A 144,179-nucleotide genomic window follows, 5' to 3' on the forward strand; every position below is an offset into this window, starting at 1 on the left:
GAGCATCAGTCTCGATTATATACCTCTGTATCACACGCCTTGGTTTCAAAGGCAACATAGTGGTGACAACTACGTGAATTGATCCCTGAAAACACCTGTGATGACACCAGGTGTCTGAGAAAGCATGTCCAGCCCTACCGTTACCACCTTCGGTGCTGAAGGATACCCAATGTTGGCTATCGCCAGAAACAATCCTTGTTTGGTGTGAAGGGGATAAGTTGTGGAAATTAACACATAATAAAGGAGTTGGGTCTTTGTAGCATGGAATAACCGCAGCACTCGCAACTAAGGAGCTAACAGGGATTAATTTACCTTTGGGTTTAACGGTTTCAATAGCTCCGTGTCTGTTTGTGTAAGCAAAGAGGTGATCTGTGTCACGTCAATCTCCTTGTATGATAAAATAATATCGAGTCACGTCGATCTCCTTGCATGATAATATCATATCGAGTCACGTCAATCTCCTTGCATAATAATATCATATCGAGTCACGTCGATCTCCTTGTATGATAATATCCTATCGAGTCACGTCGATCTCCTTGTATGATAAAATCATATCGAGTCACGTCAATCTCCTTGTATGATAATATCCTACCGAGTCATGTCAATCTCCTTGTATGATAATATCATATCGAGTCACGTCGAGTCGATCTCTCCTTGTATGATAATATCAAATCGAGTCACGTCAATCTCCTTGCATGATAATATCATATCGAGTCACGTCAATATCCTTGCATGATAATATCCTATCGAGTCAAAAAGTACCCAGTATTGACTTTCCTCTGCAATCAGTTTTTGTTTGGTTGGTTGATTCAATGGTTGGTTGGTTGGTGTTTAACGTCACACCCAGCAATATTCCAGCAAAATGGCAGCGGTCTGTAAATAATCGACTCTGTACCAGACAATCCAGTGATCAACATCATAAACATTGATCTACACAATTGGGATACGATGATATTTGTCAGCCATGTCAGCGAGCCTGACCACCGATCCCGATAGTCGCCTTTCACGACAAGCGTGAGTTTCGGAAGACCAATTCTAACCCAGTTCTTGTAGTTGTGGCAATTATGTGAATGGATCACTTCAGATATATGATGTCACGAGGTGTTCGCGATAAGGGTAAGCATGACCTGATCCATTGGTAGCACCCGCCATTAAAACACAATGCCTAAAACGCGTTTTGCCTTTCATGCGACATCGGCTTGTGAACAAAACAGACACGTGACCAACAGACCCGATAATCCAGTCAGCTAAAAGCAACGACTCGGTGTCATAAATCAAAGCTAACTCTTAATTCATTCGGAAATTGAGCAAGAACTTTAAACACAAGCGTGATTGAGGATGTGTAATTGAGCAATTTGTATTCATTTGATAGATAATATTTGTATAAAACACAATTGACTTCGATCTGAACCTGCACCTAAACAAATCAGTCATATAGGATTTATCATTTGATACCATATTGGAAGAAGATCGATTTACAGCTTTTACAGAATGCCGTCACTTGGCAGAAATACTGGTGTTCGGCGCCGGGTAGCAAATTCCAACCATTTAGTGCGAATGACGGGTGTTACCGGTAGGATAGCAAATGTTTACCCTTTAAGAACACCTGGTGTTGTCGTTGATTTCAAGTAATTTTACAGACATCGCTTGGCAGAAGTACTGTATTCGTCGCCGGGTTGCAAATATGTACCTTTTAGTGCGAATGGATGTAAGGAAGGGCATGCTTTCTCTTTTGGCGAACACCCGGTGTTATCAGTGATCCGTTCAGGTAATGTTTACAGCTAATTTGCCCGTTACACCGGAATCGTTTTTGGAGAATAGTCAAGACTGGGTATTTATTTGCACTGATGTTTCCTATATAAATTGCAATGTTCAATATTGAAATGTTAATGTGTATATAGGTTTCCGTGGTGAGCCCCTGGATCATGGGCCAATCCAGGGAGCAATTAGCTGTGGTGTGAAGGTTAACATTGGTCTTCCAAATGTGTCGTGCCCAACAAATTTTCCTACCAAGACCAATTTTTCTTTGGCCAACACATACCGTCTTTTCGCTAATAAGTATTCATGAATACATGACACGTTTGTATGAATTGCAACTTATTTAAATCTTTTATACAACGTTTTAGAGCTAATTCTTGCTCCTTCATCGGATGAATGCCGAGTCAGTGCAAAAGGTGAATATATATATCTATAGATACAACATGTTTACAATATAGCGCACGGTGGGAGAATGTACACAGATGCATGCGGTTACGTATTTGTAACCAGTTTCCAAAAAGTTCCTGCCGAAAAATAGAGACTAGGCACTTAATATTAAGCTGCAGTCACTAAAACCATTGACAACGGACTTTTCTAAGCTTCTATGTTTTAACCAAATTGTTATGTAATCTAAAACCGGCACTAATTGTATTGAACTTAGCTTCGTAAGCTGCTTATTGGAGGCCGGCGCCCTGTAAAGATCTGGCGCTCATTGGAGGAAATGCGGTAGATTAATGTCTCGTCGATATACGCCGCTACAAGAAATATCATTGTTTTAGTGGTGTTTTATGATTTAAATCCCCAAGAAACATTCATCGTAGAACAATCAGTGCACAATGCTCACACTGACAAGTAATCCGTAGAACAAGCACTCAGTGGTTGTTGCCGTATTAAATACACCAGATCGATGTGAACTGGTAGAGATTAGCTGCAGATAGGAATGAGTGAGTGTGTGAGTTTAGTTTTACGCTGCTTTTAACAATATTCCAGCAATATCACGTCAGAGGACACCAGAAATGGACTTCACACATTGTGCCTATGTGGGGAATCGAACCCGGCACTCAGTACTATTTCTGGCAACAAGAGAAACCAGTGTTTAATATTATGAGCAACTCCTGCAGTAGGGGCACGATGACATACAATGAACCAGGTCTCCAAACCTTAACGACCAGTTCGAACCAGGATTCCTACAGGATGCCGATGTTCAGTAAGTAGGCAAAAAGGACAAGTGATTCTCCTGGAAACTGTTGTAATAGGCACCATAAATATTCTATTGATGTATTCGTAGATATGGGCACTATAGAGGCATTCATGTACATGGGCAGTATATAAAGTATTTGAAGACACTGGCACTTGAAACAGAGGTATTCGTAAATAGGGACACATTTGAGGTATCATCTGATGTTACACTAATAATTGTCAGGTTATTATCATATAATCGTGGCATAACCATGATACAACCCTGATTGGACAAATATGTACAAAACATAACTTGAGTTGTTTTAGAATTCAATTATGAGTTGGACCAATCACAGCAATAGTTTCAGCATCTGCCTGAGGGTTTCATTCAGAATACGTATGATATCAACTTTCTATGAGTGAAACTGATGACAGTTGAAGACACACACAATTGCATCATCTTTCTTTGATTTGTCTTACAGCTGAGGAATATCGATCCACTGGTGCCAGTTCCGGATGCACTTTGGCGATTACTCACAGCAGTCTGGTACAGTGGAACCAGTGACAGAAACTGCACATAAGATCCTGGACTGAACGAGACAATAAGTGTAGGATTCCTATCTGGCGTCAGTGCCAGTCATCGTTTACAGACAGACACTATACATATTGTAGTATACAATTATAGACTCTTGTAGAGGTCGATATCGGTTTTTCTCAAGTCAATAAAAACCGATATCGACCTCTACAAGAGTCTATAATTGTTTTATTATATAATGAAAGAGAAACGGGTTTTAACATAAACTTTTAATGCACACACTGTGCCATCTATCCGAGTGATCTGATTGGCTGAAAAGCGGGGGAAGCCCCTTCGTACGGGATTCCTTGTCTATTTTTAGTAACCCAAGTCAATATCGTAATTGATCAGAAAACTCAAGTCAATATCGTGTTTTGTAGTCAATCATGTGACGGTCTTTTGACCAATCGTCGTACAGGAAAAATACTACCTATATAGTAATTTCTTTTATTGGATTCGGTTCCTCCGTTAACGATGTAGGATACTTGAAACATTCATCGGATAAATACATGTACTTCATTATCCTACAACTTTCCAAATTTACTTTTTATTGCTTTTTTAGAACCTCCATTATATGACATGTCCTGTTTGCACACCATCTGTCAGTAAACATAAAAGCATATTTTGTTTTAAATATTATGTGTAAAACATGTTTTATAGGCACAATATTTATTCTATAGAAACAACTTGAAGGTGATACCATCAGTCATGTTAACCTTGGTATCATTTTCTATGCGAATGTGATTTTGTGTGGTTATCTCTTGGGGATGGTTAATATCCAACTGTTTCAATATTCAATTGATTTAACACCCCACTGACGACAGTCAGGAATACATATGTTATCTCTTCTCCTTATGTAATTTGAATATTTAATCTCTTATGAGAAATGCTGATTAACAATTTTATTTATTCATTGTTTGAGAAAATCTATTATTTATTTATTTATTTATTTATTTATTTATTTATTTATTTATTTATTTATTTATTTATTTATTTATTTATTTATTTATTTATTTATTTATTTATTTATTTATTTATTTATTTATTTATTTATTTATTCATTCATTCATTGAGGGCACGGATGGTATGTTGTCTAAGGTGCTGATCTTCGGAGTGAAGAGTTGAGTCCATTTGGCGTGCCGCAAAACAATGATTGTGGGTTCGAATCCGGTTTGCCATATTTTCAACCACTTACCTCCTGGGTTCATGAAGGTTGGTAAATGTCGAACAACTACAACACTGGGCGATTTCACTGATGTAACTGAAATACTGTTCATTGCGGGGTCAAAACCCAACTCACTAACTCAACTACGCATTCCTTCTGTTGATACGCCCAGCTCATACCTCCAGCTCATGAATCAACAGACAGCCCGTCTTGAAGTAGATGTAATGCCTTTATGTACACAGAAAACAGAACCAAGATCCTCAAGTAGTTTCTTCAGCAGGACAATATAATTCACCACAGTAATTCATCAATTCATCAATAACATTTGTGTTTTATTTATGTCATAGAGTTTATCACCGTCAAATGCATGCCAAACAAAACGAAATTTCTTCTCTGCATTTCCAACGATGGATTTTACAAGTGCTTTTAGTTGTGTTCTTCAATAATGTTATCAATTATACATTATTTATCTGCACAAGAAATACTATTAATATACCAAATTACACAAATATGATATGATAATGTCTGTAGAAAACATGGAACTTGATGCACACGGGCAATGTTTGTTAAGAACCAACTTTGAATTCCAAAACTACTAGTTGACCCCTTTGTAACAAAAGCAATATGGACCAATGGCCTTCATGCTGAAAAAGATGATGATGATGATGATGATCAGGACTACGATGTTGGTGGTAGTGATGATGACGATGATATCGATGGCCACGCAACTATACAAGTGGTGGTGATGATGATGATGAGAATGATGATGTCAATGATGAAGATGATGTATCTCGCCTGAAAACACTTCACAAAAATTTGACATTAATATAACATCATCTGGCACAATAATACATTACAGCTTCTTCAGCTTGACCTGATCAAGTGAATACTAATGAATTGCGTGACCGTGTCACAACTAGCTGGGTCTATTATTGTGAAGGGGTGCACCTTTGTCAGATGATTGGTGTAAACGAGTGGACTGATTGTTGTGCCCATGGTGAAAATTTGGAAAGCGACTACTGGGACAGAAATATTGCAGTTGAACATGAAATAGAAAAGTAATAATTGAACTGGGTGTAGAGAGTGATAGCGAGAGTGATAGCGAGAGTGAATCGGATTGTAAAAGTAACTGACGTCTGTAAGTTGTAAAGTAAGCCAACCCAACTAGAAAGCATTGTGCCATTTGACCTCCCGGGTCATGCATATGTAGAGTAGCTCAGTTCAGGCTGAACAAGCTGTAGGTTTAATATCCATGTAACGTTTTATTTTTCTCTTTCCAAGGTAAAATATAGATATTTATCAAGTTGTCCGTAATACTCCTTATCATGTTAATCTGTCATAGTAGTCAGTTGCAACCAATATCATGTCGTGATTAATGACACTGACGTGAGACATGAAAGAATGTTACTATCACGTTTTAATGGAGCTGACATGCATTCCTCATTTAATGGGAATGCCAACAGTAACATTACACTGTGGCTTTTATCTCATTCTGTTTTAGGAATGTGAATATTTTATCCGACACAATTATGACATCAATTACAGTCACGTGTCAGACAATCCATCAACTGACTGTTTGTGTTGGCAAGAGGTGTTCGTTTGATGCCAGTCTGGATAACATTGTTCACGGAATGCTGGTCGTTAATTAAACACTGAGGAACTAAAACAAATCCGGCAGGGTTGGGTCTTTCATCAATGGCTGTGATTCTCAGACTATGTCAATTTTAATGTGTTATTGACTGCTGGTGTACTTTGCACGAATTAATCTACTAAAGCGCATGGAGTTAAAAACTGACACAACACGAATCACGCTGCTTAACAGGTACAATTAAAATCTATCAACACAGACTCTATCCGGAGACTGTTTGATATCAGTGGGTTGCACATGTTTGAAAAACACCGCCATTAAACTTTTAAAGGCTCTATTGAGGGGCTTTCATACATGCATTCAGTTGGTTGTGTGTGTCACGCGACGTTACTTGAAGGTACTTCATCAGGGACAACTTGCGTACCTCATCACCGGGTTACTTCGTTTACAAACATAGTAGTTCACGTTACGCAGTCAGCATGCACTCGACTGTTATATCGATTTTCTTTTTAAACTTCCTTTTGAGTATATCACCCACGATGTCTGTCTAGAAAACCCGTGAAGATCCGGGTTAGAGTTCAGTAACCCACGCTTGTCGTAAGAGGTGACTGACGGGATCGGATGGTCAGGGTCGCTGACTTGGTTGACACATGTCATCAAATACCAATTACGTATATCGATGGTCATGTTGTTGATCACTGGATTGTCTGTTCAAGGCATAATTATTTTCAGACAGCCGCATATATCATGTGTTCGAAACGTTACACTATTTTGCCAGGAGGTTAACCCTGACATTATCACCTCAACCTGTCGGGTACCCATTCACTGCTGGGTGACCAGAGGCATATATGTAACTATGATATTTGCCCATTTTGTTGGTTCATTAGTCATATATCATATTCCATCCCCCTACGGAAGAGGAACAACGTTGGCAGTCTGGTAAACGTTCGCTCGTTACTCTAAAACAAGGTTTGATACCTCACATGGGATTAATGGATGCTCTCCGACGTGATGTGTCTGAAAATGTGCGGAAAGTGTCACATTATTATACTCTTTCAATCACTGCTCCTTGAACTCCAGGCACGACAGCGGGTGTCTTCATGATCATATTCATGGATGTCTGCTCACAAGTATTCACGCATGAAAGCAGACCCGGTGTTTAAAACATTGTTTACTTGCGCCAGAAATGAATATCACACATATGTACACAGTTCATGAAAAATGCGCTACTGGACACTCAGCTCATAAACTAATTTTACTCAAAGAACAATATTCACACAAACTTCTTCCCGTCCTACGGTCCGAGACTGAGTGCATTTATAACATTAAATATCTAAATGGACACGACATTGCTACAAAATATCATGTCGAAACAATTGACACTCTTCATTTTCATACACACGCAAAATACTGGACAGGTTCAATTGATTTGACATTTGGAATTTTAATTTAAAAAATCCCAAACCCCCAAAACTAAAAAAACCATGAAACTAAAATCCCATCTTGACCTCGCATAATGGCGAATGACTGAGGCTGGAACCAACATGGAGAGGTGGCGCTGTCCGAATCACGTGTTGTCACAGTATATCTGTTATTGAAAACGAGGCTCTTGGACGGTCTGGTTGCAAGGTGTCTGGTATTCGGCCTTTCAACACAAACAATCTCCTCCCCTCTCTCCATGTCACTCTCATTTACTTGATGAGAGTTGTCTCCCTTTGAAGAGTTATTTCCCTTACTTGACACATTGTTCTTCCTTTGTTCCGACAAATAACTTTGTGAGTAAATGTTGCCGACCTTGGTGTAACTGGTATGGAAGCAGTCTTCCCGACTCCGCTTCCAAGAGATTTTGCCCTCGGAAAATTTGGGATTTCGTTCCCAAATCGATCTATGCTCGTTGCTGAAGCATCAGTGGAAGTCTTTTTCTTCTGACTGGTTTCTAGGATAGGTTGTAATGGCGGCTTTGAGGCGGAGGGTTCCTCTTTGGGGTTCAAAACAGGCTGGGTGTTGGTTGAAGAAGGGGTGTTGATTTTAATCTCTTCCTCTGTGGGTGTTTCAGACGGAGTCGTCTTTTTCGTTCGGTTTCTCTTGTTCCGGACAAGTCTGAAAAATGTCTTTATCACTTTATCATAAGGTAGATGGCGTTAGGGGGATGTGTGATGTGTTTTATATTAACTAGAATGTAGATTGCTACGTGACGTGACTTGTTGATTAACGCAGCAATCGGCAACTGACCAACTATATGATGGCTGTAAATACTCGTGTCAGGACCAGACAATCCTGTGCCTGACGTCATGAACATGGGGCTATCAATGATATTTTTAGGCAACTCATACGACCTACAAGGGTTGATAAAGACCAATTTTATCCCATATATATATATACCAAAGCTGCGTGACGAAATGTGAAATAAGTGATTTCTTAATAAGTGAATACGAAATTATGTCATTATAATCATTATGGTGGAATCTGTTTGACCCTGAGTTCGGTAGTCCAAGAACTGAGGTCGGTTCAGTCAACAGCATTGCTAGATTCATGTCTGGCAACAGTTGTGTTTCTTCAAATCAAAATCATATATATTCGCTCGTTAGAGATATTATTAGTCAACTCTGTAATAAACGTCATCTACCAGACAGCTGTGCATTAATGCCTATACATCTTCATATCAAAATCACATATTTTCGCTCGTTAGATACATTTTGAAACAACTGTTTCTGTGACAAATGTCACCTGCATGAAATCGTGTTTTAATGTCTATAAATGGAGGAATTAGTCGAGCAATTAGTTGAGCAATGTTCTCCTACTTGTCTGCCATCTAAATGTGTTCATTACTGTTTTTATGATGAGGAGTAACTCGACGACAGTAATTAGACGACCCCTACAGGGCGATGTCACGAGAATTTAATAGACCTGTCTGTGTGTCTAGCCTCGGTCCTCATTACAAGTCTCGCGGTGATGACGAGACGTAGACGATATTTCGTGGATCAGGAAGTAATGTTGATACAGTAAGATTGTTGGTTGAACAAATCACTGATATGCCTTTCATTCACCATCTTTAGCTTTTCTCACAGTTGTTTAATATAAGTTTCAATTTAATTTTCATCATAACATGATTAACCAATATTCGAAATACTTGACCGCTTACTACCTGGCTGACACATGACATCGTATTCCAATTGCGATGCTCATGCTGTTGATGACTGGATTGTCTGATCCAGACGCTATTATTTACAGAACACTGTCAAATAGCTGGGATATTGCTGAGTGTGGTGTTAAACAACAAACAACAAACAAAAACATCAGAAAGGACGAAAACAGGTGAGCATAATGAAACCTTTCATGGCTATATTTTGAAAACAGCAGAGTATACCAACTAAAATGTGCACACTAAATACGAAAAGTAGCACTACACCCAAATGTGTGCACATACAACCCGTATTACCGGAAAATCTGTGTTGAGATGCGTTAAAAAAGGTGCCAATAGGTTATTTTAACAGTATTCGGTAATGGCATTAGCTTTATGATGTTCTATCATTTGGTTAAGTATTTTTTGTATTATCCTTGATCTTGATTATCTTGATTATCCTTAAAGTTGATGCATTGAATATGTATTTCTTCTTGAGAAACATTTATTAAAGAAAAAAAAAGAAATACCCTGAAATCATATACGCGTACCATCCCAGTTTGTTTCTTAAAACAAAATTGCCTCAAACCGTAGTGATATGTCTTTGAAGTGTTTCACATAGGAATTTGAAAATGAATATTCACGACTCATTTACAGCAAACGTATATCACATACGAACGAATGCGATTGCATAAAAAGGTTGCCCTTAGAGGTTTATCTTCTTATCATCTCAAATTAGTTTCAATATTGATTCTCTGTCACTCATTTACGGTAATAATATATACATGTACACATTCTAAAAACCCACCCCCACCACCAACACCACAGACACATTTGTATACTGGTGGACATATGCACCGTCTTTTTGTAAAATGCCTCAAGACCACCCGTGTGATAGTAAGATTGCCGCTGATGTATTTTTCCTGGGTGTAGCTGAGACACGTTAGTCGTTTTAACCCTTGAACTCAGCATCAATCAACACACCAGCGCTACCAGGGTATGTTCAGAAAACGCTGGTTCAAAGAACCTTTCCAGATGAAAGTCTGAGTGATGCTTCTGAAAAACTATTGACCTCGAGACATCACAACTGGTAGTTGTGGACTCTGAAATTGGGCAATCAAAATCTAATCGATAGCTTTTTATGTTTCAGGGTGTAAGAACCTGAGCAATGCTACGTTACGACATTGCTGACAGGCCTTTACATGAAGTGGAAACTTGGTACAGCAGCCTCTGGCTTGTCATTACTCCCAAACCACTGAAATACCTCACATCTTCCATGACGCCCAGAGCGCCTTTCAAGAACGTATTAGACTATCACTATTAATTACACTGACATATAATAGAGAAGTTGGACCTGTGTAGCAATGGAAATAACCGCATCACTGTAACTCACGAGCTAACAGGGTTTAACGGTTTCAACAGCCCTGTCTTCGTCAAAGAGGAGATCTGTATAACTTGAGCCTCCTTGCATGTCAAAATGAAACATGCCACGAGAAAGAGCATCAGTCTCGATTATATACCGCTGTATCACATAATAAAGGAGTTGGGTCTTTGTAGCAAGGAAATAACCGCAGCACTCGCAACTCACGAGCTAACAGGGATTAATTTACCTTTGGGTTTAACGGTTTCAATAGCCCCGTGTCTGTTTTTGTAATCAAAGAGGTGATCTGTGTCACGTCAATCTCCTTGCATGATAATATCATATCGAGTCACGTCAATCTCCTTGTATGATAATATCATATCGAGTCACGTCAATCTCCTTGTATGATAATATCATATCGAGTCACGTCGATCTCCTTGCATGATAATATTATATCGAGTCAAAAAGGACCCAGTCTTGACTTTTGTTTGGTTGATTTGGTTGCTTGGTTCAATGGTTGGTTGGTTGGTGTTTAACGCCACACCCAGCAATATTCCAGCAAAATGGCAGCGGTCTGTAAATAATCGAGTCTGTACCAGACAATCCAGTGATCAACATCATAAACATTGATCTACACAATTGGGATACGATGATATTTGTCAGCCATGTCAGCGAGCCTGACCACCCGATCCCGATAGTCGCCTTTCACGACAAGCGTGAGTTTCGGAAGACCAATTCTAACCCGGTTCTTGTAGTTGTGGCAATTATGTGAATGGATCACTTCAGATATATGATGTCACGAGGTGTTCGCGATAAGGGTAGGCATGACCTGATCCATTGGTAGCACCCGCCATTAAAACACAATTGCCTAAAACGCGTTTTGCCTTTCATGCGACATCGGCTTGTGAACAAAACAGACACGTGACCAACAGACCCGATAATCCAGTCAGCTAAAAGCAACGACTCGGTGTCATAAATCAAAGCTAACTCTTAATTCATTCGGAAATTGAGCAAGAACTTTAAACACATGCGTGATTGAGGATGTGTAATAGAGCAATTTGTATTCATTTGATCGATAAAATTTGTATAAAACAACTGACTTCGATCTGAACCTGCGCCTAAACAAATCAGTCATATATGATTTGTCATTTGATACCGTATTGGAAGAAGATCGATTTACAGCTTTTACAGAATGCGGTCACTTGGCAGAAATACTGGTGTTGGGCGCCGGGTAGCAAATTCCAACCATTTAGTGCGAATGACGGGTGTTACAGGTAGGATAGCAAATGTTTACCCTTTAAGAACACCTGGTGTTATAGTTGATTTCAAGTAATTTTATAGACATTGCTTGGCAGAAGTGCTGGTATTGCGCGCCGGGTTGCAAATACCAACCATTTAGTGTGAATGGATGTGTTACTGAAGGGAAGGGCATGCTTTCTCTTTTGGCGAATACCCGGTGTTATCGCTGATTTTCAGTGATCCGTTCAGGTCATGTTTAAAACTGATTTGCCCGTTACACCGGAAGTTTCGGAATAGTCAAGACTTGGTATTCATTTGCACTGATGTTTCCTATATAAATTACAATGTTCAATATTGAAATGTTAATGTGTATATAGGTTTCCGGTGGTGAGCCCCTGGATCATGGGCCAATCCAGGGAGCAATGAGCCGTGGTGTGAAGGTTAACATTGGTCTTCCAAATGTGTCGTGCCCAACAAATTTTCCTACCAAGACCAATTTTTCTTTGGCCAACACATACCGTCTTTTCGCTAATAAGTATTCATGAATACATGAGACGTTTGTATGAATAGCAACTTATTCAAATCTTTGATACAAAGTTTCAGAGCAAATTCTTGCTCCTTCATCGGGTGAATGCCGAGTCAGTGCACAAGGTGAATATATATATCTATAGATACAACATGTTTACAACATAGCGCACGATGGGAGAATGTACACAGATGCATTCGGTTACGTATTTGTAACCAGTTTCCAAAAAGGACTGACAATGAAGTTCCTGCCGAAAAATAGAGACTAGGCACTTAATATTAAGCTGCAGTCACTAAAAACATTGACAACTGACTTTTCTAAGCTTCTATGTTTTAACGAAAATGTTATATTATCTAAAACCGGCACTAATTGTATTAAACTTACCTTCGTAATCTGCTTATTGGAGGCCGGCGCCCTGTAAAGATCTGTCGCTCATTGGAGGAAATGCGGTAGATTAATTTCTCGTCGATATACGCCGCCACAAGAAAGATCATTATGTTGGTGGTGTTTTATGATTTAAATCCTCAAGAAACATTTAGCCTAGAACAATCAGTGCACAGTGCACACACTGACAAGGAGACAGAATGAATCCGTAGAACAAGCACTCAGTGGTTGCTGCCGTATTGAATACACCAGATCGATGTGAACTGGTAGAGATTAGCTGCAGATAGAAATGAGTGAATGTGTGAGTTTAGTTTTACGCTGCTTTTAACAATATTCAAGCAATATCACATCAGAGGACACCAGAAATGGACTTCACACATTGTGCCTATGTGGGGAATCGAACCCGGCTCTTGAGCGTGACGAGCGGACGCTTTAACCATTTGGCTACCCACCGCCCCAGATAGGAATGAAAACAATGAAAACAGATTAAATATGTTTTTGTTTAATGCCGCACGCAGTACTATTTCTGGCAACAACAGGAACCAGTGATTGATATTATGAGCGACAACTCCTGCAGTAGGGGCACGATGACATACAATGAACCAAGTGTCCGAACCTTCAGGACCAGCTCGAACCAGGAGTCCTACAGGATGCCGAATACATGTTCAGTAAGTAGAAAAAAGGACACGTGATTCTCCTGGAAACTGTTGTAATAGGCACCATAAATATTCTACTGATGTATTCGTAGATATGGGCACTATAGAGGCATTCATGTACATGGGCAGTATATAAAGTATTTGAAGACACTGGCACTTTAAACAGAGGTTTTCATAAATTGGGACACTATAGAGGTATCCGTGTACATGGGTAGTATAGACAGTATTTAGAGACACTGGCACTTTAAACAGAGGTATTCGTAAATAGGGACACATTTGAGGTATCATCTGATGTTACACTAATAATTGTCAGGTTATTATCATATAATCGTGGCATAACCATGATACAACCCTGATTTGACAAATATGTACAAAACATAACTTGAGTTGTTTTAGAATTCAATTATGAGTTGGACCAATCACAGCAATAGTTTCAGCATCTGCCTGAGGGTTTCATTCAGAATACGTATGATATCAACTTTCTATGAGTGAAACTGATGACAGTTGAAGACACACACAAGTGCATCATCTTTCTTTGATTTGTCTTACAGCTGAGGAATATCGATCCATTGGTGCCAGTTCCGGATGCACTTTGGCGATTACTCACAGCAGTCTGGTACAGTGGAACCAGTGATAGAAACTCCACATAATACCCAGGACTGAACGAGACAATTAGTGTAGGATTCCTATATGGCGTCAGTGCCAGTCATCGTTGACAGACAGACACTTTCTTTTGTTGGATTGGGTTTCTCTGTTAACGATGTAGGATACTTGAAACAGTTATCGGATAATACTTCATTATCCTACAACGTTCCAAATTTACTTTTTATTGCTTTTTAGAACCTCCATTATATGACATGTCCTGTTTGCACTCCATCTGTCAGTAAACATAAAAGCATATTTTGTTTTAAATATTATGTGTAAAACATGTTTTATAGGCACAATATTTATTCTATAGAAACAACTTGAAGGTGATACAATCAATCATGTTAAACTTGGTATCATTTTCTATGCGAATGTGATTTTGTGTGGTTATCTCTTGGGGATGGTTAATATCCAACTGTTTCAATATTCAATTGATTTAACACCCCACTGACGACAGTCAGGAATACATATGTTATCTCTTCTCCTTATGTAATTTGAATATTTAATCTCTTATGAGAAATGCTGATTAACAATTTTATTTATTCATTGTTTGAGAAAATCTATTATTTATTTATTTATTTATTTATTTATTTATTTATTTATTTATTTATTTATTTATTTATTCATTCATTCATTCATTCATTCATTCATTCATTCATTCATTGAGGGCACGGATGGTATGTTGTGTAAGGTGCTGATCTTCGGAGTGAAGAGTTGGGTCCATTTGGCGTGCCGCAAAACAATGATTGTGGGTTCGAATCCGGTTTGCCATATTTTCAACATCTTACCTCATGGGGTTATGAAGGTTGGTAAATGTCGAACAACTGCATCACTGGGCGATTTCACCGATGTAACTGAAATACTGTTCATTGCGGGGTCAAAACCCAACTCACTAACTCAACTACGCATTCCTTCTGTTGATACGCCCAGCTCATGAATCAACAGACAGCCCGTCTTGAAGTAGATGTAATGCCTTTATGTACACAGAAAACAGAACCATGATCCTCAAGTAGTTTCTTCAGCAGGACAATATAATTCACCACAGTAATTCATCAATTCATCAATAACATTTGTGTTTTATTTATGTCATAGAGTTTATCACCGTCAAATGCATGTCAAACAAAACGAAAGTTCTTCTCTCTGCATTTTCAACGATGGATTTTACAAGTGCTTTTAGTTGTGTTCTTCAATAATGTTATCAATTATACATTATTTATCTGCACAAGAAATACTATGTATATACCAAATTACACAAATATGATATGATAATGTGTGTAGAAAACATGGAACTTGATGCACACGGGCAATGTTTGTTAAGAACCAACTTTGAATTCCAAAACTACTAGTTGACCCCTTTGTAACAAAAGCAATATGGACCAATGGCCTTCATGCTGAAAAAAGATGATGATGATGGTGATGATGATGATGATGATGATGATGATGATGATCATGACTACGATGTTGGTGGTGGTGATGATGATGATGAGAATGATGATGTCAATGATGAAGATGATGTATCTCGCCTGAAAACACTGCACAAAAATTTGACATTAATATAACATCATCTGGCACAATAATGCATTACAGCTTGTTCAGCTTGACCTGATCAAGTGAATACTAATGAATTGCGTGACCGTGTCACAACTAGTTGGGTCTGTTATTGTGAAGGGGTGCACCTTTCTCAGATGATTGGTGTAAACGAGTGGACTGATTGTTGTGCCCATGTTGAAAATTTGGAAAGCGACTACTGGGACAGAAATATTGCAGTTGAACATGAAATAGAAAAGTGATAATTGAACTGGGTGTAGAGAATGATAGCGAGAGTGAATCGGATTGTGAAAGTAACTGACGTCTGTACGTTGTAAAGTTAGCAAACCAAACTAGATAGCATATGACTGTATAAACAATTCAATTAAAACATGACATGATTGTTTCTTCAGAAGTGTTGTTTTCCGGGACAAGTTCTGTAACGAATCTGTGTATGCTTCGCACGAACGCAACATTAATAACATTCTCTGCACCCCTATTTAATGAAGATAACCCGATCTGCCGTTTGTGCCATTTGACCTCCCGGGTCATGCATATGTAGAGTAGCTCAGGTCAAGCTGAACAAGCTGTAGGTTTAATATCCATGTAACGTTTTAGTGTTCTCTTATACAAGGTAAAATATAGATATTTATCAAGTTGTCCGTAATACTCCTTATCATGTTAATCTGTCATAGTAGTCAGTTGCAACCAATATCATATCGTGATTAATGACACTGACGTGAGACATGAAAGCATGTTACTATCACGTTTTAATGGAGCTGACATGCATTCCTCATTCAATGGGAATGCCAACAGTAACGTTACACTGTGGCTTTTATCTCATTCTGTTTTAGGAATGTGAATATTTTATCCGACACAATTATGACATCAATTACAGTCACGTGTCAGACAATCCATCAACTGACTGTTTGTGTTGGCAAGAGGTGTTCGTTTGATGCCAGTCTGGATAACATTGTTCACGGAATGCTGGTCGTTAATTAAACACTGAGGAACTAAAACAAATCCGGCAGGGTTGGGTCTTCCATCAATGGCTGGGACTCTCAGGCTATGTCAATTTTTAATGTGTTATTGACTGCTGGTGTACTTTGCACGAATTAATCTACTAAAGCGCAAGGAGTTAAAAACTGACACCACACGAATCACGCTGCTTAACAGGTACAATTAGAATCTATCAACACAGTGTCTATCCGGAGACTGTTTGATATCAGTGGGTTGCACATGTTTGAAAAACACCGCCATTAAACTTTTAAAGGCTCTATTGAGGGTTTCTCAAACATGCATTCAGTTGGTTGTGTGTGTCACGTGACATTACCTCAAGGTACTCCATCAGGGACAACTTGCATACCACATCACCTGGTAACTTCGTTATAATCACAGTAGTCCACGCCGCGCAGTCAGCATGCGATGTTTGTTTGGATCTCTACACTATCTCGATTGCCTTTCTAAACTCAATTGGAAGTATAAAACTCATGGTACCTTCAGGCGCTAGAAGGTTAACAATAGGAAGCTTATTGTCTCATCCTATCGGGTACCCCTTTACTGCTGGGTGAACAGGGGCACATTTCGAACTATGTCTCTCTGAGATACAACACGCACTGCATGGGCTGTTTAGGTTCGTTACATTTCTCATATTCCAGTTCCCTGAGGAACAGGAACGATGTTGGCAGTCTAGTAAGCGTTTGCCCGTTACTCGAAAACAAGATTCGATACCGCACATGGGTTTAATGGATGCTCCCTGTCATGATTTGTCTGAATATTTGCTGGAAAACGGCACATTTCTATACTCGTTCAATCCCTACACAAAAATGAAACGATGCTATCAAGCGATCTTGTCAATAATTAACGATAAAACGTTCACCGTTTATTTGAATTGGAGACCTTCTTTCATATCTTGTCATCTGACGTCTTGCTCTTTGAACTGCAGGCACGACACCGGGTGTCTTCGTGATCACATTAATGGGTTTCTGCTCACAAGTATACACGCATGAAAGTCGACCCGGTGTTTAAAACATTGTGTACTTACACATATCACAAATATGTACACAGTTCATAAACATGCGCTACTGTACTCTTAGCTCGTAAACTAATTTTACTCACATAACAATATTCACACAATCTCCTTCCCGTCCTACGGTTCACGGGAGTCCATTTATATCAATAAATATATTAATGGACACGACATTGCTATAAAATATCTTGTCGAAACAACTGACGAAATACACATGTCGAAATACTGGTTCAATTGGTTTGACATTTGGAATTTCACTTAAAAAGAACCAAAACTACAAAACCCATCAAACTAAAATCCCATGTTGACCTCGCATAATGGCGAATGACTGGGGCTGGAACCAACAGACGGAAGAGGCTTACATGGAGAGGTGGCGCTGTCCGAGTCACGTGTTGTCACAGTATATCTGTTATTGAAAACGAGGCTCTTGGACGGCCTGGTTGCAAGGTGTCTGGTATTCGACCTTTCAACACCAACAATCTCCTCCCCTCTCTCCATGTCATTCTCATTGGCTTGATGAGAGTTGTCTCCCTTTGAAGAGTTATTTCCCTTACTTGGCACATTGTTCCTCCTTTGTTCCGACAAATAACTTCGTGAGTCTGTAAATGTTGCCGACCTTGGTGTAACTGGTATGGAAGCAGTCTTCCCGACTCCGCTTCCAAGAGATTTTGCCCTCGGAAAATTTGGGATTTCGTTCCCAAATCGATCTATGCTCGTTGCTGAAGCATCAGTGGAAGTCTTTTTCTTCTGACTGGTTTCTAGGATAGGTTGTAATGGCGGCTTTGAGGCGGAGGGCTCCTCTTTGGGGTTCAAAACAGGCTGGGTGTTGGTTGAAGAAGGGGTGTTGATTTTAATCTCTTCTTCTGTGGGGGTTTCAGACGGAGTCGTCTTTTTTGTTCGGTTTCTCTTGTTCCGGACAAGTCTGAAAAAAGCTAACAGAGATCCAAGGCCAAAACTCCGACTGGGCGGTGGATCCTCTTCCTCCATGCTGGATCCCTGGATTCCCATCATTTTAGCATGGAAGGGTTGGATCCGGACCATCATATTGATACGCTGTTGTTTTTCCCGGCATTCCCGTTTCCGTTTCCGGAACCGGTAGAAGTCGAGTGGAATGCAAAGTGCGAATAAGGTCACGGTGACCCCGACGATGAGAAGGACGAGCAGTTGTTTGGGCAGGACGCCTGTGAACAAGCAGAAAGAAGCTGTTGTTTATCTCATGTATCACTACTGTGATGAGGCGAGAGCAATGGGGATATTTATTTGAAATCAATGAACTAGCATGGTGTTTCCGGTGGTTAATGAAAACCGTTTAGGAGCCTGGCAAACACAGGATGTACGAGATGTTGGGATGTGGAGGCAATGTGGAAATTGTTTCTCACGATGTATGCACAAGTAGTTACATCTATAGTTACGTTCTTGGCAGCTGGATAATAAATGTGCCCTGCATCATGTGTGACATCCATGATTTCTGGATATTTACTGTTTCACGATTACAACCACGACTACTAACTGCTGATGTAATGATTAATACCATAGTAATTTCCAATGTAACCTCAACGACTACTAGTAACCCAGAAACTAAGACTTCTGCTACCACAGCAACTACTACGACTACTTCTGCTACAGTAACTGATACAACAACCGTAACAACTGCTGCTACTACCACCACCAATATTACTTCTATTACTACTCCTACTACAACTATTACTATTACTACTTCTACTAATATCCCTACAATAACAATATGACAACGTGTACATAGGTATATATAGCGACATGTAAATGTGTGAGTCTGCACCAGACAATCCAGTGATTGATCGTTTAAGCAATGATATGTGATCTGGTCATGATGTCACCCTCTCAAACATTTTCATGCGCAGATCGATGTTCATTGTTCCTGGTATTAATCACTGGGTTGTCTCTTCCAGACGTGATTATTTACCGACTGATATCACAACACAACAAACATACAAACAAATAAACATTGATGATTTGATACTCTCCTATTCTGACGTAGGATGTTCTATTTGTTCAAGTAATAGCACCTTATGTACTTACTGTCTACGAGACAAGATGGCTCCGATCCTGTCCATGTTCCATTCCTGCACATGCGCACTAAGTTCCCGGAAGCGAGGTAGAACTGATGTCGACAGCGGTACACAATCAAAGTGGAATTTCGGGAGAATTCTATTGCATTATGGGTACTCGTCTCCGACAAACAGTCTGGAAAGAAGAAGTTCAAATGGATATAAAAACAACACAACAATTACAACCGAGAAAAAGAGACAAAATCGTATTTCCTCGGACGGGTGGAAGGTAGATGGCATTGGGGTGTGTGTGATGTTGACTATTTTATATTTACTAGAATGCAGACTGCTATTTGACTTGATGCGTTGTTTAACGCCGTATTTCTGACCAGCTTTATGACGGCTGTAAATAACCGTGTCGTGGTCAGACAAACCTGTGCCTGACGTCATGAGTGTGAGTGAGTTTAGTTTTACGCCGCACTCAGCAATATTCCAGCTATATGGCGGCGATCTGTAAATAATCGAATCTGGACCAGACAATCCAGTGATCAACAGCATAAGCATCGATCTGCGCAATTGGGAACCGACGACATGTGTCAACCAAGTCAGAGAGCCTGACCAGTGCCACCCGATCCCGTTAGTCGCCTCTTACGACAAGCATGGGTTACTGAAGATCAATTCTAACCAGGATCTTCACGGGTCCCTGACGTCAAGAACATCGGTATATCAGTTGCATCAACGATTCCGTTAGTCCCCTCTTACGACCTGCAAGGGTTGATGATGACCAATTTTATCCCACAACTATGTCAATACCTGCGTGACGGCAAGTGAAATAAGTCAATTGGATAGTGAATGAAAATTCAATAAAATTCGAGTAGATGGCCACTTTATGTGCGCCATTGCTTGTTAAAATTATTATTTTAAGAAAGTTCCTAGCGCCTTCAGCACAAATCTCCCTTTGCTTACAATTAAGTAAATATCACCCCGCACAGTTATTCATTGTTCATTTCAACCGTTGACACATGACGTTAATTGCCAGCTGATATGTCCCCCTAGTCCGACCAACGTTCACACATTGTCATACCATCCTTCGTGTATGACGACATGCTCTCAATTTATGTCGCTTCCAATTGTGTCGCAATGTGTTAACCATGACAGAGATCTGTCTCTTTCTGGGAATTATGGAGCTTCGGGATAGGACATGAAAAATTGGTCAGGAATCAATGTGACATTTACGGCGGTAGTTACTTGTCGGAAGACAGTTTTGTGAATTGTTAAACTTAAAGGCTCTATATCACACACACTTCTATACATAAAATACACAATGCCATTTTAGAAAGTGTTGAAATGTAACATATGTTATAATTGTGATACCTTACGTATTTAGTGTCTGGATCAGACAATCTAGTGATCAACAACATGAGCATCGATCTGCCCAACTTGGATACCATGACTTGTGTTAACCAAGCCTTTTGTAGCGTCCCTTTCTGGTGTAATAGAGGGTGTCTTTCAATTCTGCCTTTCAGCCATTCTCTGACGTGCTACTACTTCTTTACAAGTAATTCAGTATTCCTACAGTGGATAATTATTTTGTGAAGAAAATTCAATTTAAGAATTGAGTTTGAAAATGTAAAACAAAACAGACATGAATGAAACTAGACCCTGCATTACAGTCCGTTTGAGACAAAATGATACCGATGAATTGCAATCTAACACAAAAACAAATGGACATAAAAGAATCAAACCAACGCGAAGTGCAATAAAAACAACAGACCAACTCTAGAAAACAATTGCATAATCTTTGTCACAAAAATATAAAAGTTGTTTAAGAAACTGTCATCATTTATTTGTGCGTTTCCCAAGTTTGTTACAAGGGCGCATTGGCAACTGAAGCAACAGCGCGAAAAGCGAGACATGTGATTACTGCTGATTGACAAAGTGAGAGAAAATGCAAGTCAATACTTTACAAAGTCTATGATTTCTTCAAGGATGAAAATGACAGGGGGGAGAACCAAGTATGGAATTACAAATAACATACAGCGCATTGTCTGTGCAGCTGGGGTACGTGTCATCTCGCCAGCTCCAAAAATTGTTGAGAACCCGTTAACGCACGTGCATCTCGCTTTTCGTGCTGTTCCTTTAGTTGCCAATGCGCCCTTGTAACAAACTTGGAAAACGCACAAATAAATGATGACAGTTTCTTAAACAACTCTTTTATTTTTGTGACACAAATTCTGTTTGTTTTTTTCTAGAGTTGGTCTGTTGTGTTTATTGCACTCAGCGTTGGTTTGATTCTTGTGTTAGATTGCAAGTCATCGGTATCATTTTGTCTCAACGGACTGTAAGGTATATCAATGATTTCATGTCTCCAACAATGTTACTGTATCAACATTACTTCCTGACCCACGAAGTATCGTCTACGTCTCGCCATCACGGCGAGACTTGTAACGAGGACCGAGGCTGGACACACAGACAGGTCTATTGAATTCTCGTGACATAGCCCTGTAAACGTAGTTTAATTACTGTCGTCGAGTTTCTCCGCATCACAAAAACAGTAATGAACACTTTTAGATGGCAGACAAGTAGGAGAACATTGCTCCACGCAGCATCAACAACATGAGAGACAAGCCATCAAAGGACAGTCGTGGGCTTAACGTGCCCGGATGTAGCACTGTAGGTTTCCTCGGTGCATCCATGATATCAGTCTCAGAGTAGTGAGGCAGCTGATGAAACAATTAATTAAAACTAGACTAATTCCTCCATTTATAGACATTAAAACACGATGTCATACAGTTGACATTTGTCATAGAAACAGTTGTTTCAAAGTGTATCTAACGAGCGACAATGTATACTTTTGATGGATAGAAAGCGCAGTAATTAGTCTGAAGGCAGCCACAATGGGTGGAAATTGTAGATTCAGAACCTGAGGAACATCTGCACTTGCTTCATCTGGGGCTTTTGCATTACATCCACAATGCCATTTAGAACGTGGTCAAATATAACACATGTTATAATTCGGATAACAATTTCTCAGTAAAGTGCAGATTCTAGTGATTTTGTTAGGTTCAGTCCCATATGTGATTCGAACCCACACTCTCAATCCGGCAGTGCAAATAATTTACAAATAAAATATATCCCAATAAACATTAAAGGTATGATTCCTATCTCGTTTGTTCAGTAAGTTATGGTAAAGTGCTAGAATTGTTTCTCGTGACTGACGGAGCGCTACTGTTGCCAGACATGAATTCATGTCTCATCCGGACTGCTGTCTGAACCGACCTCAATTCTTGGACTACCGAACTCAGGGTCAAACAGATTCCACCATAATGATCATAATGACATAATTGAGATATCCTATGCCGTATGATCGATGGAGAGGAAGTGATGCGTGCGAAGTTTTAATGACCCAAACTGCTTTGACCTTTAAAAGTGGCGAAGTTTTACGAGCTCCCAACAGCGCCCATACAGTGTTGCTTCTCAGGCTCCGTATTGCACACGTGACCTGCAATAGTTCTCGCAATGATTTAAATAAATCAACAGATTTCAATTGGTATTGGCGTCAACCTGAAACCACAGTGTTAATCAATACGGTAAGGGAGAAGCTGATGACGGAGTATATATAGCAGAACGTCTCACCTGGATGTAAGGTCAGGTGTAAACAAGGATTAATTTATTATACATTCCGACTCGGAATCAGCGTCTGGTTCGATTTCATTTGACAGATTAGAATAGAAAATTGGCACTAAATACGTAAGGTATCCCCACACCCACATATGTGCACATATAACCGATAATACCAAAAACTCTGTGTTCAGATACGTTCAACAAAGATGTCAATGTTCAATTTAATTATATTCGTCAATTTGATAGTTTCAACAATATTCACAGATTTGATTTAAATATTCTAAAAGATATTTGATTATCCTTTAAGTTGCTGCATTGGGTATGCATTTCTCCTTGAGAGAAGTCTATAAATAAGTCAAAACATCCCCAGAAATCCCATGCGTTTCATCCCAATTAGTCGTTCAAACAAAATTGCCTCAAAGCAAAGTGATATATCTTTGGAGTATTTCACCTAGGAATTTGAAAATGAATATTCATGACTCATTTACAGCAAATGTATATGATATGAGACAACAATCTGTTTTGCAATGAAGAACAACCCCAGTGAAGCACAAATAAAATTCTACAATACCACATGGGTTCGTCAAGATTGAGTAATGCAAGGCGGATTACATAATTATGCATCCATTATTCATCAAGAACGATGACAGTGAATTCCACGGTGAGTCCCATAGGGCCCCTGGTCACGGCTCTCGGGGGAGGGGCTGTTAGTTGTTGTCTGACTGAATGACGCTATATACCCCCAAGGATGCCATTTGTATGCCAAAGTTTTGGTTATATCAATGAATACGATCAAACCGAAACATGAGTCACATTAACCTATTCAGACAATGACCTACTTTTCAGCCGATCCGAATTTTCTCGTGTGAAAGTGAAAATGGACATCCCAAAGAACTATGGTTACACTGAATTCCAATTTCTTGTTTCATAAGAAAATGGTATTTACAAATGTTTTAATCTTAAACTTTAATAACATCGTATTTCTATATTTTATGGCGAGGTGTAGTCAGCATAACCTTAACTAAGACGTCACAGACTGCCCCAGTTTGATGTGGTTGTTAAATAATGCACAATGCATTTTGCTCACTGGTTACACCTGTTATGTATTTTTTGCGCTTTTTCAGTGTAGTTCCGTACCGCACAATCTGATTGATATAATATCAAGTCCGTACCAGACCGCCAAACCTTTCTAGCGGCAGTGCCTCGTTTTTAGATTTCCACGTTTCTGTTTGTCAGTGCTCGCTATACGACAGAGCACGCTGCACGACATATTTGCAAGGATTATAAGAAGCGTAGTGTAGCAATATACAAGTGCTTAGATGCATCAAATAATACTGAATAATATTTATGCATCCAGCTAAATGAACTGGTCTCAAAATTCTGGACCGGTTATTGTACTAAGTTGCGCAATAGGACGGAACCCCGTCAACAGGAAACGAGACTGTTGTGTAATCAATATTTTGACTTGGCATTAAAAAAGGTTCTCGTTAGAGGATTATCTTTTTATCATCTCGAATTATTCCTTTTCTGTCACTCATTTACTGGAAGAATATTTACCGTGTACACATTCTAACACGCACACGCACACAAATGGAAATATGAAATTCTAGAAGTGCAATATCACGTTGTCACCTCTATTAAAGACAAGCAAAAATGTCAAAATTATCCAAAGCTTTGGCATTTGTCACACCGTCGCTATGTACCAATACTATACAGTCGTGAACCTCTGCTAGACAAGTGTGTATTCAATAATCAAACAGCCATACAGACACACGCGCACGCACACACACTCATTTGTATGTTTGTTAACATTTGAAACATCTTTAAAATATGTTTGTTAACATCCTTAAAGGTCACGGTAAGATGCCTTATACCGCCCGCAGAGTAGAACGCTGATGTATTTTTCTCAGATGTGGCTGAGACATGCCAGCCTTTTTAACCCTTAAACACATAGCATCAATCAACACACCAACGCTACCAGGGTATGTTCAGAAAAAGCTGCTTCAAAGAACCTTTCCAGATGAAAGTCTGAGTGATGCTTCTGAAAAACTATTGACCTCGAGACATCACAGATACAATGTCCTGGTAGTTGTACACTCTGAAATTGGGCAATCAAAATCTAATCGAAAGCTTTTGAGTTTCAGGCTGCAAGAACCTGAGCAATGCTACGTTACGACATTGCTGACAGGTCTTTACATGAAGTGGAAACTTGGTACAGCAGCCTCTGGCTTGTCATTACTCCCAAACCTCTGAAATACCTCACATCTTCCATGACGCCCAGAGCGCCTTTCAAGAACGTATTAGACTATCACTATTAATTACACTGACACACAATAGAGGAGTTGGACCTGTGTAGCATGGAAATAACCGCATCACTGTAACTCACGTGCTAACAGGGTTTAATTAACCTTTGGATTTAACGGTTTCAACAGCCCCGTGTCTGTTCGTGTAATCAAAGAGGTGATCTGCGTCACTACAGTCTCCTTGCACGGTGATATATAGAGTCACTTCAAAGAGTATCCAGTCTTGACTATCCCCCACAAACTAATGTCCTTTGTTTGTTTGGGTTAGTTGGTTGTGTTTAATGCCACTCCCAGCAATGTTTTAGTAATGTAATCCAGTGTTCAGCATCATGAGCGTCGAATTACGCGATCGGGATACGATGACATGTGTCAACCAAGTCGGCGAGCCTGACCACCCGATCCCGTTAGGTGCCTCTTACAACAAGCATGGGTTACTGAAGACCAATTCTAACCCGGATCTTCACGGGTCTTTGTTTGACGAAAAGGGAAAAATAGTTGTCGAAAAGATATGAACGGATCACTTAAACTATATGATTTCACGAGTCGTTCGCGACAAGGGTAAGAATGTCCTGATCCATCGGTAGCCTCTGCCATTAAAAGAAATTGCCTAAAATGTGTTTTGCCTTTCATGCTGGGTTTGTGAACAAAACAGACAACATTGACCAATAGACACGAAAATCCAATTAGCTATAACCCATGTCTCAATATCATAAATCAAAGCTTAATTTATTACTTAATTCATTCGGAAATTGAGCAAGAACAATGAACGCATGCGTAATTGAGGATGTGTAATAGAGCAGTTTGTATTCATTTGATCAATAATATTTGTATAAAACACAATTGACATCGATTTGAACCTGCACCCGCACAAATCAGGCATAGGTGATTTATCATTTGATACCGTATTGGAAGAAGATCGATTTACAACATTTACAGACAGTCGTTACTTGGCAGAAGTACTGCTGTTTGGCGCCAGGCCGAAAATACCTAGCATTTAACGGGTGGTACCGGCAGGATAGCACATGTTTACCCTTTGAGAACACCTGGTGTTATCGGTGGTTTTCAGTGATCCATTCAACCGTTTTGCCCAATACACGGGATCCTTTTCTGAGAATAATTAAGACTGCGTATTATTTGGCACTGATGTTTCCTATTTAAATTGTAATGTTCAGTATTGAAATGTTTATATGTTTATACACCTAGATGGAAGCTCAATGGACAATGTTCTTTCAAAAATGCTCTGTCTGTTGACATGACAACTTGCCCATCTTTGAAGAGATTCAAAGTCCGTTTGAAGACACATCTATTCAAAACATTTATCCAGATTAACATTTCATCTTTGTCATGTACAACACTTTGAACATATCACTTAAGAATAAAACGCTATAGAAATGCTCATTCATTATGTATTATATTTTACAGATTAAAGATAGCATGCATCAGAAAGAGTTCGGGTGATCCTGGCATAGTCAGGCTGGTAAGGCTCATCGTCAGCTCAGGGCCCTTGCCCCCTCTACATGCAGCCCAGACATCGAATGGGACTGAGTAGTCGAACCCACCAAGAATGTTTTGGAGAGTATGTAGACTCCCCAACACTGCAGCCTTCTGCTTTATCCAGAGTGTCAGGAGGGCTGTGCTCCCGGTTGAGATCACTCTCCTGATCTGCGCCAAGAGATCAGGAGGTACCAAACCAAGGGCACCAAGAACAAGGGGGAGTCTGACGACAGTGTACTTGGGATGCAAGCGAGACATTTCAAAGGCGAGGTCCGCATATTTAGAATGCTTTTCCTGAATCTTGCCAATCACGTTGCTGTCAAAAGGGACAGAAACTTCTAAGATATAAATGACTTCATTGGCTTTTTCCAAAAGGACAAGATCAGGTTTGTTGGCAGGAATTCTTCTGAGTCTGTGTATGGGCCTATTCCACAGACGTTTGAAAACGTCATTTTCCATGACGCCCTGTACACGTTCAGGGTCGTACCGTGGATGGACCTCAGAGTCAAAGCCACAGGCATGGCGGAGACGGTAATAGAAGCAGCGAGCCATGCCATCATGTCTTTTAAGGTATGCTGTTTGTGCCAAGGAAGGGCATCCACTGACAAGGTAGGTGTTGGACAGTCTCTGTGAAGTCATTGCAAAGTCGACACTTCATATTGATATTTTGTTGCGAGTGGGAAGTGACTGATCCTGAGCAGCAAAAAGAAAGCCCTCAGTTTCACATTTAGGACCAGCCGACATCATCCATGCGATGACCGACTCTGAGCAGACTTGGTGAAGGACTTCACCTGGTTTACTCCAATCGCTGTTCCGTCCAGTAGGACATTGCCATTAACAGAATCAACCTCAAATTTCAGATTCTTTCCAACTACTTTGGTACGCTTAAAATAGCTGTGGAATTCCTTGCTTTCACCACGAGTCTTGACATGCATCACCAGAGGATCATCCGATAAATAAATATGTGCAAAAGTACACAATAAAATTCTATCATGAAGAGCCTCCACATTAATCAAACCCCGACCTCCCAAATTGATTGACATACATAAACGATTGAGAGAGGACCAAAGGTGGTGGGCTCTGATGTCAGACATGATCCTTCTGGTCAGGCGGGGAAGACTCTGGATGTCTTGTTTTGTCCAATCAACTACTCCAAAGGAATAGGAGAGGACAGGCACAGCAAAGGTATTAGTGTCTTTGACCTTGTTTCGAGCATTCAGCTCTGAGCTCCAGATTTTCTTTAAGCGAGATTTGTACTCGGCCCGAAGTTTGTCTTGAATCTGGGCATTCTGGAGTTTGTCTCGAACTTGCATTCCATGATATTATTATTATGATATCAGTTTCCGGTGGTGAGTCCCTGGATCATATGCCGATCCAGGGAGCAATGAGCTGTGGTGTGAAGGTTAACATAGGTCCACGAAAACGGGCCGTGTCCCAACACATGTTCCTACCAAGACATTTATCTTGGCCAACACATACCGTCTTTTCGGTTGCGTATTTTTAACCAGTTTCCAAACATTACTGAAAGTGAAGGTCCTTCTGACAAATGGAAACTAGGCGCATGATATTAAGCTGCAGTGACTAATAAACTGACAAATGACTTTTCGACGCTTGTTTGGTTTAACGAAAACGTAATGCAATCTAAAACCGGCACTATTTGTATAAAACCCTGCTTATTGGAGGCCGGCGTCCTATAAAGATATGGCGCTCATTGGAGGAAATGCTTTAGATTACTATCACGTCGATACATTTACCGCCACACGAAAGAGCATTATTTTTGTGGTGTTTTATGTTTTAATCCACAAAAAACATTCAGCCTCGAACAATCAGTACAGAATGCACACATTCACAAGGAGAATGAATCCGTAGAACAAACACTCAGTTGTAGTTGCCGTATTAAATACACCAGATCGATGTAAACTGGTATGGGTCATCTGCAGATAGGAATTAAATCGTTGCACGGTGCTATTTCTGGCAACAACTGAAACCAGTGATAGATATCATGAGCGACAATTCCTGCAGTAGGGGAACGATGACATACAATGAACCAAGTCTCCGAACCTTCACGACCAGTTCGAGCCCGGAGACAGCAGATTCTACTGGAAATTATAGTACATTTATAATCTGACGATGTATCAGCAGATATGGCAATACAGAGGCACTCGGCAGAATAGACAGTTTTCAGAGACATTAGCACTTTAAACAGAGGTATTCGTGGATATGGACAATATGGAGGCACCCTCTGATGTAACACTAATAATTGTTATGATATTATTATCATCGTGGCACAACCATGATATAACCCTGATTTGACTTTGACAAAAATGTACAAAACATAACTGAATTCATCTCACTTTTATGACATTGATTTTGTTTAAGAATCCAATCACAGCTATAGTTTCAGCATCTGCCAGAGGGTTTAATTCAGAATACATATGATATCAACAATTTCTATGAGTCAATTTGATGAAGGAACACATAACATATGGGACTGCGACTGGGCTTACAGCTGAGGAATATCGATCCACTGGTGCCAGTTCCGGAGGCACTTTGGCGATTACTCACAGCAGTCTGGTACAGTGGAACCAGTGATAGAAACTCCACATAATATCCTGGACTGAACGAGACAATTAGTGTAGGATTCCTATATGGCGTCAGTGCCAGTCATCGTTGACAGACAGACACTATTTTTTGTTTAATTGGGTTCCTCTTTAACGATGTAGGATACTTGAAACGCAGTTATCGGATAATACTTCATTATCCTACAACGTTCCAAATTTACTTTTTATTGCTTTTTAAAACTTCCAGCAGAATACGTTTCCCGTATGCGCTGTATCTGTTGGCAATCTTAGAAGCATATGTTGTCTGTGTTTTTGTCTTCATGTTTAACAATAATCAACATTAGTACCCGAACGATCTCACAATTGTGTTGCTCGTTGTCTACATTGGCGTTCTAACGGATGCAACGACTATGCTCCTGAGGTTAAAACATTAATACATAATGGAGTGACTGGGTATGTTTTTACGCCGCTTTTAGCAATATTCAAGCAATATGACAGAGGGGACACCAGAAACTGGCTCACACTTGTGGGGAATACGTCATGGAAATGATTACGTACACTATTGCGTATTTTCTTCTGCGTAACTATACGGTTGTATACTTCTAAATAAAGCGCCGAATCACTCGTGCCGAATGTGGGATGGCAGCTTCGTTGTAATCAATTGGAGGGGTAGTCTGGTGCTTAAAGCGTTTGCTCGTTATGCCCAAGACCCGGGTTCGATTCCCCACCTTGGTACAATGTGCGAAGCTAATTTCCGTTGTCCCCTCGTCGTAACGATGCTGGAATATTTATAAAAGCAGCTTAAAACTTCACTCACTAACTCACTCACGCAGTAACCAACAGTAAATGTATATGTCTATTTTCAACATCTCTGAATTCTATGATCGTGTTTGAATCCTAGATTCGTCCTGATTATGAATCCAGTGAAGATTCAGGTCGTACATCGGCAGAGATGATTCAAATCGTTCACATATTGGAGGAAATTCGCGTTGTACACAGCTGAGGATTAACTCCCGGTGTACACTACTTTTGCTAAACACGTGGGTTAGTTTCGCTTTGTTCATGTTATACTCATCCCTGCAACCAATAGAAAGGGAATCGAACCCGGGTCTACGGCGTGACAAGTGAACACTTCACCCACAAGGCCACGCAAGAAGATTGACTGAGTTTGGTTTTAGCAAAATTCCAGCAACATCACGGCGGGGGACACCAGAAATGGGCTTCACACATTGTACCCATGTGGGGATTCGAACCCGGGTCTTCGGCGTCACGAGCCAACGCTTTAACTATTAGGCTACCCCATCGCCCCCACCACGCAAGAAGAACCACAACAACAATAGCATATGAGTGAGTAAGGTGTCAGGCAGCTTTTAGCATTATTCCGGAATCACAGCGGGGGACACCAGAAATGGGCTTCACACATTGTATCCTTGTGGGGAATCGAACCCACCCGTGGACGTGACGTGCGAACGATTTAATCACAAAGCTAACCCACAGCCCCCAATAATGGTATCTCGGAAGGCTGGACATCGTGTTGGTGGTTGCGTGTCATCTCACCGTTATTTTGAAAGTGACAGAACAAACAACGTCAACAAAACCGGAAGGCTTATCCATCAAACGAACATGCGTGACCAAATCAGTTCATCGACGTTATTAATTCTCGGTTGACCAATTAACCTGGAAAGTCAACCAAATTCTCATGCATGCCAACCCAAGTGTCCCGATTTCCAGGCAAATTGCACTTTAAGACAAGACAACAAAACAAAGCAACAAAGGCCGTAAACCTGGGCAATATGACGACCTAATTTCCCTTTCTTCCTGATCAAGGTCATTTCGCCATCTTCCAATCAGAGCCAATGGATCTGAGATCTTTGTGTCGCCGATGTTTTTGCGATTAACCCTGAATCCCAAGACCGTAATTTACCTAATCAACGCACACGTGAGTGACAGGAATCAACGAGCACTTGGGTACCAACAATCAAAGAGCAAGGCTACTGAGTGAGTGAGTTAGTTTTACGCCGCTTTTAGCAATATTCCAGCAATATCATGGCGGGGGACACCAGAAAAGGGCTTCACACATTGTACCTATGTGGGGGATCGCACTCGGGTCTTCGGCGTGACAAGAAAACACTTTAACCACTAGGCTACCCCACCGCCCCAGAGAACTCACAGTCAAAATATTCACACAAAATAAGGTGGGGAATCGAACCCGGTGTGACGAGCAAACACTTTAACCACTAGGTTACACCACTGCCCCAGCAAAACTAATGAGACGTCTGTTCACATGGAATAGTGAAATATATGTACCAACAAAATTATTTTTGAGCCCGTTGAAGTCGACCATGATCGCAGCATATACTCGACCGAGGCAAAAAGTCTGCCGCCTGAGAACATGTAATTGTTCTTTTTACAGTCTATTTTGCAAGACGTAATATGAACGGTGTTTACATGAGATGGGTTCAGGTGTCAACAATACCAGCGATGTATATACCGTAATCTGGTAGTGCAGATCTACCAAAACAAGACAATGTAGAACCTATTGAAAACCTTAACATATACCATATAACATACATATACATATATGAACTATACCAGTAGACTAAGAAATGTGACAGTCCTTTACTTTCCCTTTTTTCAACATAACTTTCTTAAATATTTATAAATATATGTGTATGATATACATTTTGTTGATCATCATATTTCACTACTTGCAGCATAATTTGCTGCCTGTAACATGATTCGCTGTTTGGAGCACTAATTACTACTTATTGCAACATATGTATAATGTATATGAGGGGCGGTGGGGTAGCCTAGTGGTTAAAGCGTTGGTTCGTCACGCCGAAGACCCGGGTTCGAATCCCCACATGGGTACAATGTGTGAAGCCCATTTCTGGTGTCCCCCGTCGTGATGTTGCTGGAATATTGCTAAACGCGGCGTAAAACTAAACTCAGTCAGTCAGTCAGTCAGTATATGCATAACTCCAATGTATATGGGCCGGAGACCTTTTGTACAATCAACATCTTTGTCTTTGATTATAATATTATGAATCTTAAGCCAGTTTGACTCGATCTCTGAAGGTTACATTATATAACGTGTATGTGTTTGTTTGTTTGTTTGCTAACCCACCCCAGTACATTACTGTACTGACTCTACGAACATTGAAGAATATTAATCGTACAGTGGAGGGATAACATGGTTTATAAAGATTCAAGAAATGTTGGAAAATCGGACCCGTTTAAGAAAACACAAAATATCGTTAAACTGGAAACCACTTTAAGAAGAAAAATATGTTTCTGGAAAGTCAGTTATTACGAATATGTCTTTATGTTCTGGTCTGAGTCAGTGAGTGAGTTTAGTTTTACGCCGCACTCAGCAATATTCCAGCTATATGGCGGCGGTCTGTAAATAATCGAGTCTGGACCAGACAATCCAGTGATCAACAGCATGAGCATCGATCTGCGCAACTGGGAACCGATGACATGTGTCAACCAAGTCAGCGAGCCTGACCACCCGATCCCGATAGTCACCTCTTACGACAAGCATGGGTTACTGAAGGTTCATTCTAACCCAGCTCTTCACGGGTTGTTGTGGTATGTGCAGAAGTAGGTAATGTACCTATTGAGAATAATGTAATATGATCAGATATATATTTGAATTAATTCAATCGTATCCAATCGTTGTCGACTATTCTTTTTCAACATATTTCATAGTCAGCAACAAGTGCCCGTTCTTGGAGATTGAAGGCGCATGTCAAGACATTGTTATTCTATATATTTCCGCATTTAGTTCTATGTTGTCGGCAACAAGGGAACATTACATGAGACTGGGGACGTATTTGTGCCTTAACATTGTCTTTATTCATAATATATTTGTATTTGGGTTATCTCCAAGAAGATATATAGCTACTGTCTCGTACACTGGGATGCCACAATGAAATTCTAGTGAGGTAATCAAGTCAATTTCTTTGGGAATTACCAATATCGTGTTCACTAACGATTTATAAAAGAATCAATTAATAGACTAATATTTCCATCAGACGAATCGATCATTCAATAATTTGATTAACTACCACCACAGGCACAGCAGAAGTACGCCCTCGAGCTTAGGCTGCCATATTCGCCAATGCAAAAGGCCATATTGGGTTGACCTGTCTCCAAGAGCCTAATCATGACAAAGAGTCAAATGGATGTTTTCAATCTAGAACCCTTGTCCGTTTATCTTAGAACGTAATAGTACGGAATATCTTTCTATTTTCATCTGGTTTCCATGGTTACTGAGATCTTTGATCAGTTAGGGTATCATTTCCAGCGTCATTTAAACCGCGGCGTGAGACGGCCGTCATTGTCGCCGTGGCTAGCGAAATGCCGCAACATCGCATCGGGACAAACGAATTATCTTGACAGAGGCTAACGTGACTGTCTCATTGTAGAAATGCTTTGAAAGATCAGTTCCAATGTGTTCATCACGTTTGACTTGATCAAATTAAACTCAAGGATAAGTGAATGATTAGTAGTCATTTTGTGACTTATTGCCCATTCCCCCTGGCAAGACAACGACAGGGTCGTAGCGTATAGCTTGTCTAAACTGACAGGCAAAAGAAACTACTGACTGACTGACTGACTGAGTTTGGTTTTACGCCGCTTTTAGCAATATTCCAGCAATATCACGGCGGGGGACACCAGAAATGGGCTTAACACATTGTGCCCATGTGGGGAATCGAACCCGCGTCTTCGGCGTGACGACAAAAGGAAACTACACACTTACAAATTGTATTTGACCAAACAATTACAAACCTATTCAAGACGTCGGAGCTCTGTAAGCTGAATGTCCAAGCTGTATGGTGGCGGTCTGTAAATAATCGAGTCTTGACCAGACAATCCAGTGATCAACAGCATGAGCATCGATCTGCGCAATTGGGATCCGATGACATCAGTCAACCAAGCCAGCGAGCCTGACCATCCGATCCCGTTAGTGGCCTCTTACGACAAGCATGGGTTGCTGAAGATACATTCTAACCCGGACCTTCCACTGGTTTTAAAATAGAAATACACACTGTAGAAAATAGTGAGGACAGATTCACGTCAAACTAACCACATCGGACATTTTTGCCAGCCGATCCTCGTTTTAGACAGCTTTGTGAAGACAAGACATGATGACGCAGAATCAAGATAGACAATGGTTGAAAAGTCAGGCAAAGAATGAGGATGGATTATATTACAAACACAATGGTGGCTAAGCACAACATCAGGGAACATATCGTGACAGACAATATTGACTATGGTGGCAGAGATTACGGAAAAAATATCATGTTCAGAGCTGCCGTATGTGGACGTACATCCATCATTTAGTGTGTTACCATTTGTTTTCTATTCCCAACGGTGAGTGTTTAATATTTTAAATAGTTTTTGTTTGTTTGTTGTGTAACGCTGCACTCAGCAACATTGCAGCTATATGGCGGCGATCTGAAAATAATCGAGTCTTGACAAGAGAATCAACAGCATGAACATCAATACACGCAGTTGGGATACGATGACATGTGTCAACCAAGTCAGCGAGCCTGACCACCAGGTTCATTCTCAGGACGCGGACAACCTGAAATTTTGCATTCGTAGGACGTGGACAGACGGTGTACATTTGAGGTCATATGTAGTTTTTTGTAAGGGATTAACTGGTCGCGAAGTGTTAAAATGTGAACTGTTATCCGAAATTGTTAAGGTTTCGTGAACTCTATTTACTCTGGTAAGCATGTGACTATGATAGGTGGGTGAGTTCACTCAGAAATTGTTTTCAGTGTTGACTGATTTCATAAAATATGTTCACTCCGATAAGTATACATCGATAGGTGAGTAAATTAATCAGTGTAAAAAAAATGTACTATATAATTCTGACAAAACGAGGCCAATGCATCACTTTCGTTACGGTAAACGTACAGTTAGATTACAAATTTCTTCCGACATCTCGAGGTGGAAAATACTTCTGCGTGAATAGGCACACTTACAGAATCCTGAAAAGAAGAAGAAATGACTTGTGATCTTGGCAATGCACCATCAAGGGTTGTAAATCAACTGTATCTACAGTCAACGACATCCGCAGGTTACATCACAACGAACTGGATGGAAACCGAGAAGGCGGACTGGAACCAGCCCGACACCGGTCGACCAAGAACTATGGACGCAAGAAGAAGATCATTGGGAAATATACGAGGCCACCAGGAAGAGACTGAACCGTGGGGACATCAGCGTCATTGTGTTTGCCGACACAGTGTCTTATTTATTAAAATTATGGAAAAAAACAACTTGTTTCGTTTCCTTATAATTTCACAATCTAATTTAGTATTGACGAAGTCTTGCAATCACACACTCTGTCTATTGTCTAGCGTTAATTAGCTCAGTAACCCATTCGCACGAAGTGCACACTTTTTTCTGGACTTTGTTTTTACACGACACAGGGTGTCCACGTCCCGAGAATACCCCGACCACCCGATCCTGTTAGTCGCCTCCTGCGACAAGCATAGATTGCTGAAGACCAACTCTAACCAGTATCTTCACGGGTATTAAATATGAGTTCATAATAGCTATCTTTACACGTGCATTTGCGTTTCCTTCCATTTTCGATGGACAATAAAAAACGAGAGCGAATATTCCATTTGGGCAGTAAACGTTTTGCCCGGCTTTAATAATTCAAGGTAAAACCCGAATTGCAGTTTTAGTATTCTGTGCTATTAAAGTAACGTTTTACTTCGTGGTCATAATTTCAGCTTCGTGTACTTATCTATATTACAGCAAAGATAATAACTCCCAAGAGCGTCGAAGTGAAACTTGCTCGATTCCCTTACTGGCTGGCTTATGGAGAGAACCAATGTATTGAAAGGAAAATAAGGGAGACATAGGTGGCCAATTCGTGTAAGGCGCCGTAATTCTCTACCCTGCTGCGCTCTTTGGCGTGCCAAATACCTATGATTGTGGATTTGAATTTTAAATTCGCCTTAATCGTGATTCTAGGTTTTTCAGCGTCATGCACATTATCAGTTGTGAGCATCTAATTCATACATATCCCTTGGCTTTCCGCCAACATTAAGCTGACATAATATGATTTATCATAAGTACAAATACTACATATGATCAATCATAACTACAAATACTGCATATGATCAATCATAAGTACAAATACTACACATGATTAATCATAAGTACAAATACTACACATGATTAATCATAAGTACAAATACTACATATGATCAATCATAACTACAAATACTGCATATGATCAATCATAAGTACAAATACTACATATGATCAATCATAAGTACAAATACTACATATGTTTAATCATAAGTACAAATACTACACATGATCAATCATAAGTACAAATACTGCATATGATCAATCATAACTACAAATACTGCATATGATCAATCATAAGTACAAATACTGCATATGATCAATCATAAGCACAAATACTGCATATGATCAATCATAAGTACAAATACTGCATATGATCAATCATAAGTACAAATACTACATATGATCAATCATAAGTACAAATACTGCATATGATCAATCATAAGTACAAATACTACATGTGATCAACTGCATATGATCAATCATAAGTACAAATACTGCATATGATCAATCATAAGTACAAATACTACATATGATCAATCATAAGTACAAATACTGCATATGATCAATCATAAGTACAAATACTACATATGATCAATCATAAGTACAAATACTGCATATGATCAATCATATCAAATAATAAGTATAATACTGCATATGATCAATCATAAGTACAAATACTGCATATGATCAATCATAAGTACAAATACTGCATATGATCAATCATAAGTACAAATACTACATATGATCAATCTTAAGTACAAATACTGCATATGATCAATCATAAGTACAAATACTACATATGTTTAATCATAAGTACAGATACTACATATGTTTAATCATAAGTACAGACACTGCAGATGATTAATCATAAGTACAAATATTTCATATAGCTAATCATACGTACAAATACTGTCAATGATCAATCATGAGTACAAATACTTCATATGCTTAATTATACGTACAAATACTCCATGATAATCATAAGTACAAATACTACACATGATAAATAAGTACAAATACCGTAAATAAAGTAGTGCCAGCATCTTTCGTAGATTGAACATTCCACAAACACGCGCTGTGATTGGATGTGAAGCGGAAGGTTCTCATGTTTGGTTTTATTAAAAGTAACCAAGTTATTAAATTTTTAATGAATCTTCAATACTTAGATTTGTCTTTCGCTACATGATGACTTTTGCCGAATGAATCGCTAGATATTCAGATGGCGTTTGCTGAACTGGGATTGATGTGTTTAGCTGCTGGGAGTCAGAAAAAGAACCTGCTGAACTAACAACAATTTGCGTTTTTATTCGTCAGAATTTGCATATGAAATGACTATTGAGCGCCCAGAGAGTTAATAAATATACAATTTACTAAAGATGTAAATTGAAAAAGAAAACATTGCTTGCCGTTGTTCAAATATTGATTTCATGTTTGCAATACACGACTAATAAAATTTAGCATTTCATGGGAATGATAAACGTGAGTGAAATACGATTGTCGGTTTTGTGTAACATGATTGGTAAATATGTGAGACTGTTGATTTTAAATGTCACTTAGAATTAACGAGGCATTTCTTGCAGTGCAGTACAACATGTACTGCTCATCCAGCAGCTGAAAAGGAGTGAGTCGAAAGGAAAATTGTCGCAGAAACTTCAAACTTAAAATTTAAAAAATATATCAAATATTGACGACTACGAAAAAAAAAAATGCTGAAGAGTGCTTATTCTTACAAATATTATGGCGCTTACCCTGTAAAGCTCACATGATATTGGTTCGCTCCACAAAACGATCGTAGCGTTATGGTTATCGTAACTACATGCTTTAACATAGACGTACGATAGTAACCTTACGACTGCTTCATGGAACGGATCTCTGAAGAATGTATGTACTGCTCGAGGAGTCTTCTCATAGAGGACTGAGTTCGACAGCTTGGTTCCTGAGAGTACCAAGGATTTTGGTCTTGTCCCATTCCGGTGATATGGTGTTTCCTTGGAAACAACCGAATTTAGTCATTTTCCAAGGGAGGCAACTCGTTAACTTCTTGACAATTTCACACGCGTGTCTCCAGATGTATTCTCCCAGTTTAAAAAGGGGAATCGTCGTTCATCTAAAACCATGTGCTTCATCAGCAGTTTTCCTAGTGGTGACAGTAAAAGGTCCTACATCTTCTTGGATCTTCTTAACACCCTCTCTTCCCGTCTTTAACCCCGCTGTCCGTCTTTTGCCAAATTACACGGCGACTTAAAAGCCTACGAATAAGATTGTCGTTTGCACTGAAGAACACATTGAACCTGATCGTACCAGAATGCATTTTTTTCGGATTCAGATGAAGAAAAAAACCCAAAACCTGTTTGATTATTTAACGCATTTTCACTTTCCTGACCGAACTGTAATCAACAACTATTCAGGCGTTTGAATAGATAACAAAGGTGTCTGGCAGGGGAAAGGACGATGGTACTGATTGTACCAATATCTTCAGAATGTCAAAAGTTTGATCTTACTCTGGTTATATTAACACTTCATAGAGATTGCTATCTCACGAAACTAATAACAGCAACATTTCTTTATTACTTTTTAATGTTTAATGTTTGCCAAATTGCCCCAAAGCTGTAAAGACGCAAGCAGGGCAAAGGGTCAATAAAACAGGAAGTCACCATATGAAAAAATACATATTATCTCTGATCGATCAGGGCTGACAGTCGGTGTTTTCAGGAGCGGCGGGATAGACTAATGTTTAAAGCGTTCACTCATCACGCCGATGGCCCGGGTTCGGATTCCCACATGGGTACATTGTGTGAAGCATATTTCGGTTGTCCCTCGCCACATTTCTGTATTTTTTGTGAAAGCGGCGTAAAACCATACTTACTCACTCACTCATCTCTTCACAAACGTGGGGACCCACCGATCGTTCTTTCCACATGAAGCTGACGCCCGTGACATAATTGTTCAAGGCACAATGAGACTCACTCACTCACGCACCACGTGTGAAGCCCACTGCAAGATTACTGCTCAAACCGAATTAAACCCAACTCACATTTCAACTGTTGATTTCACTTTGATTAAAACTGTTTGGAATTGGATTAGATGTACAGAGAAAACACCCACGGCCAGAGACAGATCGACAATCACTACAACACTAGACGAGACCGACCAGGAAAAGATGTGTCATTTGACCCATTGCATAGGTTTGTTTAAAAGTCAGTGGGCCTATGCACGAAGTCAATGAATTATATAAACCGCGATGTCAACTTCACGTGACCCTTGACACATGGAACTTAGTTAGTGAAATTAAAATCTCCAGGGGGTCATGCAACATGCAATATACTGAAGGTGCAATCTGCATGCATCTGACAATATGCATCAGATTTCAATACATGTTAATGTCTCTCTGACACAGATTCTCATCCATCACTGCTGTAAGTCAAATCCCACGGTAACGTGAAGATGTGCTGGTGACAGATCTACAGGGATGCTGATGGAAGATCTTGTATCTCAAGACAACATGACCGACATTTCAAACTCAATCACTGCGACAACTGACACACATTTCAATAGGAGTTTAAAGACGAGCTTATTTATGTGGTTAGTACGTACATCCAACCGTTGTTACCATTCTATTCCCAACCGTGAGTTTTTAATTTTTGTTTGCTGTTTAATGCCGCAATATTCCAGCTATATGGCGAACGTCTGTAAATAATCGAGTCTGGACCAGACAATCCAGTGATCAACATCATGAGCATCGATCTACGCAATAGGATACGATGACACGTGTCATCCCGTTAGTCTCCTATGACAAGCATGGGTTGCCGGAACAAGCTAACTCTCATGATAAGAAGGTACGGTCAGAAGCAGTAAAACCGATCATCGTTAGATGAACAAAATAGCCATCCTCGATAATCTCCAGACTATATGTTACGATAACTCTCCACTGTACCCTGGATGCATCTACGGCTCGGACCGATGATTTTATTACCTAGCTTGGCTGGCTTTTTATCCAAGCAGGTGTCTACGCTGGGAAGTTGAGCGTACCAATCACAACTCACTTTCGATTCTTAAATTATCTAACCGATTAAACTTGGCATCACAATTTATGCAGAAGTACTCCTCCAAAATCTGAGTCGCACTGCGAACAAACCTTTGCGGCTGCGACCGCTATCTTTGTTGACACTGGCAAACTCGGCTGTAACGGCAGCTTAGCTGATTGGCTACTGTGAGAATGCGGGAGGCAGCAAAGGGAGGTAATAAAATGTTCGGGCCGAGCCATAGATGCATCCAGGGCACTTGTGGAGATTTATCGGAACATATACATAAAAAAGATCATATAGACAGACAGACAGACAGACAGACAGATATTTTATTCAGTATAAAGGCCAAAGGCCGATAATACAAAATAAATTGGTTGAAATAAGCGCACATAAAAGTGATAGGTTTATGTTTTCACAGTTGCAGCTCTAGTTTTATGTATACATTTATAAAAATTACATATATTTATGATAATATTTTTATCTTTACTGTTAAGTATGTGTATTAAGTTTTGTTTGCTAACATTATCATACACAAATGGAGTAATAAACCTGCTTCTAGCATCATTATATAATTTACAATAAAAAAGGACATGTGTTTCATCTTCAATACAGTTCATATTATCTAATTTACAGTAAAAACAGGCTATAAAAGGTCATATATACACAGACAAAGACTATGAATCATTGCTGGCATATTTCTATTTACCCTTCTCTTGACACGGTAATGATTTCAGATTATTGCTTCAACTGCTGACATAATTAACCATGAACATGAGTGAAACACAATGTTTAACCAGTTGTCTAAGGAGACGGTGTGTGTATATACGACATATTTTTACCCAGATATCATCTCCCTTTTATTCAGCGTTAAGCTCATTTTATGCCAATTTTCAATTAAAAACGATAAAAACTGCGGGCAAAAGGGAAAATAAACTTGGATTGAAAACTGGATTTTACAAAAATAGGACAACTGTCAGTTCAAGGGCAAAAACGTGGCCGACCGTTCTCCAATGACGTGGCGCAATAGTCGCGGGTTCAGTCACAGGGGTTTAGATTCGATCTTGCCTACAATGTCATCAATGTAAGCACAATGTCCTCCTGAAGCCTCTGCTGCTGAGTCCTCTCTCTTACACTAGCCTAACAGTCGCCAATAAACTGACGCATAAAAGAAACTACACAGTTGGTGTTTTGGGATCGTACAACAAGGTACATACTTTGAAAAGTGTTTGTAACGTGTATACATGTTGCCCAAACACCACTGTTACCATACTTATTTGCGATTTTGCCAGCGTCTCGTGTTTCCAACCCAACGTAGACGATTGATACGAAGTTGACAGGTTAATGACATGATTCGAAATTGTCGACTGGCCGGATGTCGACATTGGCCGGACGTCACGCCGTCGTCTGAGCACTGTGTTCCTGCTGATAAGGTGACACAAAGCTGTTGATGCTGATGACATCATTAGGACCATCCGGGTCATTTTGGGGATGTCCACTCATATGTCTGGCAAGTCTGGTCTTATTAGTCTCTTCAGTGTCCTTGTGCCCACTAACGCTCTGGCAAATATGACTGCTCGAAGTCATCATCAGCGACATTCTTAGCGATCGTCCTTGCTCCGCTGCTGATAATCCTGTTATTTCCATGTGTACCGTTAACATGTTTACCAATACCAATCGTAATCGACTGTAGCTTATGTGTGAGTGAGTGAGTGAGTGAGTGAGTGAGTGAGCTTTAAGCTGCTCTTAGCTATATCCCAGCAATATCACGGCGAGGGACACCAGAAATGAGCTTCACACATATTCTGCCCATGTGGGGAATCGAACCCGGGTTTAATCGAGCCAACGCTTTAACCACCAGGCTACCCCACCGGCCCCTGTAGCCTATATACTGTTGGCGCATAACATGCACGTGCGATTCACCAACGTCATGGTTTTCATGATACTCCACTCGAAGCACTGTAAGGGACATCTGTGTCATTTTGGCAACACGCACACAATGTTTGTGACTTGTAAGTCACAATCAAAAGATTTAAAAAAATATTCTACATTTTTTATAAGGCAATCCCAAAGCACCAGCTCTGTACTTTCTTTAGTACACCGAAAAAAAAGAAAAGAAAATACATAAAAAGAGTCTTTTCTTGAAGGAGTTTGTGTTTGTTTTAGATTAATTGAAACGGGTTTTTTTCAGGGCGGGATGACATAAAATGAACAGATAATGGTTAGATGTAAATCACTATATTTTTTTAACAGGACGGTATGTAAAGAGCGTCGGGAGACTTAAAACAAATGCAGATGTCTCACGCTCTTGCCGTTGACGTATGTGGAAGTCGAGGAACCTGCTGGTAAAAGAGCAGTGTCCACGGCTGAGTCTGTCTTACAATGAAACACATCATTTTAACTTCGACCCACCGATTTCTGCAGTGCTAAATCCCTTAAAGAACTCTTTTTTTCTTCTTTTTTTTTAATTTAAACTTTTATTTCAAAGTAAATACAGGTATCAATCACACAATACATTTACACGAAACATATCGACTCTATTGGACATTTCAGCTGCACATTTGGTGATATTATAATAATCCCGGACTTTTCATATTAATGTTTGGAAGGTTGGCAATCGTTTCCGTTTATGGTCAAAGATAGTCTTTTTGAAAATCAAGATGATTATGTTTAGTGGGTCATTGTTTCTCTCTGGAAATTCAATGAGTATCCTTTCTTTAATTAAAATTAATTTCTATTTGAGCTTTTCCTTTCAGCCAACCTTCCAGTTTGGTCCACAGTGGTCGTACAAGATCACACTCCCAAAATAAATTCTGCAATGTATCTGTTTTGTAGAAACAAAAGTCACATCTATCAGATTTAAAGACGTCTTGATTTCCCAATTTCTACCATCTCACTGGAGTTCCATTTCAATTTAAATGGAATTATTTGTTTCCATCAAAATTACCTAAATTCAGAGACTAAGCGTTAGTCTACCACAGCCGAATTGTTAGTTAAAACGAGAAGATTGCATCTGAGAGTCCAGCTGTATAGAAACCATATTGTGTAATGATAACCGATACTGCCATAGGATCACGCTTCTATACAATGACAGATGTATGGACTTGAGTAACATAAACAAACAATGCGTTCAGACAATGGCTCCATGTGTATGCTCCAGCAAACACTGATAAAGTGATAGTTACCACACGTTATATTAACTCAGTATCTAGTACAGTCAGGAAAAATTCGATCATGGCCATGCCCTATTATAGTCGATAGTCTCACACAGACTGCAACAGGTGTGCTGGTTACGTTGTGACAGAATGTGGATATCACACGTGTGTTGGATATATATTTGTGTGAGAGAATATGGAAATTACAAGTGTGTTAATGAAGAGATTGGGACAGGCATTGTTTACATTAGTGTGTGACACGTGGACATAAAATATGTGTTAATATAGGTGTGAGGCTGATTGGGCACATTAAAAGTGTGTCGGTCGTGTGACAAAATGAGGATATTATACGTGTTTTACTAAAGGTTGTGTGACAAATTGGGACATTAAATGTGTTTTACTAAAGGTTGTGTGACAAATTGGGACATTAAATGTGTGCTGGTAAAAGCAGCTAGTCAGAATGTGGTCAGTACAAGGGTTCGTAAAGGTTCATTGAGATAATGTGGTCATTACAAATGTGTTTAGTTAAGATGAGATGTCGACCTAACAGAATAAGATAATGTTTTTTAAGAAGCATATTTCTTTTAGTATCAAATCTATTGAGAGATCATTCAGAATGTCCCAGGTGAATGAATTCAAAATTAAAACAAATTCATAAACAACGCTATCCAAATGAATTCAAAACAACCGAATGCAAACCCCTAGAAGCCAAGCCATCATGACAAAACATGGAATGCAATACAGCATTTCTTTGCACTGGCGTTCTATATTTCAAAATTAAAGTCTTTCAGTTGTTGGAAAGCATATAATAATTATTCTAACTACATTCAGGAAATCAGGAATGAAAGTTTATTTACAACAAAGAGAGTTCTATGGATATACAACTATAATATGAGCCAGAAGAAGTTGTATATCCAGAGAACTTTCCTTGTTGTTCACCACACCAACTTCTAAATGCCACTCAAAGAAGAAAGTTTATTTCATATTCTACCAAGGTTGTGAGCATATACCTTCTAATGTAAAGTCGTAGCCGGGAAGACAGGCCATCACATCAAACACTGTTAAACAGTTGCCTCACGCACACATCATCCATCTAGCCAGCGCATCGCGTCCTTTGCGCCTACCGCCACACTTACAATTAATTAATCTAAAGAGATGTCCAAGCACTGAAGAAGTGCCATGAATTATACAACAAGGTGAAGCGTTGGTATTGATTCTCTTCCAGACTGGAATTGGTCTCACGCAAGTCCCCCCTGTCCCGTCTTCCCTCCCCGACCGTGTCACATACTTAGCTAATATAATCCCACCTGATGAACTTGGTACTTGTTTCAACTGAGTACTGTCACAATAGATTGTACAATCAGTACTATAACCGCTTCGTTGTTTTTCATTACCATACCAGTGCTCGGGCAAAACATTTAAACAAGAGGCATCCCCATAGAAAGAAGCTGTGCTCCCTTCTTATGCGGATATGAGTCAGAATTACTGCTCGGGTAGGCAAAATTTAAACAGGCTAATTTGACCTTGAAATTTAACTTAAGCTTGATGTATATGGATAATCTGATATCGTTCAATAATCATCAAACAGCCAATTCTCTCCCACTGATTTCCCCACCTGATTTTAAAATAAAGAAAGGTGAGACTGCTTCATGTGTTTCATATTTAGATCTATGCAGAGTGAAAAGATTCAGAGTGAGACAAAAACGCTGTACGACAAGACGAATGACTTCAACTTTTCAACAATCACCTTCCCCGTCATGTAAAGCAACATTCTCCACCTCCAGCCTTTTGTGTTTACGTGTCACGACTTTTGACGTAACATTCGAGCATGCTTTTTATATCAACACTTCAAGGAGCGTCATACGCCTCTTGACCAGAAGTGGTTCGACCAAGGCTACAACAACCAAAAGCTTTCAGAAAGTTTTAGGCTAGACAAATGGAGGTCATTTACAAATGTGACGCATCAGAGGCAAAACTAATATCCTATGAATGCAATTTTCTCTTTTTGGACGTCAAGAAATGTTTAAAGGTGTTTATTACAGGGCACACGGAACAAATCATGCGCGGAGAAGCAAGGCGGAGAAGAGCTGGATGGGTGGTGTTTTGGGTGCTTGTATTGAGTGTGTCTTCTTACTGTGCCTGTTGCTCGGCATTGGGGGGGAAGCAAGGAATGGTCACCTTGGAGTCGGTATTCTGTGTCTGAGTGGGGCATCCAGAGATCTACGCCAAAACAGATTCTATTTGGCGTAAGTTAGTATTTGTATGAATAACAGACTGGCATCTACAGAATGGTATTTGAGTGAACTAACGCTAACGGCATTGGTACGGTTTAATACCCGCAGCCACACGCAGCCACACCTACACAAACAAACACACGCACGCACGCACACGCACGTACGTACGCACGCAACCACACTTGCATGATAAACCCTTATATGCAATAACCTTGAACATGACGAAGCATTCACCTCACACACCGTGCCGTTTAAGATATGTATAGAGTCAGAGCAGGATACGCTGGCATGATATCGCTCTTTGGCTAACACATACTCCTGATATAGTCGTAATAATACATCCGATTTCTTTCAAGCGGAGTGTTTTGCTGTTCTTTATAGAAGGACCCCTTGCATTAAGTCTGCTATATTACGACATCTTCTTGACGAACAATGCCTGGAGTGTTATCTTGATTATATCCCTGTTGATGACAAGCGCTTTGTATTACAACCAATCCGGCTGGGGTCACCTCCGGGTTAATTCCGTCAGTAACATAACAATGGCTATTAATGTGGAGTCTTTACCACAGGTGACGCTGTGATCGATTTCCACAGTGAGACTTTTATAGAGAATACATATCGATCCGTAGTCATTGAGGCTTAAAACAGTACAATGGTGTTTTCCCAAACATATGTAGATTGATCAAGTTGTCTGACCTATATACACGAAGTTCGAACAACCTTTTGGATGTACTGGTTATCACTTGTCTCAAGGCTTGCTCCACTTGTCCGAGGACTGCATAACTTGTCTGAACGCTTGTTCGACTCAATGGAAGACTTGCTGTACTTGTCCGAGGTGTACATCATTTGTCTGAACGCTTGCTCGACTCAATGGAAGACTTGCTGTACTTATCAGAGGTGTACATCATTTGTCTGAACGCTTGCTCGACTCAATGGAAGACTTGCTGTACTTATCAGAGGTGTACATCATTTGCCTGAACGCTTGCTCGACTCACTGGAAGACTTGATGCACTTGTCCAAGGATTGCATCACCTGTCTGAACGCTTGCTCGACTCATTGGAAGACTTGCTCCACTTGTCCGGGTACTACATCACTCGTCTGAACGTTTGCTTGACTCACTGAAAGACTTGATGCACTTGTACGGGTACTACATCACTTGTCTGAACGTTTGCTTGACTCACTGGAAGACTTGCTTCACTTGACCAAGGATTGCATCACTTGTCTGAAGGCTCGCTCGACTTGCTTCACTTGGAACATCACTCGTCTGAACGTTTGCTTGACTCACTGGAAGACTTGTTCCTTGACCAAGGATTGCATCACTTGTCTGAAGGCTTGCTTTGTCCGAGGACTGCATCACATTCAGAACGCTTGCTCTATCCATTTGAAGACTTGCTCCCTTTGTCCGAGGACTACATCATTTATCTGAAGGCTTGCTCGACTCTATGGAAAGTTTGCTCCACTTGTCCGATGCATCACATGTCAGAACGTCTGAAGACTTGCTCCCTTTGTCTCACACTTGGAAAGGCTTGCTCCACTCAATGGAAACTTTGCTCCACTTGTCCGAGGACTGCATCACTTGTCTGAACGGCTCACTGCTTGATGCACTTGACTACATCACTGGAACGTTTGCTTGATTCACACTTGCTTCCCTTGACCAAGGATTGCATCACTTGTCTGAAGGCTTCGCTTGACTCTGGAAGACTGGCTTCACTTGTCCAAGGACTAGACTTGTCTGAAGGCTTGCTCTATCCATTTGAAGACTTGCTCCCTTTGTCCGAGGACTACATCATTTATCTGAAGGCTTGCTCGACTCTATGGAAAGTTTGCTCCACTTGTTCGAGGACTGCATCACATGTCAGAACGCTTGCTCTATCCATTTGAAGACTTGCTCCCTTTGTCCGAGGACTACATCATTTATCTGAAGGCTTGCTCGACTCTATGGAAAGTTTGCTCCACTTGTCCGAGGACTGCATCACATGTCAGAACGCTTGCTCTTTCCATTTGAAGACTTGCTCCCTTTGTCCGAGGACTATATCACTTGTCTGAAAGGCTTGCTCAACTCAATGGAAAGTTTGCTCCACCTGTCCGAGGACTGCATCACTTGTCTAAACGCTTGCCCGACTCACTGAAAGACTTGATGCACTTATCAGAGGTGAACATCATTTGCCTGAACGCTTGCTCGACTCACTGGAAGACTTGATGCACTTGTCCAAGGATTGCATCACCTGTCTGAACGCTTGCTCGACTCATTGGAAGACTTGCTCCACTTGTCCGGGTACTACATCACTCGTCTGAACGTTTGCTTGACTCACTGAAAGACTTGATGCACTTGTACGGGTACTACATCACTTGTCTGAACGTTTGCTTGACTCACTGGAAGACTTGCTTCACTTGACCAAGGATTGCATCACTTGTCTGAAGGCTCGCTCGACTAATTGGAAGAGTTGCTTCACTTGTCCGGGTACTACATAACTCGTCTGAACGTTTGCTTGACTCACTGGAAGACTTGCTTCACTTGACCAAGGATTGCATCACTTGTCTGAAGGCTCGCTCGACTCTATGGAAAGTTTGCTCCACTTGTCCGAGGACTACATCACTTGTCTGAAGGCTTGCTGGACTCAGTGGAAAGTTTGCTCCACTTGTCCGAGGACTTCATCATATGTCAGAACGCTTGCTCTTTCCATTTGAAGACTTGTTCCCTTTGTCCGAGGACTATATCACTTGTCTGAAAGGCTTGCTCCACTCAATGGAAACTTTGCTCCACTTGTCCGAGGACTGCATCACTTGTCTAAACGCTTGCCCGACTCACTGAAAGACTTGATGCACTTGTACGGGTACTACATCACTTGTCTGAACGTTTGCTTGACTCACTGGAAGACTTGCTTCACTTGACCAAGGATTGCAGCACTTGTCTGAAGGCTCGCTCGACTAATTGGAAGACTTGCTTCACTTGTCCAAGGACTACGTCACTTGTCTGAAGGCTTGCTCTATCCATTTGAAGACTTGCTCCCTTTGTCCGAGGACTACATCATTTATCTGAAGGCTTGCTCGACTCTATGGAAAGTTTGCTCCACTTGTTCGAGGACTGCATCACATGTCAGAACGCTTGCTCTATCCATTTGAAGACTTGCTCCCTTTGTCCGAGGACTACATCATTTATCTGAAGGCTTGCTCGACTCTATGGAAAGTTTGCTCCACTTGTCCGAGGACTGCATCATATGTCAGAACGCTTGCTCTTTCCATTTGAAGACTTGCTCCCTTTGTCCGAGGACTATATCACTTGTCTGAAAGGCTTGCTCCACTCAATGGAAAGTTTGCTCCACTTGTCCGAGGACTGCATCACTTGTCTAAACGCTTGCCCGACTCACTGAAAGACTTGATGCACTTGTACGGGTACTACATCACTTGTCTGAACGCTTGCTCGACTCAATTAAAATTTGCTCCACTTGTCCGAGGATTGCATCACTTGTCTGAACGCTGGCTCGACTCATTGGAAGACTTGCTCCACTTGTCCGGTACTACATCACTTGTCTGAACGCTTGCTCGACTCAATGGAAAGTTTGCTCCACTTGTCCGAGGACTGCATCAGTTGTCTGAACGCTTGCTCCACTCAATGGAAGACTTGCTGTAGTTGTCCGAGGCGAACATCATTTGTCTGAACGCTTGCCCGACTCACTGGAAGACTTGATGCACTTGTCTAAGGATTGCATCACCTGTCTGAACGCTTGCTCGACTAATTGGAAGACTTGCTCCACTTCACAGGGTACTACATCACTTGTCTGAACGCTTGCTCGACTCAATGGAAAGTTTGCTCCACTTGTCCGAGGATTACATCACTTGTCTGAACGCTTGCTTGACTTACTGGAAGACTTGCCTCACTTGACTAAGGATTGCATCACTTGTCTGAAGGCTTGCTCCACTCATTGGAAGACTTGCTCCACTTATCCGAGAACTACATCACTTGTCTGAAGGCTTGAACGACTCAATGGAAAGTTTGCTTCACTTGTCCGAGGACTACATCACTTGTCAGAAAGCTTGCTCTACCCATTTGAAGACTTGTTTAACTTTTACGAGGATTGCATCACTTGTTTGAACGCCTGGTTGACTCATTGGAAGGCTGGTTCCACTTGTCCCAGTATTGCACCAGTTGTCTGAACGCTTTCCTCAATCACTGAATTCCTTCACTTCCGTGGACTTTATCACATATATGAGACTCAGCACTCAGGGAACTCATCAGAGTATATCCATCTGTCAGAGGACTTGCTCCCCCATTCGAGTCTGACGCCTAGCTTCATTTATTCGTGGATGATCCTATCACAGGGCTTACTTCATTTGTCCGAGGGCGTTAATTGTATCACTTATCTCACTTGCCAGGCGTCATGTCCAGTGACCTGACTGATATGTGCTGATGTGATCGTGAACCCTATAACTCTTAACGCTAATGGACAAGTGGTGATTTCAGATTTAGGCGCCCTGCTTGGCGAAGCCCGGGATTGACTAAACTGTTAATATTACTTTCGTCGCACAACCTGACATTGAGACCACGTAGTACCAGTGTTTATATCCACAACACAAAACTAAAATGGTTAGGCCACATATATTTGTTATCTGTTTGGGTAAACAGTGAAACAGCATCTTTCTTCACAATTCCATCAGATACTTATTCGCGACATGTTCTTCTTGAATGTGATGGGATAGGCTGTGTGTTTGGTGGTGTGTTTGATGATGATAATGATGATGATTGTGGTGATGATGTAAAGATGATGATGATATATGATGATGATGATGATGTGCTCCACAGAGTTGAAAGGCCATATTTGGATAATGGCGCACTCACAAAACTTCTTGCCACTGGGAACGATTGTCGTTAGTCTGTCTCAGTCTTTGAAACACATAATTTCCCTTTCGTCTAATGCTAAAGCCCTAAAAGAGGTTCAGGATCCGCCAGCTAACTTAGACTCCTTTTCAATTCAAAAGGAAACATTTGTTTCTATCAAAATTATGTGTATTCAGAGACTATGCGTTAGTCTATATTGTCATTAGTGCAACCTCAAGTAACAAAGTCAAGGACGGTGCTTAAGCCCCCATCCACCGTGGTCAACCCATTTGTGTTTGTAAGGCGGTGATCCTGGCTCATTAGTCACATTTCCGGAGACTGAAGACCAGATCAGTCAACTTCAGGGACAGACCAAGTCGTCGTTACTCATTCAAGTGACAATGACAAACTCTTGAAGGACGCAGGTTGCTTCTAAAAACGCACCCACTTTGTTCCCTCAGATACCACCAAAGCACATTCATTCCTATAGATTCATATACACCTTTAGAGATGGCAGCTGGAATTGATTTAATCCAAAAGATCTTGTGATATAGTTTGAATATTGCTGAATGCGGTATAAAATCATTCTCATTCACACTCTGCTACATAATCTTATTGTAGTCTTATTCTGATTTCAAAGAAAGTGATCTGATACAAGACCCCCAACGTAATGAATACTTCAATATTAGATCAGCTCTTTGTGTTCATACATTTCTGCGGACAATATGTCCAGTTCCTCATATTCCCAAGTCAGTGTCTCTTGTATTACATTACTTCCTTACATTCCTGTCACTTGTATAGTGTGAACTCGGTGGACAACATGTTCTATGTCAGTGACTTCTGGAACCTCGGCATTGAGAAGATGGCCGCGAAAGGAATTGAAATCCCGACAGACGGTCACCTGGACTGTGACCAAGGACATTGCAGACAATAACATCAACTAAGCTACCTACCCCATATGTGCTGCGGCTACTATTTTGCCTACTACCACCATCACCATGGCTACTACTTCAACTACTACTAAAACTACCACCAACACTGCTGCCCAAAATATAATGTTTCACACCACACAGGCATGCCCAAAGCTTTTCATTATTACATTTCTGCCAGTGGATCCATTTTCACAGCCATGGTTGCCCGTGTGATGTTAGAAGCTTGACCATTCACCTCATCCTACCCATTCTCTTCCCACAGAGGTTACTCCTGTCATATCTTCCTACGTAACCTCTGTTCTAATACGGCCCTTTCATGGTGTGAGCGTTCAAGACTCGTGATTGGAGGCAATCAGATTTAGTTGTGCAATCAGCGACGTTGTTTCAAAAGTGATCATTCGCAAGGCCTCGGTAATTTCCGTATACTTCGAGAAAACTAAACCTCTTCCCCTGCGCGATGCGCAAACGTTTCTTCTAGACAGAACTCAGTCATGTTATGGCGGATCAGTGGCGTCTTCATCGCCCTCGTTGACAACGGACAAGCTAGCCATTAAACGTCTTGTGTGTAACATCAACACAAGTCCCCGGCAGATGGGGGATATTTGTGGCCCCACATTTGCTTGTGTTAGTCAAGTTGAATCTAAGTCGATGTAACACGTGTTCTGATTGGATAGAAAGAAGGGAGATAATTCGTGTTGCGATCTTTTGCCGCTAGGGGATTTTACGAGAACCGGGAAATATGGCCGTATTAGAACAGAGGTTCGTAGGAAGATATGACAAGTAACCTCTGTGGGAAGAGAATGCATCCTACCGGGCACAAGGAGATACATGTGCTTCACGGCTAAGATCAAAACTTTTTCATAAGAATTGTGCATTTGATGATAAAAGCACCAAAATCGGTCATCATATAAAAGAACATATCTGAAATACTTTCAGATATGGAGGCACCTCAAATTTTGTATTTTGTGCGCATGCGCAGTACATAAACTATGACATACTATTTTCAGCGTTTCCCCTTCGATCTTTAGTATTGCCATTCATTACACATCTATAATTTTCATAAATAGTGATTTACAGGTTCATGAAAAGACAAAAAATACATAATTTTAGAATAATACAAAACATTTTGAAACAATTAACACTCCCTCTTCCCAAAATGGCGGCTTGCAGACAGCTTTTTGGACTATTGAACTCTATGAGAAAATGTGTGCATGCTTGGGATTTATCTGATTACAAATGACTGAAAATGAGCATAGTACGTGACAAAAGAAATGCAGCACAATAAAAAAAAGTCTTGGATATGTTTGACAATCAAAATCTATGTGATTATTCCCTTACTTCATGGCTCAAGGGCAAACAAGGGTGATACTTCAGATTGTCTTTCACAAGGGAGCAGTCATATTTTCCGGTACAAATCATACTTAATTGGTTTTATTGTTTAATGGTAAATATCAATTGATTAAGTGCAAACACTTATCCTGACTCGTACTGATTGCTTATCTGATCTCATTTGCGAATAGTAGTGGAAAATCAAGTGCTTGTGTTCCCCTTCAATAGAAAAAACCACATCCCACCTCAACACATTCCAAGCTGCATATGTGCAGCGGATGCACTTGACCAAGCCTGTCACTCTTCACACTCTCATAATAGTGCCAACAGGGTTAGAATCGTATCATGAAGGGCCAACATCAATCTACGATGATAAATACCAGCTAACTTGGATTGCAGACGGGTAACCCATAGCTTTCCCATCGAATGATCGTCCTCCTTCACCTTACCACCACTACATACATCCTCCTACGTGATCTAGCCAAGCATAGTGAATATCACCCTCCATGTCCATCGCCATCACATCTCAACCGAGAATAGAAACAGGATTTCTGCCGTGATTGTGTCAGTCCAACACTGTGGTAACCCAATACAGTAGGTTACCCTAACCACGCTCGCTCCCCATCCAGTAAAACCTCATTAGTCGAAACCCCGTTAATACGGTAACCACGTATTCCGGGCGATCTTGTCGGGTACGCCGACATGTAGCCAAAGGAATATTACCCCGTAGTTTGTGCAATGACAGTTATTAGACGGGAACTTGTCAATCCGGATGATTGAACACAGTAGGGTCCAGATTAATGACATATCATTATAGTTAGATGTGACGACACCCGGGATCTGTGTTGGGGCGGTAGAATAGCCCTGCGGTTAAAGCGTTTGCTCGTCACGCCGAAGGCCCGGATTCAATTCCCTACATGGGTACAATGTGTGAAGTCCATTTCTGGTGTCCCTGCCGTGATATTGCTGGAACATTGCTAAAAGCGGCATAAAACAAAACTCACTCACTCACTGTCTCTATTTTGAGACAGGTGAGGCTCGTGTTTCTTGTCAAAATAATGTACAGATGAAGAATGTGTGTGTTTGGTGTCTAGCGTATCAGCAACAATCCGGCTATGTGATGTCTTCCCATCGAGTCTGGGTCATATAACTAGTGATTGATAATCACTATAAGCAACAGCTTGTACAATATGGCTACGCTGCCTTGCAATCAACAGAGTGACCGGGTTCGCCCGATCTATTCAGTCGTCTCTTCCGTGTTAACTTGTATTGTATACTAATAAACTCTTTGAAAGTTCTATTTTTATATGAATAACCGATTAATGGAACTATTGTGGCACATCAAGAGAGGTCAGGGGTCGCTTATAACAATCTGTGAGCGTCAGTCCTTGTGCCGTTAATGACGAACACCTGATGTTAATGACCTTTAGTGACCCACCGCACCGAAAACTGTCATAGTGGATAGCTCAAGCTAGTTATTGTCTGACGTTTATGTTATATAATTAAGACATACATTCAAACTAGGTTGTGTCGAACTTCTATAAGTCGAACTTATAGTTGTCACGAAGTAAATACTTGGTCTTTATTCCTCGTTTAGATAAAGTTTCCTATCTATTCATCATTTTGTGGATGTGTCGAACTTCGGATAAGTCGAAGTATTTGCATGGTCCCAGCTAGTTCGACACAACGGTGTTTGACTATATATCAGGGCCCGCTTGCACAAAAGCGATCTGTGCGTTCTCACATTTACAACATGAGAACACCCAAATCGTAACGATTTGAAATCGAATACAACTAGTCGCAGCCGAGTAATAAGACATAGGATTTGTCCCAATTCCTACCACAAGTCGCAAGCTCTTGACCAATCAAATCGCTTAGATCTGTGTCCAGTTGCGGATCCAAACCGATTTAGGCTTTCTTTTCTTCTTTTTTGATGACTGCGATTGGTAGACTGGCATTATGGCTAGCGTGTTTTCTGCACTTGACGAATCAATGTTGCCGAATCATACGTGAGAATCTAGCGATACACGAGTTATATGCGACTTAAAAATAAAATCGTTACGATCTTTTTTGTTACTACAAGTCGCACCGTGGGAACGCACTATTAGCGCAACGATGATCGTAATATTCATACTCTAACATTGACGTAAGACGGCCTTATCACCGCCCTAAAACGGTGGGGGACACTAGACACGAGCCTCCCTTACCGCGCAAAAGTAGGAAACAGAACCATTACCGTTAACCCCCCTACTGCACCATCGACTCTCTCAGCTGATGGATGCCATCTGTATTTCAACTCATGCATCTTTAATGAAACACTACATTCCAGCATCCTCCTTCCTTCTGGACTCTGACTTCATCGGCTTTCAGGTTCCTCTTCTATTATTGATACACCGGATGTTTTAAAAATGGGACCCCTAAACACACCAGTAAAGTAAAAGACGCCTCCCTCGTGTCTTATCACAGAGCTTTGCCCCCAGGATCTTTGCTGGATTGAAACGTAATGACTCCTAATGGATCGTCTTGACGTTGGCTTCATGAATTGCAAAGACTCTCAATTGTCGTTTTGCGTTTTACCGTTGCACTGTCAATCAGACCCAGGTTACCTTAATGGCGTTGGGAGACGTGAAAGGTTACGGAAACTTCTTGGAATATTCCTAAGATCACTTCGGGGCGTTTTCTGGCACGTTCGTCATTGCACTGGCAATAAACGGCATGAATCACGAATCGGTTCACAAATTAGTGTCACTGAGCGTTATGCACACAACGCATTAGAATAAACACCCTGCACTTTTTGCCGAAATAGAGGTTTAGGCAAAATGGTGGTTCATACACAATATCACCCATGAAGATCCGGGTTAGAATTGGTCTGCAGCAACCCATGTTTGTCGTAAGAGGCGACTAACGGGATCGGGTGGTTAGGTTCGCTGACTTGGTTGAGACATGTCATCGTATCCTAATTACGCAGATTCGATGCTCATGCTGTTGATCACTGGTCCAGACTCGATTATTTACGGACCGCCGTTATAAAGCTGGAATATTGCTGAGTGTGGCGTTAGACAACCAACCAACCAACTAACCAATACAACATGTTTGGTAGTTTCATGCATACACTTTCGTACGATCATTGCATCTAAATTATTTCACGTTATCTTATTAGGAATTTCTTAACCGATATTCCAAGTAGATATGGGAATAGATGTGGGTACAGCTGACAGCTGTTTCTGGCTACCTAGCTTCTAGTTCTCCCTGTACATTGGCGATAATCTTCATCCCAACACACTAAGTTAAATGATGCCCACGATAAAATACAATTTAAGTGGTAAATCGTTATGTCTAGTTTTGTTTTGTCGAAAATTTCACATTAGTATTGAACAAGTTTGTTATTACCTATTCCTTTACGTGGAGGGATACGAGGGAGAGCCCCTTGTCAACAGTAAATATTCAAACAGTGAGTGAGTTTTGTTTTACGCTGCTTTTAGGCGTTATTACGGCGGGGACTTCGGTGTGACGAGTGAACACTTTAACCTACCCAATCGCCCCTCAATATTCAAACAAAAATGCCCTTTTGAAATTAATGCGAGCGAAGGCCACTCGCATTTTCCGCATTAATTTCACGAAAGGAAGGAGACCAAGTATTTTCCCATCCATAACTGAAGAAAAACCCATATTTTCTTAAATTAAACTATTTCCCCAAACGTTTCAAAAGATATTGCTTGAAAGTATTTTGAGGGACGAACAATTTGTATTCATTCAACAGTCTGAAGCATAATTATTTGCTTAAAGCTTTTTCCCTGAGCCAATCTATTTTTATGGATACAATCTCTGCCCCAAATGCCAAAGCACTAAAATTTAAAATTGCTGATATTTTCTCTTTTAAATTCCTTTTTCACATTGAACGTCTGTGACCGATAAACTGTTATCTTAAGTAAAAGGTGAAAGACAGTTTGACTTGAAACCTAACTTGAAATAGAATAAATGTGCTTAGTCAGCGAAAAGTATTTATAATGCTTTCGCCTCGTGTCAGCCCCATCGTGTCTTCTAAACGGCTTTCAGCTCACCCCGAAGGCACAATTTAATCATTCCAAAGATGAAACACGAATATCTTTCATACAAGAACTAAACAAGTGCTATTTTTAGAAATGCTAAATCAGCAATAATCTAATTTAAATATCGTATTAGTGTTTACCATCAGATTAATGTATATAATAGAGACATAACAAAGAGGAACTTCGTGCCCAGATATCGTATTTCCTGTCGCCTTCATGCCTCATCTTCTATTGTCATCGCCGGTTAAAACCCAGAACACCTCTAAATAGTTACAAGGGCCTTTAAGGGTGAAATAATACACCACCTCTCTCCATAATAAGCTACAAAAATCGATGAGACAGAGTCTTTCAAGTGTAGTAAGCTTTGGCCTTTCCAGAAATACCAGCACTGATAACGGTTTTGTTGTCAGGGTGTTCGTAATCTGATTCCGACCAGCAGGATTGAACATGGAGCTAACGATAGGGAAATACATTAAAGTTAACTAATTTATCACGATGACAGTAACATGAAAGGCTGGGATCTGTGTAAAAAATTACTGCAATGCTTTTTTCAGGAGGGTGGTGTTATGGGGCACAATGAGGCATGATTGCATCCTATGCAGGGAATAAAAAAATATAATGGATTTCTTGATGTTAATTAGGTACGGTTTACTCGAACTTCGGGCACACGGCTGTTCGCCCAAAATATGTGCACCTTTACGTAATGGGGTGTGTATGTATGTATGTTTGTTTTTTAACGCCGCATTGTACAGTGTGTTTCAGCTATGTGACGGCGGTTATCAAACAATCGAGTCTTGACCAGACAATCCAGTGATTGACATCATGAGCATCGATCTACTCAATTGGAATACAATGCCATGTGTCATCCAAGTCAGCAAGCCTGACAACCCGATCCCGTTAGTCACCTCTTACGACAAGCCTGGAGACTAATTCTAACTTGGATCTTCACGGGTTATACCGAGGAGTGTAGTTAGAGTGAGCGAGGTATTTGGTTACCTCAGTCTTGCTTTCCTTGCCCATCTTCACCATTTCAGCGCTGCCATCCCAGGGTCTTCATCCCACAACATACCCCTTTCCATCGTCTCAATCCAACGACACCCGCATTATAATAATTCTGACCAGGTTCTTCCCGTGTTCATTTACTTAGTTTATGACGAGATGTACGTTTGTAACACTCTTAAGTGGAGCAGTGTGGATCTAAGAGCTTATACACTTACGTCTGAAATATCGTATATACTCCATGTATCCATGCCATCTATACTGCCAAGATAAAGAACTAGTCACACGTTTGATCCATTTTGACAATGTCCTCTATAAGGCATTTAAATGACTGTACTTACACTCCCTTAGACTCTCGGTAATAATGTTTTAGGCTTTGGGGTATGAACATAGGCGCCCATGCTGGCGACACGGAACATAATATATATGATGTATCATCGTTGCACATGCACGTGCATGCATGTCGCTACTAAGTGCAATAAGTATGAACGTGACGCTACCTCATTCCACCTCAGCTCCGATGTACAGAAGCCTAAAGCCTATTATAGATGAGACTGCCATTGGAACTTTAAATGTTTCCGTCACACAATTTTAAGTTCATTTACACGCAATCCTTTTTTATTACTTTTGGGAGCCAGGGCTTTTGTTTCTGTCCATTCGCAATGATCGTGACCATATATAACCCCATAATGTCAGTGAATGAGTGAGTGAGTTGAGTTTTACGCCGCTTTTAGGGTAATCCAGCAATATCACGACGGAAATACCTCCGATTGTACAGTTGTATAGATTTACTGCGAGTATAGTAAACAATTATATAAAGCGTGGTATGTTTTGTATACAATCACTGAGAGTTTCGTATACAATCACACAGAGTTTCGTATACAATCACTGAGAGTTTCGTATACAATAACTGAGAGTTCGTATACAATCCAGAGAGTAGTTTCGTATACAATCGCTGAGTGTTTCGTATACAATCACTTAGAGCTTCGCATACAATCACTGAGAGTTTCGTATACAATCACTGAGAGTTTCGTATACAATCACTGAGAGTATCGTATTATACAATCACTGAGAGTTTCGTATACAATCGCTGAGGGTATCGTATACAATCGCTGAGAGTTTCGTATAAAATCACTGATAGTTTCGTATACAATCACAGAGAGTTTCGTATGCAATCGCTTAGAGTTTCGTATGCAATCACTGAGAGTTTCGTATACAAACATTGAGAGCTTCGTATACAATCATTTTGAGTTTCGTATACAATCACTGAGAGTTTCGTATACAATCACTGAGAGCTTCGTATACAACCACTGAGAGTTTCGTATACAATTCAGAGAGTAGTTTCGTATACAATCACAGAGAGTTTCGTATACAATCACTGAGAGTTTCGTATACAATCGCTTAGAGTTTCGTATGCAATCACTGAGAGCTTTGTATACAATCACTGAGAGTTTCGTATACAATCACTGAGAGTTTCCTATACAAACACTGAGAGTTTCGTATACAATCACTGAGAGTTTCGTATACAATCACTGAGAGTTTCGTATGCAATCGCTGAGAGTTTTGTATACAATCACAGAGAGTTTCGTATGCAATCACTGAGTGTTTCTTATACAATCCAGAGAGTTTCGTATACAATCACAGAGAGTATCGTATACAATCACTGAGAGTTTCGTAAACAATCACTGAGAGTTTCGTATACAATCACTGAGAGCTTCGTGTACAATCACTGAGAGTTTTGTATACAATCACTGAGAGCTTCGTATACAACCACTGAGAGTTTCGTATACAATTCAGAGAGTAGTTTCGTATACAATCACTGAGAGCTTCGTATACAACCACTGAGAGTTTCGTATACAATTCAGAGAGTAGTTTCGTATGCAATCACAGAGAGTTTCGTATACAATCATTGAGAGTTTCGTATACAATCACTGAGAGTTTCGTATACAATCACTGAGAGCTTCGTGTACAATCACTGAGAGTTCCGTATGCAATCACTGAGAGCTTTGTATACAATCACTGAGAGTTTCGTATACAATCACTGAGAGTTTCCTATACAAACACTGAGAGTTTCGTATACAATCACTGAGAGTTTCGTATACAATCACTGAGAGTTTCGTATGCAATCGCTGAGAGTTTTGTATACAATCACAGAGAGTTTCGTATGCAATCACTGAGTGTTTCTTATACAATCGCTGAGAGTTTCGTATACAATCACAGAGAGTATCGTATACAATCACTGAGAGTTTCGTAAACAATCACTGAGAGTTTCGTATACAATCACTGAGAGCTTCGTGTACAATCACTGAGAGTTTTGTATACAATCACTGAGAGTTTCGTATACAATCACTGAGAGTTTCGCATACAATCACTGAGAGCTTCGTGTACAATCACTGAGAGTTTTGTATACAATCACAGAGAGTTTCGTATACAATCACTGAGAGTTTCGTATACAATCACTGAGAGCTTCGTGTACAATCACTGAGAGTTTTGTATACAATCACTGAGAGTTTTACATACAATCACTGAGAGTTTCGTATACAATGATATTGTTGCCAAGACAGCAACTAAGATGGCATCCCTGCGGATATTTTCTTTATGCATATGAATCAGAATTTCTGCTCGATTTGACGAAATCAACACAAGGCAATTTGGCCAGGAAGTTGACTTAAGCTTCAGGCATATACATGATCTGACATCGTTCAATAAATGTTAAGTAGCCAATTATCTTCCACTCCTTTACCCATCTAAACTAAAAATAAGGAGAATCGTGGAATCGCCTACTCTGTTTCATTATATTGAGATTCAGAGTGACAAAAAACGATCTCCCAGACTGTAAGACAAGAGCAGTGACTTCTACTTTCCAACTTGACAAAAATTCGGTGTTTACAGATAACGACATTTGAATAACAATCAACTATGATCTGTCTGGGAAGACTTCAAAGGAGTTCACGTAATGCCTGTTCAAAACTTGTTTGATCAAGAAACGACTTGTATGGCCTTTATAGAACCCACAGAAAATGTATGGTAGACACTTTACGAACATTGCAAATCAGGAGCATCCGTCACAAAAGCGTACGACCGATGCAATTCCATGTTTCTCCTTATAGTCCCGTGTCTTTTTCTATAAACAAATAGCTTGCTCTTGCAAGCGCTTGTGACTGGTGCTATCGGTGGGGCAAGATACGTTCGCTTTTACGAACACTTGGGCCCACTTGCACAAAGCTATCTTAGCGCTACCATGGTCGTAACTTCTATATTCCAACACAGCCTTAAGATATCGCTTCGTGCAAGTGGACCTTGGTGTAGTCAATATATGGCAGTGTTGCCTAATCTTATGCTTATAATGTAGTCGGCTTCATACAGCACTCTCTGTTTCATCTCACAATCATAGATACCACTAATACAGATGGCAGGGTGGTAAATCAGTTACAGAGAGCGTTGTACGTTCACCATAAGAGGCAAAACAGCTGGTTAGTCACAATAGACAAACCCCCCTATTTTACATTTCAACACCATGAGCACGCGTGAACATCATTCATTAAAAATGCAAAGGCTAGTTTATGTTCCCTGTAAAAACACGAGAACACTGATGCATCAAATGTGGAAATGTCCATCACAAAACCTGTAAGGTTTACTGGGACCTTCAATGTTGTAACCTTGATGGAACAACCTCTGAGAAGGAATCGTATGACGCTCTATGGAACGATCTTAAAGTTGGGTTCCTTATTTATATTTTTAACGTCAACATTTGTATGCATTTGTGCAGTTTCTATAAATCTTCAGCTGCTCAATTGCTTAAATGGGATATTATCATAAACGTTTCACTTCATAATTTCCTGCTCTAAGTAGGAAACTTTTACATGCCATGTTAATATCAGAACGTACACTAAGAACAACGCTTCAGCACTTTCACATATTTGTTTTCATATTTTATACCCAATTGAGCATTACACCACAGGAGTTCCCTAATGTCGCTATTGTCCGGAGGGTTTTTTCCAGGTGTCCAGTTAACATCGCGCGACCATTAGCCTGGCTGTAGTCAACTGTGCGACCGTTAACGCTGCTTGCTGTGAAGCAAGGGACGCTGTAGCTTTGTGTTGTACCTAAATGTACACTGTATTATTCGATGAACTACCTTACATCCCTGTGTCAGATTGTGCAACCGGCTCGGACGTCCTCAATAGTTTTCCTCTCTTTCATGACTACACAATGCCCTTTAGGAAGTGGTTAAATGTATTATACGTTGTATATGGGATTAACTTTCTCAGTAAAGTACCGAATCTAGTATTTTTGTTTGTGTCTCATCCGGGATTCGAACCCACACTCTCAGGGTCAGGCACCTAATCGCCGGCACACAATGTCAGTGATCTAACCCACTCAGCCGGCGCGGTATTGGGAAAGTGTGATCCCAAGTGTAATATATATACCCAGATACGAACACAGGACCGTGCCTTGCTGGCATACAAGGGATCCAACTCTTTACAGTATACCGTGACGCCTCTGACGCCCTCGGCACCCATGACCCGTTTACCACTATGAAGATACAAACCCGTGAAGGTCCGGGTTAGAATATTGATCTCCAGTAACCCATGCTTGTCGTAAGAGGCGACTAACGGGATCGGGTGGTCAGGCTTGCTGACTTGGTTGACACATGTCATCGTATCCCAATGGCGTAGATCGATTTTCAAGCTGCTGTTCACTTGATCGTCTGGTCCAGACTCGAGTATTTACAGACCGCCGCCATATAGCTGGAATATTGCTGAGTGCAGCGTTGAACAACAACCAAACCTATTGAAGGTTAGAAAACACACTGCGAAATGATTAGAGATTATGTAAATAATCACAATGCATTGTTAATGCAAAATGTTACGTATAGTCGATGTCAATATTTTCAATGTTAAACATAAACCAGCTGGCGTCTATCGTTGGTACGCCATCTTGTCTCTGTTAATGGGAACCTTGTCAAAGCGCCACAGATTCAGGTCGTAATCACTCGCGATGCGTTGTTTCATCCCATCGCCATCTGATGTATTTATTGACATAATTAGGATGGTTTATATCAGCAACATTAATAACAACTGCCAATAGAGGTTTCAATATTGCCGATAGGATACTGGGATATAACCCTGTACTGTCCATTAAATTGAGCAGCACTATTACCTTATGTTCGTTATCATACCGTATAGTAATTACTGTATCGATGGCGGTGATTATATACATGTGACAAGGCTAAAGTATTTTGTGAATAAACAGCTTTTTCGAAAATGATCCCATGTACCATATATTATATTTGCAGTTTAACTTTTTCAATAAAGTACGGAGCGGTGGGGTAGCCTAGTGGTTAAAGCGTTCGCTCGCCACGCCAAAGACCCGGGTTCGATTCCCCACATGGATACAATGTGTGAAGCCCATTTGTGGTGTCCCCCGTAATGATATTGCTGGAATATTGCTAAAAGCGGCGTAAAATTAAATTCACTCATTCACTCACTCACTCTCAGATTGTGGTACTTTTTAGGGTTGAGTTCTACCCGGGACTCGAACAACATTGAGGTATCGCATGGTGACAAATTACTTAGATGTGTGCTGAAACAAATATATACTCATGATACAGTCACAATTGTACAATCGATTCTGCTTTTAGAAAGATTTCTTATGGACGTGAAAAGGTTTTATCTTCTATCTACCTGGGGAGGTGGGGTAGCCCAGTGGTTAAAGCATTCGCTCGTCACGCCGAAGGCCCGGGTTCGATTCCCCACATGGGTACAACTTGTGAAGCCCATTTCTGGTGTCCCCCGCCGTGATATTGCTGGAATATTGCTAAAAACGGTGTAAAACCATACTCAGTCAGTCTATCTACCTAATCGCCAGCAAACGAAGACAGCAGTAATGTTGCACAGTACTAGACTATACCAGATGAATTAGAAATCAAGTTTTAAGAAATACGTTTCGTCTTGATATACACCACATGTTGGGATAAAACCTGTCCTTGAATATTATTAGTACAATAATTGGAAATTATTGCATCGACACTTAATTCTTGTGTTGATTATAACACTATTGTTGACTTCAACACATCTGCATCATAAACGGAGCACCACTTAAAGCACAGATGGAAATATTCCGCCTTTTCATAAGTGTCAAGGTGCGAATTAAGATCTTTTCTGGGATTCGGGAGTTGCAATCTAGTTAAAATGCAGCACAAATAAACTAGTTTTGTTACCAAAACAGTTATAACTATTCAATCTTGATAAACATACAATAAAATCGCTTGTGGCATAAAATGTTTCTATGCGACACCTATCTGCCATGAGGATAATGATAGCCCGTAATCAAAATATAATCTACAACCACTCGAAAAGGTCAATGCCCTATGTTGATGGTACGTCATTACGGGGAGTGCTTGGCTATCAAGAACAGAATCTGGAAGCTTGACAGCACCTGCTGGTTTGTCGTCAGTGCTGTCATTAACACCTCCAAAAACACCAGGTGTCAGTGTGTCATTTAACGTGGCTAGATAACGCATTAGCGTTGGTATTAACGCGTCTGAAGACACCAGGTGCCAATGGGTGTCATTGGCGTGGCTTGGTAATACATTAGCGTTGTCGTTAACGCCTCAGAAAACACCAGGTGCTGATGGGTGTCACTGGACATGACAAGGTAACACATTAATTTTTGTCATTAACACCTCGGAAGACACAAACTGATGCTGGCCTAAGGTTTGGTGAGTGAGCGAGTTTAGTTTTACGCCCATTTTAGCAATATTCCAGCAATATCACGACACCAGAAAACGGCTTCACACATTATACCCATGTGGGGAATCGAACCCGGGTCTTCAGCCTGACGAGAGAACGTTTTAACCACTAGGCTACCCCACAGCCCTGCTAAGGTATGGTAAATATAACACAACTACTCGAGGAATTACCAATCGCCAAAACAGACACGTTTTGGCATGAAAGGCAAAACAACAGTGAAAGTTACGTGAAGGGATCACCGAAAATCAATGACGTCACCAGGTGTTCGCAAAACATACCCTGCCTACGCTACGCATAGCATCCGGTGTTACTCTCTGGATTCAATGTATGGCGAAAAAGAAACCCTTTCCAAAAATACAGGAAACAAATAGTTTTGTCTCAGATTTAAAGAAATCGCAGGCCTGCGTCATATCCTGGTCGGTCTGAAAGAGAGAAAGAAGAGAACGAAATTGTTTACCTTTAATCAGTGACAGAAACGTACACTGTCAGAAAATGACTGTCAATGTGGACCATTTTAGCGGAATCACTACGTTCGGATTAACAGGGTTTTACTGTACAGAAACAGGCGCTGTGCGGTAGGCTTGTGGTTGAAGCGTTAACTCGTCACGCCGAAGACCCGGGGGTCGATTCCTGAATCACGACATGGGTGCATGGCGTGGTGGCATTTTCTGGTGTCGCCGTTCGTGACATTGCGAGAATGTAGCAAAAGACGGCTTAAAACCACACTCACTCACATATCAAGTTCTTATGCCAATTATTTAACTTTTTGCTGTAAAAATATCTATTTCATTGTAGTTTTAAAAATTGTTTTCATTACGCATTACAAACACATCTATGTTTTTCGTTTAACACATGAACACCCAGCTTCTATCAAACAGGTTGACCGAAGATACGCAATACTGACATAACAGAATGAATTAAAGTAAACAGGCCTTAAGTGCAGATAGAGTACCTTTATACAGCAGTTGCTTTCAGTGAATTGTGAAAGTCATGTTATCCATCAGCAATATTGTCAGAACAAACCCGGAGGCAGCACTGACGTTTAATGTACACGTAAATCATTAAATCATGAGTTCTGAGCCACTCTTATGGTAATAATACCTGGTAATAATTTATACATTCAGTATGTCATGTTGGAGCCTGAATACATATTGCTCTTAACAGACAGGTGCAGAAAGTCCAGATGTGTGTTTAGCATCCATTGCACGTTGTGATAGGCAGCTGGTGGTTTAAGCTGTATATCAGCATCGGTATGTTTGAGGCTTAATACATCGTGTTTTAAGGTTGTGTGATTAAACTCATCACCCGCAGCTCGTTAATGTCAGTATGTACATCCGTTGTGTCAGCGTGACTCTCGTTTCTAAATCTGGCTGACGCATGCCAGAGTCTACTGTAGGTCCCCGCTGGTAAATAGCAAAATCGGGATGACTCATCAATAAGTACGGCAATATGTGCACTGACAGTGATGTGTTGTGTCAACGTTAATCACATCACTAAACACGGTGATATGTACTCTACCGTCCACCATATGCATTGACAGACAGACAGACAAGTTTATTCAGTAAAATTTCGACAGTGCAGATCTGAGATGTATAGGAATATCAGAATTTAGATATCTTTCCACATTTAAAAATGTCTTAAATTGGGAGTAATAAAAACATTTATTAGAATTTTGAACGTGAACCAACATTATTTAAGATTATCCGAAAGTCTCTGCTTAGAGATGAAATAATGCACATTGCCAACATCCTGACTGATCCATGCATAGCCAAAACCAATAAAAGCACTTAAATAAAATATTTCTGACACAAGTTTCCCAAGTAGTGCGACCAACATCATCTAAGGACTTGAGCATAACATAACAATTTTTTGGCAGTCTATTATAAGGCATATACAATAGGTGACACCATTATTTAATTACTTTAGCCATGTGCACTGAATGTATCATAGTCATGCGTTGTGTCAACGTGACTCACATCACTAAACACGGTTAATATGTACTCTACCGTCCACCATGTCCACTGAACGTATCATAGTCATGTGATGTGACAACGTGACTCACATCACTAAACACGGTAATATGTACTCTACCGTCCACCATATGCACTGAATGTATCATAGTCATGTGTTGTGTCAACGTGACTCACATCACTAAACACGGTAATATGTACTCTACCGTCCACCATGTGCACTGAACGTGTCACAGACATGTGTTGTGACAACGTGACTCACATCACTAAACACGGTAATATGTACTCTACCGTCCACCATGTCCACTGAATGTATCATAGTCATGTGCTGTGACAACGTGACTCACATCACTAAACACGGTAATATGTACTCTACCGTCCACCATGTCCACTGAACGTGTCATAGTCATGTGCTGTGACAACGTGACTCACATCACTAAACACGGTAATATGTACTCGACCGTCCACCATATGCACTGAATGTATCATAGTCATGTGTTGTGTCAACGTGACTCACACCACTCAACACGGTAATATGTACTCTGCCGCCCACCATTTAAACTGAACGTATCATGAACTGCGTGACCGTTTCTGACGTCTCTAATAAATTATAATTATCGTTAATGGAACTACTTTAAAAGTTAGGAATGACAATAATTTGTACGTCTGTTTGACAATTTCCTTCAACAACATCCACAATCATTAGTTTTATAATCTGAAACATGACAACTGCATTTTCAATGACTGTCGTGCTCCATGTTATAATCGGAACCGAACGTGAGCTCTTGCTTATTCGCGCAAAACCATAAAACACAGAATGCTTAAACATATCTCGTCCAAACAGACTCCGTTCTGAGACGATGACGGTTTTGAAGAGCTTTCAAGTTAATGCGACAATGAAATGTGAACGTTTCCATGACAACGTCATCCAAACGGAAGGTATTACTCATAAACATTTCTTTTCAATTATGATGCACATAAAACAAACATTGCACCCGAAGAATAATGGAAAGGATGAGCTTTGATTTTATACAGATGTACCCACTAGGATTACGTGCACAATAGGCTTCAAGCAACCTACGCGGGTCTTCTGGGCCACATAACGGATCGGGTGGTCAGGCTTGGTGTGTCAGGGCACCCTGGCGGCGGTGTCTTGTCCAGTGTCGATGGACAGACAGTCGTCATACAGCTAGATTGTTGCTGATTATGTTGCTGACCATGCGATATTAGCGAACACCAGGTGTCACTACTGTCTGTCACACAGTGCATGGTAGTGGTGGTCCGATTAAATGAAATAATCGAAGATTGATCGCAGTGACCAAACGACCAAGCAATCGATCACATTTTGTCATAATCGGACATAAACGATTTTGGAACTACTGTTTTAGTCTTTGAAATACTTGACAATGGAACATATCGTTGAAGTTGTCAGGGCCTGAAAACGTGTTTAATTCTTAGAAAACTCACTTCACTAACTGAAAAGCCATGACTGAATATTTCTTGAAGACTCCGGGAAGTTTATGTTCATGATATATTAGTCATCACTTTAAAGTAGCAAGTTGCATCATGTTATACATATCTGCAATAACAACCTGGATAGGAAAATCTGAAAAATGACGCTAGCCAATTTTGTTCGATGATTGTTCGTTGGTAATGAAGCAATCATCAATTGTGAGATTTCAACCAATTCCCAACACTAGTGCATGGTCTTCCCCTCAACCCAGCACTTTCTGCAATGCTAAAGCCATAAATGAAGCAAATCTAGATTTCCTCAGGTTCTGCTTCTCCCTTCCCACTTAGGCTCCTTATCAGTTTGAGAGGAATTATCTGTGTTTATCACAATTATATACATTCACAGACTGATCGTTAGTCTCGGTATTATCAGTACATGCTTGGTAGGTATTGTACAACCATCAGTGCCTTTAGCAGAGATTTCAAATTGATGTGGAAACGGTTTTGTCGGGATTTTTAGTTTAATGCCACACAATTACTACTACCACCACAGCTGTTCTTACTGCTACTACTGCTGCTGCTGCTACTACTACTACGACATACATACTGCCACAACCAGCAAGGTGGATACCCATCCAATATTTAGTACAACTCCAACTGTGGGTAATTGGCTTCCTCCAATTTCAGACACTATCTACACATTACGTCTTCTCACACGAACGTGAACTGATGCTATAATATCGTCAATCAAATCTAATTAACAAAGTATTGAATAAAGTCTTTGATAGGCATTTAGAAGAACATGAACACCTGAATCAGGTCTACGTCTTGCCCTTCAGTCACCTGAATGAGGAAGGTTTGTTTGTTTCTTCTTGTTTGGGATACCGATGACATGTGTCAACCAAGTCAGGAGTCTGACCACCCGATCCCGTTAGTCGCCTCTTACGACAAGCATAGGTTACTGAAGATCAATTCTAACCCGGATCTTCACGGACTGAGAGGTAAGGAGTGAGTGGGACGGTCTCAGGCCATATTGAACTATTTAGTTTAGTTACGATGACATGTACCATCCAAGTCCGATACCCTGACCATGCAATCCCCGTTAGTTGCTAACCGTATATGTAACTTCTAACAATAACTAAAATGTAGGTTTGTATATGGAACACCCAAGGTACTGTAAGCTGACCTTCCGAGTGAGTCAGGGTTTACGCCGCTAACAACATTCCACTCATATCAATGCAAGGAACAGAAGAACACAATGGTTTCAACTCTGTACAACTATTGGCATGGGACCTTGACTCTGAACTGACGAGCGAACGCATCAACTACCGGGTTACCTAACCGAGCCTAATCAAGCTGAACCACTGATGGAAAACATTTTCATGATGTATAAACACTTCCGAATAAGACACTTAATAATAACATTCAGATGAAAATACCTTTTTGCACTGGTAATTGCCATTGAAATTCTCACTTAATTTGAAACTTCTTGATAGCTTATAACAAATGCCGTTTTCTTCTCTTACGTGCCCCCACGGGATATACTCAGTGACAGTACATTATTCCGCTAACTTGGTTATTGTAGTATTTACGGTAGTATGATCAATATGGCGTTTTTAATAACTGAATGATTGTCCTCCCAGTGGAAATAAAGAGCATATTTTACATAAGAGAAAGGTCATGAAAATACATTGTTAACAATCCCAGCCTATAATATACGCTAATGTTGCTGACATTTAAGACCAAAGAGAGATGGTATGTTGGTAATCTGAGGTCGGGATGATTTCGTTTGTACTGTCCAGCACAACAATGGTTCTGTGAGAGCAGTGTCATGGTGTGTGATGGGCTTCTAGAAGCTCATCATGGATGTAATGAAGACAGAAAAGAGCCACAAGGCCCTTGGGGTGAATGAGTGAGCTACAGTGAGCGAGTTTAGTTTTACTCCGCTTTTAGCGATATTCCAGCATTATCACGGCGGGAACACAAAAAATGGGCTTCACAAATTGTACCCGTGTGGGAAATCGAACACGGGTCATCGGTTGGATGGGTGGTGTGTTGTTTAACGTCGTACTCAGCAATATTCCAGCTATATGGCGGCGATCTATATGAAATTTAGTCTGGACAAGATAATCCAGTGATCAAACAGCAAGAGCATCATTCTACGCAATTGGTGAGGTGAGGTGAAATTGGGTTTAACGTCGTGCTTGAGAATATTTCGCTCATATGACGACGTGCATGCGTGTGTATGTGTATGTGCGGCTGCTTGTACTAGCCCAGACTGAAGCTGGTTTTATAGTGCTAGCCCACTGAGATACCAAGGCGCAGTGAAGCATGAATACCCCACTCAGACACATTATACTGACTCCGAGCAGACCAGTCTTTGTTGTACCCATTAATGCCGAGCGCCAGGCAGGGACCAACAAGTACCATATTTTAACGTCTTTTTGTATGACGCGGTCGGGGATCGAACCTGCGACCTTCCGCTCTCCGGGCGGACGCTCTAACCACTACACCATGGAGGCGGTCTCTACGCAATTGGTTTTACGATGATGTGTTAACCAAGTCAGCGAGCCAGACCACCCGATTCCGTTAGTCGCTTCTAACGACAAGCATGGGTTACTGAAGACCAATTCTGACCCGGATCTCCACGCTAAACAGTCTTTTTTGCCGGACTAAATAGAGGTTGTGTAAATATATTGTTTTGTTTCTTCTTTCACAAACTAAATACGACAAAACAATTTCTAGAAAAGCCGAGTGCTTGATAATTGTTCGACAAAGCATGAAAATCATTTTGTAAAAGCATGTGTTTAAGAATCACAATCAAATAGTGATTTACGCCGTTTTTAGCAATATTCCAGCAATATCACGGCGGGGACACCAAAAAATGGGCTTCAAACTATGTACCCACGTGGGGAATCGAACCCGGGTCTTCAGCTGCACGAGCGAACGCTTTAACCATTAGGCTACCCCACCGCCCCTCGAAACAGTTTCATTGGACATCATTTTGTCTTTCGAAGTTTGGAAGCGTTTTAATCCATTAAAACCCTTTTCAAACAAAACTCTTCCTAAAAAATGATAAATGAATAACACTCACATCCAGGAGTGACACCACACACACAAAAATAAATATACATCACAAAATATCAGCGGATGTAGGAGGGTCAACAACCGAGCCACATGTTCAAGTCGTTTATTTATGTATGTTCAGATTACTGTAATAGGGCTCCAGATAAGGGCCGTATCGGCATATGTACGGATATAAAATAAGCACGATACGGTAGGAAACAATTTTATAAACGTAGCAGATACGGACCACAGCAATGGTGTTCGGTTTCAGAATCATTTACAGACGTATTTATCTGAAAGAGTGTTGTTTTATTGTTAACTGACCCATTTACCCAAGAGTAGCAATGTTGTGGTGCATATATGAAACGAAACACAAGATTACTGATTATACGCCATTAAATTCCATTCAGTACTCTAAATGTACTCATTGTTTTCCAGTACTCCTATATTGAAAAAATAAGGAATACGTACTCATGATCATGAAAACTTATCTGGAGCCCTGCTGTAATAACAAAATAAAGCTATTATTGGTTATTCATTTAGGTTCATAAATATAACATGTTCTATCTGACGCATGCAACGGGAAATTTGAATGACAAAGGCATTAATATCAACACGAATATGCAATTTAGTTCTTCCAGATGTATCAGAGCTGCTCGCCTACCATATGTTTTAAAGAAAAATAATTATTCATTTTCAGAAAAACCTGTGCCGTGCGTCAATTGTTGTGAGGAGCGTTATGTGTCTTGTGTCGTGTCAGACCCAGCTGTTGGGTTTGGAGGAAAGCGCTATATGGACTGTCTTTACCAAAACTGTGATGGCTTCGTCAGAACACCCACGGAGATGGTTAATATCGTTATTAATCGTTCAGGCCGTATCGCGTGAAGGCTTAACAAACAAAATATCTTTAATGGTGGGACTGGACTGCCAATACGTGAGTGTTAGGGTGCTAGGGTGCTGGGGTGCTTGGATGGGGGTGAGGGGGTTGTTAGTATTAGGGTGTTTCAACGGGTGCGTTGTGCCTGGGGGATGTGATATGGATGCTGGGAAAGGGTAAGACCTGGGATGAAGGTCCTGGGACGGGAGTGGTGTGATGGGGGGGGGGAAGTGAAGAGTCTTGGATGGGTGATCGTGTTTGGCGGCCTCTGTTCTGCCCCACAACACAGCAAACGTGTCAGTTGTGGTCTCATATTATGCAAATGAGATGGTTCAAAATTGCCAAAAATGGTGGGATAAATCATATTACTAGTAACCTTCTAGCACCTCACAGGCAGCTTGGGTTATCCGGGGTAATAATGTTGTATGCGATTGGAGCATGCCCGAGGGGCGTGGAGTTCAGCGCTATATAAGTTTTCTTATCATAATGAGCGAGTGAGTGAGTTTAGTTTTACGCCGCTTTTAGCAATATTCCAGCAATATCACGGCGGGGGACACCAGAAACACTTTGTACACGTGTGGGGAATCGAACCCGGGTCTTCGGCGTGACGAGAGGACGATTTAACCACCAGGCTACCCCACCGCCCACTTATTATAATGGGGGTGAGGTGGGATGGAGACGTTGGAAAGGGGGATGAAGGAACTGGAAGGGGAGCGCTGAAATGGTTTAGAGGGGCAAGGAATGCCAGACCGAGGTAACCAATTGCCTCACTCTCTCTTATTTAACTCATTCAGTCCCTCCTCGATATAACCCGTGAAGATCTGGGTTAGAATTGGTCTCCAGCAACCCATGTTTGTAAGAGACGACTGACGGGATCGGGTTGTCAGTCTTGCTGACTTGGTTGACATGCCATCGTATCCAAATTGCGTAGATCGATGTTCGTGTTGTGGATCACTGGATTGTCCGGTCCAGACTCGATTATTTACTGACCGCCGCTATATAACTGGAATATTGCTGAGTGCGGCGTAAAAGAACAACCAACCAACCCTCCTCTGTATAAAACAAATACCCAGACACTTCCAGCAGTACTCTAAGTTCCCACCTCGCCTGATAAACGTACATAGTACATAGCATTAACATGTATGGTAGAGTGAGCTTACACCACAGGCCCCCTCTGAGGTCAAGACTTTCAGACAAATGTGAAGTATAGCGTGAACTGCCAGGACAGATAGTATGAAATAACGGACACCTTTGACCCACACCGTCTGTGCTGGACATTCCCACGTATATAGTACGTGCCGTGTCTGAGGTTTGCCTTCAGACATAATTTACAAGCAAGAATCTTTTCAGGAAATGTAGGACTATACTCAAATGAATGGCTGTCGGGTTACTGAATGTCCCTGGCTCGTGAAGTCATCTAAATCAACCGAATACGATGTTTGGGATTAAGTCTTGAGACTGGATTATGAACAGCTGGAAAAGTTGCCAGCACGATGACTATGATCACGGGAGTCATCACATCAATTAACTTCACTGCCAACTAGAGCTGTGACGATATATCGTAGTATCGATAATCGTGATACTTTTTCTGACAATAAATAAATCGATACTCTTTTTCGTATCGTGATATGTATCGTTGACCTTAAAATTGTGATGTTTCACTAGAAATTGACGGTTATGTCAAGATTTATAAGTTACTTGTTATCAAAATACACCTTTTTAAAGAAAATAACTAAAGATAGCATATCGTGATATGCATCGTATCGAATCGTATCGTTTGAAGATATGGCGATACATATCGTATCGTGAAATTTCTGTATCGTCACACCTCTACTGCCAACTACGGGTTCCGGCTAGGAATAGGTCCATAGCAATCTTGTCGCCAACATACAACTTTATATCAGGTTGTCGCGTTATAGTATCGGATGTTCTTAATATCAATCACGTGTTGGAGTAGACTCTATTATTTAAGTCTTCCCAGATTCAGCTTCAGCGTGGAGTTAAACAACACACAAAACGATTTTCTCCAAATCATTGTTGCGCGGATACATTAGTATAACTATCTTTGTATTTGTAAGGATGGTATGAAAACAAGGCACACACAACGATAAATGAATTTACGGATGCTTTCATTTGCTCAGGGGCGGTGGGGTAGCCTAGTGGTTAAAGCGTTCGCTCGTCACGCCGAAAGCCCGGGTTCGATTCCCCACATGTGAAGCCCATTTCTGGTGTCTCCCGCCGTGATAATGCTGGAATATTGCTAAAAGCGGCGTAAAACACACTCACTCACTCATTTGCTCATGTTACACCGATAACAACTACTGTCATTACTGATATTGAAGCCGGGAAGCGGCGCGGTAGGGAAGTGGTTAAGCACCCATTACTGATGTCCTTCGCCAAAAGTGGCGTAAAACCATACTCACTCACTCAATGAAGAATGATGAATTTTTTTATGGATATGCAAGTTCTTTTATTCGGAGAAGGGCGACGTTTCGACATAGATTCTAATGTCGTTGTCAAGCAACGTTGTCAAGCAAGCGACATTAAGAATCTATGTCGAAACGTCGCCCTTCACAGAATAAAAGAAGTTGTGTATCTATAAAAATTGTCATCATTCTTCATCAACTCAACTAAACTGCCCATCAAAAAAGTCGTTCAGTGAAGCCGGGAATTCACGGGTGGCAGAATTCTGTAAGGCTCAATAATTTGCTGTGAAGAGTTGCGTCCCTTGGACACAAAAAGCCATGGTTTGGAATCTTTGACCGCCTCGACTACGTGTCTAGGTTTGTCAGATGTGCTCGTTGGTTTCACTAAACAAGTAGACCTTCCAGATGTGGACATATTAAACAGACGCACCATGACCGGAGTACTGTTAAAAGTGACCTTAGTCACTATAAAAGCTACCACTAAAAAGCGATCCCGAACTGATTTCCTGCAACCCATGCATTTCGGCCAACTAATGGTCACGCTGGTTATAACACATGTCATCGTTTCCCAGTTGTGTAGATCGATGTTTGTGGTGTCACTCACTGGATTGTCTAATCCAGACTCAACTCTTTACGGGCCGCCCCGTTTGGTTCTATATTTTGGCAGCGTGCGGCGTTAAACAACAGCCAAACAAATTAGCATTATGGTAATAGTGACAGGACACCATTTGGCCAGTCATCGTGAGTTCGAATCCCTGAGTTACAATTTTTAGTTTTGACTTGCCAGCACCATACCTAGGTTTCAATAAGATGACAAAAACCTGCATCACTACATCACATCACGGTTTTACCCGCAAAACGCTCTGTGGCGCATTGACCACAATGAAACCGAAATATAATTGCATGGATAATATAGCATGTTGCAGAAACAGCATGAAGAACAACAAATACATCATCATCATCATCATCATCATCATCATCATCATCCCCGAGACACCAGAACGCGTCAGACGTGACACAGAATTAGTAATACACGTGTCACAGTAAAAACATTTCAACTTGACTTCAAACAGGAGTATCTAGACTTGATTATTTACAGACTTCCGCCATATAGCTGGAATATTGCTGGGTGCGGTGTAAAACTAAACTGACTCACTCACTCAAACAGGAGTAACACCTGGTGTCCTCGCTGTTCCATAATGATTCATCAACACACTATCGGGATATTGTCGGAATCTTACAATTGACTTTGTTAGAGATTTCTTAACGTTATGGAAAGGATTTGGTCGCTCGTATTTATGTTTCATGACAATGCAAAGCCAGGAATTATTTTTTTCATTTCCCAATTAAATGCTCAAGAACGTTGTTTCCATCTCCACACCGAGAAACTTTCATCCTATTATACTTTGATGTGAAGAGACGGCAGAACATCTATGAAAGAAATGACTTGCGTTCAATATCTATTTATCTGAAGACATTGATCTAATGCAGCTCAATTAGTTGCTTTACCAGAATAATAAAATACTAAACTTCACAAGATATATTGCACTGACCAGTTACCCAGCTAGAAAGGCGTATACCGTTGACCAGTTGCCCAGCTAGCAAGAGCTAAACAACTACCCACTTGTCCAAAACGTTAAAGAAAACCCCCACCACGCACATGATTAGTAACAACTATAAACTACCCACTTGTCCTCGAAGTTACAGGAAAACCACCAAGGACATTCTCATTTAGTAACAGCTATACAACTACCCACTTGTCCAAAACGTTACAGGAAATCACCACGGATATTCTCATCTAGCAAAACATGAATCAATTTCCTGTACTGATATAAAAGGCCAAAACTACTTGGTCATCTAGTTAGAGCTATATGTCCCAGTGACCAGATGACCGATGTTGGTCATTGCGATAAAGGGATAAACACTACACGATCAATGCAGAGGATTAATAACTGGATTACCAGGGTACTTTCATAATCGACATTCTAACCAGAGCTAATGTTCCGCCTTCCGAACGCTAAATCCAAACCAAGAAACAGAGACATTTATTGGAGTCGCCTAACTGAAACCATGAAACAATAAATAATTCAGTATCTTGAAGAATTTGAAGATCTGCTCAACTATTTCTAATAGCACAAGATAACTTCACAACAATTCAATGTACGAGGAAACCTTAAATATCTGGACAGCACCGACCGAGAAATACGTCCGGATAAAGAAGTGTACGGATTGACGCAACAATGGTGACAATGATGTCCTATATTCCTACATAATGACCTTCACAACAGTTATCGACCAAAAGGAGTATCCAAACAAACGGGTGCGAAATTACGAGGTCGAACGGCATAGACATGACAACAGAGGTCACGAGTAATATTGTGAGTGAGGATGGTTTTACGCCGCTTCCAGAATATCACGGCGGGGGACACCAGATATGGGCATCGCACATTGAACCAATATTGGGAATCGAACCCGGCTCTTCAGCGTGACATTAGTCACTAGGCTACCCAACCGCCCCTGTAAAATTATGAGAACTGGAATTATGCTTTATTTATGAACAGAATTAGCTTTGTTTTCTTTGCCATCTCTAACTCCCGTTTACATATGACATTTCCTGAGGTATACAATTTCAGGATTAAATACCACACGTCTCATGACAAATGCCACACGGACTTCTGATGGCGTGAGACCATTTCATACACACTTCATTAGGTAGATAAGCTACGAGGCTCAGATTCATCGCAGTCAAGTGTCATTTCTTATATCGGATCACGTTGTGTGTACGTGAACTGTACAGACAACCATACATCTCTCTCATTTATTAAATAAATATATACAAATAATAGATGAACAAAATTGAAATATATACTGGCAGATGCAAGCTTCAAAAGGGGTAAAAACGGATAATATTGTTAAAAAATCGTTTTCATTAAAATCATTTAGATTAAAATAACAATATTATGCGAATTCCATACGACGTTGTGTGAAACATATGAGAAGGCAACAACTGATGTAGTTAAAACGAATCTTCCTGAAGCGTCGGTAGAGGCTGCTAGAACATATTTTGTATGTAGATAATCTTCCTCGGTGTTCTTACCACTGGTGGATTATGTGGAATGGGGTACATTGAGGACATGGCACGTATTTCGTTGGCCTCCCCTTTATCAGAAAGTATACACGTCAATTTCGTCATTGGCAATTCATTGTCGTGATTTGGGTATATGTGCACCCGTCCCTGTTTATATGTTCCGGGGTCAATACCATCGATCTGTCCATTCAGTTTGACAGCTGGTGAGGTTACATGTATTCCACGTTACAAACATCACGTCTTTCGGAGACTCTTTTCCTTGAAGAAAAGCAGTGCACAGACAGAAAAATGAAAAGATGTTTCAAACTGTACCAAAGCAATGTCAACTAAATATTTTTATCGGCGGTTATTTTTTGTCCAAACCCTTAACTCACCCTCTGCAATATAATAACATGATGATGATATTTCTCAATACGTATTTGGGAACACAGTGAGGACAGTTCCTTCATCACACCAGTGTTGATAGAAACACCCTCCCACATATGGGAAACGACAACTGGTGCAAACAAGCACCCGTCATATGGTAACTATCATAACATCTTACCTGCCATGCTCCCGGGCGGGTGGAATTGCCCCAAAATACACCCTTAGTTCTTGAACACCCGAGAAGACATATCTACATCGTTCTTCATTGCTCCAGGGACTCCGGGTGGCTCCAGGTGGCTCCAGGTAAGCTCCAAGTGACAGCCTCCGTCTTCGATAAAGCGTTGTTGATCTCGCTTTCCACGCGCAAGCGGCTCCGCTAGCAGACGACACAGTTTCTGCGCATGTCACATCAGCTTCGATTTTCCGACGTGAGCGATAGCTGAACGAAAAGCTATCGGCTGTGATTGTCATCACCGTTATCAGGCGAAGGGATACGGGCTTTGTTCCATGGATTTAATATCGCAGTGGTGGTTATAAGCGAGACGTCCAGATTGGGTCAGTTTGTTTCAATATCGATGTGTCTGGACGTTGAAGCTCACCTGGTGTCTGACCTCGACTAGCGTGGTAGAGTGACAGTAATTAGACACCTCTTCTGTGTGGAATAACAGCCGACTCACTGTTTACCTTCGGCAATCATTACACGTACTGCGGATTGATTGCAAAAAGTGTCATGAAACATGTGGTTCTCCGTTTGAAGGGTCAGTTCAAATAAAGATTAAATAACTTGTTTTCGCATTGAGGAAGTATTTTTGTTTAGCTGTATTTCTTCACCTGACTATATGAAGAGACACAAACAGACAGGAAGCAACTTTCTGAGCGGAAATTAATCGTATATGTTATCATTATTCGATAGTGTTCACCTAATTATGAACAGTTTGAATTCAAAGGAAATTCTTTTGTCGCTGTTGTTCAAACATGTTGACAATTGTGATTAGGCGACAGAAAGCGGCCCAGGATTCAGGATTGTTTCATTTTACAAATATGTCTCTATCCATCCATCCATCTGTCCATCCATCCATCTGGCCATCCACCACCCACGCACCATCCATCCATCCATCCACCACCCACTCATCCTTCCATCCATCCATCCTTCAATCCATCCACCCACTCATCCATCCATCCATCCACTCATCCTTCCCACTCCATCCACCCCACTCATCCACCCACTCATCCATCCACCCACTCATCCACCCACTCATCCATCCACCCACTCATCCTTCCACCCACTCATCCTCATCCACTCATCCTCCACTCCATCCATCCATCCACCCACTCCCCACCCATCCATCCATCCATTCACCCACCCATCATTCATCATCCATCCATCCATCATCCATCCATCATCCACCCACCCATCCACCCGTTCACCCATCCGTCTGTCAGTCCATCATCCATCATCCGAACACTTCCGGATCCGTTTCACTGTCTACCGACGGACAGTCCGGATGTGCAGGTCACCTACCAGGTCACATCATACCGCGCAAAATCTGTTACTCCGAACACCTGTCACATGTCAATTACGTGTACATCACACACATCATCACTTATCCCGCAAATATATTTGAAAGAAGAACATTGTCTTAACTGTCACAGTGAAACCACAGTCCGGATTATAGAGGGTTCACTCCAGAGATACACACAACATGTAGTAAACAACCATTCTTGAATAAATAGCTCGTTGCTCCCAACATTGCTCCCACCATTATGTTCTCAGTGGCCAGATCAACGGCGCCCACATCACACCGACATAATCTATTCATAAAGAGGAATGTCAGTGTGCTAGAGTCCCCAGTGCTGAAACTGATAGATGAGCCAGTGCGGAAGTAAACTGGGGTGCTTCTTATGTAACGACGTTGTACGTGCGCTGCACAACACAATTATTAGGGTCATGCCTCGAATTTACCCTGAATACCATGACTATTATGTAAACACAGCTGTGTCTCCATTGATATCTGACTCATTCATCATTGGCCTGTACATTCGGAATACAGACAACCAAAGAAATCGACGTATAGCATGTCATTACAAATCAGTGCATGTTATCACACATCAGTACACGTCATCACACACTGATCACGCATGACATCACACATTATGTGCACATCATACATTAGTGCACGTTGTCACACACACACATCATCATCATCATCACGCACACACACACATGTCATCACACACCAATGCATGACATCATACATTAGTGCACGTCGTCACACACATCATCATCATCACGCACACACACATGTCATCACACACCAATGCATGACATAATACATTAGTGCACGTCGTCACACACACACATCACATCATCACGCACACACACACACGTCATCACACACCAATGCATGACATCATACATTAGTGCACGTCGTCACACACACACATCATCATCACGCACACACACGTCATCACACACTGATGCATGACATCATACATTAGTGCACGTCGTCACACACACATCATCATCACGCACACACACGTCATCAAACACTGATGCATGACATCATATATTAGTGCATGTCGTCACACACACATCATCATCACGCACACACACACGTCATCACACACTGATGCATGACATCACACATCAGTGCATGTCGTCACACACATCATCATCAGCACACACACACGTCATCACACACCAATGCATGACATCATACATTAGTGCACGTCGTCACACACACACATCATCATCATCACGCACACACACATGTCATCACACACCAATGCATGACACCATATATTAGTGCACGTCGTCACACACACATCATCACATCATCATCACGCACACACACATGTCATCACACACTGATGCATGACATCATACATTAGTGCACGTCGTCACACACACATCATCATCATCACGCACACACATGTCATCACACTCTGATGCATGAGATCACACATCAGTGCATGTCGTCACACACACACACACACACATACGTGTCGTCACGCACACATTCATGTCAAGACATGACAAGAATTTTATTGTATTCAAGGCCTCCCGCCCACATTAAATTTACAGAGTTATACATAAGTATTTTTACAAGTCAGTTTTAACTAATTTTTCAGCAATTCATCTCTTAACTTACTGGAGTGTTGCATTGCAAGAACAAACATAATTGTGATGAACAGCTACATCGGTTTTTTTACAGATTATACACTGGTATATATTTCTGTCTAATGTCAGAATACGATTCACAGATAAAAGTTAATTGAATTTCGTTTTCTACGGCTTCTTTGCATGATGGACAGATTCTTTGATTCCTCTCAGTGGACATTTTTCTTCCTTCATTTACCATCAAATTTAGCAAACCTAGTCTAAATTGTATTAACCTTAAATAGTTGCATGTAAGTACAGATAAATATTTTTCTGGTTGTAGTAAAGTTTCAAATGTCCTATAACTATCATAGCGTGTGATATTATTCAAACTTGATTACCATTCCTGGTGAAACATATTAATAGCTCGATTACGAAAATCATTAATAAAAACATCAATATGACCAACAGTTTGGTTTAACCAGACATACCCATAACCGTGAGAAAATAATAAATATCTTATGCTTGATGCCCAAGTTACTTTGCCAATACTATCTAAGTGAACCAACATATTATAGGACAGTTTTGGAATGCGATGGTTAGGCATGTTACGAATTTTAAGCCAGTATTTTAAACATCTTATCTGTGAATCTATGTAAAGTGGGTATCTCCCGCACTCCCCATATACCATAATATTCGGTGTTGACGATCCATCTCCCAAAAATCTTTTACATACATGTCATCACACACCTATGCATGACATCATACATTCGCTCGTCACGTCGAAGACCCGGGTTCGATTCCCCACATGGGCAGAATGTGTGAAGCCCATTTCTGGTGTCCCCCGCCGATTATTTTTCCAAAAATGGTTGTTACATTTCCAAAATCTGAGTTTGTTGTTTTGTGACATGTTAAAAAAGCGAGATGACGTTTCTTTCGCCCACGAGTTTACATACCATCACGCCTCTAGTGTATGTTTTCACACACAAATACATGTCATCACAGACCAATACATGACATCACACATGAGTGAGTCTACATCAGCCGAAGCGAATAATAGGGAAATACCATCGGAATAACTTCGATGGACCCTACTCCGGATAAAGCAAATAATACGGAAATAAACATTTACAGATCATATTCCGGGGAAATAGGGAAACAACCTCGACAGTGTCTACACCGGATTAAGTAAATGATAGGGAATTCGATGTAACTTTGATAGAGCCTACACCGGATGAAGCGAATAATAGGGAATTCAATGTAACTTTGATAGAGCCTACACCGGATTAAGCAAATAATAGGGAATTCGATGTAACTTTGATAGAGCCTACACCGGATGAAGCGAATAATAGGGAATTCGATGTATCTTTGATAGAGCCTACTCCGGATGAAGCGAATAATAGGGAATTCGATGTAACTTTGATAGAGCCTACACCGGATGAAGCGAATAATAGGGAATTCGATGTAACTTTGATAGAGTCTACACCGGATGAAGCGAATAATAGGGAATTCGATGTATCTTTGATAGAGTCTACACCGGATGAAGCGAATAATAGGGAATTCGATGTATCTTTGATAGAGCCTACTCCGGATGAAGCGAATAATAGGGAATTCGATGTAACTTTGATAGAGTCTACTCCAGATGAAGCGAATAATAGGGAATTCGATGTAACTTTGATAGAGTCTACTCCGGATGAAGCGAATAATAGGGAATTCGATGTAACTTTGATAGAGTCTACACCGGATGAAGCGAATAATAGGGAATTCGATGTATCTTTGATAGAGTCTACACCGGATGAAGCGAATAATAGGGAATTCGATGTAACTTTGATAGAGCCTACTCCGGATGAAGCGAATAATAGGGAATTCGATGTAACTTTGATAGAGCCTACACCGGATGAAGCGAATAATAGGGAATTTCAATGTAACTTTGATAGAGCCTACTGCGGATGAAGCGAAAAGTAGGAAATAATCGGTGCAGCTGGAGCTGAATAAGTGGAAATCTGCCCATAAGGCCATTCGTTTATGTATCATCTCCAACCACGAGCTAGTTACCGGGCGAAAAAATAAAACGAGTGTTTTAAATTAAAGTGTAACAGATTGCTTATTTTATTAAAATATACATTTGAGAACGCGTACTAATGTTTTTTTAAAAACATTTTCGATGTATATGGAGTCGCTTTACATTGGAATATGTTCTAATAAACTAGATGACGAAATGTCAAACTGACCTGGTTTTGTATAAAATTTCCCCAGCGGCGGGGACAACGGAGATAAGGAACCGTTTTAAAATTTTCACTTTGCAATGAGAATCAGGGCGGGCGTGAGAGGGGAAACAGAAAAACAGTCCACAGAGACAATAGACTCGAACGACATGCGTGTGACGAACAGGCTGTAGCTGTGTCGCATGGGGTTGACCACCAATTCGAGCAGTTGGATTGGGTAATCCTGGTCATCCCACTAGGTGAAAACGATCTGTAACTACTTTTTCATTCATGACACCTGAGTTCATTCATTATTCGGAACTGTTACTCCTTCGATATTGTTTGTCAACACATCTCCAGGAAACGGGGGCGGTGGGGTAGCCTAGTGGTTAAAGTGTTTGCTTGTCACGCAGAAGACCCGGGTTCGATTCCCCACATGGGTACAATGTGTGAAGCCCATTTCTGGTGTCCCCCGCCGTGATATTGCTGGAATATTGCTAAAAGCGGCGTAAAACCATACTCGCTCCAGGAAACGAGGGAGGGCGATAAACATGCCTCGCCCGTTCCTTCCTGTAGTCCTCAAGGGAAGCATGTCCGTTTCACAGCCGACTCGACTGCAAGAATTGTGGTCCTGCCCCGAAATGTCATACAGTCAGGAAGTCTACATGCTTCAAGAAGAAACGTGTCTGTCTGTTTCTCTTGCTCACTCACAGCAGGCTCGAATGAAAACATTGCCGGCATGACGTCATACCGTGTGATGCTGACGTCATAGCCTCTGTATCTGACCTTCAACTCTGGTCTGTCACCCAGTTTGTGTTGTCGCAATACACAGAGACATCTTTTGTCAGAAAAAACGTCAGTTCAGAATGAGCTGACGGGCTTACATCTGAAACGTCGGTGCCCGTCAGATATGGCGGAACATTCATTGCTGCAATAATCGCTGCACCTCCACACAGTTTCTGATAACCACAGACCCGTTAGAATTGGTCTTCAGTAGTAGGTGACTAACGGGATTGGCTGATGAGGCTAGCTGACTTGGTTGACACATCGTGTCCCAGTTTTGTCGTTTTGTTGACGTTTTGTTGATGTTTTGCAGTCGTTAAGTTAAGTTTTTCAAAGTATGTCTGAATACCCAACTTTGTAAACCTGAAGGGTATTATCGTTGCATACCCACACAGATATCAGTCATTTTTACGCCATGTTATCTATGCTTGTAATACAGTAAGTTGGAAATCCAGGGCCGTAGTTCACAGCTCCTAATAAGGGGGGCACTATCAATGTTAAAAGAGTGTTATATCAATACTTTGATGCATAAAAAGTAATCTGTAAAAAATTCTAGGGGTCAGAGACGGGAAACACAGACTCATTATGTCGGTCATTACTTATGTTCAATACCGACAAAATACAATTTTGGGTGGAAATCACTGAAATATCTTTTGGTGTAAGGGTGTTTGGTGCATGGTGTATAGAATGATTGTATTGATGAATGGTGGATATCTGTTGAAAAACTCTGCAATGATTGCATTTTATTTATGATGAATTCAGGATATATTTTCAAATCGCATTTACAAAATTTGAAACAGATTAAAATGATATTTTTCAGACACAGAAGAGGTTGCACTAATTGAAATACATATTCAAGGGTACTTACCAACTTCAATATTTCATCATTTAAATCAAAAACAACTATTCATACTAAATTCTCTATAATGACACTGTTAAGGGTTGTAAACATCACATTTTTTTTATTTGACTGATCATGACCTGTAGTGCATACATGCTGTTTCCTTCACAATTATTCGATGATTATAATAGGCATGACAAAACTCATATTTTAGATTTTAGAGTTAGCTCTATTTGCTATGACTGATTTTTCAAATCCCCACATGAACAGATCGATAATGTCAATCTTGCTTTCTGTGTTGTGCATTGTTGTAAATATCTTTGATATTTCTGTACGATAGTGCATGTGTATTTTGATACACATGTGTCTATACATACGTATAATATACTACATGTACAAAATATGAATAAATGCAAAAAACATCATAATTATCTACAAGAACTGATTTGGGGTTAAACAGTAATTTATGTCAGCATAACAGTATTTGATTTCCATGGCATTTTAATTCCTACAAAACAGACATATTGCTACTGTTGACTTTGGTACAGCTTTATTAAAATCAGGATATAAAGCTAAAGCTGAAAAGTAAAAAAAGAAGAAAAACCCTATATGCTACCAAAACAAGAAGATACATATGTCATCTAAATCTATTTATGTATCACACACATCCTCGGGGATAGTCACTATGGTTTCCTGTTTGTTGAGACAAATCTCTGTAATTTACTATTTATTTTAAGAGCCGTAATTGGTATCAGAATTATGTGAGAAACGGATCAATAAATTGACATATATAACTCATAGCACTGACTAATGGACATAGTTGATAAGGTATATAGAATATTATGGGTAAATCTTTCATTTCAAGCTGAGATTACTTGTACCTCTGCTACAACTGACTGGCTGCTTGGATGATAGATTCATGATACATTAAGTATATTATAAACATATATCTTCTCAGAATTTAAAACAAAATGAATCAGATGTTTGATGAACAAACGTAGCGTTTATATTTATTAATTCTGCACAGTATTTCTTCAATTATTTATATAACAACATATCCGCTACAGGTTACACTACACCAAATCAGAATCCGTATTTTAACAAGCACTTTCGTCCCGAGCCTTCAGTGCAGACTGAATCATTTGACAGCTGTCAATGGGAGATTTTGTGTAAACAGTTTGTGTGTTTTATATGTACATCCATCAAGTAATTAAAACTGAGAATTTTTCAAGAATGTTCAAGCAGTTGACATTTTGTGCGGACCTGGCGTTGGTCTGTTTAACTTCCTGTACTCGGAAAAGCAACTGCCTGAAGTGGCGTATTTGATATTGTTTTTGCTTCTGTAAGGCCAGACTACACACACATGTACATGTAACAGCTGTTTATATCTAAGTTCATTTAAAAAAATTATAACGGAAAATATTTGGTTTTGTCTAACCTACATTCGTAGGCGAATTTCCGATTTTATTAGGTCAGGTCAGTGATAGTATGAGAACTATTTGTTAAGTTTGAATGCGGCAATAGTTACGGAATTGTCGTTGGAAATAACATAACGGCTGATAAATAAAGTGACTATTTATTATTTCATCGATGCGATGCTATTCTTTAACTCTGCATCGTGTTGTGTTCAAGAAGATGCCGTGACAACATACCAATCCTTCGTGGCGTTCTCCCCGTTAGCTCCTCCCAATGGGTCAAATCGTATTGCATTTGGAGATTATATGAACGATGCTGTTTTAAACTAACAGTCACCGAAAAACGTGTCAGTTTAAGATACTTCGTTGTAAACGACCGATTGTCAATGTTGGGACAGCAGGGCAAGGCGTGAGCTTGGCACTTTCTTCACAGGTTGCAGGGTATCTCAGCGCACATAGGGTTGGGAACGGGACCAGACGTTTGACCGTCACTTAAATGTTTCAAAAGGAAAGTTATCGCCCTTTGGATAAAATACTCACACTCTTGATCACTTTATGTCTGGTTCAGACTCGAATAACAACAAGCAAACAAACAAAGTAGTTCACAGGGAGTTTGTAGTGTCAAATACTCCCCAACTTCTTTGTTCATCTTCTGTCTGACACTACGAAACCGTCAAAGAAATAATTGGTACAGAACATAGTCACAGAGTTGTCTGTGTAAGCTATCACGTGTCGACCTGATAACCTTGCGCCCCACCTCTTTAGCGCCACATAGATAGCTGCGAGTTCCTTAACGTTGATGTGCTGTCCGCTGATCGCCGCCATGTCTCTGCGCCAGTTTACGTAGAACCAGTCGTCGCCGAAGTAGCAGCCGCCCCGTCGCCGCACGCATCAGTAGCTAATTCCTGATAGGGTACAACTTCACCTTTTAGGGCAAAGGTAGTTCCATTAAACGTCTTTCAGAAATTACACCACCATCTGATATCCGCTTTCGCCTCCGCATAAAAGGTTACATAGTGATGCTTATGCTTGACAGAATTACACAAGTCTATCAGTCGTCTTAGAAACGTTCGCCCACCATGTACAGCACGACGTGCCCAATTAAGTTTACCGACCAACTTTTGGAACTGGACCTTTTTGCCTTTCTTCAATTTAGACAATCTGTTAATTCTGAAAGTTTGTCCTTTGGAAGAGAAAGCGTTCCCGTCACGCTGTCGATATCTATGCATAGAAATGTCATTTTTTGAGTTGGGGCTACATATTAGAGTAGTTGATTTCAAACCCAAGTTTTTCTATGAGATTTGTAAGGCAGTTAAGGGCGTCTTGACGAAGCATTTCAGTTGTGCTAATAATGGCAAAGTCATCCAAATATACTATAACGACATCAAAGCCTCTCCGTATCATCATTCTTGTAATACTAGACGATATGCGCTGCAGAACCAAAAGGAAGTCTTGTATCAAACATGTAAGAATGATTTGTTTCGCGACTAAATTTCCACTGTATTCCCAAGGCCTCATAGCACTCAGGATGAACTGGCACACTTCTATTAGCGTTTTTAAGATCGACTTTCGCCATAAAATCATTGGGTGTAAGCATTTCCACAGCTTTATCGATACTGTCGTAAGCTATAGAGTTCTTAGTCACAGGTCATTTACAGACATCCATTTACAGTAGGGTCGACTACAGTCATGTATAACGCGTACGTCGTCTTCACCTTTATTCACTGCCGCTAGACTACTCACAATCGTTGGTTTAATGTTAGTTTTAAATGTAACGCCTGTTAGCCACTTCATTCATGATTTTCTTTTCAACTTTAACATATTGTCGGAAGCTGATTTTGAATTTTGGCATATTACGTTTTCCAAGACATACAGCACTTTTGTTTGTTATTCTGAAACCACTGGTGATTATGTCTAAAATAAAGTCTTTATCGTAATCATCTGCTAATTCCTGTTGCCATAATGAAGACGCTCTGTAAGAGGGTTAGGGTAGAGACTCGCATGTGACGTGGCTGGTTGTGGCTGTAGGAGTTTCCTGCCGCTGCTTGTTGTACTGGGCCCAGTGTTGAGACTCGGGCTGGCGCCCTGGGGTCCGTGTGTCTCCACTTGGGGGTGGGGACCGCGGCACTGGATACACACGTGGGCATACGTACACCTTAGGAATCTGCAACCACTTGGGTTTTGAAAGTTTAAGCATATGGTGTCATTTGGGTTAGAGCTCCTATTGTGAGAAAGTTGATATAAGACCATCTACTGTGTTTCTCTGCCTGTGCTTTCCTATGCATGTGGTCGTACATCATGACTGAAGACACTGTGTGACTCTGAAGATAGTCTCCAACGCACGCTGTATACTCTAAGTATTCTATTAACCCCTGTGAGTCCAGTTTGGATAGAATTTGGATATCTTCTAATCCACTGGGACATTGAAACTTCTTCAGGCTTTAATTTTGAATTTTCTTTCCTTACAATGAGCTGAGAACCTTCTGGTAGATTTACAGTTTCTTCGTTTTCATAATTTACAGTTTTTGGTCTAGTCACAAAGTCTGCTATGAATAGTGGCTTCTCACCTGATGTTCTCACGTCCCGAGTAGCCAAACCTGCATCTTGCTGTGTGTGGAGCAGGTCTGTGAGCGGAGCAGGTCTGTGAGCGGGGCAGAGCCGAGGGCGTCTAATAGAGAATTCAGCTCCGTGTTAGCAGCTAGGGACCGGGTAGTTGCATGGTCCACGGTGTGACCGTCGACCACAGGGTTTCGCAGATTTTGATATTTGGTTTCGTCAACAAGTCTTTCTAAAAGTTTTCTCTGTGCCATTTTGAGCCCGAGTTCTGAAATATCTGTAGCAGTAAGTTGCCCAAGTTATTATGGTGAGTCAAACTCTTCATACAGCAAAATGTCTATTGTATTATCATTAAAACCCTTACTTTGTAGCCACTGGGTGAAGCTCTCGGCCATGGTGCACTCGCTGTCTCGCCGGCCGGTAAGAGACAAACGCTGCTGGGTCAGATCGGGTCTCGCTTGACTGCTGCGCGTGCAGGGGCTCTCGGGTGCTTCCGCCACGTTCCCGAACACAGCCGAGTTAAACACAAATAATCAGTTCAATCATTTTCGTCCTAAACTGTTGCTATTCTCATATATAAAATTGCCATTCGCACCAAGTACACTATAGATGACTCCCCGCACTTCCCCAGAGCAAAATGGGTGACTCACTCCCTTTAAAGTCATCATCACACTCCTAGCTATAAATTAAGAACGGTTCCTTATACGTTTAGTATTCTCTGTTTAGCAACGTCAAACCCACTTACTCTCGCAAAAGCGACAAAACGAGTTCCAGATCGATAAGAAGTATCTGCTAAAAGAAAAGTCTATACCAACTTCTACGCACATCACATTGGTAGTGCCCTCCTAATGTCGACTATAAAACTCTCTGAAGCTTTACCGAGGTCTTTAATGTTGTAACCTTGGCCGAACAGCTTCTTTGCAAGCTAACTCTGGTTATGAGAGTTACGGTCAGTTGCACGTAAACCGATCATCGTTAGCAGAACAAAGGAGTATGCATATTTTGTTAAAGAAATTACTTTCGGCAAGCTTTACAGAGGCCTGCTGGTCAGTTTTGGCAATAATGACAAACGGTCAGTAGCAATCAAACCTATCATCGTTAGCAGAACAAAGGAGAATTCATATTTTGTAAAATATATAACAGCAATGCTTAGAAGATGTGAAAATCATGAGTCTTTTATGAAAGTGATGTTTTACAACAGTACCACCCATTAAAAGTTTAATTTGTCTTTATCGATTCGCCTTTAGATATTCAGCATGAACACAAGTTGAAGGACATGTCTATTCTGAAGCGCTCTTTACACATTTTTGAAATGTCGACCAGCAATGTTTTATTTGGTTTTGAAAATCAATATCAGTAACCTTTTTGAAAGGAATTCATGCTCGGGAAAAAGGATATCACACTTCTTGCAGCATCAATGGCATCGGAAGTAATTAACAGATCTATTTTTTCGGCGGACGAGCAAGTAAAGATGTCAGGCCTATCTAGCAGTTCTTCCCCTCTGGGCGGGACTGAAGGAAATGTCAGCAAGACATATGGAAGTACCGGGGTAAGCTGAGCTTATTATTTGAGCCTTGAATTGTGGAATAACTCCGGGCAGTTCCTCAACTAGGATACTGTCTACAAACGTCCACTTAACGCAAATCTTTCTGTGCGTAATGACAAGGAGCCAGTTAATGCTATTAACAACTGCATCCGGGCGTCCGTTTACTTGTCCTTGGTGAGGGGAACTATTATTGATCCTCTTGCCCTGAACGAGGATACTGTAAAATGTGCTGATGGCACTGTCCGGTTTCTCACAGAGTCTTTACGTCAGATCCTGGAAAGTTATTTATAGCGTCTATTTCTTACACCTTACTAGAAAGATGGATGTCGGCTGTGGGTATTATCGCAATATTATGGAGTGTCTCGGGTTTCGCTGACAGTGCAGGCTGCTTGGGACACCTGGTTCCAATATTGACGTCAGTAACACCAAATTGGTTTAGAGCTGTCACAAAGTGCACAGGCGCTAAACGACAGGCAGGTGATAAAAGTGAGTGAATTGACAATTCCTGTTGCTTTCATCAATACTCCAGCCAAATGTCGGCCGAAGACTCAGTGAAGAGGAAGAGGAACTGTCGTGGGTCTGGTTTGAAAATGGCTTTTGAAACATCAATGGACGATATCAAGTCACCATGTGAAGCTTACGTTGAACATTTTTGCCAAAGTCCCTTTGCTATTTTGCCAATCTGAGCAGAAATTCTGATGTATATGCAGAAAGAAAGGACCAGGGTGAACATCACGGCGCCCTATCGTGGTGCCTATAAGTTGTTTTGTAAACTCTAGCATCAAGATATATATTGCTACTGACGGTGTTTTAGTACTGGGGGGTCACCTTATCTCCCTGAATAACCCTCTCTCACATCACCCGATAAGCACAGAGCAGAGATCATCTGATATCTGTAACCGTAATATGACTGAACCGTAACGCCTCGCTGGAGCAGGCAAAGTTCATAGGTAGGGTGTCCTGCACCATAACTTCATAAAATGATATCTAACTAGTTCAACACAGTTTAAACGATCTTGAAATCAGCTTTGAGGAGGATACGTGTAAGTATATAAGCACAGAAATTACGTTTACCTACAACATTATTGTAATGGCAAATGTATTTGTGACAGTATCTTTCATACCTTATGTACCTCATCTACCTTGCTGCACCGAATCTCACTGTATGGGTACGTTCATATTGTAGAAGGCCGACAAGTGAAGGTTGGACCTGACCATGTCCATCCTCGACCTTTTCCATCTGTATGTTGTAGACCACCTTGAAGGATGACATTTCAAACTTAACTCCCTGATATCCAGCCTGATATGTATGACTTTTTGAATGTGATCTATAACGGCAATCCTGAACTCATGGAGTATGAGAACTGCGTAGCACATCTTGGTGACTAAATAAATCTGATTTGACACATGTGTAACTCATTATTGTATGTGTATACAAATTATTTACTTATGCATTACTACTTTGTTAACTATGTATATTGATGTGGCATGCATCCATCTCACATATGTATTTGTATAATCAATTACTGCCATTCATTTTTTCCCAAATGTGTATATTTATTAATCCTCCTCCCATCTAACCCAGAACAGATTGTATGGGTTCTACCTCACCAAGGTCACATACCAAACGATCATCCAGGCATCACACACCCATATTACCTAATTAGTTCTCGGAATGGGTAAAGATGAGGTGAAGTAAATGCAAATAGTTTGCTGATGATTATTTACATGCAGGTTGATTAGAAAGTAGAAACTCTTCAGATACAAATATATTTAGGTCAAATACTTGTAAGAATCACGTCACACATTGGTTAAATACTTGCCTGATATCAATTAGATACTGGTCCGATGCAGGTGAAATACCGGTCATATACGGGCAAGATTAACATACCATCAAATACTGGCTGAGATGCGGGTGAGATTCTGGACAGATGCAGATGAAATTGAGGATAAACTAAGATGCTGATCAAATACTGAGATACAGGCCAAACACAGGTCAAGTATAATTCAAATACAGATGAAGATGGAATTGCAATTATCGATATCATATTTAATGTTTCCAACTGATGCAATGTCACAAGAACCTCAAACAAACAAATTGTTCCGTTTCCTACACTTTCACAAAAAGCCCTACAATATGAAAGATTATTTGCAGACATGAATTACTGTCAAACATCGACAAATCCAACGCAAGGACATCTTTTGAATTGTGCCACCATGGAAGGAGAATCATTGACGTTCACCATCCACGAGACATGGGCATCTCAGACCTGTCTTCTCTTGGCTTCGGGGCGAACGAGGAACACATGACATTGATAATACTGCCATTGCTAGCCCTGCAGGGGGTATAGGAACAAATAATGTCCCAGTTCCATGACGTCACCTGCAGGAGGTATAGGAACAAATAATGTCCCAGTTCCATGACGTCACCTGCAGGAGGTATAGGAACAAATATTGTCCCAGTTCCATGACGTCACCTGCAGGTTGTATAGGAACAAATAATGTCCCAGTACCATGACGTCACCTGCAGGAGGTATAGGAACAAATAATGTCCCAGTTCCATGACGTCACCTGCAGGGGTATAGGAACAAATAATGTCCCAGTTCCATGACGTCACCTGCAGGGGGTATAGGAACAAATAATGTCCCAGTTCCATGACGTCACCTGCAGGGGGTATAGGAACAAATAATGTCCCAGTTCCATGACGTCACCTGTCAGCAGGGGTATAGGAACAAATACGTCACCTGTCAAATAATGTCCCAGTTCCATGACGTCACCTGCAGGGGTATAGGAACAAATAATGTCCCAGTTCCATGACGTCACCTGCAGGGGTATAGGAACAAATAATGTCCCAGTTCCATGACGTCACCTGCAGGAGGTATAGGAACAAATAATGTCCCAGTTCCATGACGTCACCTGCAGGGGGTATAGGAACAAATAATGTCCCAGTTCCATGACGTCACCTGCAGGGGGTATAGGAACAAATAATGTCCCAGTTCCATGACGTCACCTGCAGGGGTATAGGAACAAATAATGTCCCAGTTCCATGACGTCACCTGCAGGGGTATAGGAACAAATAATGTCCCAGTTCCATGACGTCACCTGCAGGGGTATAGGAACAAATAATGTCCCAGTTCCATGACGTCACCTGCAGGGGTATAGGAACAAATAATGTCCCAGTTCCATGACGTCACCTGCAGGGGTATAGGAACAAATAATGTCCCAGTTCCATGACGTCACCTGCAGGTGGTATAGGAACAAATAATGTCCCAGTTCCATGACGTCACCTGCAGGGGTATAGGAACAAATAATGTCCCAGTTCCATGACGTCACCTGCAGGGGTATAGGAACAAATAATGTCCCAGTTCCATGACGTCACCTGCAGGGGGTATAGGAACAAATAATGTCCCAGTTCCATGACGTCACCTGCAGGGGGTATAGGAACAAGTAATGTCCCAGTTCCATGACGTCACCTGCAGGGGTTATAGGAACAAGTAATGTCCCAGTACCATGACGTCACCTGCAGGAGGTATAGAAACAAATAATGTCCCAGTTCCATGACGTCACCTGCAGGTTGTATAGGAACAAGTAATGTCCCAGTTCCATGACGTCACCTGCAGGGTTCTACAGTCCTACCTTAGTTTGCACAATGGGTAGAACATCTGAATTGGTTATAAATATTCACATATTTTTCATTTGTGTTGATACTCCTGTGAAGAATTAGTGAATGAATATATTTGATGCAAATTTCACCACTATTCCAGATATAAAGGAATCCCGGCCAAACACTTCCGTGATTCAACACTGATCGATTTACAGCATTAAAGCATGCGTATGGTGCCACAAACCAAGGATAATAACCAAAGTGTCCTCTGGATTCGACCTCGCCCTCGTAGGAATATGGCACCTCTAAACGACGCATGGGAATATTTTGACTTGGCAGTTTTTTTAGTTTTAGAGTTTAAGTACGCATATAATTTTGAAAAAAATCCCTTCAACGTTTCTGCTCGTGAAGATCCGGGTTAGAATTAGATCAGGGTTAGAATCTTCAGTAACTCATGATCAGGATCGGGTTAGAATCTTCAGTAACTCATGCTTGTCGTAAGGGGCGAGACTCGATTACTAACAACATATAGCTGGAATACTGCTGAGTTCGGCGTTAAACTAAAACACACATCAACGTGCCAGTATCGCATGTAATGTAATACAGTCGAGTACCGTTGTCTCAATATTCATGGGACCAAGAAAAAATATCGAGTTATCCGAACTTCGAGACATCCGACCAGGGCATATCATCACCTATCACTATGAAAGAAAACAATTCCGCAATTTAGAAACAACTCAACAATCACATACTAGTCACATGATTACACAACACTCTCATTGAATTCCTACTGTGTTTTGAAACTATAATCCGTTATCAGTAGTGTTTAGTCGTAACAGTGAGTACTTCCTAATGATTTTGTAACATTTGCTTTTCGAGATATCCGAATGCAACTTTATCGTAACAAAGCAGACACAATTTGTAATCATATTAATACATTTACCTCCATAAACGCCATACAGCCTACAAATCTAGCATCCAACACAAGGGCAGAGAGACCTAGCTTCTTGGCCTTTTTGATGCTAATTCGGAGGCTCATGGATCTAATCCGCCCAGCACCCAAGCAAGTGCCCGGCCAAAGGGTTAGAGAAATGTCACTCCAAATCACCACGGCACTAAGTATGTTACTCGGGCAGTAAGCCTTGTTGGACATAATCCATCAGCGATCTCCAATCTGTATCAGTTTCTGTCTGTGAAGGCATATAACTGTATTTAACGCTTGCGATGAGTTAATCAGTGAGGTTAGACCAGGACGGACAAGCCGTGCTGACATTTGTCCTCAACTGTTTTTGATGTCGTTAGGCGGCTATATTTACACAAGCGAGACACACTGCCGTCATTTGTTGGGTTTGACAGCAGGGTGGCGTTGACATGGACAGTGCAGTGTCGCTGTGTCATTGTGCTCTTTGGTGCAATGTAATGAGATGAGAATGTGCGTAATTGTGCAAGTGCGTTTGCGCGTGCGTGTGTGCGTCCGTGCGAACATACTCAATCTGCGTCACATCCGGTTTTATGTTTCATACCTGTTGGCGGATTGTTTCTATGTTACTTCCTTGGTAAACGATCAGACCACAACAATATATCACGGGTGGTTGAGGGTTTTGTTCAGGCCACCTCTCGTACTATGCATCAAACGTCGTGGAGGGTTTCGTCAAGGACTTTCAATCAAATGTACCTCAAGTGTGTGTCCTGATTATCGAGGATCCTATTTACAGGGTTTCGGAATACAAGATCTATCAATTTACAACATCAGTACCAAGCTTGTAATAATCAAGGGCCGTTGACTTCATAATGTTATATTTTATTACATATCCAGCTGTGTGATGTGACGGGATTGATCCATTACATGCAATCATCAAGAACTAGTCATAAATTCAAAAACAGACTTGCACAATTACCGTATGAGGAAAAGGAACTGTTTGTTGTAATCAGTTTGTCGATAATAAGCACCATCAAATGTCATGGGGACATCGAAGAGTAGCCCTTGAAGAGGATCCACACAGTGTAAGGGTGCACGGGCTATGCTCATCAACGTTCCCCTGTAGTGAAGGCATAAAGGACGATGAATACATGTGAATACATGCAAATAAATGGGAATAAATGTGAATCGATGATGCAGACTTGACTTTGAAGATGATGGACACACAAGAGTCCATTTGAAGAGTTCTTTCAATTCATGTCTTAATATTTCACAAAAGTGACGCTTCAAAACTTTGATGTATATAAAATCATTATATCCTTCTATATGATGACGTCTCGAAAACTAATTTGGTTGACAGAATTTGATGAATCGAAATGGGCAAAGAAGTAAATGCTTCTAAAAATGTCAAGTCTTGTTCAGTTGAAAAATGTAAAAATGTTAAGATGAATGTTTGAAGCTTAAAACCAAATTCATGGCTTTCATATTTGCAGGCTTTGCTGGAATGTTTTGGGACCAAATCAGTCGTTATTCTTCAGACAACTGTCGGGTTATTCCTAAAAAAAACCATATCGTGGAGAAGTGAGTGAGTTGGGTTTTATGCCGCTTTAACAATATTCCAGTAATATCACCACATTTACCCATGTAAGGAGTCGAAACCGTACCTTCGGCACAACGAGCGAACGCTTTAAACGACAAGTTTACTCAATCGCCCCTTGAAGGCGAAAAACGTTGTGGAATCGAATCCGGGCCTTTACCCCACCGTCCCTTAAATGTGGTAGAAAACATTGTGTACTTATTTGGTAAATTACTAAAGGAAATGAGTTGGGCTTACCGCTTTTTCAACAGTTCTGAAGTTATAGCTGGGCACCTTGAAGTTTGAGGAGAGGTGTAAATTGTGTATTGTCGAGGATGCCACTTTGAAAACAATTCCACTCTTATCATTGTTTGTCAGCTTAACTGAGTCATGGCTGTCGCAATCAGTCTGGTGAAACCCACTAGCACCGTATAGTTTTGATGAACCTTGAAACATAATTAGGCCAAACCTGGAGTCGAACTCACAGTCCCAGGTTTCTGCTCCGCCAAAGGGACACTAGTCTTCCCTACGCCTTCCCTACGCCTTAGACCACTGAACCACAAGGTATTCATGGGCAGCAGATATACAACGTCAATGCTAGAAATTTACCCAGTCGTGATTATCGAGATTCAGATACGAAAGGGCGTAAAAGAAGTGGTAAAATTATATGAATGGTTCACTTAAATTCAGTGATGATACCAGGTGTTCGTGAAAGGGTAAGCATTGTAATGCAAAAACTGTACCACCCAACACAAAGAGTTGGTATTCCTTGTCTGACACTGACACCAGTACTCCTTCCGTGAGGCGGCGCCATGTAAAAACGTCTGAATATTTCCCCTCGACACAGACTGTCTGATCATGCTCTGGTGTGAGAGGCGGTGACATTGAGTGTCTACGTTTGATTCCCATCCAGACACCTGCAATTAACGAGACTCAAATGTCACTTAATTTAATTGATTTCGTCTTGCTACCTCGCTGACTGTCTCTGTAAACGAATATTCTGTTTGACCAGTAAGAACTCTATCAAGGTTAATAGAAGTGACAGAACTCTTTCCATAATCTGAAGAAATCTCTCGTAAAGGCAGAATCCATTGTCCGATTCCAATTATGGTATTGGAATGCGATACTTTTGACAACACATACTTTTTATGCCACCCGTGAAGATCCGTGTTAGAATTGGTGTTCAGTAACCCATGCCTGTCATGAGAGGCGACTAACAGGATCAGGTGGTTAGGCTTGCTGACTTGGTTGACACATGTCATCGGTCCCAATTGCGTAGATCGATGCTCATGATGTTGATTCCTGGATTGTCTGGTCCATTTATTTACAGACCGCCGCCATATAGCTGGAATATATCTGAGTGCGGCGTAAAACTAAACTCACTCACTCACTTTTATGCCAAAATGACAACAGTAGGGCAGGACCTACTAACCCGTTTTTCGCGAAAACCTGGTGTCATCACTGATTCTCAGTGATTAATCAATATACCTACTCCAGTTATTTTGTCCATTAAGGACGATGGGATCTGCTTCAGCGAATAATTGGGACTATTGTTTTGGCGTTGTACCATTATCAAGTAACGTGCATCCCAGTGACCGGAGCGCAATAACGTGGCAGACATCACAAACACATGCACAGGAAAGTCACCCTAGACGAAAGGGAGATCTGGAAGAAGAGACATCTGGGGTTGAAAGCTACAGTGTTGCTAAATACCATGTCGTGCGTATGTCACGGAAGTATTTCAAATACTTCTGCTGTACCTACAGTCTTGACTGGTTGCTTTTACACAGCTGAACCTGAAGGGTCGAACCAAAGAAACATCATGGTCATAACGAAGGCGAATATGGCATCCTGTTTGTTATAACGAGCAGTTTCGAAAGTCACAAACATTTTCTGGGATTAACATGTACGATTTCATTACGAATTGTAGATAACGAATCAAGGTAACAGTAGATACGATATACCTTTAACATCAATATAGTTTTGTAAAGAACTCGCTGGAATCAGTCAGTGTTAGTAATTACCATTAGCCCTACATGTAATGGTCAATTGTCACTATTATACATATGTGTTTCAGTTGGTACTTGATCGTAGCTGTGGTTTCTTTGGTACGTTAATGTAGCCACGTTTCAGTTGACACGATATTTTTGCTGCGTGGATGTAGTTCTGTTTTAGTCGACACCTGATCGTAGCTCTCTTTTAGTCGACACCTGATTGTAGCTCTATTTGAGTCTATACCAGATTGTAGCTGTTGTTTGGCTGACACATTATTGTAGCTATGTTTCAGCTGACACATGAGTGTATCTGATTTTACGTTGGCAGGTGGAAGTAGCTACAATTATTCACTTAACTATCGAGAACTGGTTTAGTATTCCAAAATTTAAGGGCGTTCAACACACTTACTCAAAGGCGACAAAATCCTTACCACATCCATAAGAAGTCTCTTCTGAAAGCAGTGTCGATTGTACAATTCCGGACATATCATGACTGGGTCTATGTGTTTATGAATCATTATGAAATAGTGATTTTGCCAGGTGTTCTCAAAACGGTGAGCGAATCATACGCCACCCGTGGCATCCACTAAATAAATGCAAATGATAGTCAGCTGTGAACCCGTAAAACCACGGGAACACATGGTACGAGTGAAGTACGGGAAGAGGGTCGGACGTCAAACCACGGGAACACATGGTACGTCATTTCTGTCACTGATGCGTCACAATTGGTAGTGCCCTCCTAATGTCGACTATAAAACTCTCTGAAGCTTTACCGAGGTCTTTAATGTTGTAACCTTGGTCGAACAACTTCTCTGCAAGCTAACTCTGGTTATGAGAGTTACGGTCAGTTGACCACATACCGATCTTCGTTAGCTGAACAAAGAAACATCCATATTTTGTAAAATATATAAAAATCCCCAGAAGGAAATGTAGGAATCATGCGCCTATCATGAAAGTGATGTTTTACAACAGTACCACCCATTAAAAGTTTGTCTCTATCGATTCGCCTTTAGATATTCAGCATGAACACAAGTTGAAGGACATGTCTATTCTGAAGCGCCCTTAACACATTTTTTGAAATGTTGACCAGCAATGTTTTATTTGGTTTTGAAAATCAATATCAGTAACCTTTTTGAAAGGAATTCATTCTTGTTAAAAAGGATATCACACTTCTTGCAGCAACAGTGGCATCGGAAGTAATTAACAGATCTATATTTTTCGGCGGACGAGCAAGTAAAGATGCTAAGCTTATCTAGCAGTTCTTCCCCTCTGGGCGAGACTGAAGGAAATGTCAGCAAGACATGGAAGTACCCGGGTAAGCTGAGCTTATTATTTGAGCCTTGAATTGTGGAATAACTCCGGGCAGTTCCTCAACTAAGATACTGTCTACAAAAGTCCACTTAACGCAAATCTTTCTGTGCGTAATGACAAGGAGCCAGTTAATGCTATTAACAACTGCATCCGTTTACTTGTCCTTAGTGAGAGGAACTATAATTGATCCTCTAGCCCTGAACGAGGATACTGTTAACTTTGCTGATGGCACTGAACAGAGGCTTTACGTCAGATCCTGGAAAGTTATTTATAGCGTCTATTTGTTGCACCTTACTACAAAGATGGATATCGGCTGTGGATATTATCGCAATGATATGGAGTGTCTCGGGTTTCGCTGACATTGCAGGCTGCTTGGGACACCTAGTTCCAATATTGACGTCAGTGGGAGTAACACCAAATTGGTTTAAAGCTGTCACAAAAAGTACAGGCGCTAAACGACAGGCAGGTGATAAAAGTGAGTGAACTGACAAATCCTGCTGCTTTCAGCAATATTCCAGTCAAATGTCGGCGAGAAGTCACATCAATAGACGATATCCAGTCATCGATATACATGAAGCTTAAGTTGAACATTTTGGCCAAATTCCCCTTTTTATTCTTACAAGTCTTTCTATTTTTGCCAGTCCGAGCAGAAATTCCAATTCATATGCATACTGATCAATTAAATTCTTTCCATATCCAAGAGAAACATCTGCTGTAAAAAGTGTATTGTACGATTGTCTATAATTTCCTTAAGCACGTGTTTCTGATGCGATACCAAATAGTGGTGATACCAGGCGTTCACGTAAAGGTGAGCGTGCCCTGCCCACGCGGCATAATACCACAAAAAGAAAAGTCCCCACCCCTCCCCGAAAAAGAACACAACCTCAAAATAACAAACAGATAATACAACCTATTTCTACCATCCGAATATATATGGCTTTGTGAATATGACCGAGGGAGAGTAGTCAAAGAGGCTTGCCCAGCAGCGTGGACATCAACGTGAAGAAAGAACTACGTTGTTGTCGACATCAGGCCAAGACAGGCGAAAGACAATCTGGATAATGGCAATCTCGAACTCGTTGAGAATGTGAACTGCGGAGCACATCTTGGTGACTGAATAAATCTGATTTGACAGTTTAATGTGTGACTCACTATAGTATATGCATATAAAGTATTAACTTATGCATTTCTACTTTGTAAACTATGCATATTGATATGGCATGCATCCATCTCACATATGTATTTGTTAAATTCTATTGCTTCATTAATTCCAAATGTGTATACTTATTCTTCCCCCAAGCCTATCCCCAAGAACAAACGTTATGTTCTCTACCATATCCCGATCGCCTAATGACAAACAATCATCCAGGCACCACACACTCATAATCACCTAATTAGTTCTCGGAATGGGTAAAAATTAGGTGAAGTAAATGCCAATATTTCGCTGATGATTATTCAAATGCTGGTCAATCAGAGATTAGAAACTCTTCAGATACAAATATATTTAGGTCAAATACTTGTACGAATCTCGTAACACACTGGTCAAATACTTGTCTGATATCGATCACATCCTGGTCCGATGCAGGTAAAATACCGGTCATACACAGGCTAGATTAACATACCATCATGTACTGGCTGGGATTCGGGTCAGATTCTGGACAGATGCAGATCAAATTGAGGATAAAAAAATGCCGATCAAATACAGAGATACTTGTCAAAACACGTCAAACACTGGTGAAGTATAATTCAAATACAGAGATACTTGTCAAAACACGTCAAACACTGGTGAAGTATAATTCAAATACAGATGAAGATGGTTCCGTGAGTGTGGATATTTTCACATTTAACGTTTCCAACTGATGCAATGTCACAAGCACCTCAAACAAACAAACTGTTCCGTTTCCTACACCTTTCACAAATTGCCCTACAATATCAAAGAATATTTGCAGATTACTTTTAAATAATCGACCAAATCCAACGCAAGGACATCTTTTGAATTGTGCCACCATGGAAGGAGAATCATTGACGTTCATCATCCACGATACATGGGCATCTCAGACCTGTCTTCTCTCGGTTTCTTGGCGAACGGGAAAACATATGGCTTTGATAATACTGCCATTGATAGCCCGGAGTAGCCCCGGAAGACACGCAAGGAGAGGTCTCTTGTAGAATTATGCCACTTTCTGAAGAGCTTGCAGAATGAAGAAATAATGTCCCAGTTCCATCACGTCCACGGCAGGAGGTTTAGGAGACAAAGACAATCATACAAGATGGAATTGGTAAATATTGGAGAATACTATGGAAACCAGTCTCGGGTTTAGACAACACTGTGAGAACCCATTTGAAATATCACGATGCTCAGTGACGAAACACGACATCCACTCTCACGAAATAGAACAAATTTGGTAAATCCTTTATGCTGCATAGCGTTTAGAACACCCATGTTAAAGTAACAGTTCGGTATTTAATACGAGACTGTCTACAGTCCTACCTTAGTTTGCACGATGGGTAGAATATGAGAATTGGTTATAAATATTCACACATTTGTCATTTGTGTTTATACTCCTGTGAAGAAGCGAATGAATATATTTTATGCAACATCCACCACTATTCCAGATATTCAGGACGTGATCGGCCAAACCGTTTCTTGATTGAACACTGATCGATTTTACGACATTAAAGCATGCGTATGGTGCCAGCAAGCCAAGGATAATAACCAAAGTGCCCTCTGGATTCGACCCTTCATTTGTAGGAATATGGCACGCCTAAGCGACGCCTGAAAATATTTTGATAGTTTTAGAGTTACGCATATAAGTTTGAAAGAAATCCCTTCAACGTTTCTGACTCGTAAAGATCCGGGTTAGAATTGATGTTCAGTAACCCATGCTTGGTCAGACTCGCTGACTTGGTTGACACATGACATCGTGTCCCAATTCGGTCGATCGATGCTCATGCTGTTGATCACTGGATTGTCTGGTCCAGACTCGATTATTTACAGCCCGCCGCCATATAGCTGGACTACTGCCAATGAGTGCGGCGTAAAACTAAACCTCACATCAACTGGCCTGTATCGCATGCCATGTAATGCAATGATTTTGTAACATTTGCTTTTGAATGCAACTTTATCGTAACAAAGCAGACACAATTTGTAATCATCTTAATACATTTACCTCCATAAACGCCATACAGCCTACAACTCTAGCATCCAACACAAGGGCAGAGAGACCTAGCTTCTTGGCCTTTTTGATGCTAATTCGGAGGCTCATGGATCTAATCCGCCCAGCACCCAAGCAAGTGCCCGGCCAAAGGGTTAGAGAAATGTCACTCCAAATCACCACGGCACTAATATGTTACTCGGGCAGTAAGCCTTGATGGACATAATCCATCAGCGATCTCCAATCTGTATCAGTTTCTGTCTGTGAAGGCATATAACTGTATTTAACGCTTGCGATGAGTTAATCAGTGAGGTTAGACCAGGACGGACAAGCCGTGCTGACATTTGTCCTCAACTGTTTTTGATGTCGTTAGGCGGCTATATTTACACAAGCGAGACACACTGCTGTCATTTGTTGGGTTTGACAGCACGGTGGCGTTGACATGGACAGTGCAGTGTCGCTGTGTCATTGTGCTCTTTGGTGCAACGTAATGAGATGAGAATGTGCGCAATTGTGCACGTGCGTTTGCGCGTGCGTGCGTGCGATCGTGTGTGCGTCTATGCGTACGTGCGAACATACTCAATCTGCGTCACATCCGGTTTTATGTTTCATACCTGTTGGCGGATTGTTTCTATGTTACGTCCTTGGTAAACGATCAGACCACAACAATATATCACCTCTCGTACTATGCATCAAACGTCGTGGAGGGTTTCGTCAACGACTTTCAATCAAATGTACCTCAAGTGTGTGTCCTGATTATCGTGGATCCTATTTACAGGGTTTGGGAATACAAAGTCTATCAGTTTACAACATCAGTACCAAGCTTGTAATAATCAAGGGCCGTTGACTTCATAATGTTATAATTTATTTAATATCCAGCTGTGTGATGTGACGGGATTGATCCATTACATGCAATGATCAAGATCTTGTCATAAATTTAAAAAAGCAGACTTGCACAATTACCGTATGAGGAAAAGGAAATGTTTGTTGTAATCAGTTTGTCGATAATAAGCACCATCAAATGTCTTGGGGACATCTGAGAGTAGCCCTTGAAGAGGATCCACACAGTGAAAGGGTGCACGGGCTATGCTCATCAACGTTCCCCTATAGTGAAGGCATAAAGGACGATGAATACATGCAAATAAATGGGAATCAATGTGAATCGATGATGCAGACATGACCTTGAAGATGATGGACACACAAGAGTCCATTTGAAGAGTTCTTTCAATTCATGTCTCAATATTTCACAAAAATAACACTTTAAAACTTTGATGTATATAAAATCATTATATCCTTCTATATGATGACGTCTCGAAAACTAATTTGGTTGACAGAATTTGATGAATCGAAAAGGGCAAAGAAGTAAATGCTTCTAAAAATGTCAGTTCTTGTTCAGTTGAAAAATGTAAAAATGTGAAGATGAATGTTTGAAGCTTAAAACCAAATTCATGGTTTTCATATTTGCAGGCTTTGCTGGAATGTTTTGGAACCAAATCAGTCGTTATACTTCAGACAACTATCAGGTTATTCCTAAAAACAACAAATTGTGGAGAAGTGAGTGAGTTGGGTTTTATGCCGCTTTAACAATATTCCAGTAATATCACCACATTTACCCATGTAAGGAATCGAAACCGGACCTTAGGTGTAACGAGCGAACGCTTTAAATGACAAGTTTACTCAATCGCCCCTTGAAGGCGAAAAACGTTGTGGAATCGAACCCGGGCCTTTACCCCACCGTCCCTTAAATGTGGTAGAAAACGTTGTGTACTTATTTGGTAAAGTACTATAGGAAATGAGTTGGGCTATACCGCTTTTGCAATAGGAGAGGTGTAAATTGTGTATTGTCGAGGATGCCACTTTGAAAACAATTCCACACACATAATCTTTTCAGCTTAACTGAGTCATGGCTGTCGCAATCAATCTGGTGAAACCCATTAGCACGGTATGGTTTTGGTAAAACCTTGAACCATAATTAGATCAAACCTGGAGTCGAAATCACAGTCCCAGGTTTCTGCCGCCAAAGGGACTCTTGTCTTCCCTACGCCTTCCCAACGCCTTAGACCACTGAACCACAAGGTATTCATGGGCAGCAGATATACAACGTCAATGCTAGAAATTTACCCAGTCGTGATTATCGAGATTCAGATACGAAAGGGCGTAAAAGAAGTGGTAAAATTATATGAATGGTTCACGAAATTCAGTGATGATGCCATGTGTTCGTGAAAGGGTAAGCATTGTAATGCAAAAACTTGTACCAGCCAACACAAAGAGTTGGTATTCCTTGCCTGACACTGACACCAGTACTCCTTCAGTGAGGCGGCGCCATGTAAAAACGTCTCAATATTTCCCCCCGACACAGACTGTCTGATCATGCTCTGGTGTGAGAGGCGGTGACATTGAGTGTCTACGTTTGGTCCCCATCCAGACACCTGCAACTAACGAGACTGAAATGTCACTTAATTTAATTGATTTCGTCTTGCTACCTTGCTGAATGTCTCTGTAAACGAATATTATGTTTGACCAGTAAGAACTCTATCAAGGTAAACGTTAATAGAAGTGACAGAACTCTTTCCATAATCTGAAGAAATCTCTCGTAAAGGCAGAATCCATTGTCCGATTCCAATTATGGTATTGGAATGTGATACGTTTGACAACACATACTTTTTATGCCACCCGTAAGGATCCGGGTTCGAATTGGTGTTCACTAACCAATGCCTGTCATGAAAGGCGACTAACAGGATGAGGTGGTTAGGCTTGCTGACTTGGTGGACACATGTCATCGGCCCCAATTGCGTAAATCGATGCTCATGATGTTGATTCCTGGATTGTCTGGTCCATTTATTTACAGACCGCCGCCATATAGCTGGAATATTGCTGCGTGCGGCGTAAAACTAAATTCACTCACTCACTTTTTATGCCACAATGAAAACAGTAGGGCAGGACCTACTAACCCGTTTTCACAAAAGTCTGGTGTCATCACTGATTCTCAGTGATTAATCAATATACCTACCCCAGCTATTTTGTCCATTAAGGACGATGGGATCTGCTTCAGCGAATAATTGGGACTATTTGTTTGGCGTTGTACCATTATCAAGTAACGGGGAACCCAGTGACCGGAGCGCAATAACGTGGCAGACATCACAAACACATGCAAAGTCACCCTAGGAGGGACCTGTGGAACAAGAGGCATCTAGGGTTGAAAGCTACAGTGTTGCTAAATACCATGTCGTGCGTATATCACGGAAGTATTTCAAATACTTGTGCTGTACCTACAATCTTGACTGGTTGCTTTTACACAGCTGAACCTGAAGGGTCGAACCAAGGAAACATCACGGTTATAACGAAGGCGAATATGGCATCCTGTTGGTTATAACGAGCACTTTCGAAAGTCACAAATATTTTCTTGGATTAACATGTTCAATTGTACCTAACGAATCAAAGACAACAGTAGATACGATTTACCTTTAACATCAATATAGTTTTGTAACGAACTCGCTGGAACCAGTGAGTGTCAGTAATTACCATTAGCCCTACATGTAATGGTCAGTTGTCACTATTATACATATGTGTTTCAGTTGGAAGTAGATCGTAGCTGTGGTTTCTTTGATACGTTATTGTAGCTACGTTTCAGTTGACACGAGATTTTTTCCTGTGTTGACACCTGATTGTAGCTCTGTTTAAGTCCACACCTGATTGTAGCTCTGTTTTCGTCGACACCTGATTGTACCTCTCGTTTAGTCCACACCTGATTGTAGCTCTCGTTTAGTCGACACCTGATTGTAGCTGTTGTTTGGCTGACACATTATTGTGGTTTAAAAGAATATTTGTAAAAGACTCTAAAGTGACTGCCATCTTTCCCTACAATGCTTCACAAAACATTCAAGATATCTTGCTGAAGGGAGAAACATTTATAAAACAAAGAGTTATAAATAAGAAAACAAACTGTTTTTGAAAAGATGCACTTTTAGCATGGGGTCTCTATACGTCATTGAAAAATATAAATGTTGTTCAGGGCAATGATATTCTATCGCAATGTTTATGGCACAATGAACAAATTATTTTGAATACAAAACCATTCGTGTACCAACACTACGCTAAAATAGGCATAACATGTGTAAATGACTTGATAGATACTGATGGAACAATCTATACATATCAAAAGTTTCATGAGCAAACAAGAAACCACTTAAAAACGAACTTCTTAGAATATGCAAGCCTAGTAAGACCAGTCAAACAATATTATGAAACATACAACATACCATTTGGAGAAAAACTTGAATTACCATTGATTCCTTATTACATACAGGACATCTTTAAAACTAAAAAAGGCTGTACGACATATTATGATGTACTTATTCCAATTTCAGACTCTTCTATGTATAGCTATTAAAAGAAATGGGAAGATGAACTTGAAACAGATATAAGTGAAAAAGAATGGAAATCATATCAAAAGATTATTTTTTGTTTAAGATGGGGTATGTAGAGAGTAAGTTATGCTCATTTTGTAAAAATGCACCAGAAAGCGGAATTCATCTCTTTTACGACTGTCCAAACTCTAAAAACATATGGAATCAATTTTCTAAAACAGATATCACATTGAACATCTATAAGAAGAAAATCATATTTGGATTCTCTAAAAATGGAACGATGTCCTTAATCTTCTGATAACAGTTGTCAAATTTACTCTCTTTAAAGTAAGAACATGTACTTGTACACCAAGTTTCCATATGATCAGAAATGAAATATGTAAAGTTTACAATATCGAGAGAACACATCTCTTCCTGCAATTTCACCACATTTGTTGGATTTTGGTCAGATTTTCATAAATTGTTTGATTGATGCTAATGCACAACCGACCCATTTTGTCCTACAATGTCATTTGTTATAATATGCTTACCAACCTCTGTATACAGACGCATGGTTATATTTGACTGCAATTTGATGTCATTGTCTTGTACCTAAAAAAAGATGAATCATAAAAACAATAATTAAAGAAAATAATAAAATTATTGTAGCTATGTTTCAGCTGACATATGACTGTATCTGTGTCTATGTTGACAGGCGGAAGTAGCTACAATTCATTGAACTATCGAGAACTCGTTTAGTATTCCAAAATTTAGCGGCTTTCAACACACTTACTCAAAGGTGACAAAATCCTTTCCACCTGCATAAGAAGTCTCTTCTGAAAGCAGTGTTGATTTTACAATTCCGGACATATCATGACTGGGTCTATGTGTTTATGAATCACTATGGAATAGTGATTTTGCCAGGTGTTCTCAAAACGGTGAGCGAATCATATGCCACCCGTGGCATCCATTATATACAAATGCAAAGGGTAGTCAGCTGTGAACCCGTAAAACCACGGGAACACATGGTACGAGTGAAGTACGGGAAGAAGGTCTGGCGTCATTTTTGTCACTGATGCGTCCCAATTGGTAGTGCCCTCCTAATGTCGACTATAAAGCTCTCTGAAGCTTTACCGAGGTCTTTAATGTTGTAACATTGGTCGAACAACTTCTCTGCAAGCTAACTCTGGTTATGAGAGTTACGGTCAGTTGACCCCATACCGATCTTCGATAGCTGAACAAAGAAACATCCATATTTTGTAAAATATATAACAATGCCCAGCAGGAAATGTAGGCATCATGCGCCTATCATAAAAGTGATGTTTTACAACAGTACCACCCATTAAAAGTTTGTCTCTATCGATTCGCCTTTAGATATTCAGCATGAACACAAGTTGAAGGACATGTCTATTCTGAAGTGCCCTTAACACATTTTTTGAAATGTCGACCAGCAATGTTTTATTTGGTTTAAAAAAAAATCAATATCAGTAACCATTTTGAAAGGAATTCATTCTTGTTAAAAAGGATTACACACTGCTTGCAGCAACAGTGGCATCGGAAGTAATTACCAGATCTAAACTTTTTCGGCGGACGAGCAAGTAAAGATGCTAAGCTTATCTAGCAGTTCTTCCCCTCTGGGGGAGACTGAAGGAAATGTCAGCAAGACATGGAAGTACCCTGGTAAGCTGAGCGTATTATTTGAGCCTTGAATTGTGGAATAACTCCGGGCAGTTCCTCAACTAAGATACTGTCTACAAAAGTCCACTGAACGCAAATCTTTCTGTGCGTAATGACAAGGAGCCAGTTAATGCTATTAACAACTGCATCCGTTTACTTGTCCTTAGTGAGAGGAACTATAATTGATCCTCTAGCCCTGAACGAGGATACTGTTAACTTTGCTGATGGCACTGAACAGAGGCTTTACGTCAGATCCTGGAAAGTTATTTATAGCGCCTATTTGTTGCACCTTACTACAAAGATGGATATCGGCTGTGGATATTATCGCAATGATATGGAGTGTCTCGGGTTTCGCTGACAGTGCAGGCTGCTTGGGACACCTGGTTCCAATATTGACGTCAGTAACACCAAATTGTCTACTAGCTGTCAAAAAAAGTACAGGCGCTAAAGGACAGGCAGGTGATAAAAGTGAGTGAACTGACAAATTCTGCTGCTTTCAGCAAGATTCCAGTCAAATGTCGGCGAGAAGTCACACCAATAGACGATATCCAGTCATCGATATACATGAAGCTTAAGTTTAACATTTTGGCCAAATTCCCCTTTTTATTCTTACCAGTCTTTATATTTTTGCCAGTCCGAGCAGAAATTCCGATTAATATGCATAATGATCAATTTAATTCTTTCTATATCCAAGAGAAACATCTGCTGTAAAAAGTGTATTGTACGATTGTCTATAATTTCCTTGAGCACGTGTTCTGATACGATACCAAATAGTGGTGATACCAGGTGTTCACGTAAAGGTGAGCATAATACCACAAAAAGAAAAGTCCCCACCCCTCCCCGAAAAAGGACACAACCTCAAAATAACAACAACAGATAATACAACCTATTTCTACTATCCGAATATATATGGTTTTGTGAATATGACCGAGGGAGAGTAGTCAAAGAGGCTTGCCCAGCACCGTGGACATCAACGTGAAGAAAGAACTACGTCGTTGTCGACATCAGGCCAAGACAGGCGAAAGACAATCTGGATAATGGCAATCTCGAACTCGTTGAGAATGTGAACTGCGGAGTACATCTTGGTGACTGAATAAATCTGATTTGACAGTTTAATGTGTGACTCACTATAGTATATGCATATAAAGTATTACCTTATGCATTTCTACTTTGCAAACTATGCATATTGATATGGCATGCATCCATCACCTAATTAGTTCTCGGAATGGGTAAAAATTAGGTGAAGTAAATGCCAATATTTCGCTGATGATTATTCAAATGCTGGTCAATCAGAGATTAGAAACTCTTCAGATACAAATATATTTAGGTCAAATACTTGTACGAATCTCGTAACACACTGGTCAAATACTTGTCTGATATCGATCACATCCTGGTCCGATGCAGGTAAAATACCGGTCATACACAGACTAGATTAACATACCATCATGTACTGGCTGCGATTCAGGTCAGATTCTGGACAGTTGCAGATCAAATTGAGGATACAAAAATGACGATCAAATACAGAGATACTTGTCAAAACACGTCAAACACAGGTGAAGTATAATTCAAATACAGAGATACTTGTCAAAACACGTCAAACACTGGTGAAGTATAATTCAAATACAGATGAAGATGGTTCCGTGAGTGTGGATATTTTCAAACATCAACCAAATCCAACGCAAGGACATCTTTTGAATTGTGCCACCATGGAAGGAGAATCATTGACGTTCATCATCCACGATACATGGGCATCTCAGACCTGTCTTCTCTCGGTTTCTTGGCGAACGGGAAAACATATGGCTTTGATAATACTGCCATTGATAGCCCGGAGTAGCCCCGGAAGACACGCAAGGAGAGGTCTCTGGTAGAATTATGCCACTTTCTGAAGAGCTTGCAGAATGAAGAAATAATGTCCCAGTTCCATCACGTCCACGGCAAGAGGTTTAGGAGACAAAGAAAATCATACAAGATGGAATTGGTAAATATTTGAGAATACTATGGAAACCAGTCTCGGGTTTAGACAACACTGTGAGAACCCATTTGAAATATCACGATGCTCAGTGACGAAACACGACATCCACTCTCACGAAATAGAACAAATTTGGTAAATCCTTTATGCTGCATAGCGCTTAGAACACCAATGTTAAAGTAACAGTTCGGTATTTAATACGAGACTGTCTATAGTCCTACCTTAGTTTGCACGATGTCTAGAATATGAGAATTGGTTATAAATATTCACAAATTTGTCAATTGTGTTTATATTCCTGTGGAGAAGTGCAGATCCGGGTTAGAATTGATCTTCAGTGACCCATGCTTTGGTCAGACTCGCTGACTTGGTTGACACATGACATCGTGTCCCAATTGGGTCGATCGATGCTCATGCTGTTGATCACTGGATTGTCTGGTCCAGACTCGATTATTTACAGCCCGCCATATATCTGGAATACTGCTGAGTGCGACGTAAAACTAAAACTCACATCAACGTGCCTGTATCGCATGTCATGCAATACAATGATTTTGTAACATTTGCTTTTGAATGAAACAATGCACGGACAATGTGTAACCATCCTAATACATTTACCTCAATAAACGCCATACAGCCTACAACTCTAGCATCCAACACAAGGGCAGAGAGACCTTGCTTTTTAGCTTCTTTGATGCTAATTTGGAGGCTCGTGGATCTTATCCGTCCAGCACCCATGCAAGTGCCCGGCCAAAAGGTTAGAGAAATGTCACTCCAAATCACCACGGCACTAAGTATGTTACTCGGGCAGTAAGCCTTGTTGGACATAATCCATCAGCGATCTCCAATCTGTATCAGCTTCAGTAGTATACACAATGGGGCTACGGGACCAGGTGGATGAGTATAAGTGTGTGTGTCTCTCGGTCCGGCTATGATGATGCACGGCCTGGCTGACAAGCGAGGCTACAGATGTCTGAAAGTGAATGAAACGCATCTCTCCGCAGTTTCCTCCCTGGGTCGTCGTCTCAGTATCACCGAGGGAGCGCTGTGGGTGAGTCGTAGTGTGTCGCTCGGCTCGGTTTGTACAGCCGACTGGCTGGCTGGCTGGCAACGTTATGTTGATTTCCACTAAATCATACCGCATCTCTCGGCTGTTCCCCCGGGTCGACTCGCTGCCATCTAGGTAGCATTGAGCGAGCGCTGTGGGCGAGTTGCAGTGTGTATGTCTCGGCTCGGCTATTTACCTTCAGCTCGCTGAGATGGCTTGCTATGTTATGTTGATGTCCGCGAAACAGTTTATTGTGAATCTCCTATGATTTGTTTGGTTGTCGTAATGAAAGCTTGTCGGTGCTGTTGCTTCCCTTGTTCTATGATTATTTTTTTTCTCGTCTTCGCAAATGACAGCGTTTTTACGAGACTTGGTCCGAATCTCTTGTTTCATTCTGTGATATTTTGCGATTTCTGATGGCACCAAACGAAACTCTTCTTCAGAGATTTTAGAGTCGGTGAGTGAAGTGGAAATATGATCGTCTATCGTGTTTAACTTCGCTTCGGCTAGAATTCTAATTTCGTCGTGTTTCAATGTTTTACATTGCAGTCTGCGAGACACGAACTTAAGGGTCAATCCCATCAACCCTGCCACTCCGGCTGTTATTTCGATGCCTAGCACCATGGGAGCGGCCACGATGGTGGATAATAACCTGATACCTGCTACTCCTAATCCCATGCTGACTGAAACCAGAGTGCTGTCAACACCGTCCAAGGAATTGACGGCACTGTGATATTTTTTCTGTTGTTTGATCTCGCATATCTGTCGCAAACGAAACCTGCTACGGTTTCCAGTGTTTTCGCCACTTTCACCACAGTCCCATTCTGTATATATACTCTTTTTGTAAAATAGTATTTAATTGGTCCTCAGTCAATGTTTGATGAATATACTTTAAGCTGATGAGGTACAAGTTTTCATATATATAAATGGTCTGGAGTTCAATAAAATCCTTTTGAAATATCATAATATCAAGGTTTTCAGTGGGGGTTCTTCCTGGTTGTATACAAGTACCACAACGTTTTTGTTGATGGCGATCATGCCAGCGTATTTTTAATCCATGCAGAAGGTTTATATCTACTCCGGGGGCATCTCGATAATAAGAGTAGAACCTTGTATCATACTGATCCACGATTCTGGCACATCAGTATATTTTAGTAAATACGGTTCTGACTTCGTTGAACTTTTCCGTTTTCACCGACACGGCTCTCAGCAATGTGGAAGGTCGCTCGCCTTGAACGTTGTCGGTCTTGCTCAGCTGATCGAGATGAATGCATAGTTCACGATACAGAACGAGATCGGGTAATTTCGTAACGGTCACGGTGGTTTTTGGTGGTATGTCATTCGACATCAACCCGAGCGTGTTAGCCAACAGCCGACTGAGTCTCAAAGTGTTTTTTCCGTTGTTGGCTAACATGACCGTGCCGTTCGAGTCGTTCATTTTGAGTTCGGCTCCCACGGGTTTGAAGATTTCTTCATTGAGCGAGCACACGCTGTAGTAGCCGTCTGTTATTTGGTTGCAGACATTATTGACGAACAGCCTGTTGTTTCTGCCGTTGATGTTGGTCCATCGTGGGTAGTAGGTGATGTCACAGAGTGTGACTTTGAGCTGACCGGACGTGGTATCGATGCAGCAGTTGAACGGACTCGCCGCTCGTTATTCCCGGAAGCGTCACGTACATATTGAAGAAGTAGATATGTATACTATATAACAATTCAAATATGTACAAACCGGGAGTGTTTTACTCTAAAAGTGATAATATAAGTGCTACCGATCTCACGCAACAACCAAGTATTGTGGTCGATGCAAAGGATGGTTTACATTTCACGAATGTGAAAATAGTTCACGCTTGGTTTAACAACCCGATGCAGTTCTGGCAGAATCAATTCAATTTCGCCGTGTGGTGCGCGACCACCGATGCGGCATGACGTTGAACCACACTCGTCGTGATGTGCTGAGTCGGTCTGTATTCTCGTTTCACGTTTCACGTGTACTACCAGATCAGACGTATCCTGAAAGAAATCAGCGCCCCGATTCCGCAGGACAAGGCATACGATCGACGTGCGTACGAACGCGTTTGCAATCAACGCGTATGCGGCCTTTGCCGGATCCGAACCACGGTTTGGGTATTCCCATCGTTCACAACATGTCTCTCATGGAAGCCAGCATACAGCTAGTGAAAGATTGGGGTTACGAGTAGTATCACATGGCTTATGACGATTACATGGCTTTCAACGACAACAAGGATTACCGCGTTTGGAGGTTTGAGCAGGGACCCGCGGACGATTGGAAAATGTTCATTCTGGGCACTTCGAAAGGGTTTACTCGTGCCAGGTGTTGTCAGATTGAACGATTCGATTCGAACGTACGTGTGGGGCGTGCTGGGTGCTCAGACGCAAACGCGTTCCATCATCGTGGGTCGTGAAGGGACGGCTTATGACCAAGATGCCAAGCAGCGCTTAGTCAGCTTTGCCGGACAGTTTAGCCAGGGCTTCACTGAGAGATTCCAAATGTTTTTTTTTATCCAAACTCTGATGTCGTCGCCTGATGATGGGCTTGCTGGTGTTAGTGGTGTACCACAACCGTCCGTCAGCGATACGAATTCGGATCCTGTCGGCCAACGTGGTGTGCTCGTTCAAGACTCGGTCGATGGTTTCGGCGACTGATTTGCGATCAGAGGGCTTCCCGGTTGGAGGAAGCGGCTTTCAATCTGGTCCATCTCTCGTCTTCCAGGTCGCGCAATCTTTTCTTGATGATGTTTTTCCATGGCTTCGTCGTCGTCCACGATCCTTAGTTTTCTTTTCTCGCTAGCGATGTGCTCGTCGATTTCGTTCAATTTACCCATGTTGTTCACGAGTTCTCCAGGCACGTTTTTCAAGGCTTTCAATCAGAGCGGCCTTCGGTGTCGATTTTGAACTTCGGATAGTCGCAACCCAATGGTTCAACGTAATTTTTATCGCGCTTTAAAGGATCGTAATACTCGTCCACAGGCTGCTTTAAAAGCTCGTTGCTCACGGTGTCCCCAATGAACCAGGCGTCCATGGCTGCTGCTGCATCATCGTCGTTCAGCTGGTGTACTTTGAAATCGTCTATGGGAATATGGTCAGCCATTGTTTTTTAATATTAAACTTATAATATACATAGTTTCAATATGAACAATGTTGCAATACGAACGAAAGCTAGATCATTTCCGAAGATCGAGAGAACCGCTGCTGGTTCGATTCCCCAACCTAGGCGCGAACGACGTCATCGTCCCGGCACGGCTCGACTGGCTTTTCACATCACTTTGGAGTCCACGAACGCCATCATCAAGACAACCACCATCAAAATAAGCGGGAATGAGGTGCTGATTATCGACGACAGCGACGTGTTTTACTGTTACACAGACCTCTGTAGAATCGAGAACGAACGCATTGACATGTTGTATCAAGGAATTTGTTGGGCTAACTGCTGTGCGAACGACATGCGTGTAGGAAGAGCTTTCATGCAAGACAAGCTTGATGGGATAGCGGCAGCGGACAAAGCCATCGCCGAGGCGTACGGGAACCGGTTTTGCATACTGCTCGACTTCGAGCTGCTCAAGGGGCACATGCCGTTTTACCAGGCCGCGCTGGGCGACAGGTTGGAATACGAACTCACCTTCAACAACTATGGCAAAATTATATTCACGCCGGACCGAGGCCAGCTACGTCGTCGACAACATCTCTCTGGAATTCGACATGGTCAAGCTCGGATCTGCCCCGGCAGATTCGCACCCAGTACTCGGGAAAGCTATCCATCCTGTACGATCGCGTGCTGCATCACCGGACGATCGTCAAGGACAAAAGCAACACGTTGTGGACCATCAACCTGAACGTGCCGGCTCGATCGATGAAAGGCATCTTGATCATTCCCGTGGCGGAATACGAGCCATTTTGAAGAGACAGCAAACTCACTTGGAATCCCGAGATCACGAAAGTGGAAGTGACAGTTGAGGGCGTTCCCAACCAGCTGTTCAGCCAAGGCATGCTAGCTTACCAGCAGTGGGACGAGATAAGAAAACTACCGGCCATCAAGCGACACTTGCCGGCAGTCAACAACGTCATCAAAGACCTGAGTTTATCCTACATGAGGATTGATGGTTACCTGGATAAACATTACGTGCTGTGGCTGGACATGCGATCCACGGACGACGACAGACTACGGCGGACGTTGCATTGACAACGGCAGCGAGGGGATCACCATCCAAATCACCAAGAAAGCTCAAAATCCGGCTGGCAAGTTAAATTTATATTTGTAGGTGATTATGGACGCGCAACTCAATATAGAATGGAAGATTCGTGCAGGCCATTTATTGATTTACCTTGCGATCCTGACTGTGCCATCGTGTGCGGTCAGACGGAATGCGGCAAGACGGCATTCATGCTGGACATGCTGGAAGGATACTATCGTGACGTGTTCGACCACATCGTCATTCTCTGCCCAACTTTATGGGTGAACAAGACGTACACGGAGAGACCGTGGGTGATGAGGGACCCGGACGTGCACAAAATCAATCCTGGAATTCGTCTGTAGGACTGGTTGCGCGCTTACCACGACAAACTGAAAGGAGAATCGATGCTGTTCATCCTGGACGACTGCAGCGCCAACAAGGAGATGGTTAAAAAACGAGACGTACTTGGCCTTCTCGGGCCGACACAGCGTTCGGGTTTTGACGCAGAAATTCAACTCGGTGCTGAAAGATTTACGGGAACAGATGCGATGGGTCACCCTGGACAGGACAGGGATTCGTTCGAGGACTGCCTGCGAGAAAACGACGTGATCCCGATCAAAACGAGAACGAGTGAAAATACAGCTCGCTGAAACGAAACACACCAAACTCCTGTTGAAAATCGACCAACCCATGGCGTATAAAGTCTGCTAGCTTAAAAGCAAAATTCTAGCAAAATTCAAGCAAATTCTACCATAACTCATGTAAAAACGATGTTCGAAACTATCATTGTGTGCAACTTTCATCTCGCTATGTTTCGCATACATCGCATTTTATTTTATTAGACTTAAAAAATCGTTTGTTACTTTATAAGATGGAGTGCGACGAACTGCTCAAACAAATGTTGGATGATGATAATAATGATAAAAACGACAAGCGAGAGAGACTGGTGGCGCATCACGCCGCATCACGCCGGATTCGAACAAAGGCTACATGCTCGAAGTGGACTTGGACTATTCCGAAGAACTACACGAATCGCTCAACAGCTATCCCCTAGCTCCCGAACGATTGACGGTGAACCCGAACTGGATGTCCGAATATCAACGAAACTTGATGGGAAACATCAAGCTGGCTAACGTCGAAAAACTCGTGCTGAACTTGATGAACAAGTCAAAATATGTCGTTCACTATCGCAATCTGCAGCTGTACTTGTCACTGGGAATGAAACGAAAATACACAGGGTGCTCCAGTTCGATCAAAGTCCATGGATGGAACCTTACATTCGGTTGAACACGAATGTGTGACAAGCCATGAGCGACTTCGGAAAAAAACATGAACAACTCGGTGTTCGGCAAGATGATGGAGAATTTGAGAAAATGCGTTAACGTGAAATTAGTCAGATCCAGCGAGGAAGAAAAACTCAGGAAACTTATAGCCAGCCTGGCGTTCAACCAAAGCAAGATATTCGATGACGACTTGGCAGCGTTGCACATGAACAAAAGCCACATCAAATTCAACCGACCCGTTTATGTGGGGATGAGCATCCTCGACTTATCCAAACACTTGATGTACAATTTCTACTACAACGAGCTGAAAAAGCAGTACGGCGACAGGTGCGAAGTGCTGTACACGGACACAGATTCCCTGCTGATGGAAATTCACACCGAGGACGTGTACGAGGACATGAAGAAACACATGCACCTGTACGACACCAGCGACTATCCTAAAGATCACCCTATGCACAGCCAAGTCAACAAAAAAGTGCTCGGCAAGATGAAGGACGAATGCGCGTGCACGCCGATCGCCGAGTACGTCGGGTTTGAGACCCAAGATATATTCCATCAAGAAAGCCGATGACGATGAAATCCGAAAGGCGAAAGGCGTGAAAAACATGTGGTGAAAAAACACATCAAGCACGCCAGATTCAAGGAAACCCTGTTCAAGAATAAAACTTTCAAACACCAAATGAACATGCTGAGAAGCGACAAACACAGGATATATGGACTGAGAATCAACAAGACCTCGCTGTCTCCCATGGACACGAAACAATGGTTCGCCATCGACGGAGTTACCACTTACGCGTAGCCCCATTGTGTATACTACTGCTTCTGTCTGTGAAGGCATATAACTGTATTTAACGCTTGCTATGTTTCACACCTGTTGGCTGATTGTTTCTATGTTACGTCCTTGGTCAACGTTCAGACCCCTTCCTGTACAATATATCATGGGTCGTTCAGGGTTTTGTTCAGGCCACCTCTCTTACAATGCATCAAACGCAGTTGAGGGTATTGTCGACGACTTTCAGTCAAATGTACCTCAAGTTGATTAGTGTTTTGTGCATGCCAGTTTCACACACAGTAACAAAGACGACAAAGTCCCGAAACATTGTTAAAAAGTGTGTCCTGATTATTGAGGTCCCTATTTACAGGGTCTAGGAAAACAGGATCCGTCAATTTACAACATCAGTACCACGACAATTATTTAGTCCAAGATTCATAAAGAGTGTATACTGTTTGACCGATGACTTTCTGGCTTGTAATGATCAAGGGCTGCTGACTCATAATATTATATTTGTTCCAATATCCGGTTGTGTGATGTGACGGGATTGATCAATTCCATGCAATCATCAAGAACTATTATAAATTCCAAAAACAGACTAGCAAAATTACCGCATCAGGAAAAGGAAATGATTATTGCAATCAGTTTTTCGATAATAAGCACCAACAAATTTCATGGGGAAATTGAAGAGGAGTTCTTGATTAGGGTTCACACAGTGAAAGGGAGCACGGCCAATGCACATCGACGTCCCCTGTAGAGAAGACATAAAGAACGATGAATAGATGTGTATCGACGATGCAGACCTGACCTTGACGATGATGGACACACAAGTGTCCGTTTGAGGCTTTCTTTCAATTTCTGTCTTAACATTTCACATTTCATAATAATACTTTGAATCATAATATCCTTGAATGTGGTGACATATGGAAAACTAATTTGGGTGAAACTGACTAATTTGATAAAACGAAATGAGCAATGAAGTTAATTCTTCTAACTGTCAATTATTGTTCAAATGAAATGTTAAGAACATGTTGGAAGCTTCAAACCGAACTCGTCACTTTCATACTTGCAATTTCTAATTTTACATTCAGGAATGTTTTGGGATCAAATCAATCGTCATTTTTCAAACAAGTATCGCTTAAATCCAACAAAACCCCATTTGGATGTTTTTTTTAATGCCAGAGACGTGAGTGAGGGAGAAATGTACTCGTGTGGGGAATCGAACCCTGGTCTCCGCAGGCCTGACCACTAGGCTACCCAACCGCTTCTTTGAAAAGTGAGTGAGTGAGTTAAGTTTTACGCCGCACTCAGCAATATTCCAGCTATATGGCGGCGGTCTGTAAATAATCGAGTCTGGACCAGACAATCCAGTGATCAACAGCATGAGCGTCGATCGACCCAATTTGGATATCGCCAGGGTTGAATACAGAGGGCACTTTGGTTATTATATTTTCTTTGTTCGCGCAATTCGGAACCGATGACATGTGTCAACCAAGTCAGCGAGCCTGACCACCCGATCCCGTTAGTCGCCTCTTACGACAATCATGGGTTACTAAAGATCAATATTCTAACCCAGACCTTCACGGGTACCTTTGAAAAGCATTTCACTCATATTGCGTGTCAGTTTAACTGAGGTAGGAAAACCAGACGTGATGCATGTCTCAGACGTTTATCAATTTGGTGAAACCGATATGCACAGTATGGCGTTGTTAAACTTAGAAACATGATAGGACAAACCTGGATTCGAACTCACTGAGCCTGGCTTCTCCCGCCCAAGGGATAATAGTCCTCACTACGACCTCTGGACCACTGTGCCTCCAACAAGGGTTTGTAGTCATCATGCGCAGCAGATATACAACGCCAATGCGCGAAAGAAACCAGTCTCGATTATCGAGATTCAGAACCGACGGGGTGTGAGGCAAAATAGCGGTGAAAAAGACAAAAATTGTTCAATGAAATTCAGTGATGACACCAGGTGTTCGCGAAGGAAGCATGTGCTTCAATACCTTACCACTAATACGTGTTGGTTGGTTGACACTGACAGCAGTACTCCTACCATGCCAGGACGCCTGGTAAATCACGGCTAATCATCCTCTGGTGTGAGAAGTGGAGGCATCGAGTGCCATCGTTTGATCCAGATACCTACAATTAACGAGACTCAAATATCACTTAATTTCATTGATTTCGTCTTTCTACCTGTCTGGCTGTCTCTGTAAACGAATATTCTCTTTGACCAGTGACATTTAAGAACTCGATCATTTCGCGCACGTCATCGCCATCGCCTGCCCATCTTTACGGTAAATAGAAGTGACAAATCAGAAGGAGTCCCTGGTAAAAACACGGTTCCGATCATGTTATAAGAATGCAATGCGCTAGACAACACATTGTTTTATGCTAGAATAGCGGGTGATACCAGTAGGGCAGAACATGCTTACACATGGTGTCATCACTGATTCTCAGTGATCATTCCATATAGCTTTTCCGAATTGTTTGGACTGACACACGATTGAAGCTCTTCCAAACTGACACATGCATACAGTTATGTTTCACCTGACACATGATTATAGATATATTTGAGTTAACACTTGCATATAGTTATGTTTCACCTGACACATGATCATAGGTATATTTGAGTTAACACTTGCATACAGTCATGTTCCCCCTGACACTTGATAATAGATATGTTTGAGCTAACACATCCATATAGCTATGTTTCACCTGACACTTGATTATAGATATGTTTGAGTTTACACTTGCATATAGCTATGCTTCACCTGACACATGATTATAGATATGTTTGAGCTAACACATCCATATAGTTATGTTTCACATGACACTTGATTATAGATATGTTTGAGTTAACACTTGCATATAATCATGGTTCACATGACACTTGATTATAATGTTTGAGTTAACACTTGCATATAGTCATGTTTTACCTGACACTTGATTATAGATATGTTTGAGTTAACACTTGCATATAGTCATGTTTTACCTGACACTTGATTATAGATATGTTTGAGTTAACACTTGCATATAGCTATGTTTCACATGACACATGATTATAGATATGTTTGAGTTAACACTTGCATATAGTTATGTTTCACCTGACACATGATTATAGATGTGTTTGAGTTAACACTTGCATATAGTCATGTTTCACATGACACATGATTATAGATGTGTTTGAGCTAACACATCCATATAGTCATGTTTCACATAACACATGATTATAGATATGTTTGAGCTAACACATCCATATAGCTATGTTTCACCTGACACTTGATTATAGATATGTTTGAGTTTACACTTGCATATAGCTATGCTTCACCTGATACATGATTATAGATATGTTTGAGCTAACACTTGCATATAGTCATGTTTTACCAGACACTTGATTATAGATATGTTTGAGCTAACACTTGCATATAGTTATGTTTCACCTGACACATGATTATAGATATGTTTGAGTTAACACATCCATATAGTTATGTTTCGCCTGACACTTGATTATGGATATGTTTGAGCTAACACATGCATATAGTCATGGTTCACCTGACACTTGATTATGGATATGTTTGAGTTAACACATGGATATACTTATGTTTTAGCTGTTTCGGGTCACTGTTCTCGTCGCTGAATAGTATTCCAGACCAAAGTCGTCCCTGCCAACGTCGCCCACGTCGAAAACACAGACGGTATTGTTGGGGATCATTGCACAAATAAGTACTGTCGACGGTTCGATGCTGTATAAAGACAACAACAACATAGACATTCATTACCGCCGGTTAATAACTGGACTTATGCAACAAAAGGCATACGGATACCTCGATAAACGACATCAGAAAAGTGCTTTTGACATGCGACTACAACATCACTTACATGCTTTAAGCACATTAACCAGTTTCCTATTGCATTGTATTACACAGTTTATATCACTCTTTATCATCAGTTCATATCAGACTCGTTTGAAGGAGATTATTCTTCCGTTCTCTGCATGATTTTCTGATTGAACTGGTCGAGATGGAGGAGGAACACTGACTATATTACATCGCGAGTAGAAAGTCTCTTTCCTGTCTCTGTTTCTTAACTTGTATCTTCAATGACGCAATTGACGATGTCCATACGAATTCCCCGTAAAGCTGATTTGCAGCTGTACATTCGACATAATCGAATTTTAGAAAACTCCTTTACTCTGTTCCAGTCCATTATCAATTGATATCTTCGTTTACATAACTAACAAGAACTGATTACAATCTTATTGGGACCAGCTTTCTGAATAGTTAATCTCTTTAAATCGCTGAGAGTTTCACATTATTGGCGGTTAAGTGATAGGCACCGGACTGAACATAACAATATTGCAAAATTGTAATTAACTGAATGTACAAACATTGACTTGCGACGTGAACTACTTCCAACAGACCCGGTCACCCATTTCACCCACACACCAACTGAACAGTTGCTTGTAGCTGCGTTTTTGTTGACACGTGATCAAAACATGGTTGCAGCTGTTTTGGAGCTGTGTTTAAATAGACACCTCTTTTGAAGCTGTGCTTAAATAAACACCTGTTTGTAGCTGTGTTTAAATAGAAAACTGTTTTGAAGCTGCGCTTAAATAAACACCTGTTTGTAGCTGTGTTTAAATAGACACCTGTTTGTAGCTGCGTCTTAGTAGACACCTGTTTGTATGTGTGTTTAAATAGACACCTGTTTGTAGCTGCGTTTTAGCAGACACCTGTTTGTAACTGTGTTTAAATAGACACCTGTTTGTAGCTGTTTTTTCAGTGGACAAGTGTTTGTATCTGTTTTTCAGTAGACGCGTGGATGTAGCTGTGTTTTAATAGACAGATGATTGTCGATTTGTTTTACCTTAAAACAATTATTCCCAACAACTTCTTTACGTTGGCATCTGACCATCAGAAGAAGGGGCAAGAACTAGCCCAGAAACGTTGTGAAAAATAAATCAAAAAGTTGTTATCCATAAGATTTGTCTTGTATTACTACACCAACTTCTAAATGCCTTAGTTTGAAGAAGGATTCAACAAATGGAACGTACTCCCGTCGCTGGACACTTACCTGTGTCATTGGTTTCGTTGCCAACATAGTACAGTCTAGGCCTCTGACATCTGTTTTGCCGATGTTGGAGCTTGGAGTTCCTTATGCCTGAACCATAGTATTCCCATTCCCCTTGTTTATTGCTAATGCCATAAATGAAGAAAGTCTAGATTTTCTTCAGTCTCCACCTCAGAGGAGCTCCTTTTCGATGTAAATAAAGTTATTTGTTTCCATCAAATATATGTATCGTCGGAGACTAAGCGTTAATCTAGCCTTAGTGTAGCATTGATCGACTGGAGACTGCTGATGAGGTGTTCCAGTTCCGTCAAAGCCGTCACCACCTGAAAGCGGCTGATATTGGACAATCTTATACAGAGTGGTCACATGTCGTCTTGAGCATCGTGTCCCTTGTCTGAGCAATCTGGTAGTATCGCTGAAGTAGTCTGGCAATGGTCAGCCGTCTTCGTACGATCGTTCTTGCAATATGAACCTTCTCGCCTCCATCAACTCTCATCCAAGATCCGACATGGTGGGTTGGTTTCGGCACTCGTTTACAAAATTACTTTAGTTTCATTTAGGGTACGTTTTAAACATCTATTCATTATTTAATGTAAACTTTCTTCTGATCGGCAGTGTATCTTTTATGTTTCTATGTGAATTCCTCACATTTAATTTCCCAAGTGAAATGATATTTGTCACCACACCCAACGACTTGGGCTTGCACACGTCTCTAAGGAACTAATTAATTGTTTAAATGGTAACATCTAAAGTATATTATATTAAACACATTGGCCCTCACCATAGCATTCCCATATTGGATGTGACTAAAGCACAGTATAGCGACCAAATTTTCTTTTGCAATGGAATAATGTGAAAGCAAGTACCTGTAGTTGTTGTTTTTATAGCAGCGCAGTACGTGTGGATCGCCCTTGCAAATCCGGCTCTTCAGCAACCCATTCTGGCGTGGGAGAATAACTGGTTCGGATGGTCAGGCTCGCTGACGTGGCCGATGCATATTATCTCATCAGAATATGGTCTGGTGTCCCCCGCCGTGATGTTGCTGATACTTTAAGATATTGTGGTTAAGATATTGCTAAGTGTGGCGTTAACCAAACAAACACACAAGCAAGCACGCAAGCAAACAAACTACATGTATAGTCAATGAAACACAAGGTGATAAAATTCATTTTCTGACAATGTTTGGGCATCGAGAAGAAACTGATAAATGCATGACGTATTAAAATAAGAATAGTGTATGCATGTGTCCAGTCCTATCAGAATCCTGGCAGGAGTCGGTCAGATCATGTTGCATGTTGCAGTGAGTTTTCATCGATTTCATATCTGCTACATTAAACTGATATACGCAGACAATGAAGCCAATCCGGGCTTTAATTCCCCTCATTTGTCCAATGTGTGAAAACTCTTCCTGGTGACCCCTTCCTTGATGTTGCTGGAGTATTGATAAAGGCGGCGTAAACCCATACTCACTCGTTGAAATTGAAATGATCGTTCAAAGTGCCGTTGAACTCGTTAACTCACCAGAATAATGATGCCGAGATGAGATGTTCACCTCCACACAGTTCTCTTGGCCATTGATCCAACACTTCGGCGTTCAAACACGCCGTGTCAACAGACATGCTCGCGACAAAATGTGCTAGTTGTAACGTAGTACTCTGAATGTGCTCATCTGATCTGTCACTGTTTGATGGACATGCAGTGAATCATGCTGAGACATTATGTGCTGGGACTGTTGATAGAAACAGTACACACATTTAACACTGACTTGCTGAAACATATATTGTTCGTTTAAGTTCGAAACATCAGCCCTTTTCACTCATTTCAGCCATACTAAAGTATTTCTGAATGAATATTGTTTTACTCTGATGTTTGGAATATTCCAGAAATAGCATGACGGGCAACAGCAGAGAATGGCTTGACACATTTCACCCAGGTGAGGAATCGAAATGTGTCAGTTAATACTAATGTATTTGATCAAACTTACGTATTTGATCATAGTTTATGTTTTTGTTCAAACATGTATTAGTCAACACTTATGTATTTGATTAAACATATTTTAGTTCATACTTATGTATTTGTTCAAATATTTTATTTAGATTTGGGTTTGGCTTTGTTTGGATTTCACAGGATATTGGAGATATTGATGGTTTCATTTCTGTTTTTAAGCAAATATTGTCTGATAATCTTTCACAAGATTGGTACTCATCCCTACATAGTACAACCAAGTGTTCTAATTATATACTTTTCAAGTCCCTCCTGAATGTTGAAACTTATCTCAGTTTAGGTATTGCCCCATATTTAAGAAATTGTTTAACAAAATTTAGATGCGGTAAATTTAAACTTAGTTCTGAGACTGGTAGATATAACAATGTCCCTTATTATTCAAGATTCTGTCCTTTTTGCTACAAAAATAATCTTAATTTAATTGAAGATGAAATACATGTTTTACTTTATTGTAAAGCCTAGTTAGATATAAGGAATAAGTTTCTGGGTAAATATTTGAAACATCCTATTTCAAAGCATAGTTTTATAAACATAATGACTTCAACAAACATAAATGTTATTAATAATTTGTGCCTATTTTTATATAATGTTAGGAAAATAAGAGATTCTGATGTGTTTATGTAAAACCAGGGATAATCTACAACATTATATAGTCTCCCTGGTAAAACGCATGTAACTTCTTATCATATTTATGAATGCATTTTGGGCCAGTGGCCTATTACTGAATAAAATGTCTGTCTGTCTGTCTAGTTGTTCAAACATGTATCAGTTCATACGTTGTATTTGATCAAACGTATGTATTTGATCACATTTATGTATTTGTTCAAAAATGTAGAAGTTCATACTCATATATTTGTACATATATGTATTTGTTCAAACTTAGCCATATTTATTGCAGCGTCAATGTACATTTACTATTGAATACTGAAACTACAACAAAACACATGAAACTGTAAGCTTTTCGCCCCAGGCAGCAGCTAGGTGCCCACACATACCATCAGTTACTAGTAACGGGGGGTGGTGGGGTAGCCTAGTGGTTAAAGCGTTGGCTCGTCACGCCGAAGACCCGGGTTCGAATCCCCACATGGGTACAATGTGTGAAGCCCATTTCTGGTGTCCCCCGCCGTGATGTTGCTGGAATATTGCTAAAAGCGGAGTAAAACCAAACTCAGTCAGTCAGTACTAGTAACGGGTACTTAGCTTCTTGTGGACAGCACAACCTACAACATAACAACTATACACGGCATCGGATTAAACACGAACAACAGTTAGCAATGGAAGGAAATGAGCTTACCATGTGTGAATGACGGACTGTCTATCTTCCGCCTGGAACATCATCCTGGGATGACAGAGACACTGCATTTCAGCATCAGTCTACACGAGAAACTCTTTCTCGCCAAGGAAAAGCAAAGCAACTCCATTTTGACGGGACCTAATTTTTCAGGACATCTTGGTTGTCTTCTAAGCAAATATTTTTTTACTGTTTTGGACACCTCAACCCAACCCCACCCCCAAAAATTCCTGGATCCGCTTATGTCTATACTTCTGTTTGTTTCGTTGTTGTTTAAGGACGCACTAACCAATATTATTGTCTGTATGGCGGCGATCTGTAAATAATGTTTCACAAGACAAATCAGTGACGGACATTGACAGTGCCGATTTAATCGACTGGGATGCGATCAAATGTAACAATCATGTATCCCGATCCCGGCACTCGACTAGAAAAGCTTGTGTTGCTCAAGATCAGTACTTTTGTCAAAACATTTGTCTAAACACTGGCCACGTGGTAGTCAAGATTTCATAGTTTCAGTCCCAGTTTGCGGGTGTTACTTACCGAGTATGATAAATCATAAACTATCTCGCGACTTCACAGCACTGCGAACGAGATTTTACCCGATTTACGACATTTTACAGCCGCTTCAACGCTGTGAATACCAAGTGAGTTTGTTCGTTCTTCAGGCGGTGGGTAGCCTACCGGGTAAAGCGTTCGCTCGTCACGCCGAAAGCCCGGCTTCGATTCCCTACATAAGTACAACGTGTGAAGCCCATTTCTTGTGTCCCCCGCCGTGATGTTGCTTGAATATTGCTGCCGCTTACTTTTAAAGAGAAGCATAAAGAATATGCCCGCCCCCCCCAATAATTTATGCACAAAGTAAGTGATCCCCCCATGCCATGTACAAAATCAATGACCCCCTAACCCCTTCCCATAAGTTTTAAGCATATTTTTTATATTTCTATGTACAAAATTACTGATACCCCCACCCACAAGTACAATTCATGACCCCCTTACCTCCCCAGAACAAAATGAGTGACCCCCCACCCCCGCACGCACGCACGCACGCACACACACACACCTACATCTGAAGATAATAAATTATGAACGGGCCCTTAGAGGTCATTGGTCAAGCAAAAATAATTTGAAATTTCAGCAAATGTGATATCCTTTGACTTCCCCTGAATTTCCTGTGTTTCCCATCTCCTGCACACCCTACGTTTTTATTTCGAATTGAAAGAAAACAAATCTGCTCTAATCTCGATATTCCCCGACGCTGTAGAAATGTATGCCCTGATGTACGGAATCCTAGAAGGGGCATTGTCGCGTTGCGCGTATTTGTAAGGCTCTTTTTAACACATGATAGATGCGATATATGTTGATCTTGAAAACTGTCGCTATGTCGCATTGTCGCCCTTGTGAGGAATACAAACACATTACTATTCAAAGCGAGACAATGAGACATAGCGACAATGCGACAATTGGCTAAATGTCGCGTTGTTAATTTTGCCACGTTTTGCTTGATCTTGCGAGGGCGACAAAGCGACAATGTCCCTTCTAGGATCCCATACTGATTTGATAAAAATACTCTTACTCATTACAAAACAACAGGTGAGCTGGACCTTTCTTTATCTGCATAATATAAAAATGTTTCTGAAACGCAGCGACTCGATATACATTACTGTTAATTTACAGACAATTAACAAGTGATAACATTTTATAACATATGTTACACAAAATCATTTCTTTCTAGTTTTTCGCCCGCGCGCTCTCTTATTGGTTGGGGTTGAAGTTGACGAAAACAGCAATAGTGCGAATGGTCTCGATCATATTTTGTAATGCATCAGTTGTGTCACAACAGTTTTCAGGAATGTGTTGCGAATTGAGGCGAAAAATAATCGCCACGAAGTCCTTACTAAAACAGACATGCTATTTAGGGACCGTTCATAATTTATGACTGTGTGTGTGTGTGTGTGTGTGTGTGTGTTTGGGTGTTGATGATTTGTATGTACAATTTGAATGCCCCCAAAAAAAAAAAAAAAAAAAAAATAATAAAAAATATAAAAATGGGTGGCGTCCCTGCACGTCATGTACCAAATCAATGCTGCCTCTCTCCCCAGTTAAAATCACCCCAACCCCCAACCCCAACCCCATCCCACCCCCAGCTCATTAACTATGAACGGTCCCTTCCAAGTAAGAAAGTCATCCAAGTTTCATAACAGTAGGAAATTACTGTCAGTACGCATGAAGCATATTGACAGTAAATAATACTGTAGTCATGGCAACAATGGTCAGTGCAATCGTTGAACGAGATTAGGAGGACAGTACTGGGCAAAGGGTCAGTAAAATATCACTCTTTGCCACCTTAAAGAGGTTCTTAATACTCTTGTACAGTGCTTGGGACAACGGGTCGCCTGTCCTGCTGGCGATACAGTTATACAACTGTGATATGAATGGAAATAACGTGATATGGCCAAGTTGAACAGGGAAACAGAGGAAGATAGATGTACTTACCCAGGAAATGCCCAGAACTTGTTTCAGCTGAAACTAACTGCAGTCAGTGTTTGATTGCATGAAGCGGCGGTATAATGTCCACTATACACACGATAATACCTAAAACTTGGATTCGTTTGTTTCTTGTTTTAGGTGGGTTGGTTTGTTGTTTAACGCCGCACTCAGCTATATTCCAGCTATATGGCGGCGGTCTGTAAATAATCGAGTCTGGACCAGACAATCCGGCATGAGCATCGATCTACGTAATTGGGAACCGATGACATGTGTCAACCAAGTCAGCGAGCCTGACCACCCGATCCCGTTAGTCGCCTCCAACGACAAGCATGGGTTACTGAAGACCACAGGCTGTATTGCAGTGTTTAACGTTCATGTTTTTTCGTTATGATCCAAGACGCTCTAAGCAATATTCCATCTATAAGTATTCGAGTAGAGATCTGACCACTGATATTGTAAGCAACGATGACACGCCTTCACTGAGTTTGACCACTTGACCCATTTAGTCGCATCTTACAACCAGCTTAAGTTGTCGGGGACATGTTCTAAACCGCAATATACCCGTGAAGGCCGGGTTAGAATTGATCTTCAGCAACCCATGCTAAAAGGCGACTAACGGGATCGGGTGGTCAGGCTCGCTGGCTTGGTTGACATATGTCCTCGGTTCTCAACTGCGTAGATCGATGCTCATGCTGTTGATCACTGGATTGTCTGGTCCAGACTTTGTACAGATCGCCGCCATATGGCTGGAATATTGCTGAGTGCGGCGTACAACTAAACTCACTCACTCACTCACTCTAAAACGCAATCTCCACGCGTCACTTTATTGAAAGGGGTGAGTTGGGTTTCATACTTTCATGTCAGTTGTATGTGGACAAAGTGGATGGATCAACCTGCAAATCATGGTAAAAAGAGTGTGCAGCTGAACTGAAAATCGTCGTGTCTGCAAGTAAGTGCTCGAAATTTTACGCCGCTTAAACGGTACGTCAGTCTTCTCCGAGGAAGTTGTTTCGTTGTTTGTTATGTGTTGTTTAACGTTGCACTTGTCAACATTCCAGCTATTTGGCGGCGGTCTGTAAATAATCCAATCTGGCCCAGACAATCCAGTGATCAACAGCTTGAGCATAAATCTTTGAAATTAGTATACGATGACATGTGTCAACCAAGTCAGCGAGCCTGACCGTCCGATCCCGTTAGTCGCCTTTTACGACAAGCATGGGTTACTGAAGACCAATTCTAACCCGGATCTTAACGGGAGACAAGCATGGGTTACTGAAGACCAATTCTAACCCGGATCTTAACGGGAGACAAGCATGGGTTACTGAAGATCAATTCTAACCCGGATCTTAACGGGAGACAGGCATGGGTTGCTGAAGATCAATTCTAACCCGGATCGTCAGTAAGTAAGGGACGTTCACTACTTTGTGGAAAACAAAATCATTTTCAGGGTGGTTCAAACTTATAGTCACACCATTCTCACTCACGCCTGTGCAGCGAATGGACAGGTCCCAAACTGCAGGACCACAAGTATCACCCAAGTGACATGGACGGAGGAGTAAACAGGTACTGATCCTCATATTTCAGAGGGGGTGACGGTTTACTTGAAGCCAAGCATATGTTATTTGAGGGTTGATGATGAATTCATGTGTAATGACCCAGTCTCCTGTTGGGAAGATATCTATTTATATTCAAAGTCTTCAATATGATCACATGCTCAGTTCCACATCCTCTGTCGCTATCTCATCCAACCCCTTGCATACTTATTCCACGATGCATACAGCTTGATAATCTCTAGTCCAAGCACATCTTCGCTTACATTATCTCAATTACCTCCGCCCAGTCAACTCAACTCAACCAGACCGCCTCCAGTGGTGTAGTGATTAGAGCGTCCGCCCGGAGAGCGGAAGGTCGTGGGTTTGATCCCCGACCGCGTCATACCGAAAGACGTTAAATTATAGTACTTGTTGGTCCCTGCCTGGCGCTCGGCATTAATGGGTACAACAAGGACTGGTCGGCTCGGAGTCAGTATAATGTGTCTGAGTGGGGTATTCATGCTTCACTGCGGCATGGTATCTCAGTGGGCCAGCACTATAAAACCAACTTAAGTCTGGGCTAGTACAAGCAGCCGCACATACACATACACACGCATGCACGTCGTCATATGAGCGAAATATTCTCAAGTACGACCTAAAACCCAATTTCACCTCACCTCACCTCAACCATCTTCGTCCACCCAACTCAACCATCATGGTGCAATCAACTCAGTCATCTCCGTCTAAACAAACCCCAAATCTCTGTCCACTCAGCTAAGCCATCTCCATCCAATCAACTCAACCATCCCATCCAATCAACTCAACCATCTCTATCCACTCAACACAACCATCTATGTATTTTAAACTCAACCATCTCTATCCACTCAACTCAACCATCTGTGTTTTCAACTCAACCATCTCATCCAATCAACTCAGCCATCTCATCCAATCAACTCAACCATCTCACCCAATCAACTCAAACATCTCCATCCACTCAACTCAACCGTCTCCATCCACTTAACCATCTCCATCCACTCAACTCAACCATCTCATCCACTCAACTCAACCATCTCATTCACTCAACTCAACCATCTCCATCCACTCAACTCAACCATCTCCATCCACACAATTCAACCATCTCCATCCACTCAACTCAACCATCTCCATCCACTCAACTCAACCATCTCCATCCTCTCAACCACCTCCGTTCTCTCAACTCAACCATCTCCGTTCACACAACCCCCGAAACTCCGTCCACTCAACCATTTGTGTCCACAAAGCAACCCATTACGTCCACAACGCAACCCTCTCCGTCCTATCAACTCAGCCATCTCCGCCCCGCAGAAACGGACATGTAAAAAAGACATATCGGGGTTCACCATGCATGTAAACATGTTAATAGAGATCTCAGTGTAAGAACGATCCCATGCTTTGAATGCTCGCCATAAAATCTCGTTTGTCCATGATCAACAATCCGTTAAATGATCGTATTTCATAATGAAAACGGATGTCATATCATCAAATTATACGTGATTTACAAAAGGAGCGGCAGGGTAGCCTAGTGGCGAAAGTGTTCACTTACAAAGCAGATAGTCCGGTTCGATTCCCTATATGGGTACAGTGTGTGAATCCATTCAGGCATTTCCCATCGTGATGCTGCAAAAATCCTGCTTAGTCAAGTCAAATGCATTCCTGTTTCTATATTCCGTTTACGCGAATATACAAAGCATTAAAAATGCATCACTAAGAACAAAAATAAATGAAAATGAAAAAAGTCCAAAAATAATGAGCCCCTATAAACACGTTTACAACACGTGTGACGGCTTTACGTGTGTCCGTGATTATGTTTATATTTGTTACAGCTTGATTATGAATTTTGTTGTGAAATAAAGTAGACTTATAATTACATGATGTCGAAATGATTTGGGGTTTCATTCATGTTTGTGTATTCAACACACTCTAAGTAGCCTCTATCGTATTAACGTGCATGTGGTTAATGCGTCACTGACATGGTGTTCAGGACAAGTGTTTCCAGTAAATGTTCCCACAAAAACTCCGAGTGTATTGTTTAGAATTCAAACGTACAATGATTACAAAAACTACACTGGCCAAAGATTAAGTTAGAGAAAAGGTAGATGCCCGCTTAGTGCATATTTTGTAAATATACTAGCCTTTCTTAGAAGTCATATATATTTTTATTTATCGCCAGGAAAAAGAATATACACCCATGTGTGATGGTGGATAGAAATGGTCATACTCTATTTCTATTGATACATTCCCTTTTCAAACTACACATGTTTATTATGTGCACACAGACTAAATCTGACAATGATGAATAGAACATAGTATTATAGATAAAATGGACGGAATTATGAGGAGACCGCCCTCTAGTTACAGAAATGAGCGGCCGGCTAATTCCTCAACTACGGGCCATTATCAGTTCTGTTGTCAAATGACGTCACAGCAGGTGACGTCACGCTCCATAATGACGTCATAAATCTTGTTTCATGATCTAACAGTGTTGGGTCAACAGCCCGTTGCGAGTAAGTCGTTTGAACTTAAAATTAAATTTTAGATACTGTTTTGTCTTTCTTAACACAAATTCCACCCATTTTATCTGGATAGGGGAGTTAATTAACCTATGGCTTCTGCAAATGACAATGTCCTGCAAAGCAGCGTTACCCCAATAGTGTAGGGATATATTCAAAGGCTTTGGTGAATCGGTTTTCAAAATGCGACCGTATATGCTGATTATACGGTCGGAAATTTATAGCATTGACCAATCAGAACTCGTGTTACATACTAAGCTGAATTAGAATACAGAATAAGCAGAATCTATTTTCATCAATTAAATCATCCTCGGGCATTGTACTGCCCTGGTCACGAGTCATCAACGACCTTGATGTTCAGGAAGGGGATGGGGCGGTAGGTTCGACTACCTGCGACACGATAGCGTCGTAAGACATTGCGTCGACTGATGTGGCATCCTTATGTTGTGTCCTTGTGACGAACCTAATACGCAGTTTGAATCCTGTGAAGTCTTCGTCGCTTGATCTTACCCTGTCCTGTGTTCTATCGGCCTGTCATGCTAAAACTGCCTGACCGTTGGTGCATGTGTACAATTGGATGTGTATGGCAATCAAAGTGGCATACTGCGTTTCCCTTTCAGTACCTATGACATTTCGCATCGATCAATAGCTTCAAATTCCATTCCGTACGTGCAGAATCTTTACGGGCTTCCGAAAAAGGCATTTAGTGATTTTCACTACAGCAGGTGCTTCTCCAGATCAAAAGGGTAGTGGGCTGGACATTAACTTTGCAGCGTTTTGGCGCGTGGTTTCAGCACTCTAATGATTGATAACCTTTACAAGTTTTGCGTCAAATCTAAAGTTTAAGTGTACACTTTTTATTTACTTTTTTTTAGATATATTTGATTTATTCCGTGTCGTATATATGTACGGATCGATGAAAACGTATTGAAAAAAATCTAAAAAGTGCCTGCTTTATAGGATCATGAAGCCCTCTGTATGTGGCGTATAATCATTCAAATGCGGTGAACCATTCTGATAAAAGTATAAGTAATACATTTTGATGATTAAAAAGAGATCCGCGTGTGTTGACGACCCGAATTTGAAGCCTAACAGCAAACAATATGGCAGTTCATCCTAGATATATAGTCCCTATAGCCAGAAATGGAAGGTTGCAGGGAAGTTAGTATGTGAGTGATTGGGTGGGTGGGTGTTTGAGCATGGGTTCAAGCCGCTGTTTTCAATATAGCTGGATGCACCGGAAGCAAGAATGAATGAATGGATGTTACGAAGTACTGTAGAATGACCCAACAGACTTAATTTTAACAAACAAGTGATCTGAAAATTGAAGATTCAAACTTAATATGAAAGGTACTCTTATTCTAAAAAGTTATATTCTTGGCATTTCCTTATCTGTGGCAAAAATGGCATTCTGCCCTAAAGTGGTGCCGACTCTTCGTAAATCCTGCCGTCAGTCACGTCTCACGTAACCCCTGACCTACCAAGTTCGAGGTTAGCTTTCGCGAGCACCTTCCAACAAAGATTTTTGCTTCAGATTTGCTCATTTTGAAAGAACGGTATTCCCTAATCGATGGTAGCCGAAGTCTTGGCGAGATAAAGTCGGCTGGAGACGCTTAGGTGCAACATCTTGAAGCCTCGCAGATATGAGAAGCCGAATGATTTCATGTTGGATGACACTGGTCTAGAAATAAAGTAAATTACATATCTCTTGTCAAAACATAAGAGATAGATTGTTTCAATGGTTATTAACAGAAACTAAAATGAAATGTTGACACGTCTTGACGTTGTATACAAATTCCACCTGTATACATAAACGCTATGGAATGCATTAAAAACGGCAGTGTTTATATCTAGATATCAAGGATTAGAGGCAGCAATGGATTGTTTTACAATGCATTTCTTCATAGATTAGTGCATAATGAAATGGATCATAACTGCCAAATTCTCTGCATTCATAAAACAAAAGGTAAAATATATTTCCTAAAATGATTGACAATTTATATTATATACATCACATTGAAAACTTTTCTTTTGAAATAATTGCCCCGATGTACAAAATCGTTAAAACAGAGAGTAATCTATATTTTTGTGTATGTTTGCAACACTGAGGAATGATATATCAATAACAATATATTGTATGGAATCATCGATTCTGAATATTCACAGAATTATTCAAATTATCATTGGATGGCTATGGTTCAGCTTTAAACTGTTTTCTTATATGTTAATATTTAGTGCGAACACTTCAAACATGACACTTCTTTCAAAATGTTTCTTCATGTATTTTTGGCATAATCCTTAAGAAAATTAAAATACTGTATTAAATACTATACATATGATGATGATGATGATGATGATGATGATTTTACATATATCTATCATCACCTCTGAAAATTAAATAACATTATGTCCAGAATTCTAGCCTTGATTCTATTTATAGACATACGCATTAGCAGGGCCATGGAAGAAAGGTGACGTGGAATGTGGTACTGGAATATTTGACATTTCCACCAATATCATATCATTGACAAAGAAACATCTACCCCATCCAAAACCCTAAACAGTATTAACTGTGTAATAAATATTGTCAAGATATTTAAAACATTAAAAATGGCACATTTCCGACCTCCTTAACAAAACATGCTAAAATTTTGTCAAACCTACATCATCTTAAAATATACAATAATACACAGACGTCCAAAGAACATGTATTGTTTCAAACCAGGGCAAAGTTGAATACAATGGTTATCTATTCTAACTGGTTCAGTTGATACAGGTAATCAACATAAGTTTTTATAATACAACAAGAATACAGATTCTGGGTTGTCGTTTAATCTGGTATCATCACTATTTGATGGTGATGTATTTCATGTACATGTAGATATGCTCATGCTCATGATACAACTGTTTCGGCTTATTTAGCACGGTTTCTTGTTTTGTTGCGTTCAACTGGACAATAGATAGAACATTATTGCAACGAATGCATGAACTAATGAGTGAGTGAGTTTAGTTTTACGCCACACTCAGCAATATTCCAGCTATATGGCGGCGGTCTGTAAATAATCGAGTCTGGACCAGACAATCCAGTGATCAACAGCATCGATCTGCGCAATTGGGAACCGATGACATGTGTCAACCAAGTCAGCGAGCCTGACCGCCCGATCCCGTCAGTCGCCTCTTACGACAAGCATGAGTTACTGCAGATCAATTCTAACCCGGATCTTCACGGGTATGGATGAACTAACGTTTGCAAACATAACTTCATACAGTACTCATAGATTCACGTAAAAAATCTTTACGAATCCCATCTTTAGTATCACCAATAGCTTCCTGATATGCCTCGATACGTGTTATGGTGTGTTGAGTGTTTTAAGAAATATGTCCCAATTTCTGCGGGTTCTGGGATATACACGGAAGTTTCTTAAATATATTTTTCTGATGTGAAGATAGGATAATAGGTTGTTTTCTGTTACCCCGGAATACACCGAAATGCAGTTTAGAATTTACCTGGACGGTGGGATGGCATAATGGTCAAAGCGTTCGCTCGTCACTTCGAAGACCAGGGTTCGATTCCTGACATGGGTAGAATGTGTGAAGTCCATTTGTGGTGCTGGAACATCACGTTTGATTTATCCAAATATTAAACCATGCGAAAATATGAGAAAGCTTATTAGCGGTCATATCATTAGCATACATGTTTTTTTTGGAATGGCAAGCATGTTGTCTTTGGATTTGGGATCTAGGGATTTGGGAGTGGGATTCACAGCTTTGGTACTGGATGGAACCTAAACGTTTTCTGTTCTTGATAATTGTTCTTATTGCCTAGTCTATTTCGTCAGTGCCACTTTCAGTTTCACTGGCCCCACTCCAAACTCCGAAACTTGCAGTAATGTATAAAGGCAGATACAATGATACAAGAAAATGTTTGTGTAGAGTGTGTATTAGAATGTCAGACGCCCATTGTCGAGAAATTAAACTCCACCAAAACAATAAACTTCACATACTTGTTACAAATCTGCGTTACGCATTACATACTAGGTCACAATACGTCAACAATGACGTTTTGAAATACGAACAACCTTTAAAGTGATGATTAATACTGTCCCAGTTATAGAATGAGTCAAAACTAAATGACGATCACTTATTTACAAACACATATTAGTCACTATAACAAACTGCACACGTCATGTTCATGTGAATTTCCACAACTGACCTTGGCGAGGTCCGCATATTTATAATGCTTAACCTCATTAAAATTAGGTCAAACGTGACAGAGAATTTAATGGAATGAATTGTATTGGGGATTTTGTCACTAACGACAAGGTCAGGGTTTTGGACTATATAAGTCAGACCCGTAAAAGGATATGTATCAAAGAATTTTAAAATTATCATCTAAAAATTTCTATAACGCCCTCTACCATTTCTGGGGCGTGCCATGGATGGACCTCGGGGTAACAAATATCAAGCATGGCGAAGACATGTCGCTAAAGATATGTATTTGTGTCAAAGCTGACATCCACAGAGAATCTGTTAAATTCATGGTAATATTCTACTTTTCAGATTTACATTTTGTACAGAATCACACATTGACGGTTTCGATAGGTAACTGGTCACTAATACTAAAGCCTTTTGTTTCACTTTTCAGGCCACCCGACTGAGGTGTGGAGTTGGTGTTCTGAGGAAGGGCAGAGTTGTTGTTCTTTTCAACACACTACAGATATTCACGGTGAAAGCCGAGCCAGTGCCGACGTAATGCGTACAGCCTGTTTGATTTCATTTGAGACCGATGAATTGCTCACTAACACAAAATCTAATAATTGCAACAAAACCAAATTTTGCACAGTCACGTGAAATCGACAGCCAACTCTGATGATTTGTCTCATAAGTTTGGACACCTGAATGTAACTGTTGTTTAACAAGCGATCATTATTTTGTTGTCACTCACGCTATTTCTTACGTGTGTGTATGTGTAGGGGACTTGCTGGTAGCACAGCCAGGTGTGAAATTTAAATTTCACTGCACACGCCAGTTCATTACCTGGCTGTGCTACAAGCAACAGCACTTCATGCATACGAACATTATCTCCATCACGTAACTCTACTTGATGTTTTATGTCTAAAAAACAAATTATCTTTTTGTTTAGGAAATAGGTTGGCTTCTTATAACGAATTAAGATTTTCAGATTATTTCATAATCTTTGAAGCCTCGTAAGCCAGGAACTGACACACCGATGCCCTGATAAGCCTGTATGGGTTGATAGTGTCACTGTTTCACTGGTGCTTATACTCCTGTGTCTTCATATTAGATTTTGACACATTTAATAATGATGAGTGAGTGAGTGTCTTTAATTCCTCCTTGAAAAATAGGAGATATAATGAAGTAAGCTTAAATCAGACATGACGCAGGCCGAGAAGGCGTTTTATCCACTCTCTATTCCTTGTGTGGTTGGCAAAAACAGGCACCACTATAATGGCAGGTTTAAATGCAGGCAATAATACACCTACAGTCTGTCATACAGACACTGAAACAAACATATCTAAGAAAGCCCAAAGTGTCTGAAAATGAAGAACGACACTGGGTTCCTTTTTATTTTGTATTTTATTATTATTTTTATGAACAGTTTTTTTCTGTAAAATATTTTCATTTCAGTGACAAGATGTAATTAGTCTATCACACCTACAATGAACAGAGTTCATCTGAAGTTTCACTTCATCAAGATAAAAACACTAATCTGAAAAAGCTACGTTTACGCTTCTTTCGTTCCATATTTATATCATGTAAAAAACGAGTAAACTAAAATAAATTTCAGTATCAATATCGGCGGTGTTGTTACCATCACCATCCGCAGCATCAACATCTCAGCATACCGTGAGCTGCATCAGCTTCCACGTCGGAACGGTTTTCCTGTCGTGGAGTTTCATATGTACTCTTAGAAAAAGTAGGGGAACCTGAACTGTCAATTTGGATAGGAAGTATAAGCGTTAACAAACTTTTCAAAGACAGACATCTTATGCATGTACCACCATTTCTCTTTATCACCACCCATAAATACAACGCATGGCATGCACGTGCACAACGCAGTAGCTTCATACACGTGCATGGGGCGTCATTCTCGATATTTACGGTTTTTAAGAAGGTCGATAAATCACTGTTGGTCATTAATTTTGTTTCTAGCCGGGTTTTTTCGTTTGAAAATGAAAATCGTACACATGCAAATTTCACGTCATACACCAAACGACCGCCTCCGTGGTGTAGTGGTTAGAGCGTCCGCCCGGCCGGAGAGCGGAAGGTCGCGGGTTCGATCCCCGACCGCGTCATACCAAAAGACGTTAAAATATGGTACTTGTTGGCTCGGAGTCAGTATAATGTGTCTGAGTGGGGTATTCATGCCTCACTGCGGCGTGGTATCTCGGTGGGCTAGCACTATAAAACCAGCTTAAGTCTGGGCTAGTACAAGCAGACGCACATACACATACACACGCATGCACGTCGCCATATGAGCGAAATATTCTCAAGCACGACGTTAAACCCAATTTCACCTCACCTCACCTCACCTCACCTCACCTCATACACCAAACATCATTCAGGAGCGAGTACTGTACAAAAAACTATGGTCATAAGGAAGTGCAAGTGCTGATGCACTCTCAAAACATTCATTATTATCATATCAACATTGATTGACTCCGATATATCTCCAAACTTATTCAAATGAAGTTCCCCTAATTTTTTTAAAGATTATAACCGAGTATATTTATAAGATACTTAGAACCACATTGTCTCAGTTCACCCAGCTGTAAAATGGGTACCCGTGAGGATGTGCTCGCAATGTGAGTGTTTAGTTCATTGCGCCTAACAGGCAGCATGGCTGTATGCTCCCCAGGGAGTTGAAAAAGTATCGGAAAGTACGATAATGTCCTATGACCGGGGATAGTAATGTAACGTAGCGCCGTGAGCAGGCAATGTGCCTGGATATGAGCGCCATATAAGCGGACTATTATTATATATTTCGGTAACCTCTCACACAATGTGATTCAACACATCAACGCAAGAGAATATTCAGCCTCGCTGTTTTGCAGATTCAAATTCCGATGGGCGAAAAGGTAAATTGCTGATAAAATTATATGAAAATATAGTCAGTTCTGAAGTAAGGGTACGGTGGGGTAGCCTAATGGTAAAAACGCCGCTCGTCACGGGTCTGATTCCCCACATGGGTACAATGTGTGAAGCCCATTTCTGGTGTCCTCCGCAGTGATGTTGTTGGAATATTGCTGAAAATATACCATAGTTTAACCGTAATCACTCACGCTGAAGTTTTTAATTTTAGATGCTGAGGATATGGAAATACACAGGACAGTGTAGTGCAATTTGGAGTTTCATAGACTATGACAACATGACTCATTGAGGGTCTATGATGAGAACAATTGCCGTCAATCATTGTCACCATCAGCAGCTGATGATGATGATGACAACGACAGGGATGCTGACAGACGTGTACTGGTATATACATACAATCTGAATGTACTTACCCAGTGACTGGGGTAAAATGTATATGCTGCAAGCATGCCAGACTAACAACTAGTCTCTGAAATGAACACATTTTACAGAAAAAAAAGCTCATAGTCATATAAAAAAGATGTAATGAAAAGGCGCCCTGAGACTTTCTCCTGAAGCTGTGGAAATCTAGACTTGCCACATTTTCTAGACTTGCGTGCGCTTTCTTGGATATATTTGCTTCAGGGTCTGTATGATAGACTACAAGCATGCCTATGACGAGATATCTAATATGTGGTGACACGTGGCATTGATTCATAAATATCTTTACATTAACACCAACATGTACAAATTGATCTAATAATATCACCGAAGATTAGGAATATTAAAGATCGAGCGAGTGAGTATAGTTTTACAACGCTTTTAAATTCAAATTCAATTTTTTATTGTACGAAAGCATAGGCCCATATACATGAAGTGCATATGGCACAGCATGGGACCACTTTAACAAAACCTTGTTAGCTCAAAAGGTATCGATCTAAAGGGTATCAAAACAAACGGGTGCAAAATCACGAGGTTGAACTGCATCGACATGTCAACAGAGGTAAACGTTTGAGAAAGAAATGTTTACGCCACTTTTAGCAATATCTCGGCACTATCACGGCGGGGGACAACAGCAAATGGGCTTCACACATTGTACACATGTGGGGAATCGAACCCGGACCTTCGGTTTGAGGAGCAGACGCTTTAACCACTAGGCTACCCCATCGCCCCCGAAATATTAAAGAGAATATATAGGTTCTGTAAAATAATCATCATAACGTCCAATATTTCATGAATGAGTGTACACAAATTCTCAGATGTGTTTCGAGTGTGACTTGTCTGGTTGGGAAAGATGTTACTAGCCCTACAATATTGGTTTCATGTACATAAGATTTTGTGTAACCAGTACGTGAATTGTACCTCGCTACGAGAGACCTCGGTGTAATGAAATTCATTGCAGTCAAATCACAAATCAGGTAAAGTTGTCAACGTCGGTCGTGAAATTCCTTTGATGGGTGACGGTGTTCTGAAGCTTGGAACCTGAGAGTGTCTATGAATTTGTAACACATTTGATTTTTGTACCCGTTTTGGGGAATGAAATTAGTGTGAATCAGGAGAAAGGTTTCATCTTAAAATACAATAAGTATTATCTAGAATGGAACATTGCTTACTTGATTGCCCAGACCACAATCGTTTCAGACTAAATGCAAGAAGTATAGTACTATAACGAGTATAAAGTCAGAACATTTATTCTGTGTACATTATTGGATCCCAACATATTTCTTGTTTCAATTCACCGAGTGATCGATATCATAAAGGTGTCATGGAAAACTAATACGAGGGGCGTCCCAAAAGTAGTCGGCCTCACCAAGACAATTATACAAATGCAGCTGTGTTTATGTTTTATTTTTCTACATGTTATCTGTCAACCTCAAGCAAATTGGTTTTGCCATGTTACAGCCTCACGATCCCCATTTTGTTTGACTCTTTATCTTGGTACCCCAAAAAACGCAAAATCTGCAATATATGCATCACAAACTTCGGGAAACAAAATATGCAAGAAACATTTTGTGTGTTTGAGATAGACAGAAGTCCTCTAGAATCAAAGGTAGATCTTAAAGTGCATAAAATGCAATTTGAAACTACAATCGCTCGTTGATGTGACTCCCCCAATGATGTTTACTGAAAGAACTTGTTTTGGAGACACTACCCATCCCCTTCAGATGACGTAATCATAAGGACATAATGTATTCTAATGTTTTCACTTATCCATACATGATGCCAAGGGTTCAAACTAAATACTGAATGGTCACACACGTGTCAGCACTCAACATATTGAAAACAGTGCCAGCTTGAATATCTGGACACAATGTTTTGGAAAGATTAAAATGGGGGTGTCCTTTAACAACAGCCCCGTCTAAATATAAATCAAGCAATCCAAATCTTTGAATGATGATTATGACGGGAAGTCATCCAATACTATACTGAACGTATTTTACATGATATTATCTGAGGTCATACAATTATCAGAGAGGTACAAAATGACAGATCGTTTTTCACTTTCTGCAATTTTTAAAGAAATATTATACCCCAATGTGTTGTGATGACTAATATCTCGTTAACCACATTACCCACACATGTGAAATTTTTGATATGGCTTTGCTAATGATTCCTTCAAAATAAAATGGAAGCTTTTCTAACATTAGACATCGAGAATATAGTTAGGCCGACTACTTTTGGGACGCCCCTCGTACATGTCTATTAATAGATAGTGTAATGACTTTTGAAACATTTTTACAGTTTTTCCCCTTCTGTCTGATCTTTTCTGTAAGTAGCATTTTAGAAGTTGGGAAGGACATTAATGACAAATTTATGGATGGGAATTTCTTATATTTTGTGAGTGCGACGTTTTAGTACAGTCTTGCTACACACTCGCGGTCGCACTCACAAAATGAGTTGTTTTCTGTAAATTTGTTCTTATTGATCTTTTTTTCATGGAATGAAATAAGCTTTTACGTATGGTGTTAAAATACAAAATGTATCATGTAGCATCATTATCACATTTGTATTACTCTCTTTGTTCCATTTCATGTATGATTGTTGCAAGCTTTAATGAATGGAAATGGCTGTATTGTAGTCCAAATGAGAATACGTCTGTCATATACATGTATAGGGACAACTTGTTCCAAATGAGAATGCGTCTGTCATATACATGTATAGGGACAACTTGTTCCTATGATTCATCTTGAAATTCTGATTTATAGTCAGAAGTCTCGTGCAAGTCTATATTTTATGCGTTGAGTGCATTATGATCCTCAATGATCCTAGTCGTCCTTAAATTCAAATATCATACGATAACAAAACCACACATTAAACCGAATTGAACTGCAGACTGTGCTGTGCTTATTGTTTGCGTTTCAATGAATATAGTATAACAGATGTACCAGCGCAAAATGTAGAATTCAGAATGTTTATGGTTGTCTTCGAATAGGAACGAAAATT

General features: G+C 40.8%; 1 protein-coding gene across 1 annotated transcript; it reads right to left on the minus strand.

Annotated features, from left to right (window-relative positions):
• Positions 1-17,591: 17,591 nt before the first annotated feature.
• On the minus strand, positions 17,592-78,997 carry LOC124277667. The gene is made up of 3 exons (XM_046713399.1): positions 78,600-78,997; positions 19,810-19,974; positions 17,592-18,932 (listed from the first exon to the last, which is right to left on the minus strand). The coding sequence occupies exons 1-3, from the start codon at positions 78,604-78,606 to the stop codon at positions 18,043-18,045; spliced, it is 1,062 nt and encodes a 353-aa protein (XP_046569355.1). The 5' UTR covers positions 78,607-78,997; the 3' UTR covers positions 17,592-18,042.
• Positions 78,998-144,179: the final 65,182 nt, after the last annotated feature.

This window comes from Haliotis rubra, unplaced genomic scaffold, assembly GCF_003918875.1.
Source record: "Haliotis rubra isolate DU_JTF1 unplaced genomic scaffold, ASM391887v1 Scf225, whole genome shotgun sequence".
Classification (NCBI taxonomy): Eukaryota; Metazoa; Mollusca; class Gastropoda; order Lepetellida; family Haliotidae; genus Haliotis; species Haliotis rubra.

Bases quoted from the DNA above. Each gene is read 5' to 3' on its own strand.
- LOC124277667 (XM_046713399.1), bottom strand. The intron at 18,933-19,809 runs GTAAGTACATAA...GCTTGTTCACAG, and splicing joins GCCATCTTGTCTCGTAGACA to GCGTCCTGCCCAAACAACTG.